This window comes from Bombina bombina, chromosome 5 (genome assembly GCF_027579735.1).
Source record: "Bombina bombina isolate aBomBom1 chromosome 5, aBomBom1.pri, whole genome shotgun sequence".
Lineage (NCBI taxonomy): Eukaryota > Metazoa > Chordata > Amphibia > Anura > Bombinatoridae > Bombina > Bombina bombina.
Window position 1 is genome coordinate 272,034,662 of NC_069503.1, and position 144,179 is coordinate 272,178,840.

Below are 144,179 nucleotides of genomic sequence, written 5' to 3' on the forward strand. Positions count from 1 at the left end.
TTCCCAGTTCCGTATGGATACAGCAGGGGGGTTTTTCAGCGCATTTGGTCGTTGATGTGAAACTGCACCTCTTCTTGGTGAAAAGATAAGTACTTACCAGTTATACCTTAGGACTAAGCATTTAATACCCAGAGGCATTTACTATTTCCCTATGTGTTGGATTTCCAGATTTTCCACTTAATAGGATTTCCAATTTGGAGGACTTCTCATTACATGGGACTGTTGTTACTTTGTTGAGTACTTCTCAAACAACATTATTATCACTTCACTCTGGAGGCTAGATAGTCTCTTACTATTATTATTGTAAATGACATGCCTGTTTGACAACCTCAGAATGGAGAAGCCAAAAATAGTGCAGTACAGTCAAACCAATGAATTGCACTAAATGGAAAAATACTCACAGGTGCATGTGAAAATAGATTATTTTATTCAGAAACAAAATAAAGACAATTTAAAGCAAAATCCCAGGTTTACTAAAAAATCAATACCAACATTAAAAAAGTTTATTAAGAGCAATTAAAATCACAGAAAACGAGCTACATCATGTTTCACCCTCTTACAATTTATAGTATATTCAACAGTCTGGAAGCGCTCAAACACTCAAACACTTGCTGTATGTAAAGTCCCCGATGATGCAGTGCGCTTCACGTAGTCTGACACACCCCCTTGACGTATCCGTGACGTGCTCACAGGCACTCAGCTGTTCTGGTGCGGAGAGGAGAGAGCTCCATCAACGCTCAAACAGTAAATGAACAACAACATTCAGCGCACCCAGTAGAGCTGAGAGACTAGACGAATCCGAGCTGATAAATACCTGTTTATTTTCCAATATATCATATGTTCAAACAATCCAAATGGAATCAATATCCAGACAGTGCCCAAACAGGTAAATAAGGCAATGGCAGCATATGACAGGCAGAGTAAGACAAAGAAGCTGGTCAGACGCGTTTCCTATGTCAAAGCATGTTTTTCCTCAGTGACCATCTGACCAGCTTCTTTGTCTTACTCTGCCTGTCATATGCTGCCATTGCCTTATTTACCTGTTTGGGCACTGTCTGGAGATTGATTCTATTTGGATTGTTTGAACATATGATATATTGGAAAATAAACAGGTATTTATCAGCTCTGATTCGTCTAGTCTCTCAGCTCTACTGGGTGCGCTGAATGTTGTTGTTCATTTACAATTTATAGTAAAATTTAACCCTACCTCCTGCGTGTTATACAACCAAGTAGGAAGTGGGTCACATAGTTAGGGGTTAAATCTGCCATGCAAGTTAAAGTGAATGTCAACTTGAGCATAGTCGCTCAAGTCATAGGAAAGAATTTTAAAAATGAATGAGAGTTTCATTCATCAATTGTGTAGTATATACTTATCTTCTGCAATTTGTACCTTGTAATGATAGAAGGATAAGCGCCGTTCCTCCACCCGCCATATTCATCAATTGATTGACAGATGACCAATCTTCAATCAACTAACCTTTGTACCCCCCCCAGGGCGTTCAGCCCCTTTGCACAAACGTCACGGCCCGGGGGAAAACAACGGCGAAGGAACGGCGCTTATCCTATCATTACAAGGTACAAGTCACAGAAGATAAGTATATACTACACAATTGATGAATGAAACTCATTGATTTTTAAAATTCTCTCCTATGACTTGAGCAACTATGCTCAAGATGATATTCACTTTAAAGGAACCCTACTATTATATATTTTAAATAAAATGTTACTCTGTCTATAAAACACAAAATTAAAAAAGTAATAAACTATGCTACAAAATAATAAACAAATAAGATTGTTTCTTTATCTTAAATAGTTTAAGTGCTGCTTGCACCTCTAAACCAATACCTGTGCGTTCATACAGAATCCTGTCAGTTGACACGCACGGCTATTGGTTCAGAGGTGAAAATGTCACTTCATTGAAGGAGAGCGATGCAACGGGACAGAAAGAGTGAGTTTAGCACCCTTTTTTTACATATCTCATCACTTAAACTCCACTTGCTTTTAGTGATGGTAAACCCTAGCGTTTGTTATACGCTTGGATTTGCCATCACTTTAACCAAACAATTAGTTCACCATTCAAAATACTGTTTATACTTTGTTCCTTTCAAATATAGAAAAAAACATGCACTGCGGATTCTGAGCGGAACCCTTTATGGGTGTTAAATACATAGTAAAGCAGGGTCGATAGTCATAAAATTACATGCTATAATGGCAGTTTAATTGCTCTTGATAATGATGGTGTATCTGCTGAAGCTGGTTGAACATTTTTAATGTTGATATTGAGCTTTTATACTTGATTTTTTAGTAAAACTGGGATTTTGCTTTAAATTGAGTTCCTTTTTTCTGAATAAAATAATCTATTTTCACGTGCACCTGTATTTGGCATTAATGCAATTCATTAATATGAATGTACTGCACTTTTTTTTCCTTCTCCATTCTGAGGTTGTCTGAAGGAGGTGTTGGACTGATGGCGAAAATTTCTAAATAGTGTGGTCAAACCGTTTCATACACGCCATGAAGGACAGCGCCGCCATATTACAAACGGTGGAAGAAAAGCCAGGGCTGGCCACGTCCAATAAACAAGGGAAGTGATATAACAGTTCTGTATTTCACATCACTGTTTTTTGCTCAGGAGTCACAGAGAACTGCTGGATCTGAGTGGAAACGGACATTGATCCATTCAGCAGTGATTGGATCCTGAGGGGAACATCTACTGTGTGTTTAATCCCTTTGCAGAGTTTAAACACATATATATTCAGGATCAATAGTTAAAATTACCTACTGTAATGAATGAGATTGTTATTTGTTTTTCACCACAATGGTCCTTTAAAGGGACACTGAACCCCAATTTTGTCTTTCGCAATTTGGATAGAGCAGGCAATTTTAAGCAACTTTCTAATTTACTCCTATTATCAATTTTTCTTCGTTCTCTTGCTATCTTTATTTGAAAAAGAAGGCATCTAAGCTTTTTGGGGGGTTCAGAACTATGGACAGCACTTTTTTATTATTGGATGAATGTATCCACCAATCAGCAAGAACAACTCAGGTTGTTAACCAAAAATGGGCCGGCATCTAAACATACATTTTTGCATTTCAAATAAAGATACCAAGAGAACGAAGAAAATTTGATAATAGGAGTAAATTAGAAAGTTGCTTAAAATTTCATGCTCTATCTGAATCACGAAAGAAAAAATTTGGGTTCAGTGTCCCTTTAATGTGCTCCACAATGAAGAATCAAATCTATTGTACTTCCTCACTCAAATGTACAAAACTTTTTAATAGCTGGAGTACATTTCTAAAACTGTTTTTAACACTTACAAAGTGAAACAAACTACTGGGACCTAGTTAAACACATCTGTTGAGCATATGACAAGAGGCATACGTGAGTAGCCTACCACCAGCTAGCTCCCACTAGTGCATAGTTGCACCTGAGCTAACCAACTATGCTTTTCAAGAAAGGCTAACAACAGAACATGCATTTGATAATAGAAGTGTCATAAGATGCAGGACACAGCATAGAAGGTACAACACTATTTTATTGCAGAGCATAGAAGTATACAGCTTGTACAACACATCTAACTTGGTAACTGGGACATAGACAATCAATCCCCTAAGCCACGCCCCCATCCGGTGACGTCTCTTCCCACTCTCATCACATCTTCACCCTTTTCAAAGGGCAAAGTATACATTTTTTTTTTCTTTTTGAATACATCAAATAACAAGGTATACAAGAAGCATACAGAAATAGTTTTGTTTAGTATACAACAAATAACAAGTTAAAGAGGATATACATAAACAACATGAAATACAATCCTGACTTGAAAATCGGGGTAGACTACCCTAGTCCACAGTGACGATGGGATTATTCTGCCCATTCTTCTGGTCACTGCTATAACTAGTGCTAATCCCGATATTGGGCTGGAAGTTTCACCACCCTTCCACTTGATGTCATTTTACATGAACTGTCCTCTGATACAGAAGAAGGTGATTGAGAGTCTGCTGGAAGCAAAGAAGTATCCCCACTATGATCTTGCTGAGGGGAAGGCACCACTCTTAAAACAGGGGATCCCACCGGCAGTGGTACTGAGGCATCCAGTCCAAAACTCTCAGGTACTGGCTGAAGATGTTTTCGATTCCGACATGTGACTGTCCCTCCATCAGTAAGGACTACATAAGACCTTGGTTCTGGAGAGCATCCAATTACCTTAGCAGGCGTCTTCCATTTCTTCTCATCATCCAGTTTAATTCTGACACTTTGCCCCATATTCAGCTCCTGCAAGGGCCTCACAGAGTGTTTCCTGTTGTAGAAGAATCGATAGCCCCTTTTAGCCTCTTCATCCCTCCCAAGGACCTTGTCCCGAGGAACAGAGCTAGTTGGCTGGAAGACACCCACAGAGGGTAAAGTGGTGCAAATCTGACGTCCTAGCATCAGCTGTGCCGGGCTAAAACCCGTGGCTTGAATGGGAGTCGCCCTATAGGACAAGAGGGCTAGGTACGGCTCAGATTGCTTCAAAATGAACTTTGTTGTTTGAACTGCCCTTTCAGCCATTCCATTGGCCTGCGGGTAATGTGGACTCGACGTAGAATGGACAAAATCATATTCACTGCTGAAAGAACTGAACTCCGTGGAAGCAAACTACATTCAGTTATCACTCACTAACTCCATTGGTATGCCCCACCGGGCGAACAAGCTCTTGAGACGAGTGATAACGGCTTGACTTGTGATCTCATTCAAGGGTGCAATCTCCAAATACCTGGAATAGAAGTCAATCACGACTAGGTACTTTTTCCCGTGCAGTTCGCACAAATCTGCCGATATTTTCTGCCACAGGCCTGCAGGCAGCGGAGTAGAAATCAAGAGCTCCCTTCTCTGAGTAGGCCGGCGTTCCCGGCAAAAGGAACATTTTGACACATGGCTTGCGATGTTGGAACTGATCCCAGGCTACCATACTGCCGTAGCTGCCCTTTCTCTGCACTTTGTAATGCCCAAGTGGCCATCATGAATCCTGATTAACATCTCCTGCCACATGCTAACAGGGATAACAATGCGGTCCTGGAACAGCACCAACTCATACAGCTCCGTGAGCTGCGACCTCTCTGACTGGTAAGAACTTAAAGACATCCAGGCTGCCCGGCTCTCGAGCCATCCTTCTTTTATGTACTTAATAACTTCTTGAAGGTCAGTATCTAAATATGTCTCCTTTCTTATTTGCTCTCGCTTCCCTGATGAAATGGATTTGGATGCCAGAATTGAATCTACATACACTTTCACATCTGATTCTGTTGAAGATTCTTCAGCAGCAGCCAGCAGGAGCCTGGAAAAAGTGTATCTGCCACTACCAGTTGTTTCCCCGGCACATGCACTGCCTGAACGTTGAACCTGAGCAGCCTCATCAGAAGTCTCTGGCATCTTAGGGGTGTTTTGTCAATATCATAGGAGTTGATTAGAGGGACTAGTGATTTATAGTCAGTCTCCAGACTAAATTTCTCTAAACCCACTAGGTAATGTTGGAAGCGCTCACAGGCTCAAACTGCAGCCAGGCGCTCTCACAATTTGGGTGTATTTCGACTCAGCAGCCGTCAGTGTACAGGAACAGTAGGCGATGGGCTGTAGTTTGTTCTCATTCAACTGCAGGAGGGCGGCCCCTAACCCATAACTGCTCGCCTTAGCACTAACCACAGTCTTTTTAGAAGGGTTGTAGAACCCCAACACTGAGGCAGACCCCAGAAGGGACTTGACCTGCACAAAAGATTCTTCCTGTGAAGGTCCCCAGACCCAGGCAACATCTTTCTTTAACAACTCTGTGATAGGGTGTAGTATTGTGGATAAATCTGGAAGGAACCTGCCCACATAATTCACAAGGCCCAATATTTGTCTCAGCTCATGTACATCAGAAGGACTGATGTACATGTTCAATAGCAAGGATTTTATCAGGGTCCGGCTTGATGCCATCCCATTGATAATATGCCCAAAGTAACATAACTCAGCCTTCCTAAAATGGCATTTCTCCTTATTTAATTTTAGCCCAGACTCTCAAATGGTCTGCAGCACACAGCTCAATCGCTGATCATGTTCTTCCAATGTAGACCCATACACCAAAATGACGTCCATGACGACTGCCATGCCCTTGTGGTCCCTTAGGAGAGAACTCATCTCTCTTTGAAATATTTTAGGAGCAGAGGATATCCCGAAGGGGAGTCTGCAGAAGCAAAACAGACCTACCAGTGTAATGAAGGTAGTGTTTGCAGCACTTTGGATCTAGAGGTATCTGCCAGAAGCCGCTGGAAGCATCCAGTGTAGAGAAGAACTTCGCCCCAGCCAATTTTGGAGCTATGTCTTCAAGTGTCGGCAGCACATCTCTCTCTCTCTCTTCATCGCCTCATTCAGCCTTTTCAAGTCTACGCAGATGTGTAACTTCCCGTTTTTCTTTGCAACAGGCACAATGGGGGCTTTGCTTCAACAACCTCTTCAATAACTCTCATATTCTTCATACGCAGAAGTTCCTTTTCCACTTGAGGTATGAGCGGGAACGGAATTCTATGAGGAGTGGTAATGCTGTATGGGACTGCGTCACCTTTAAGTGATATTCAGACTGTGTTGCAATTCAGTAAGCCCAATTCACCAAACGTCTTCTGAAATCTCATTCACTCTGGCAACCAGGCCCAAATCACAGGCTGCTTTTCTGCTTAATAGGTTGTTAACACACTGACCTCTAATCACATGAACACACATGGGTAATTTCCTCTGCCTGTACTAGCAGCTGGCAAGAAATTTCCCCGCACAATCGATGCGGCCACCAGGACTATGAACTTTTGTTGTAACTTTCGCCAGCTGAGGCTGTCGAGGCAGTTTTATGAATGCTGCAAGGGACATAACAGTGATGAATACAAAGAAGAGTGTGGCGCTTACCAGTCCTGGAGGTCCGTGTATCCGTGTAGTGAGAGCAGCGTCTTTTCAGCGTGTATGGCGGCGTTCACTCATTCAGCTCAGTCAGCTGTGTATACACTTCCGGGGCTAAGGGAGCCCAGCTTCTGTGCCTCCGTCCTCAGGCGCAATTTCAAAGTAGCTATCTCCTCAGGCTGCACAAACCTTAATCCTCCTTCTTGTAGAAATGAAGAGCGAGGTAACACTTTGTGCATAAAACGGTGTACTTTATTGGTTAGAGTCACAGAGTGGTAACTGCAGTGTCTCTAACCAATAAAGTACACCATTTTATGCACAAAGTGTTACCCCGCTCTTCATTTCTACAAGAAGGAGGATTAAGGTTTGTGCAGCCCGGCATCCTGAGGAGATAGACATAACAGTGATGTCTGCGCCTGTGTCAATCTTAAAAGGCAACTTTGGCTCCCATTACAGTAAGAGTAACCCGCCAATCTTCATCTGAACCAGACCGTTCAACAACGGACCCTACAAAGGACACTTCTTGACCCTCCTGGTTACTATACACCTGCATCTCCTTAATGTATTCAGTTTTACACACCACTTCAAAATGGCCCATTCGGTTACATTTTCTGCTTCTTTTGTCTTTAGCAGGGCATACGACACTCTGATCATGGGTACGGTTACACCGCATGCAGCGAGCATGCTGCGCCCATCCGCTTCTGGGCCTATCTGTTGCCCTTGGTCTACCGCTCACACTGTACCTTTCACTAGCAGCTGTCCTGAACTGCTGCACTTCATCCACAATACTCTCGGACCTCAGATCAGCACTTTCCTTTTTGACCAGTTCACTCTGGCGGGCCATCCTAAATGCCCCATCCAATGTTAAATCAGCCTCCAACTGTAGCTTCAGTGAGACTTCAGCATCTGCAATTCCTATGACTATTCTGTCTCTGATTTGCTCCTCTTTAGCAACACCAAACTCACAAATGACTACACAGATTCTCCCACACACTGAACACATTTGTTAAAACAAGCCCTCTCATGAATCACATTTCTTTTGGGCACAAAGTGAGCACTGAGTTTGTTCATAACTATTTCAAAGTCAAATCCTTCCCCTTCTTGGAAAGTAAAGGCATTGAACACTGGCTCCACATCTTTCCCCATAGAGTATAAAAGAGAGTTAACTTGTACTTCACCACTCTCCTTGTCCAGCTTGGAAGCAATCCTGAAGCGTGGAAACCGCTGACGCCATGTGGGCCAAGCTGCAGGCTGAGAGAAATCAAAGGTGGGGTAAACTTCGACATCGTCATTAATCAGGAAACAGAAGGGCAGGCAAGTACTTCTGACACCATGTCATGAGATGCAGGACACAGCATAGAAGGTACAACACTATTTTATTGCAGAGCATAGAAGTATACAGCTTGTACAACACATCTAACGTAGTAACTGCGACATAGACAATCAATCCCCTAAACCATGCCCCCATCCGGTGACGTCACTTCCCACTCTCATCACAAGAAGTAAACTGAAAAGTTTTTTTTTTTTTAAATTGTAGGCTTCTGTCTAAACCATGGAAGTGAATATTGACTTTTATGTCCCTTTCAGTGCATATAATTCCATATATAAATAATTTATTGTAAAGTAAATGTTTGCGTCAAACACAATTAAAATAACGAATATATCAGTTTGAAAAAAGTTGTGGCAGTAACCCAAATCTATTTAAAGGGACACTGAACCCAAATGTTTTCTTCCGTGATTCAGATAGAGCATGCGATTTTAAGCAACTTTCTAATTTACTCATATTATCAATTTTTCTTCGTTCTCTTGCTATTTTTATTTCAGAAAACAGAATTTATGCTTACCTGATAAATTTCTTTCTTTTGTGATGTACCGAGTCCACGGATTCATCCTAACTTGTGGGATATTGTCCTTCCTGACAGGAAGTAACAAAGAGAGCACCACAGCAGAGCTGTCTATATAGCTCCCCCCTTAACTCCACCCCCCAGTCATTCGACCGAAGGCCAAGGAAGAAAAGGAGAAACTATAAGGTGCAGAGGTGACTGAAGTTTACATAAAAAAATACTATCTGTCTTGAATAGACAGGGCAGGCCGTGGACTCGGTACATCGCAAAAGAAAGAAATTTATCAGGTAAGCATAAATTCTGTTTTCTTTTGCAAGATGTACCGAGTCCACGGATTCATCCTAACTTGTGGGATACCAATACCAAAGCTTTAGGAGACGGATGAAGGGAGGGACAAGAAAGGAACCTAAACGGAAGGCACCACTGCTTGCAAAACCTTTCTCCCAAAAATAGCCTCAGAAGCAGCAAAAGTATCAAATTTGTAAAATTTGGAAAAGGTATGAAGCGAAGACCAAGTCGCAGCCTTACAAATCTGTTCAACAGAAGCATCATTTTTAAAAGCCCATGTGGAAGCCACCGCTCTAGTGGAGTGAGCTGCAATTCTTTCAGGAGGCTGCTGTCCAGCAGTCTCATAAGCCAAACGGATGATGCTTTTCAGCCAAAAGGAAAGAGAGGTAGCCGTAGCCTTTTGACCTCTACGCTTTCCAGCATAGACAACAAACAAAGCAGATGATTGGCGAAAATCTTTGGTTGCCTGCAAATAAAACTTCAAGGCACGAACCACGTCCAAGATGTGCAACAGACGGTCCTTCTTAGAAGAAGGATTAGGACACAGAGAAGGAACAACAATTTCCTGATTGATATTCCTGTTAGAAACAACCTTAGGGAGGATCCCAGGTTTGGTACGCAAAACCACCTTATCAGCATGGAAAACAAGATAAGGCGAGTCACATTGCAATGCAGATAGTTCAGAAACTCTTCGAGCTGAAGAGATAGCAACTACAAATAGAACTTTCCAAGATAGAAGCTTAATATCTATGGAATGCATGGGTTCAAACGGAACCCCCTGAAGAACTTTAAGAACTAAATTGAGACTCCATGGCGGAGCAATAGGTTTAAACAAATGCTTTATTCTAACTAAAGCCTGACAAAAAGCCTGAACGTCTGGGACATCTGCCAGACGCTTGTGCAACAGAATAGACAAAGCAGATATCTGTCCCTTTAAGGAACTAGCGGACAATCCTTTCTCCAATCCTTCTTGGAGAAAAGACAAAATCCTGGGAATCCTGATCTTACTCCATGAGTAGCCTTTGGATTCACACCAAAAAAGATATTTACGCCATATCTTATGATAGATCTTCCTGGTGACAGGCTTTCGAGCCTGAATCAAGGTATCTATGACCGACTCAGAGAAACCCTGAACAATGCACGCTATAGGTTGAAGAAGAAAACCCTGATGAACAAAAATTTTCTTTAGGAGACCCTCTAACTTTTTATCCATAGGATCAATGAAAGCACAACTGTCTTCAATAGGTATAGTTGTACGCTTAGCCAGAGTAGAAATAGCTCCCTCCACCTTAGGGACCGTCTGCCATGAGTCCTTTATGGTGTCAGAAATGGGGAACATTTTCTTAAAAACAGGAGGGGGAGCGAACAGAATACCTGGTCTATCCCACTCCTTAGTAACAATGTCCGAAATCCTCTTAGGGACCGGAAAAACATCAGTGTAAACAGGAACCTCTAAATATTTGTCCATTTTACACAATTTCTCTGGAACGACAATAGGGTCACAATCATCCAGAGTAGCTAAAACCTCCCTGAGCAATAAACGGAGGTGCTCTAGCTTAAATTTAAATGCCGTCATATCTGAATCTGTCTGAGGGAACATCTTTCCTGAATCAGAAATCTCTCCCTCAGACAGCAAATCCCTCATCCCTACCTCAGAACATTGTGAGGGAATATCGGATACGGCTACTAAAGCGTCAGAAGGCTCAGCATTTGTTCTTAACCCAGAGCTACTGCGCTTCCCTTGCAACCCTGGCAGTTTAGATAAAACCTCTGTGAGGGTAGTATTCATAACTGAAGCCATATCTTGCAAGGTGAAAGAATTAGACGCACTAGAAGTACTTGGCGTCGCTTGTACGGGCGTAACTGGTTGTGACACTTGGGGAGAACTAGATGGCGAAACCTGATTTACTTCTGTCTGAGAATCATTTAATGCCAAATTCTTATAAGTCAAAATATGGTGTTTGCAATTTATAGACATATCAGTACAATTGGGACACATTCTTAGAGGGGGTTCCACAATGGCTTCTAAACAAATTGAACAATGAGTTTCCTCAGTGTCAAACATGTTTAACAGGCTAGTAATCAAGCAAGCAAGCAAGCTTGGAAAACACTTTAATGAAAAAAAAAATTTGCAAAAACGGTACTGTACCTTTAAGAGAAAAAAAGACATACACAAACTGCAAAACAGGTTAAAATTGCTTCAAAAATTCCGAAATTTTAACAGTACACCCACTAAGCTTTAGAAGGATTGCACCACAAGTAACAAAGCAATAGACCCCCAAATGAAAAAAAAACGATTGATAAGTGTCTAAAACCGGTTAAAAACCCCTAAAGCACCTTGCCAAAGCTCTGCTGTGGCCCTATCTGCCTTTAGGAAGTGATAATATGGGGTTTAAAGCTTCAATTAGTCTCTCAGAAGACTCTCAGGACCTCAGGAGAAGTTGCTTGCTGCTTGTAAATGTAGGCCCCGCACACCTCACTCGATGTTGCTGGGGCCTACACAAAACTAACAAACCTTGCCTGAAAGCCATGTGGGTTATAAACAACCCCAAAGAACCCTCAAGCAAATGTCCCATAAAACAGAAAACGTTACTCCCAGACACAAAAATGTTTGTCCCAAATTCACATAAACTGAGTGCCCACAAAAAATTAACCCTTTATGCAAAATAGTAAAAACCTCTGATAACACTAGGATTACTGCTTACCCTTCCCCTAATGGGGACACTGTCAGCCTTTCTGAGTTAACACAGTCTCTGCAGAAAATATGACTGAACATACCTCATTGCTGTATAGCAAGAAACCGTTCCTCACACTGAAGTTTTCCTGTACTCCTCAGCTTCTGTGGGAACAGCAGTGGACCTTAGTTACAAATGCTAAGATCATCATCCTCCAGGCAGAAATCTTCATCTATGTCCTGCCTGAGAGTAAATAGTACAACACCGGTACCATTTAAAAATAACAAACACTTGATTGAAGATAAAATAAAACTAACAGTTTAACACCTCTTCTCTTTACCCTTCCTGCTTAAAGCCAGCAAAGAGACTGACTGGGGGGTGGAGTTAAGGGGGGAGTTATATAGACAGCTCTGCTGTGGTGCTCTCTTTGCTACTTCCTGTCAGGAAGGACAATATCCCACAAGTTAGGATGAATCCGTGGACTTGGTACATCTTGCAAAAGAAATAAGGCATCTAAGCTAAGGAGCCAGACAATTTTTGGTTCAGTCCCTGGACAGCACTTGTTTATTGGTGGGTGGATTTATCCACCAATCAGCAAGAACAACCCAGGTTGTTCACCAAAAATGGGCAGGCATCTAAACTTATATTTTTGCTTTCCAAATAAAAATACTAAGAGAAGGAAGAAAATGTGATAATAGGAGTAAATTAGAAAGTTTCTTAAAATTGCATGCTCTATCAGAATCACGAAAGATAAAAATTGGGTTCAGTGTCCCTTTAATTTTATGAAATGGTTATAATATTTTAAGCTCTTATGAAATATGATCTTCAATATTATGAATCCATCTCTTTTAGAAATTAAAAATATCAAATTTCAAGCGAAAATCATTTGCAAACAACTTTATAGCTTATCCTAGATGCTTTTAAACACTCTAGAGGAGCAACCCTCGCATGTGTCGAATCTGCGTTCCTGTTTCTGTTATTAGCAGCAGACGTGTTATAGGCATTGGTATCACGTGCGTATATATTACATAAATTGATGATGATAACTACTTTGAGTAGCTTATATAATAATTACAACATATATGTAAACACACCCTTTAGAATAAAATATATATGCAAACTCCGGATAGTGAGCGCATTCTTTTTATTTTGCATTCTTTTTATTTTACCTTTTCAAATATGGCCGCCAATACGTCCAGAGAGCACGCCTTTGAGGTGGGGGCGTTACAGGGTCAATGGTAAGTTTCACGTGCCTTGCATGCCCTGGGGTGACCCATGTGGGTACCTGTCAAACTGCTTCAGTCTCTCGTTCCCTACTTACCTAACTAGAGATGAAGACCTGCGTTTGCTGGAAGTTACCGCTGCTCACGTAGACCACGCTCAGTGAAGAGCACAGATTCTGGATTGTTTGTAAATGATGAAGGAAAAAGAACCAGCTGAAGGAAAAGTGAGGTAAAGTACGTCTATATTGAACTGCTGTAACCTTGTTAACTAATGGTAGTGTCAAGTCTTTGGAATCAGGTGTCAACTACTGGACTACTGGTATACTTCTAAAAGGGACACACAGAAGGAAGAAAAATCTATCATATTTTATCATTGTATATTTAGGTGCCTTGTGCGATGTTAACAGCTTGCACCACATAGTAGTGAGTAGATGAGTCTAGATTCTATTTGTTCTTGGAGGAGTTAGTATATATTAATTCAGGTGTCCGAATATTAAACTGTTGACTGACAATTTCTTTCATACTTTAACATTCTTTATTACCACCTTGAATTTTCATTTTATCTTGATAATGCAACAATAAAGTGCTAAGTTGGAGCATTTTATTTTCACTCATATGTTTGCTGGTAACTATGTACATAACCCTATGGAATGAAAAATCCCAGGAGCCATACATTTTTACTTTTGTTTTTTTAAAATGGGTAAAAAAGACAGCTAGAGCTGCAGAGAACTGTTGGTGCAGACGGTCACTCAATCAGCAGCAATAGTCACACAGCTGGGTCATGCACCTACCGCTTCTGACTAGAGGAGTAGTCGGTCAGTGGGGTAGTCATGCAACTGCCACTGCTTATTGGGTCAGTATCAGTTTCCACTTGGGACCAGCAGTGTACTTTAACTGTGTAACCCCCTTTTGCAGGGGTTAACGTATATAGCATTGCAGGGCCGCTAGTGGTAAAGTTGCAGGCTCTTATGAAAGCAAATGTTTTCTTTTGCTTGCTACACAAGTATCCTCTTCATAGTTGAAGTCAATTTGCTAAAACATTCAGATTTTTTATGTTATTGAAAAATGTCTGTGAACACAGAATTCAGATATGTTTTATTCTTTCCTTTAGAAAAATGAAGGATCATGATGACGTGTTACAGGGATGTAAAGATATCACACCTTTCCAGCAGATTATTGCATCTTCTGTAGGAGCCCTGTTCACATCACTGCTTGGTGAGAAAATATTTAGCTTTAACACTAAAGTTAAAAGAATAAAGTTTATTAAAGGAAAAATGGAACACCTTGAGATTTGTAGATACAATATTTTGTTATACCTTTGCAATACATTTCCATAATTTATTGTATCACCTTTTCATGAAAATTGAGCAATTTTTAATTCTCGAAACGTGAAAATCACCCTGCTGACTTCTCAAGGTAAACTGTCCTACATCTGTCTGCCGGCTTTCTAGTGATGTTAAAGGGATAGGAAAGTGAAAATTAAACTTGCATGATTCAGATAGACCATGCCGTTTTAAGACACTTTTTTAAATTCACTTCTATTTTCAAATGTGCATCGTTCACTTAGTATCCCTTGTTAAAAAATGAATACGCACATATCATACACTAGTGGGAGCTGCTGCTAATTGGTGCCTGCACACATTTGTCTCTTGTGATTGGCTAAATAGATATTTTCAGCTTCCTGTCAGTAGTGCAATGCTGTCCCTTCAGCAACGGATAACAAGAGAATGAAGACAATTTGATAATAGAATTAAATTGGAAAGTTGTTTAAAATTGTATGTTCTATCTGAATTATTAAAGAACATTTTGGGGTTTACTATCCCTTTAAATCCTAGCGTTTTTGAAAAGCTAGCATTTACCAGTGCTACAAATAAAGGAAAGGAGACCAAGTCATGAAGTATTAAAAAAACAAAAAACTTCATGCTGAAAATTTCTTTATTTGCAGCAAGTTTATGCCGAACTGAGCACCTCTAGCCGTCCACAGAAAAACTCATTTTTTTAAATGGCGTCCTCTTACCCAATAGCGTGCTACCCATACAGCATAATGCCGATTGACCCGCACAGCTATTGGCTAAGAGGTAGAAACGTTGCCTTATTGAAAAAAATGCGTTTTGCTGTGGGCGGCCGAAGGCAATCCACTCAACTCGCTGCAAAGTCCCCTTTATTTGTAGCACTTGGTAAATCCTAGAGTTTTTGAAACTCTAGGATTTACATCACTTTAAAGGGACAATATACTGTAAAATTGTTTTCCCTTAATCTGTTTCCAATTATTATTTTTTTACTAACTGCAGAGTATAAAATGTATGAATCTTTGCTTTTTAGGGTTTATTTGTGTATATGAAATAGCCCTCTTCAATAGTTTTTGCGGCCCCAGAGAAAAACATAACCAACAATGTGTGCCATAGTTTTTCTTGTCCCAGGAAAATGTAGAACTAAAAATGTGTGGGTGACCATTACTCGAAAAAGCCCTCTAGAGGGAAGAACAGCATACAAAGGGTGCCCTGCAACCTTATCTAAATCTAGCCCTGTGCCACTGGACGTTTTTTTTGTTTATTTAATAGCCATATGTTTGTATACAGCCCTTAAGGCTTCTAAAACATTGATCTGTGTCCCCCATGTGTTAGTTGGCCATAACTGTTCTAATATGTTATCTGCATGCAACAGACAAAAACGCTAGGATTTAACATCACTAAAAATAAAGATCAAAAAACAAATGAAAAGGTGCCTTTGTTTTACTGCTTAGCTAAGCGTCTCTCGCAGCCCACGGCACTGCTCATTTTTTCAATGAGTAGACGTTTCCACCTCTTAGCCAAAAGCAGTGTGTTCCATAGCATAATGCTGATCAGCCCGCACAGCTATTCGCTAAGAGGTGGAAACATCACCTCATTGAAAGAATGAGTAGCGCAGTCAGAGCCACTTGGCTAGCAGTGAAGCCACAGCGAAATAAGGTCGACTTTTTTTGATTTTTTTTTTTAATGATGAATGAAGGTGGCCTTTTTTTGAAACTCTAGGATTTACTTTAAGATTAGGTCATATGTGTATATTCATAGTGAAATCCTATCTTTATTAAACATTATTTGTTTGTCCCTCAGCTTCTATACATTAGGGAAACTTTATACACCTAAGTGCAGTAGGGTGTGATGACCAGACGGCATTTTGGAAGTATGCATTTTCTTTGATTAGGGATTAAAGGAAATGAAACCCAAAATTTTTCTTTCATGATTCAGAACATACAATTTAAAAAAGATGTCTAATCAAATTTACTTTTGTTCTTAGCACATTCTTTTTTGAAGAGCATACTTACTAACGTGCAAGTGTTTGGAACTCTATATGGTTTTTATTATTGTTCTACATTTTTTAACAGTAGATGGCAGCATTTTTTGCACAGTTAACAACACTGTAAAAAGCATTCTTGCAAAACTGCTGCCATGTAGTGTTCCAGACATGTGTACACTCCTGAGTCTAGCTAAATGTTTTTAAAAAAAATTGTAAAAAAGAGCAAAGTAAAGTTAATCGTAGAGGTATGTTGTACACTATATCTTAATAATGGGGGGGAAAGACTTTTGGGGTTAATGTTGCTGAAAAATGCAAGTAAATTAGTAAAGCCGACTCTCACAAATTTTTTTTTTTTCTTTTCTCAGTTACTCCACTTGATGTTGTCAAAATCCGACTGCAGGCCCAAAAAAAAACAATTTAGCAAAGGTATGTGGATCCACTGACACAGTTAAGTGTATATGTTATGTAAGCATGAGAAAAAAATATGAAGATATTAAACAGTGACATTAATAAAGGCTGTGAAACCCTTTACTAGAGCGAGTTGTTCCTATGAAGAAACTCAGGCTTCAGTGTAGAGAGGGGTGGGCGGTACTTGGCAATTCTGAGCGGCCACTTTCATTTCAAGCCTCTGTTTAAAGGACGCCTGCTCTGAACATGCAACTACCGCTCACCCCTCTCTACAGAAGCCTGTGTTTCTTCATAGGAACAACTCGCTCTAGTAAAGGGTTTCACATCCTTTATTAACGTCACTCTGTTTAATACCTGCATATTTTTTCCTCAGAGAGCAGACCCTTTCATGATCGATGTATACAAACGTGTTTCCTTGTGTTTGTCTGATTAAATAATGTACTCCTTCCTGAATATATTTACCTCTATGTCCCTTAGTGATCTTAATACTGGTTAGGAGCGACTCACTTTGTGTAAAAAGAGTGACTCAACTTTTTTAAAGAGCCGAAGAGCGTAGAAACTGAAGTGCTATTGTCAGCACTGCTGGAAGTTGTCATAAGATCATTGTCACGGCAGGACCTGCACATTCTATATTATATATTTACCCTGCCTGCTGACTGTCAGAGTTGGACGTAATTCACAGCTGCAAACATTTGCTGTATATGAGGGCTTCTTTTCCCACTCACTCCGCCCTCAAGACACTCAGTTCACTTCTCCCCACTACCGCAACGCCCCCGCTGGTCGCTATTAAAATGACAACAAAAAAACTTTATTTCTGGAGGAGGGGTCACGTGACATTGCCTGAATCGATTCGGCTCTTCACTGCATCGATGCAGCATCGTTAAAGGCTGCATCGTGATGCATCGTTGTGCCGATTATTTTCAACACCCCTAATATTTATACTGGCTGACTTTTTTTTTTTTTTCTTTTTTTTTTTTTATAGCAAGTCCCAGTTTCCCAATATATTTCAGTTGATTGAATGCTTGTTATATTTGTTGTTAACAATATAGATTGCACAATTGATATCTGAGGAAGTATGTCTTTTGAAATGCCCTGAAAAATATTACAAAAATAAATAAGAAAAGGTTAATTAATGGAAGGTGTCCATAGGCAGGTACAGCTACATACTGTTTATATTGTACTGGGCTGCAGCGGAGTATAACTTTTTACACAGAACTTACTCTGCTGAGCTGAGGAGATTGTGAGGTAAAATATCTTCCTTTTTTACATAGAGATGCTCAGGTGATATTTTCCTGTCAGCTTTTTACAGTTATACTGCATCAGTTTCAAGTGATTTAGCATATGAGTATTATGTCCCTTTAACAAAGTGCATCCAGGGCAAACTGCTGTTTGAAGTGAGCAGTCAAATATGCAGTAGCGCATTGCTTGTTGACTGGCTCTCAGAGATTTTTTTCAAACCCGCCTCTTAGCCTTTCCCAGTTTGCAAAGCTGTTTATTCTGAATATAAGAGCACTGCATATTTTTATTACTACATTTCTATGTTAGATCAAAAGAAAAGGAAACGGATTTATTAGAGACATTTTAAATGTCTTTTTTTTTTGTATGCAGCTAATTTGCAATGCAATTTTCAACTACTGCACTATATTATAAAACATTAAAAATTGCTTAATTCTTCAGTTAACCAACACATTGCAATTAAACTGGTGCCTTAGTGTAACTGTCTAATTTAAAATTTTATTTTATTTAAAAATGACCTGCAGAAAAATTCACAAAAAAATCTCATTGCAGAAAGTAAAGAAAAGTTCTGCCTCTGGGCCTTAGGATTGAAAGAGCACATTAACCAAAAGTGAAACACCTTTGTTTAAATTTGTCTCTAACACTTCTGTGGTTCTATCTGAAATACTACTGAGTTGAGAAATTGGATAAAAATTGATCCTTTTAGCTTGTTCCAAAAGTTTGTAGTGCAATACCTAACTGTACACATAACAGTTATACATGTATGGCTTTTTTTAATAAGGCAACAGGCCACCCAGGGAGTCACATGTTCCCTCAAAACTGAAGAGAATATGGTAGAAAGCTAGATTTTAGATACATAAGGGCAGGAGCACCATGAGTCCATGTTACCTTATTACAACACCCTTTGTAACACGGGGCTATGCAGTTCTTATGAGAAAAATTTAACCTAAAAGGAGAACGCTACCACTGTGTTTAACATATGGCTTTAACACCCTTCTTAGCATCTAGGTGTGTTTGGTTGAAAACTAGCGTGTGTGGCTGTAACTTAAAGGGACACTATACCCAAATTTTTTCTTTCATGATTTAGATCATTTGATTTTTTTTTTTTTTTTAAATATAATTTTTATTGTTTTTTTTCCCCTTTTTTAACAACATTGTCGTCCAACCAATACAATAATATTCCAAAATTTGATACATAAACAATAAATAACTCCGTACATAATATACTATTTCCTTATAATATTATCTGCTATATATGCTGAGTGGGTCTATTCTAGAACAGCTAAGTTGATTACATGGCATAATTTCTTAGCATATAGTTTAATATGTTAGGTGTTTAAGGAATTTCGTAGCACCTTAATTTATCCTAATCAATATGAGCATATAGACAATATCAACATCCAACATCTGAGATAGTAACCCACAATCTCATACATAAACAATAAACAGCTCAATGCACATCGTAATACTTCAAAGTAATATTATCTTATTGTAAATGCTACGTGAGTCTATTCTTAAAACAGCTGGAATAGTTACATAGCATAATTTCTTGGCATATGTTCTAGTGTATAATGTGCTTAAGGGGTTTCGCAGCATCTTGGTTCCAGCTTAATCAAAAAATAACAAAAAATAACAAAACAAAAAAATATCGAAGTGGGAGACACAACCCCCGCCTTGCTAAGCCTATTCCTCCCCTCCCCCCTCGCCCCAGGCCCACTCTACCAAATGCCCAAAAGAACTATTTCGGAGTTTTGAAATGGGTTTATCATGACCTCTATTTCTGTTGGCGAGAAGCTTTTAATAAATTTTGACCACTTGCTAAAAAATGTTACAATCTCGCCTTCTGAGTTTAGGTCTGTGGCCAGTTGTTCTACCTTATATTGCTTTTTGAGATAGTTTTTAACTTCGTTCCCTGTCGGTATAAATCTTGTTTTCCATTTTTTAAAAATCAGATTCCTTGCGGCAAGAACTACTAGATTTAATATCTTGGCATCTCTAAAATCCTCCTTATTATTGGACAGAAAAATTATATTTGACGGCGTAAGTTTGAGGGGTTTAATTTTTACCACTTTCACTAGCCAGAACTCTAATTTGTGCCAGAATTGTTCTATTTTCGGACACAGCCACACCATGTGCAGTAAGTCGGCCGCTAGTAAACTACATTTTGGACAATTCCTAAAATCAACATTATTCCACCTAAATGCTTTATCTGGTGTGTAATAAATCTGATATATGAGCTTTGTATGGGACTCTCTCCAAGTTTCAGATATCGTGGTATTACGTAATAGCGTGAAGGATCTCACGATATGTGTATCTTTGTCTATATTCATAGACAGATAATCTGACCATTTTTGGGCTAATTTTTCAACATTACCGTTACCCCTCTGCGAGTTCAGAAGGGTATACCATGGAGAGATGGAGGCACGACCAGCCTTGATCAGGGCCGGCCATGTCTCCAGTCTCCCCCATGTCCATTTCCAATCATATTGCGCACGCAGCAGTAAAGTGTAATGCCTAGCTTGAAGGTAGGCAAAGAAATCTTGATTGCTGAGATTAAATTCTACTTTCAGTTCTTGGAAAGATTTAATAGTTCCTGATTCTGCATGGTGAAGCTGTGCAACCTGCCTAAGCCCCTGCTCCTGCCACTTTCTCAAGTGCAAAGCTTGGGATCCTTCTTGGAATTCAATATTGCCTATAAAGGTTTGATACCTGGGAATGTTGGTATTTATTCCCAGTATTGTGCCTATCTTTTTCCATGCCTGAATTATTACATGTATAGTTTTACATTTTTTCACTAGTTTGGGCACTAAGTGGGGCGGTGTATGTAAGAGCGACAGCGGCTTTAGAGGGAAAATTAAGCTATTCTCTAGCTCGTTATCTGTAAAGTAGTCAGCTTCTGCCGCAGTGCGACCCAAGAAAACCAAATTATAGAGATACAAATTTGGCAAAGCCAACCCAGCAAATTGCCTTGCCAGATATAATCTTTGCAGGGCAACTCTGGGTTTCCTTGATTGCCATTTGAATTTCCGGAGTGCCATATTAAATTTCTTAATGTCTTGCGATTTTATAAAAAGTGGAAGGTTTTGGAGAATGTATGATATTTTTGGCAAGATTACCATTTTATATAAAGCAACTCGCCCTGAGAGGGAGAGAGGTAAATTCTGCCAATCTCTCATAAGTGAAAAGGCACGTGCAAAGATTGGTGTAACATTTAAGGAGTACCATTCCCGGGGATCTGCAGAGACAAAAATCCCCAAATATCTAAGCGATTTCAGAACCGTCTTAAATGGGTTATTTAAATATGACATATCGGTCTTCCTTAACCATAGTATTTCAGTTTTTTGTTTATTCATTTTATACCCTGTGAATTGGCCAAATTGTTCAATTATGTTGAGAATTTTTGGAATATTCAGGGAGGTATTGGAGGCGTAAACCAGCAGGTCGTCTGCGTATAGAGACACTTTTAATTCGTGTTTATTGATCCTAATGCCTTCAATGTGGTTTCTGAGTTTTATAGCTAGGGGTTCAATCGCCAAATCAAATAGCAGGGGAGAAAGCGGGCAGCCCTGTCTTGTACCCTGCTCTAAAGTTATGCTCTGTGACTCTTGCCCGTGCATGACTAATTTTGATGTTGCCTTTTTGCACAAGTTATTTACTAGGTTTAGAAATTTATCTTGAAATCCAAATTGTTTCAATGTGGTAAGGATATGATCGTGGCTAATTCGATCAAACGCCTTCTCATCGTCGATCGCTATAATCGCTGCGTCAGGTAAGCTTTCCATTAGCTTCCTTTCACTATTATTAAAATAGTCAATGGATAAAAGAAGTTGTCTGATTATAGATGATGAGCTCCTTTTTGCAAGGAACCCAACCTGATTTTTATGAATTACTTCCCCTAAGCCTTTTTGCATTCTCTTTGCCAAAATTGAAGCGAATATTTTGTAGTCCGTGTTCAATAATGCAATAGGTCTATACGACTCTCTGCACTGTGGGTCTTTATCAGCTTTGGGTATTAGTATGGTATGAGATGTTAAAAAACTGGGAGGTATTTGGTTATTCTGTTGAAAGAGATAGTTAAAGAGTGGTCAACTGTGGAGTGATCGCTTTACCTAGACTTTTATAAAATTCATTTGGCAATGAATCGGGACCCGGCGCTTTGTCTTTTTTCAAGCTTTGTATTGCTTGGCTTACTTCCAGCTCTGTTATCGGGGCATTCAATCCCAGTTTAAATTCGGGGGATATTTTCGTGGGGGAGATATCTTTCCAGAAACTCTCCTTTATATCTATGTTTACTGGATTCGCCGCATAAATTGCTTTATAGTATGAAAAAAAAGATTCAGATATTTCCTCTGGCGAGGTGAGCAATGTATTATTAATTCGTATAGTTTCCACTGTTTTTGAAGATCTTGAATTCTTTACCAGTTTGGCCAGCAATTTGCCCGATTTATTACCGAATTTGTAGAAGTTGGATTGATATCTTAGATCTGCTTGTGTTGCATTAAGAAGTAAGAGAGTATCCCTTTCTTCTTTAGCTTTAATGTATTTTCTCCAATTCTCGTTGGAGGGTGTATTTATGTACTTGTTGTAAGCATTGATTACTGTGTCAGTTACTTGTCTTTCCTTTCGGTGAGTTTTTTTTTTTTTTTGATGTTTGCCATATACGCAATTATATCCCCCCTCAATATCGCTTTTGCTGTTTCCCACAGAATCAGAGGGCTAGCCACTGAGTCTTTGTTGTTCCGATAATAATCCCCCCATCTTTCCTCGAGCCACTCTCTGAATTTTGCGTTTTTGTCAAGATATTTGGGATAATAAAACGCATGTCTTTTAGTGCCAATCTTTGAGGCTGGGATGTTTAAAGTAATTGGTGCGTGGTCTGATAATAAAATTTCGGGTATATGTGCTTTGGCCCCCCTATGATACAGGCTGTCATTAATTAGCATAAGATCAATTCTTGATAGGGATTTAGATTGTTTAGAGCAACATGTATAATTTCTACTATCAGGGTTCTGAACCCTCCAAATGTCTCTGACTGCCAGGTTTCGCGTGATGGATTTGAATAGTTTATTTTCCAGTTTGTCCTTTTTATTTATCTTCTGCTTCACTCCATGTCTGAATCTATCTATTGGAGCATGAGGAGTCATGTTGAAGTCCCCTGCTATAATTATGTGACCTTCCGCTATTTGCAGAATTTTTGCTTGAAGAGAGTCCCAAAACCCATACTCAATTATATTTGGTGCATAGAGATTACATATAGTGAATATTGAGTTTATAATTTTCAACTTTATAATTATAAATCTGCTATCTGGATCAATCACTGTGTCTAGTTTTTCATATCTCAGTTCCTTCCCAATCAAGATTTCAACTCCCTTGCTCCTATTTACTGAGGGTGCAAAAATACTTTCTGCCACCCAGGTTGCTTTCAGTTTAAGTGATTCTTCTGCGTTAAGGTGTGTTTCCTGGAGTAGTGCTATAAGGGACTTAGTTTTCTGCAAGTGAGTCAAAATTATTTTCCGTTTGATGGGTGATGTGATCCTGCCAATATTCCATGAGGTGATTTTAATATCTTTAATCCTAAGGTTGTTCATATATCTCTAAGGGGATAAGAGAACCTCTTGTATTCCTATGCCAAAATGTCCGTTTACCATCAAAATAGATTTGGTGCAGTCCCTGTTCCTTACATTTATTTTAACAGTTATCCCCATGTTCAGCTATCTTTTTTTCAGCATCAGCTGCTGAGTCAAAAAAAAAAGTTTGACCATCATGTGTAAGTTTAAGTTTAGCTGGGAAAATAACCGTGGCTTGCCAGCCCATTTTCAACATCCTACCGCAAACTGAGGAGAGTTCCCTCCTCTTTGTGGAGGTTTCTATGGAAAAATCTTGAAATAACAAAATTTTATTCCCATTGTAAAAAATGGGTTGATGTTTTCGGTAGGATTGAAGAAACATCATTTTGTCCTGGTAGTTCAGGAACTTTGCAATGATTGGTCTGGGTCTGGCTAGGTTAGATGAGGATTCGGGAGCCCTCCCCAGTCTGTGAACTCTTTCAATTGCAATAAGCGTTTGTGCTGGGGGGATTTTTAACAATTGTGGTAGGGTGTGTGTCATAATCTGCATGAGCTCATCCTGCTTGACTGATTCTGGGAGGCCAATAATTCTGAGGTTATTCCTCCTTGATCTGTTTTCTAAATCTTCTACTTTAGCTTTTAATTTCAGAATCTCAGAATAGTGATCTTCAATCTTTGTAAAATAACCATTTGACGCATCCTCTAAATCTGAGATTCTCTGTTCTGCTTCTTGGATTCTTTTCGAGAATTGTCTGACATCTAAGGTCAGTAGAGAGATATCCTGTCTAATTTCAGTTTTTAGTAAGTCAAATTTTGGAGAAATGGCTTCTAATATACTTGCGACAAGGTTTGTTGATTCATTTGAAATCGTTAGATTTGGAGTCTTCGAGGGCGTTGATTCTATAAGTGTGTCTACCGGCGTCCCTGGGGGAGCTTTGTTCCTACGGTCCTTGTTTTTGGCAGCCATGCCCGAAATATTTTTTCCCGTGAATGATGGTGAGGTGATATATTTATCCATGCACAACTAAAAAACGTGAAGGAGGTTGTGTGAAGTAAAAACTAAGTGCGTTAGTGGTTTAGGGCGTGCCCTAGTGTGAACGTGCTAAGTGAGAGAGCGAGAAGAGAAAAAAAAAAAAAAAAAAAGAGGTGCATGGGGAGTGAGGTGCAAGAGGGAAGTGTCCTATCTAGTGAGTAAATTGCCACAGAAGTGATAAGTAAGAGAAGAGAGCAAGAACCACTGTGCCTCTTCAAGAGTATAGTTAAGTGAATTGTAATAAGGTGATACTAGTTAATGACCTTTAGGTTTTGAAATCACGGTACACCCGTGTGCAGACTATATTCTAGCGCCAAAAAACAGGGACACAAGGCTATCAGCACTTATGACTCAAATCTAGACTGGATATTTTCCTATGATACACTTGCTATTAAGCCAACAGCAGAGGATGAGCTCCTATCAGATCAAAACAGAATCACTTTGCTGAATATATTCACCTGAGTAAACGCCACCTGTTAAGAAATTCTACATGGGGGTCTGTACAATCCCCTAGGTTCCATTTATGTTCCTAATCTCTTTCCCAGGGTAAATCAAGATTATGCCGTTTAAATTTCTTTTCTTTCTTCCCCTCTCCTTCCCCCTACTTTCTCCCCTTCCCCCCCGCTCCTCCCTTATTTAATAGATAATCCAATCTATGTTCATATCATAATGCTAGATCCAGGGCTTAAAGCACTGTACCTGCCTGCCGATATCACTATTGATTCAATGGTAAACACTATCTCCTAATAGGCCAAAAGATTAATAAGAAAGCAGTATAGTAGAGGAAGTTCTTAAATACCTTAGAATTGCTCTGGATTACTTCAGTACCTTTTATTAAGTCCTAGACTTTAACCTTTAAACAGTTGCCTAACTCTAGTTCATCTCATAGATCCCCATCTGAAGCATATGACCCACAGGTTGGATCACTTGGTGATCAAAACCTCAAAAAAAAAAAAAAAAAATTGGCTATAGGGAAATGAGCTAATTTAACTCTAACTTGTTCCCTGGGGCAGTGTATTATGCCTATACCTATATGAATCAAATGCCTTTGACTCTAACCCTGCCTTTCCACAGTTGTACCGTTTGATAGTACAATAGTAAAAAGAGCCAACTGATTTTTTCTTTTTCTTTCCTTCTCACATTATTAAGGCAAGAATAAGCATTGTTAACCCTTCAGTTTGCCCAGTAATGTTATTGACCAGGTTTTATAGGTTTCAATAGTACTTGTTAAGACCATCAGTTATTCTGCAGAACCAAAAAAAAAAAAAAAAAAAAAAGGAAAAAAGAAAACAACAACAAGCAAAACAAAAACCGTGTCCCACGGGAAACATATTCACTTGAGTACATAGAATCTTAAACTCAACCTATACACATAGTACAATTATTATGTAAAATAATAGATTAGCATCTGAGCCAGCTTTTGTACAGTTCACCAGCTAGCTCCCAAGCTTATAGCCCTGCAGTGCTTTTCAGTGTCTCTGGTAGCAAGAGAGGGGAGCTATTACAAAAAAAATGAGGGAGAAAAGAAAAGAAAACCCAGGTAAGTGTTCATGGACTAGATAAAGTCTAGTATCAATGATTCGCTGGGGGGTATTAAAGCAAAGTTATGTCACTTATGTTTTCTTTTCTTCCTTTTTTCTCTTTCCCTTTCCCTTTTAAGGGGATGAGGCAGTAATTCAGATCTTGGGTTTTTAACCTTATAAATTCTTGCCCCACTCCTTCCCCCTTCAGGACTCAGTCAAACGACAAACTTAAGCCAGAGTTCAGTTGCTCATTTTAATACAAAGTTCCAGCCCTCAAGTTAAACTGCTAGCCGGTCCCCTCTTCCCTTCCCGGCATCTAGCGTGTGTGAGCAGGGTGGGAGCCGTCCCGCACTTACCCGTCTTCGCCGTACAGCTCTATGTCTCAGTTAACAGCCGGTGTGGTTCCTGTGGCCGTAGTTTACTGTTGGATACTGTTCCCGGGCATAAGTTTTATTCATCTTGGTTCCAGAGGGTTTTGCTGTTCCTTTACCCCCTAGATCAGCGCCTTGTCTTGCAGGTTCTGCCTCGCAGCATCGGTGGGGTAGACCTGCCGTTGCTGATAGGGGTGGCATCTCCTTTTGGTTGCCTCTCGCAGGGGCCCGGGTGGTCCGGAACCTGCGCTGCTGAATCCCCACTCGCAGCACCGGTGGGTGGGGAGAGCAGCTAATCCTGCAGAGCCTCGTCTTGGTTGCCGGCGCCACTCCGGCCGGACGCCCTTACGTCAGGGAACCCTCTGTAACGGTTACAGTTCCGATGACTGGGTTGGGTAAGTTGCGGGTGCTCACCACTGTATTGAGGCTGTCCTTGTATGTAAAGTCTCTGGGCTGCTTGCCCCACTCGAGTGGCAAAGTTGCGATTGGGAGGCCCACCTTCAGATTTTCCTATGACTTCCACCAGGCACGGAGCTTACAAACGTAGTCTGCCACACAAAGTAAGCTCTTGGTGGGTCAGGTCTTGTTTAACGCAGGTGAAATCTTGCGCTGCCGGGGTGGCACAGGACGGATAATCTTTTTCTGTGCTGTAGCAGGGCTTCCCATAGGGGATAGCCAGGCGTGAAAAAACCGCCTAGAAACAAGCTACAGGGAATGGTAGCCTGGAGCACACTCTCTTACTCCAGACTCCTCCTCTTCCTCCCGGGCTCCTCTCCTAGCTAGATCATTTGATTTTATGCAACTTTCTAATTTACTCCTATTATCAATTTATCTTCGTTCTCTTGCTATCTTTATATGAAAAGCAGGAATGTGATGCAAAGGAGCCAGCCCATTTTTGGTTGAGAACCTGGGTTATGCTTGCTTATTGGTGGGTAAATGTAAGCCTCCAATAATTAAGCACTATCCATGGTGCTGAACCTAAAATGGGCTGGCTGCTAAGATTTACATTTCTGCTATTAAAATAAAGATACTAAGAGAATGAAGAAAAATTGATAATAGGAGTAAATTAGAAAGTTGCCTAAAATTGTATGCTCTATCTGAATCATGAAAGAAAATGTTTGGGTTTAATGTACCTTTAAGTAACAAGTGGACTTGATTGGTATTGATTTACCTACTACAATTTATTTTTATATATACATCAAAAACAGGAATATGAGTAAGGAGAAAATCAAATACTGATGTACTTTAAATTTCACATCTAGGTAAATGTTTTGTCTATTGCAATGGCCTAATGGACCATCTGTGTTTGTGTGAAAATGGAAGCAGTAAAGCATGGTACAAAGCTCCGGGCCGTTTCAGTGGAACTCTGGTAAGCACGTAATCATTTGACAAATGAACGCTTCAGCTTGAGTGTTAATTGCGCTAGGTGTAAGCTTTTTGTTCTTGTAGGGTCATATTACAAGTTGAAAGTAAACTGTTTTGGCCTTTTAGCCAATCAGTGCTCTCTCATAATTAACTATACGGCCATGAGCACAATATAATCTATATGGCACACATGAACTAACGCCCTCTGGCTGTGAAAAACTGTCAGATGCATTCAGATTAGAGGTGACCTTCAAGGGCTTTGAAATTCGCTTCGCATATGAGCCTACCTAGGTTTAGCTTTCAACTAAGAATACCAAGAGAACAAAGCAAATTTGATTAAAAAATCATGAAAGATTAATTTTGACTAGTCTGTCCCTTTAATTACACATGCATGCATACAGTCAGTTGTGTACCTTAATTATTAGGAACAAGAAAATAGAGAGACACACTCAACTGAGACAGTGCAAAAGCTAGAAAAACATCTGTGCTTGTCCCCAAGGCCAGTGCCACTCAGGGTGCAGTCTCTTTTAGCACATTATGCCTTTCACAGAGAAAAAATATCCTGTAGCATATCAGTCTGACCCTGCCCAATGACAGTCCAGCGCCGAAATACCAGGCAATTCTTCTCTGAACAAGACAAACAACAAACCCCAGACATACGTTTCGGCCTCCCTTGGGCCTCGTCAGTGAGGTGCAGTTGCATCTCTCTAGGGCATATGTGCAAGGAGTCCACCGTCGTCTGGCTTCCCGTTTTTACTCTTAGGGAGACCCAAGAGAAATTTGCATAAAAACATGAAAAAAGACGCACTCAACTAAGACAGAACAAAAGCTAGAAAAACTTCTGTGCTTGTCCACAAGGCCAGTGCCACTCAGGGTGCAGTTTCTTTTAGCACATTATGCCTTTCACAGAGAAAAAATATCCTGTAGCATATCAGTCTGACCCTGCCCAATGACAGTCCAGCACCGAAATACCAGGCAATTCTTCTCTGAACAAGAGAAAACAACAAACCCCAGACGTACGTTTTGGCCTCCTTTGGGCCTCGTCAGTGAGGTGCAGTTTTTCTAGCTTTTGTTCTGTGTCAGTTAAGTGCGTCTGTCTATTTTCTTGTTTTTATGCAAGTTACTCTTGGGTCTCCCTAAGAGGGAAAAAGGGGAAACCAGACGTGGACTCCTTGCACATATGCCCTAGAGAGATGCAACTGCATCTCCCTGACGAAGCCCAAGGGAGGCCGAAACGTACGTCTGGGGTTTGCTGTTTTCTCTTGTTCAGAGAAGAATTGCCTGGTATTTTGGCGCTGGACTGTCATTGGGCAGGGTCAGACTGATATGCTACAGGATATTTTTTCCTCTGTGAAAGGCATAATGTGCTAAAAGAGATTGCACCCTGAGTGGCACTGGCCTTGTGGACAAGCACAGATGTTTTTCTAGCTTTTGTTCTGTCTCAGTTGAGTGCGTCTCTCTATTTTCTTGCTTTCATTATTACGGACAGTTTGCAGTACTGAATCATGAGTTTATCGTTTTGTTTTAAACACTTCTGGCTTTTGTGTAAAAATTGTGGATTGTCCCACACCCCCTAGAGAGGCAAAAATGCTGCAAATTGACAAAACTTAGATATTTCATTTGCAACATTTCTCGGTTACAGTTCCTTTTTTTGTCTCATGGGAGAAAGGGACAAGCACAAAGTTTTACATAAGAGCAAGAGGTGTTGAATGTCCCTTTTTTAAATGAGCATGTCAAGAAGAGAGCTTGCTTACAAAGACATAGTACTGAAATTTACATTTGAAAGAGCAGATGTTACCCCTGTTAACCCTATAACGCCGCTAGGGCGTTTTTATTTCGTCCAAATTTTGCTGGGCTTAAGCGCCGAAGGACAAAATACAACGTCCTAACTGCTTGGCTTTCCTGAAGCCACTGGTGCTTCCCTGATGGGATTGCGGTCTGGAGGGCCTGCCTAGCATCATAGGGATGCCTCCCTGACGCGATCCCATCAATGAAATCTCGTGATCACGTGCACGATTGCGAGATTTCAATTTGTTTACATCGGAATAGTTGTTTCAATGTAGACAAGTTAACCCGGGCACGAAAGGGTTAAAAGGTGTTTTTAAAAAAAAAAAAAAAATGGGTAGTGCAAGTTTGTCCACCACTGATACCTTGGTATCTATTGCTTGCTGACTTATAACGACCAACTCTCGCAGAAAAAATATATTTTGCGCTGGAACATAGATTTGTTTGTTTTTTCACTGTAGACAATCTATCTTCCTGAGAACAGTAGAAGTATGTGTGGTGATGCTTAAAGGGACATTCAACAACAGAATTGTTGTTGTTTAAAAAGATAGATAATCCCTTTATTACCCATTCCCCAGTTGTGCATAACCAGCACAGTTATAATACACGTTTTACCTCTGATTATCTAAGCTTCTGCAAACTGCCCCCTTATTTCAGTTCTTTTGACAGACTTGCCTTTTAGCCAATCGGTGCTTACTACTAGGTAACTTTGCATGCATGAGGTCAATGTTCTCTATATGACATACATGAACTAACGCCCTCTAGTGGTGAGAAACTGTTAATATGCATTTGCATAAGAGGCGGCCTTCAAGGTCTAAGGAATTAGCATATGAGCCTACCTAGGTTTAGCTTTCAACTAAGAATACCAAGAGTACAAAGCAAAATTGGTGATAAATGTAAATTGGAAAGTTGTTTAAAATTACATGCCCTATTTTGGACTTGACTGTCCCTTTAACACTAACAACACAAAGTAGAGATGCTTTTTATTTTGATTTATGAAGGCTTCTGCCTCAATTATTATTGCTCATGCCACTCAGATTCATATAAAACCAAATTAGGGAAGAACACACCTAGGATCCCAAGAACTTTAAACTATCTAGTGTAGTATATACAATAAGTGATCTATGCACACATTTGGTAACAAGACCGATATCCCGCTATAGGAAAGAAAAAAACATATAAACTCAAATGCGTAAAGAAAAAAATGCACCCTGTGTGGAGGAACAGTACTTTTGCACCTTAAAAAAGATAAAGGCACGTATATTTATAAACTCCAAGCTAATGTGTTTGAGCAATAATAAAATAATCTATCTCTTGCATTTAGCTATGCATTAAAGGGATAGTCTAGTCAAAATAAAACTTTCTTGATTCATATAGAGCATGCAACTTTCTAATTTACTCCTATTTTTTTTTCTTCGGTCTCTTGGTATCTTTATTTCAAAAGCAAGAAATGTAAGCATAGGAGCCTGCCCATTTTTGATTCAGCACCTGGGTAGTGCTTGCTGATTGGTGTCTAAATGTAGCCACCAATTAGCAAGCTCTACCCAGGTGCTGAACCAAAAATAGGCTGGCTACTAAGCTTAAATTCTTGCTTTTTCAAATAAAGATACCAAGAGTGAAGAAAAATTGATGATAGGAGTAAATTAGAAAGTTGCTTAAAATTGCATGCTCTATCTGAATCATGAAAGTTTAATTTTGACTAGACTATCCCTTTAAACCCTTGTAAAGTTACAGAAAATCTTCATGAAATCTATCATCTGGAAGATTACTGCATTTAAAGACTTTTTTTGTTGTTGTTGTCTTACATATGTACATACATGTTGTTTAATTCACCTTTTTTTATTGTTCAGGATGCTTTTGTCCAAATTATCAGAAACGAAGGTGTCAGGTCCTTGTGGAGTGGACTTCCTCCAACTCTGTAAGCTGACATTTTTGTTTTATTATCCTTTACCTTGAATTGTACTTAATAGCTGGGTAGGCTGTATCATCATTAGAAAATGATTGTCCAAAGACAAGTAGATACATTACAGCATTTGAAGTAGTCAGGTTATGAGTCTTTGTTTTGATTGGTCAATGCTCAGATGTTTTAAAAGTATGTTACTCCATTTCAGCTTAATTTAGTTAAATAAAACCAGTCTGCCCACCCTAGCCTAGCAAATCTAGTGCTTTGGGCAAGAAGGTGAGAAGTTTTCTCTTTCGACTCTAAAGGAGCTTTCATGGAACAAGCTGGGGGAACTGCTAGTTGACCCTTGTCAGTACTGTGTGTGCGCAAAGTGACCCGTTAGGTGCTGCAAGGGGACCAGGCTGAACCTGTCTCACAGCCCAGTCACCGCTTTCTACCTGAGCTCCTGCCTCTGCTACTGTACGTCTAATTCAGCAAACAGAAACTTTTTTTCATATTCATTTTACCAAATGGAGTGAACTCTTAACTTGTTGCATACATTTTGCAATACATTAAAAATATTTTATATATATAACAGTGACAAACTGAACCAGGAGATTGTATTGCAAATTACCTGTAGTGTGCAGTGCAAGCCTGTTATTTGTGCTATTCAATAACCAACTTAAAGTTACGGTAAACTGTAGCTAGTCAAATACCATATATGTAATCTTTGCCATTAAAAAGTTTGTATCAGTGAAAATGTCTCTATTACAATGTTATGCTGACCCACTGGGATGAACTCCTCCTCCCCTTTTTTTTTTTTAAAATGACAATTCCAATGAACGTCCAATTAGTGTGTGTGTCATATGACACTCTTGAAGTCCAGCCCATTGAAAGCCCTTAGGAAGCCTATGTAGAGAATGAGTGGGACTGCTGTCTGTCACGTCCAGTCAAAAGAGGAAATTAAGGGGGACGGGGGCAGAGGAACAGAGATACCAAGTCGGATTATAAATCTTGTATTACAAAATAGATATGCACTTTATTCAAAAAATACTTATTCGGTTTTGCTTGTACACTAATATATTTTTTCACTGCAACATTCTTAAAGTCTGAAATACCATCACTTTAATCTATCTGCTTCTGTCTAGTTAGAGGAGTTTGTTACACTACAAAACTTCTTATTTTACTAAAATAATTTTGATTTATTGGAAACAGTACAGCTTTGTTATTAGTCTCTCTACTCAAGTCAAGTCAATCATATAATGGATTTGTGCTGAAGGCAACTGTCCCTGTTTGGCAGCTCTGACCAGCTGCCCCTCCTGTTACTCTGCTTTCCCACCACATAAAACATACCCAAAAATACTCTTCAGCTCTACGCTCAAGTTCCAGTGATTCCGCCCCAAGCATATCCCACTCTGGTTGCCAGCAATGTTGCAAGGCGTAGATTAGGGCAATGGGGCATAATCATTTCAAGAGCATTTCCTACCTAAATACGCTTCCTTATTCAGATTCCCTTATGTGATGATGTTACTGGGTGTAGACTTAAAAGACCAGTCAACACATTAGATTTGCATAATCAACAAATGCAAGATAACAAGACAATGCAATAGCACTTAGTCTGAACTTCAAATGAGTAGTAGATTTTTTTTATAACAAATTTCAAAGTTATGTATATTTCCACTCCCCTTGTACCATGTGATAGTAATCAGCCAATCACAAATGCATATACGTATAGTCTTTGAATTCTTGCACATGCTCAGTAGGATCTGGTGACTCAAAAAGTGTAAATATAAAAGACTGCACATTTTTTTAATGGAAGTAAATTGAAAAGTTGTTTAAAATTACATGCTGTATCTGAATCATGAAAATTTTATTTAACCTGAGTGTCCCTTTAAGCAATAACATCATAACTATATACAAATGGTCTATTCACATGTATGTTTATCTCATTTGGTGGAGATAAACTGTGCACTAGTATCCAAGCTCAAAGTTCTGGCAGTGGTGTGTATTGCCACTACTGACTCTCTGAGAAGGTGTGGTGTTTGATTGAATACTAGCGGTGCCGACTAAGACCAAAAATAAGCAATAGAGCAGCCTACTCTTCTTTTGTTATTTAACCATACATCAAAACTGACAAGTATAAAGTACTAGTTTGAAAGTTTGTAACACCTTTTTGTCACTGTATTTTGTAAATTGGTTGTTATTAATTATCAAAAAACTAAAATGTAATAATAAAAAAGGTTCATATTTAAATAAAGAAAAAGCACTTATTGCTCATTAGCCTGTGTAGTCAGTAACTCAGAATAGCAGCCACCTGAGCACTTGTCATCACATATAAGCTGCATTATCAGAGAGAAAACACACAAAGACATCCTCAGGCACTCGGCACCCACATACACAGACACAAAGCACCCCAGACATCCACAATCACCCAAAACCAGGCACGCACAGACATCAAGAGGAGTTGCCGACCCTGCATCATGCAAAAATAATAATGCTAGTGACTGGGTGAGGCTATGGACACCAGGCTTGGCCCGGCTCACCGGACAGATGCCTTGTATGTCCTATGGCCAGTCTGAGCTTGAATACTGGAGCACAGGCCCCTTCAGTGTTTTAATAATTTTATACATTTTTTATTTTCTCTGCATTTACACTTTGTTTTTTTTCATATCACAGGGTGATGGCACTGCCAGCTACAGCTATATATTTTACCTGCTATGACCAGCTTCGGGACATTCTAATTCATAGAATGGGGGGAAGCATTGAAAGCGCCTCTCTCATTGCTGGAGCCACAGCTCGACGTAAGTGAAATATTAGTTTTGATCCAAAATATGGCAACACTCACATTTAAAATGTTACAGGCTAAGAATTTTTCAAATCAAAAGGTTGTGCTGTTTGGATGTCACAAGCTGAAAGATCACAGGATAAGAGATGGGTTTAGGTCATCAGTATAAATATGGTAAAGCTGCCCTTTCTCACAACCTAGGGATACAACACATTTTCCGTTGGTGAATTGCAACTTTTCAATCTACAGCATTCAGACAGTGCAACTTTTTCATATTCTAAAACTTTAGCATTTACTATTGTTTGCAACATTTTGACTTCAGTTCTTCTTCTGTGAGATTTTAGTAGATTATGCATTTGCATACTCAGGACTTTGTCTTCAACAAAATCAAAATTGTATGTATAATGCACAAATTCCTTAAACAGTATTATAAGCCAGTATGTAAAGAGACAATAAAATCTTTGTTAGTAACTCTGGCTGTGTTTTTAACCCCTGCAACTCAAAAGTAAAGTCATGCTTTACCAAGCTGCAAACTGCAGGCCATTGATGACTACGTGCAACAACTGCTCCTGATTGGCTCATGGGTGGCTTCTTGTTTTGAGAGGTGTAATACTTGTCGCTGGCTGTTGGGATTTTACCAATGTGTTTACCCACTCTGCAGGTTCCATGATGCAAAAATGACATGTACTAATTGATTGTCATTAATGTCCCTTTATAATTGAAAAAGTAGTACCACAAAGTGCAAGGACAGTCATTTTAGTAAAATATAAATGCAGAAACATAAAACATTGTAGTTGACAATTAAGTTGTAAAGATTATACTTTATCCTGGAGAAGTCTGTCCATATAAATGACTTCACATAAATTATCAGGGCTCAAAATTTCCACTAGCAGTAGATATAAAAGGACAGAAGCGCCACATGGCCCAATATTGTTGGATACAATCAGAATAATATGTGTGACAATTGCACTCACATGTAGTAAGACACCCCTGATAGTGTAGAGGGAGCGGTCTGGGCTCAAAAACAGTCAGCCAGGAGACTGACCTCCGGTAGGTAATCTGTAGAGGATAATACAGAACACAAGGGATGCCTATATGGCCTAATACTTTTGGTACAAGCAAGGTATGGTAGGTATAGTAAAAAATGCACTCACATTTAGTAGAGCACCTCCCTTGGTGCAATAGAAGCAAGCTGGGATCAATTTAGTCACCCAGTAGACTAATTCTCCAGTGATCAGGAACTCCAAGCTATCCAGTAGCAAGATAATGGTGTAGAGATAGAATATAGTTCTTTAGCAAGTGGGAAATGTAAAACTTACTTTATTAAAATATTAAGCCAACCAGTGGCTGTTTCATCAGGCCTGAGGGAACAGCCACTTGTTGGCTGAGAAACGCGTTGCTAACTTAATATTTTAATAAAGTAAGTTTTACATTTCCCACTTGCTGCCGAACTATATTCTATCTCTACACCAGTATCTTGCTACTGGATAGCTTGGAGTTCCTGATCACTGGAGAATTAGTCTACTGGGTTACTAAATTGCATACTCAGGACTCCCTCTACACCATCAGGGGTGTCTTACGACATGTAAGTGCAATTGTCACACATATTATTCTGATTGTATCCAACAATATTGGGCCATGTGGCGCTTCTGTCCTTTTATATCTACTGCAGATTATTGATCCTGGATCGTGGCCTTGATCCACCACAGATAGCTGAATCGACCAAATCAACTTATCACCTATACTGACATCATCATTTCCAATAAGACTTTATCACATCTAGTCATTAAGGACTTTTTGTTGTGTCTTTTTTGTTTATACTATTTTTTATTATTTACACTTTTATATATGATATTATATTGTATACCCTAACAAATACCATTTAGGTTATATGGTGTACTATCTCTATTGTGTTTGTAGAACTGTCATATCTTAGTGTTAAACTTACCTTATTGAGCTATTGCTCACAATTATAAACTATTATTCTAGCTGTAACAAGGGCGCCCCCTACCCACTTTTTTTAAATTTCCACTAGCCATTGACAAGTGGAAATTTAATGGTGGCGAGTGAAAGTTAGTGAATGTTGAGTCTGAAGTCTGGTTGGAATGTTGTAAGTAGCCTGCATCACTGACAAAAATTTTCGGCTATGTGCTAAAACTATTGTGACAGACCCTTCTGTCAGGACTGAAGGAGTTAATTGTGTTTAGCTAAGAAACTAATTTCTAAAGACAGAGTTGCTGGCTCCTGCTATAATCTAATTAGTGCTAAGCATTCTATTGTTTGATCACCTCCAGAGAGAAAACACCTAAGTGATAAGAAGGGCCAAGAGTGTCTTGTGGTTGAAGTGTTTAAGTAATATAATTCTATTGTATCATGTCAAAGGGCTTGTTCCCTCCATGTAATGTACAACAGTCTTTCAACCCCCATCTGGGGGGGGGGGGTCAAACCTGTATAAATACTAGGCATCTAGCCTTTAATAAATCTCATTCTGTTTTAAACCTGAAAACTGGCTTGGTTGTGAATTGCTGATTCCCTATGCAGGACATTGTTCATCTGGTATTAACCTTGGTATCCTGTTGGTACCGTAACAATTGGTGGCAAGCGACGGAATGAACCTTATCGCCCAGAAGAGCAACTACACAAGCCAGTAACCTCAGGAAGAGGGGGATTATTACAATACTGACTAAGATGGAAAAGAGAAAAGTAAATTTTGCAGCTTTTAAAAACTTCCTGGAAACAGAAGGAGAGATTGATGGGTACCTTGCGGATTTTGAGAGGCAATGTGCACTACACAAGGTACCCGCAGAGGACTGGGTCACGATATTATCTGGAAAATTATCCGGCCGGGCCAGAGAGGCTTTTCGGGCCATTCCAGATGAGGAAGTCAGGGATTATAATACGGTAAAAGAGGCTCTGCTCTCCAGGTATGCGGTTACACCGGAGGCATACCGGAGGCGGTTCAGAGACACTGTTAAATTAGCTGGAGATTCCTACCTTGAGTGGGCATGTAAGGTGCACCGCACAGCAGCTCACTGGATAGCGGGGTGCCAAGCTATATCTGGGGAAGAGGTGCTGCAGCTATTCCTGTTGGAACATTGCTTCGACAAGTTACCCGCAGGAGTTCGAGAGTGGGTTCGGGACCGTAAACCCTCCACCCTGCAGGAAGCGGCTCGCTTGGCAGATGAGTATACGGATGCCCGCAAACTGGACACTGCTACCACTAAGCCCCCTGCTAGAGTGGAGTACAGACCCCCAGTCACCCCAGCAGCTGCCAGTTACCAAACCCCGGCGCACCGCTATACCACACGGCCTCTGGCCACGAACTACCCTCAGAGAGCCCTGTTCAATTTGCGGGGCTACTCACAACCGATTCGATGCTTTGGATGTAAGCAACTAGGGCACAAAAGACCAGAGTGTCCCCTAAACGCAGCGAACCAAGCGCAGTCCTGGAGAAGACCTGCCGGCGGAATCCCACGTAATCCTCAGCCTGCGGCCCGCTACGTAGAGGCGCAAGAATGCTGGAGCATCCTACATGAGGCAGACCTTGTGCAAGCTGCCCACCGGAATAACCGGCAACTGGTTAAAGTGAATGGGAAGAAGGTCAGTGGTCTACGGGATACTGGTGCTACCATGACCTTGCTTCAAAAGAACTTGGTGTCTGAGAAACAGTACACTGGAGACACTGTGGCTGTGAGGGTAGCAAGGGGCGATTGTGTTCAGCCTACCTGTTGCCAGGGTACATTTGGATTGGGGAGTGGGCGCTAGACCTGTGAATGTGGGGGTCAAGAAGGACTTACCTGCTGATGTTCTTCTTGGAAAGGACTTGGCCCCCCTTGTTTCTGCCTACGCTCCTATGGGTCCCGCTGATGTTAACTCTGTGACGATCCGTGCAGCAGAGACTGACCCACCTGCTGCTAAGCCCCAGGACGCTGAGCTCAGTAAATCTCTATCCGCTATTGATATGTGGAGGTCCCGTTACAATGCGCTGATGAAGGAGAAGAGGAGCGCAGAGGAAAAAGCACGTTTAGAACGTGAATCTCTGCTAGACAAGCTGCACCGACAGACTGCAGAAAACACCAGCTTGAGAGTGGGACATGAAACCTTAAAGACAAACTTAGCGACACTTGAGGAGAAGCTGACGCTGGCTCATAGTGAGGTGCAGCAACTCAAGGGCACCCTATGTCAGTATGAAGGGATTGTGGATACCTATAAAGAGCAGGTACAGAAAACTCGTAAAGAAGCTGATGGGATTTTGAAGGACTGTTTAGCCCTAGTCTGGGCACTGAGGAAGTTGAACCCTTCTTTGTATGGACAGGAATTCTCTCTCATAACGGGAATACAGATGGATTGTCCTGGCAAACTGACATGCCTACCACCTCCTAGTCCGGTCATCCCCAGGTTGACCCGCCAAAGGGTCAAGCCGGGTCTGCCGGAGTGTTCCACAACGGGGGAGATATGTGACAGACCCTTCTGTCAGGACTGAAGGAGTTAATTGTGTTTAGCTAAGAAACTAATTTCTAAAGACAGAGTTGCTGGCTCCAGCTATAATCTAATTAGTGCTAAGCATTCTATTGTTTGATCACCTCCAGAGAGAAAACGCCTAAGTGATAAGAAGGGCCAAGAGTGTCTTGTGGTTGAAGTGTTTAAGTAATATAATTCTATTGTATCATGTCAAAGGGCTTGTTCCCTCCATGTAATGTACAACAGTCTTTCAACCCCCATCTGGGGGGGGGGGGTGTCAAACCTGTATAAATACTAGGCATCTAGCCTTTAATAAATCTCATTCTGTTTTAAACCTGAAAACTGGCTTGGTTGTGAATTGCTGATTCCCTATGCAGGACATTGTTCATCTGGTATTAACCTTGGTATCCTGTTGGTACCGTAACAACTATGATCTAAAGGGATATTATATATCAATGAAAGTTCAAGGATGTGTTATTCCTCTATGGCTGTAGGGACCCCATTAGTGCTTAAAATGTTACTTCTGAGAGGGTAAACGGGCAGAGAGGGAGATTGCAGAGGAAAAGTGAGAGTGGAAAAGAAGGTAGAGTTAAGAGAGAATGGAGAAAAGAGTGAAGAGATATGAGAGAGAGGAAAGAGAGTGTAGAGAGAATATTTGGCATGAGAGAGAAGGGAGAGGTTAAAAGGAGAGATTGAAGAGAGGAGAAAGTGGAAATAGATAGTTAAGAGAGAGAAGGGAAGAGATGATTATTAAAATAAATAAATAAATCTCCAGGTCTGCTATGACCTTCCATGACTGTCAGTAATATGCTCAACAACCTTCTTTTTCTATCCAGCTGTTGTCTTCCCCAGAACCTTTAGTTGATCTAACTGCTATGAACTTATTTTTGTTAATTTATTTATTACTGTATATAGCATTATTTAATTTGTTATGGTATAAAATAAAACAATATTACAAAATGTTTCACAATGGCTAAACATATACAAAGAAGGGGTGAAGAAGTGGGTGGGATTAGAAGTGGCAAATAACATTTTGTCCTGGCTAGTAGCTTAGGACTTGAAATTTTGAGCCCTGTAAATTATATTCATATCAATAATTATTTATAGAAATGGTAGCCTGGTCCTATTTCTGGAGTAAATAATTTAGACTCTGATTATCATTACTGGCCACTAGATATGTAATTAATTTTTATAGTAATGTGTTGTTTTTAGTTTCTTTGATTTGAGGTATTTTATTTTCCACATACTTAAGTGTTTAACACAGTTTTGTTTTGTCTGGTTAAATTAGAACTTGGTCTCTATTTTAAATCCAGAGCAATATGTGATCATAACTGGCTTTTCTACTTGGTATAAGAGATGGCTTACACTTGTTAGGAATGAATGATCTGCCTTATAAAGGAAGATATTTATACTTTTTGTTTGTTGTTGGGTCTATCTCTATTCAAATGGCTTTTTTTTTTTCTTTCTTTTTTTCAGTTGGCTCTGCAACAATAATTAGTCCACTTGAATTAATACGAACCAAGATGCAGTTTCGACCTCTGTCCTACATGGAGCTGATATTATGCATCCAAAGCTCAATAGCTAATGACGGATGGTTATCTCTTTGGAAAGGATGGGGGCCAACTGTTCTGAGAGATGTTCCATTTTCTGGTACGTTATTATTATTATTATTATTATTATTATTATTATTATTATTATGTATTTGTAGAGTGCCAACAGATTCCACAGCAGTATACAAGATAACATTTATAGGGATCAAATATTACAATGTTTTTTGTATTGGGATTACAATTCGTTTTAGCTTTTCACTTTCTGCTGTTACACTTAAAGGGACATAAATTAAACTAAAAAATTTAAATATTCTAAATCATAGGAGCATTTTTTTTAATTCCAGTGTTTCTATCAATACTACTTAGTCAGAAGTGAAGACACATGTTGGCAACAATCGCTGACCGTGTCTTGCTCAAATCTGTGCAGTACTTTTGCTATGTTTAACCCCTTTGTTCTGCCTAAAAATAAGTTGCAAGGGACGCAAGTGTTTAAAATTAATGATGAATAGAGTTTTTATATTTCCACTAGAGAGAAAAATCAACAATGAGATGTTAGTATACACAGACTCGTATTTCTCTTTCCAAAAATGTTCCTCTTGTCTTGTTGCATAGCAATGTACTGGTACAACTATGAACTTGGGAGGAGATGGTTAAGCCAAAGGTACAACACAATGCAGCCCTCGTTTGTAATAAGCTTCACAGCTGGGGCAGTGTCCGGTTCGGTAAGTCACTTTTATCTTTTTTGGGGAGATAAAGTGCCGTAAATGAAAGGTATAAAAAGTTTAACGGTGTGGGTTTTTTGGGTTTTTTTTGTTTTTTTTACTGTACCCAGATGCTTGTTTTAAAGTGAAAGTAAAGTTCACTCTGTTGCTAACCGTAATTTAATTTTCGATGTAAAATCAATAGGACTTTCATTCATGAAATTGTTGTTACTTGTTTTAAAATAAAGTTTTACCTTTTTAAAGTCTTTTTTTTTTTCCCGTCGCTAAAAACAACCCGTTTTTTTTTCAATTAATATTTTCTTCCTGCTGACGTTTTTATGTGGGTCAATTGAAATTCTGGCCGTTAGGCGGCCGTGCAGCAACGTCATCATCCTTTTCTTTCATCTGCACATGCGTTACACATACTAGCTGTTCTTTTGGTTACAATGCGCGTGGCCGAGTCGCGCATGCGCAGAACATTTTTCCCTCAGGGATCATATACATCCTCCGCTTCCATACACGAATTGCTACTTTGAAGCGCATCGCATTGCATCCTTCTTACAATGTAAATGCCTCAGTCAGTGTGAAAGCCTAAACCAACGATTTTATTTTAATTTATACTAACATTGGCTTCTTAATTTGGAAATCGCATAGTAATGAATGAATACAATATTGTTATTCATTCATTACTATGTTACAAAGTAGATAGACGCATGCGCTCTGGAGACAGGTTGTAGTGACAATCGCATGCGCATTGCGGTTAGAATCCTTGAATCGCGCAATAGTAACGGTGCTTGTGAACGCGCATCTTTGATACGTATGGAGCGGGTGGGACCGCTCTATACGTAAACAGTCAAAATTATAGGAAGTAGAAGATAGGAGGAGTCGGGAGCAGAACGGAACAACAATAATGTAATGAAAATATTTAAATAAATAACTCATTTTTATTTTTAAAAAATATAGCGGTTTGGTAATTAGACATAGAGACAACGCAGGAGTGTGTTCTAAAGGTAGAAAATTTACTTTCACTTTAAGTATCAAATTAAAAAAATGAATTTGCTACTGGAAACTTGATGTTCAACTTCTGTTGTTTCTAGTTTAATTTTCTTTGATATTCCAGTCTATTAGACGTGCCACTATTTGAGTTGGCTATGCTGCCTGAATTACAAATATATAATTTAAACATCAGGTGGTCTTACACCCTGAATTAGATAAGCCTGCAAAAAAAAAAAAAAAATATAATAGTAAATATACATACACACATATAAACAGGGCTGAGTAGTGAAAGATAGTAAATGAATGTTAAATCAACATAGCTTTTCTATAGCAAATTCTGCATTATTGACAAGTATAGTTGGCAGTTTCCGCAGGCAAAATCAGCAATTTTAAATAATTGTCCTCTTTATCAAGCTAAAGGCCACCCAAAATTAAGAAAGCAAATTGGATTTATCAGATAACAGCAATCTCTTTAGTGTCCAATTAGGGACATATATGTAGCAGGGTATGTCTCGAGGTCAGCAAAGTGCATTTCAAGTTCTGAGAACTAGAAAATGCTCAATTTTCACATCTAAATTAAACAAAGTTTGTATCGGTTAAATGGATATGAAACCCAACATTTCTTTCATCATTCAAATAGAGCATGCAACTTTCTAATTTACTTCTATTATCAGCACTATGGAATTTTGCGGCGCTTTACAAATAAATGATAATAATAATCAAATTGTCTTTGTTCTTTTGGTATCTTTTGTTGAAAAACAGGGACATAAGCTTATGAGCTGGCTCATTTTTTTAGAGCACTATATGGCAGCAGTTTTGCAAAAATGTTATCTATTTGCAAGAGCACTAAATGGCAGCCCTATTTCTTGCCATGTCGTGCTCACGATGCCTACCTAGGTATCTCTTCAATGCAGAATTTTAAGGGAACAAAGCAAATCTTATAATAGAAGTAAATTGGAAACTTTTTAACGTGTGTATGCTCTGTCTGAATCACAAAATAAATGTTTTGGGTTTCATATCCCTTTAAATTAGTTTCAATTAGTGAAATATATGTAGTAGAGTTAGCCTTGAGAAGACAGCAGGGTTCTTTCTTGTTCTGAGAAGTAGAAATTGCTGAATTTTCAGCACTACATTACATGAAACTGGATCAAAATAAAAAGTGAAAATTTATATTGCAACGTTGTTTTATTATGCATAACATGTTTATATAAAAATCTCAGGGTGCTTACTGTCCTTTTTAAGCCTGATTCATTTCAAGACTGGTTGGAAGAAAACATGTATACTCTAGAAATTCAAATGATTTTGACTAAAAGGTTTATCTGAATACCACTAAATTGGCTTTAAATACGCTGGACTGTTAAACTTATGACAATAAACAGAGTAATTATTCTCATGTGCTGAACATCTTTTAGCAAATGCAGCCTTATTTTTAAAATAATGACTTTTTAAATGTTTTACATTTTCCTCTAAATGCACTTTTGATCCAATATCTTTTCTTAAAGATTGCTGCTGTAGTAACGTTGCCTTTTGATGTCGTTAAAACTCGAAGACAAGTTGAAGTTGGGGAACTTGAAGTGTTTAATTGTAAGTTGCTAAAAATTCCTTTTCTCTTCCAATGTACAAACCACTGATGTTGCGTTTGTTGTTATAGAAACATGAAGTCCCCATATTTTCTCTGATATTGTGTTCGTTTTGATTTTGTGACTGTAGATACGCAGAAAAGATCCAAATCCACTTGGAAAGTGATGAACACAATCGTGGCTGAGAATGGTTTTAGGGGTCTGTTTGCTGGTAAGGTTATCTTCATTTTAATATGGGTTAAAGTGGAGGTCAATTTCGATGAACTAGTGCCCGGTTTTTAATAATCCTATTAAAAACAAGGGCACTTTAATTAATCAAAATTGACATTTCACTCGTTTTCTTAAAAAACCTACCTTTTAATCCTGACAGCCGCTGCAGCGCTTCCTCCACCCGTCGCAAGCCCTCTTCGCGGGTCCAAAATGACGAATCTGGCTTCCATCTAATAACGGCGTTGCCTCTGGCCATGATTCCGTGATTGGAGGAAGCCGGATTTGTGATTTCTGATGTATGAAGAGGCTTCCGTCGGCCGGGGGAATTGCTGGAGTGGCTGTCAGGATTAAAAGGTACGTTTTTGAAGAAAACAAGTGAAATGTCAATTTTGAATTAAAGTGCCCTTGTTTTTAATAGTATTATTAAACACCGGGCACTAATTCATCGAAATTGACCTTCACTTTAAGGGACATTACCTGTAAAAGGTATAATTACATATAGTGGGGAAAAAGGAACTTTTGCCTGAAATATAAATTTTGTGGAATTTTTCATAGTGATTGTTTGATTAATGCAGGATCTCATTTATGTTTGCCCCTAATTGGACACAGGAAGAGAGATCGGATGTGGGGTTTCAGTGGATGTCTGTTGGGTAACAAAATGGCAGTTTTAATTGCTTTAAAACATTTATTTTGAACACAGATTGTCTGCAGTCATACATTTCTAATGCATATATATATAAAAAATAATTTAACTGAAGTGGCATTTAGGTTCTTTCACAGTTCTTATCCACACTGCAGGTGAAATTGTGGCCATATAGACAGGGAGTCTCACATATGGTGGGTGTGCCCTAAACGGTCTGCTATCTGGACTGCTACATTTGATGTTTCTGGAGGTGGGGCTCTTGCATTTAGCCTGCCCACTTTGTGTGGAGGCAAAAATATCCTAATTATCTATTTACAGCAACAAATATTTACAGCAATAAATATTGCAAAATACTTTTTAAAAAAAAAAACTAAGCTTTTCAACTTTTCCATGCCACTGCAGTTATAGACTACATCAGACAGTATATATTTTGTTTATAGGACAGATTGTCTCTCTGTTACGAAATTTGGATTCCTTGGCAGCAATTGCTCAGTCCCTGCCTGTCTGTAGACTTTCTACTCTGGCAGTACTTGCAGTAAGTTGTAATAGAGGAAACCTTATATCCTACTCCCAAATTATATGATCTGTCTGAATCACAAAATAAATGTATTTCCTATGGCATGGAGAGTCCACAACATCATTCCAATTAATAGTGGGATATTCAACTCCTGGCCAGCAGGAGGAGGCAAAGAGTACCCCAGCAAAGCTGTTAAGTGTAACTTCCCTTAACCATAAGCCCCAGTCATTCTCTTTGCCTCTGTCAATGGAGGATGTGCAAAGTTGGTGTCTGAAGATATTTAATCCTTTTATGGGCACTTTTCCCTGCAAGCAAGGATTGGGGTATAGCTGTGTCCACGTCAATCTCTTTAGTAAGAGTAGTGGTGGCTTTTAGCAGTAAAAAGGCTGCCAGGTAGTCTTTGCTTTACTTTTAACACTTTGCTACCCCTTTGTAGAAAGCCAGAGTTGGTTACTCTGTTCTTTATTTTCCTACAGGTCCATGACAGGGAGTGAAGTACCTGTCAGACCGAAGTAGCAGTATCTGTCCTGCAGCTGGTACTAAGGTAAGTGCCTTAGTCTTCTAGGTACTGAAGGTCAGCAGCACTCATACGGATCCATTTTGTGACATAGTAATCCTTATAGTTAAGGATTCATATTGTGGGCAGATTTTGACACTTTGTGTTTTTAAAAGGCAGCACAGTATGAGACTTAAGGGAGTTCACTTGGCTAAGGGAGCAGTAAAGGATTTCCTTTATTAGATGCTACAGTCTAAGGTGACTAGTATATAGGTTGTGTCACACTTGAGAGGGTTTCACTTAAACCTTAATTGACGGTTTTACTTCAGCCGTTTAATTTACAGCCGTTACTTTTTTTGTACACTTTTGGAGGCGCAGTTACATTTTATCCCTAAAGCTAAATTCTGTAGTTGTGGATTCAGAATTAGACCAGTCTATGTCTGTGGATAAATTCTTACTATGTTTAGAGGCTCAAATTGTCCTGCCAATGCAATTTTGTTCCTCATGCTTGGCTAAAACTTTAAAATTTAAAGACAAATTACTCCCTTCGGAGCCAAGTGTCTCTCAGGATAATGCTGTGCGTGACATGCCTCAGCTTTCTCCTCAAACGCCCCTAGCCTTCATTGTTTCTCAGACTGTGCCTTCTGTGTCCTCTCACCCTCCTGGGGGTGTTTATTTACCTGGGGATTTTGCTGCTCAGATTACTTCTGCAGTATCTGCCACTTTGTCTGCTTTCCCTTCTTCTACGCTGGTTAACCTTTCACAGATGTCTGAGGAGGAGGATTCTTTAGTAGCTTCTGAAGGTGAAATCTCAGTCTCTGATAATATAGGATAAAAATCTTGTGAATCTGAAGAAGTTAATTTCAGATATAAGCTTTTACATCTCCGGTTACTACTAAAAGAGGTTCTAGCTACTCTGGATGACTCTGAACCTTCGGTTGCTGTCAACCCTAAAAAGTCTTCTAAGCTTAACAGAGTTTATGATTCTCCCTCTTTTGAGGATGCTTTTCCTGTTCCAGACAAGATGTCTAAAATTATAGCTCAGGAATGGGATAAGCCAGGGGTTCCTTTTTCCCATTCCCCTGTTTTCAAAAAGATGTTTCCTGTTGCTGACTCTATTTGTAAATCATGGTGCACTGTGCTTAAAGTAGAAGAGCTATCGCCACTCTAGCTAAGAGAACTACCATTCATATAGAGGATAGTTGTTGTTGTTTTAAGGATCCAATGGATAAAAAGCTTGAGGCTTACCTAAAGAAGATGTACATCCATTAAGGATTACAGTGGCAACCTACGGCAAGTATTGCTACGGTTGCGGGAGCAGCATCTTATTGGTTCGATGCCCTGTCTGATCTGATCTTAGAGGAAACTACAATTGAGGAGATCCAAGATAGGATCAAGGCTCTTAAATTAGCCAATACCTTATCTGCAATGCGAGCATGCAGGTAATTAGACTGGGAACTAAGATGTCTAGCTTCACTGTCCTCGCTCTTAGAGCTCTGTGGCTAAAATATTGGTCTGCAGATGTATCTTCAAAGGCCAAGCTTTTGGCTTTACCTTATAAAGGTAAAACTCTATTCGGTCCTGTTCTGGCAGAAATAATTTCAGAGATTACGGGTAGAAAGGGATCTTTCCTAACTCAGGACAAGAAGAATAGACCTAAGGGTCGTCAGACTACTAATTTTTGTTCCTTTTCCAACTTTAAGGGACAGAAGTTTTCCTCTTCTTCTTCCAAACCAGACCAATTCAAGTCCTCTTGGAAATCCAGCCAGCCTTGGAATAAGGGAAAACAAAACAAGAAACCTTCCGCTGACTCTAAATTAGCATGAAGGATCCGCCCCCAATAAGATTTTGGATCAGGTGAGGGGCAGACTTTCCTTGTTTCGTCAGGCTTGGATATGCAATGTCCCAGATCCATGGGCTGTGGAAATAGTATTTTAGGGTTACAAAATAGGATTCAAGTCTTGCCCTCCAAGGGGCAGATTTCTCCTATCAAGACTATCCTCAAACCAGGTAAAGAAGGAGGCCTTCTTAAATTGCGTAGAGGGCCTATCCTCCCTGGCAGTTATTGTATCAGTCCCTCTAGAGCAGGGGTGTCAAATTCATCGGGGGCCGCATCAGCAGTTTGGTCACCCTCAAAGGGTCTGCTGCCCCCCCAACCCCCCACCCCCTTTGTTTTTAGGCTGTTTTTCAGCCACAATAATTTTTGGTCATGGTATAATGTGACTTTTTTAAGATTAGGACACAAGGAAGGAACAATTATTTCTAATGTTGTTAAAGTTCACAACTTTTTCACATTCACACACATATGTACGCACACGCACAGAAACATACATTCACACATTTACACACACACAAAAAACATACATTCACACTGTCACATTAACACACACACATTTACACACACATACACATTTTTACACACAAACACACATATTTACACACAGACATATAAATTCACAGATACACACACAAACATACATTCACACATTTACACACACACACAAACATACATTCACACATTTACACACAAACATACATTCACACATTTACACACATTTACACACACACACACATACACATATTTACACACAAACATACATTCACACATTTACACACACACAAAAAACATACATTCACACTGTCACATTAACACACACACACACATATTTTCACACACAAACATACCTTTACACACAAACACACATATTTACACACACAGACATATAAATTCACAGATACACACACAAACATACATTCACACATTTACTTACACACACACACACACACACACACACACACACACACACACACACACACACACACAAACATACATTCACACATTTACACACACACACACATTTACACACACAAACATACATTCACACATTTACACACACACACAAAAACTTTATTACTGCTCTGATTTAGGTGGGCAATAAACTAATGATAATGCAGTGTGAATATGTTTTCCCATGCATGCAAGCATAACAGGCAGGGATAAGGTTAATAAAATCTGTGCAGACTACAAATCAGTCACAGACAGTACAAGTGTAGGAGCAGACTCCCGAGATAAAGATTTGATTTATTACCTGGGGAAGGCTGAGAGCAGAATAAGACAATCTGCAGAGACAGAGCCTCAGAACGGCTGTTTACTTGTCCTACTGAATTGTCCTGCTGACATATTATTTAAAAAAAACATGTTTTCCTTACCAGCCTCGCTGTGTACCTGCTGCTGCCTCTCTGGTCTCTGCTGCTAGCCCTTTTCCCGTGCGTGCAGATACATAGGGAAGCTGGGAGGAAGTGATGAGGAAGCAGGAGGTCATTGTCTTGTTCTCACTCAGTCACTTCCTACCAGCCAGAAGTTTTCCATAAGTTAAATATGTATGTGAAGGCTGGCGGCGGCTACACGGGCCACATGACGAGGTCTGGTGGGCCGGATTCGGCCCGCGGGCCTTGTGTTTGACACCCGTGTTCTAGAGGAACAAGGTCTAGGATTCTATTCAAATCTATTTGTGGTTCCCAAAAATGAGGGAACTTTTCATCCAATCCTAGACTTAAAGTGCCTCAACAAATTCCTCAGGGTCCCGTCCTTCAAGATGGAAACTATTCGTTCCATTCTTTCATTGGTTCAAGAAGGTCAGTTCATGACAACTATAGGCCTGAAGGATGCGTATTTACATGTTCCCATTCACAGGGATCATTATCAGTTTCTGAGGTTTGCTTTCCTGGACAAGCATTTCCAGTTTGTTGCACTTTTTTTTTGGTCTAGCAACGGCTCCCAGAATATTCACAAAGGTTCTTGGGGATCTATCGGCTGTGGTCAGATCCCAGGGAATTGCAGTAGTGCCTTATCTAGATGACATGTTGGTTCAGGCGTCATTTTTTCAACTAGCAAAATCTTATACACAGATGTTGTTGTTGTCTTTTCTACATTCCCACGGGTGGAAAGTGAATCTGGAAAAGAGTTCTCTAGTTCCAGCTGCAAGAGTGTGTTTCCTAGTAACAATCATAAGATTCCCTGTCCATGAAGATTTTCCTGACTGACGGCAGAAAATCAAATCTTCTTGCCTTTCCTTCCAGTCTGCTTTTCACCCATCAGTGGCTCAATGCATGGAGGTGATTGGTCTGATGGTGACTTCCATGGACATTATTCCTTTTGCAGAGGATAAATCTGGATCCGCTAACAAGACTCTCTCGTGGTGGATTTCTCAGGAAAACCTGGCTTGGGGCACTTACTTCCAGAGACCCTCCTGGGTGATTATGACTACGGATGCCAGCCTATTAGGCTGGGGAGCAGTTTGGGGCTCTAAATGCTCAGGGCCTGTGGACTTGGGAGGAGTCCACTCTCCCCATAAAGATCTTGGAGTTGAGATCAATCTTCAATGCCTTGGTAGCTTGGCCTCAGTTACCTTTTTAGTCCGGTTTATCAGATTCCAATCGGACAACATCACCTCAGTGGCTAACCTCAACCACCAGGGATGAACTCTGAGTTCCTTGGCTATGAAGGAGGTGACTCATATTCTGTAGTGGGCGGAAGCTCATAATTGTCTCCTATCTATGGACAACTGGGAGGCGGATTTTCTGAGCAGACAGACTTTTCATCCCGGGTAGTGGGCTCTCCATCCGGAAGTGTTCTCTCTGATAACCCTCAGGTGGGGGGTCTGATGGCGTCTCGTCAAAACGCCAAGCTTCCAAAGTACGGTTCAAGGTCAAGAGATCCTCAGGCAGCTCTGATCGATGCTCTAGCGGGTCCTTGGATCTTTTCTCTGGCATACCTTTTTCCTCTGTTTTCTCTCCTTCCACGAGTCATTGCTCGTATCAAACAGGAGAGAGCATCAGTAATTCTAATAGCTCCTGCATGGCCCCGCAGGATCTGGTTCGCATATCTGGTAAGGATGTCATCTCTACCTCCTTGGAGGTTACCTCTGAGTAAGGACCTTCTAATTCAGGGTCCAATCCTCCATCCAAACCTGGATTCTCTGAAACTGAATGCTTGGAAATTGAACGCCTAGTTCTGTCTAAACGTGGTTTTTCTGAGGCGGTCGTTGATACTATGCTTCAGGCTCACAAATCAGTTACTCGCAAGATTTACCATAAGGTATGGCGTAAATATATTTATTGGGGTGAATCTAAGGGTTTCTCCTGGAGTCAGATGAGGATTCCCCGTATTTTATCTTTTCTTCAGGATGGCCTGGAAAAAGGTTTGTCAGTCAGATTTCTGCACTTTTGCACAAATGTCTGGCAGATTTGCCAGATATTCAAGCTTCTGTTCAGGTTCTGGTCAGAATCCGGCCTGTGTTTAAACCTGTGGCTCCTCCTTGGAGCCTTATTCTTGTTCTTAAAGTTTTGCAGCAGGCTCTGTTTGAGTCGATGCATGTTGTTGATATAAAATTGTTATCTTGGAAGGTTTTGTTTCTTCTTGCTATTTCTTCTGCTCGCAGAGTTTCTGAGCTTTCAGCTCTGCAGTGTGATTTCCCCGTACCTTATTTGTCATGCAGATAAGGTGGTCCTGCGTACTAAATTGGGGTTTCTCCCTTAGGTGGTGTCTGATCGAAACATTAATCAGGAAATTGTTATTCCTTTTTGTTTTAATCCTTCTTCTAATAAGGAATGTCTCTTGCATAACTTGGACGTTGTGCGTGCTATAAAGTTTTACCTAAAAGCTACAAAAGATTTTCGGCAATCTTCTGCCCCTGTTTGTTTTTTCTGGAAAGCGTAAGGGTCAGAAGTCTACTTCTACTAATCTTTCCCTCTGGTTAAGAAGTATAATTTGTTTTGCTTTTGAGACTGCTGGACAGCAGCCTCCTGAGAGAATTACGGCTCATTCCACTAGGACTGTCTCCTCTTCTTGGGCTTTCAAAAAAGAAGCTTCTGTGGAACAAATTTGCAAGGTGGCAACATTGTCCTCTTTGCATACTTTTTCCAAATTCTACAAATTTGATACTTTTGCCTCGGCTGAGGCTTCCTTTGAGAGAGAGGTTCTTTAAGCTGTGGTGCCTTCTGTCTAGGTCCTCCTTTGTTCTCCCTCCCTGTTCATTCCGTTTACTCTAGCTTGGGTATTGGTTCCCACTAGTAATTGGAATGACTTTGTGGACTCTCCATGCCATAGGAAAGAAAACAAAAATGTATGCTTACCTGATTAATTTCTTTCTTTCCGGGCATGGAGAGTCCACGACCCCACCCTCTTTTTAATTGTAATTTGGCAGTTTTTCGGAGTAAACCTCAGGCACCACTATACCCTTGTGTTAATTCTTTTTCCATTTTCCTTTGGCTGAATGACTGGGGATTATGGGTGCTGGGGTGCTCTTTGCCTCCTCCTACTGGCCAGGAGTTGAATATCCCACTAGTAATTGGAATGACGTCATGGACTCTTCATGCCCGGAAAGCAAGAAATTTATCAGGTAAGCATAAATGTAGTTTTTTTTTGGGCTTCATATCCCTTTAAGTATTTTAAGAGATGGGGGCCTATCTATCAAGCTCTGAATGGCGCTTTTAGGGCCAAGCAGGCTCGCCAGAAACAGCAGTTATGAAGCAGCGTTCTAAAGGCCGCTGCTCCATAACCCTGTCTGCCTGCGAGTACGATCGGGTTGATTGACACCCCCCTGCTGGCGGACGATTGGCCGTGAGTCTGCAGGGGGCGGCGTTGCACCAGCAGCTCACAAGCTGCTGGTGCAATGCTGAATACGGAGATCGTATTGCTCTCTGCATTCTGCAAGGTATGTCGGACCTGATCCGCACTGTCGGATCAGGTCCGACTTACCTTTGATAAATATCCCCCATGGGCTGCATAGTAATTATGCATTACACATTTTCTCTACTCTAAAATTCAAAATTTGCGCTAAAATATATATCAGAACCTTACATAATGTTATATAATCTGCTTATGTTTGTGGTTCATATTTGCAGTGGGAGCAATATTACCAGCCCTGTTGTTTTAGTGATTACTGACATCTACCTGATTCAATTACTTTTCAAAATCGGATTGTAACAAGAACAAACCATTTGTTTAGAAGCATAGCATTCTATTCTGGTCCATTTGAAAAGCATTTGAAGTGTATTGCATTGTTCCTGTTTGGCTTAAATTCAAAGCATTAATAGTCCATAAAAAAATATTCGAGAGGGGCGGAGCCTGGAGGAGCACAGTGATGGACGCTTAATCACTGAGCTCCGTGCATAGAAAACAGTGAAAGTGCTTAAAATAGCTGCATGACGAAATGAGCTGATCAACATCATAGAGGAGGAATCTCCGATACTCCCAGCAGCAAACTTGAGCTGATACCAGCTGGAATAAGAGAGCGGTGAGGAAATCTAAGGACATACGCGCAACTCACAGCAGGGCAGATCTGCCATCCTGGCAGAAACCTGTTACAGGCAGCAGAGGATACAAAACGTCCGGGAACGGAGAGGAATAGACATGTAAAATTGTGCACTGCACACAAATCTAATCCTGGTAAGCAACAGAGAAATATGCTGCCAGTAGCTGAAAAGAAAGGAGGGGTTTAAAAATTGGCGGTTCAGTGGGCTAATTTCAAACAGATGCCCGCCGTGGCTAACTTAGCAGTTAATCGGCCCTGCAAATAACAGCGATGCGACAAAGTGAATAATGCCCCGTTGTGAGATCCAACTTTTATAAGCAACTGGGGAGGAAAATTGTGATACAACAGCATATTGGCACATTATAGAGAAAAACAGAGCACGGATCACAGCACTTAATTAGCACTATAATGGTATGAGGTGCTTCACAACATAAATACAACGCCACTTAAGTGCTAACCTGGGACCCTGAGAGCTGAAAATCTGTAAAATATAATTAAGTTACGATATGAAAGCATCTTAGGAGCCTTGTATTGCAAATGAACCATACATCCAAGGAGGGGCCAAATGTTATAATTACAGCTTACATGAATAAGATGATTTATATATTGCTCCTACCATTTTGACTACCACGGCTCTGATCCATCAACCGTACTACCAAGTAAGGGTATTCAAAGAATAGTAAAGATACAAAAATCTGCACAGTAGAGGAGTAACCCACTCGCTACATCATTTATATACCAGAATTTCAAGGGGTTTGCTCACCTGAAATTATTAAACCTGGGCTTTGATACCACTTAATACTCCAAAGGAGAAAATATCTGCTAGAAAACTCAACAAGCTAGCATCAGCATCTAAATCATCTACACAACACCCCTTTTTTAAATCTTCCAAAGGAGAAAAAGTTCAGGAAATAAATGCATCCCTCCCTGAAGAAGAATTAGACTCAGACTCGGAACCCCAAACTGCCAACACAGATATGTCTCCAGTAACAAAGGCAGATCTTCAGACACATTGCAAACCACTGTCACTGATAGTCTGGCGGACATCAAACGGGACATTTTAGACCTGGGAACCAGAGTTGAAAAGCTAGAAGGAAAAGAAGATACTACAATGGAAGAAATAAATACATTATCTCAGCATATGTCTTCTCAACAACAAGACATAGACAAAATCAATGATAACATTGAGGATTTGGAGAACAGAAGTCGTAGGAGCAACTTAAGGTTAAAAGGAGTTCCTGAGTCTGTGACACCACCAGAGCTTCCTGACTTCCTTCTTCAATTATTTCAAGCCATTACCGATAAAAAAAGAAGATGGCAAATTCCAAATGGAAAGAGCACACAGAGCCTTGAGGGCAAAGTCCAAAAAAGGAGACCCACCAAGAGACGTAATAGCAAAGATGTTTCGTTTCCAAGAAAAAGAAGAAATTTTGGCAGCATCAAGGAAAAATCCTACCTTTTTAAATTCAAAGGATCAGTCATTCAATTCTACCAGGACCCTTGTTTGAGACCATTACATTAAAAGCATTACGCTCCATTACACAACTTCTACGCAAACACCAGATACCCTACAGATGGGGATTTCAGTTTGCACTACATATTCAACATGAAGGCAGATAAATCTCATTTAGAGATCCGGAAGAGATTCCGTAATATGTAAATATATGAGAAAATATCAAGAAAACAGAAGACCGCAATCCTCCTCACAACAAGGATCAACCTCCACAGGAAAATGGTTCACAGTTCCAAAGAAAAAGCAGAAAACTTAATTCTCCACTAACTTCACAGCTCAAAACAGGATTATTCTAAAATAAGGGGACTTTATGTTGACAGAATTACCCTGTTGAAGACATCTGGCAGATGAGTATGCTTTTATGTACACATATTGCTTCAAAATTGACTGAGACTTTCTTTAGTTCCATTTCGGACTTTATTGGTTAAAAAAGCTGAGGGAAGGGAGGAGGTAGAATCCTTTCTCCCCCCCCCCCCTCTTATATTTAAGAGAGACTTTAGATATTGTTGTAGATCTCATCAAAAGTTGGCCATGTTTAACTTTATGGTATTACGTTGCTAGGGATCAACCTAAGTATCACAAAACCACTTTACACTACATAACTTATATAACTTGCATACCTACAGATTGCACACCCACCCTGATGTGTATTTACTAAATTTTAACAGATTATGAATATAATCTACACATTGTTGTTCTTATGTTATTTTTATGTACTTTTTGTTTAACACTGTTTGCTCTGCATGGCTCTATCTATGCTGTAAATTTACCATGTTTCTTTGGTCATTGATTTATTATGTCTATTTAGGTATTTTCAAGAAGGAGAGTTAGAACTTATACAAACAAATGCCATCCACCTATACATTCTAGCTCGACTGCACTTCGGCAAGTTGGTGTTTAATATCCCCAAATATATCACTTTCATAGAGAACATTAGCTATATAGGTAACTTTACATTCCTTACTCTAAATAGATCTTTGGGCTATTAATTTGATTTCCCATAATGTCAGAGGGTTAAACTCTGATATTAAGCGTAGGACGGCAATTACACAATACAAATCCTTAAGAGCCAATGTGATTTTCCTCCAGGAAACACATTTTTTTTAAAATCACAGGTACCCAGGTTTTGGGCCATAGACTTTCCACATTTCCATGCTACAACCGACTCTAAAAAAAAAATGAGGGGACTCAATACTTATACACTCTTCCCTGCCCTTTACAAATAGAGAGAACATTGAGGATAAAGAAGGTAGATTATTAATAGTAAGAGGTCAAATCCAAAATACTGAAATTCTATTTTGCAATGTCTATGCCCCCAATGAAAAACAAGACACCTTCTTTAAGCAACTAACACATCTTTTAACAGGATGCTCCCAGACTAGGATAATTCTGGCTGGAGATTTCAATGTAGACCTGGAAATGAGCTCTAGAAAATACACACAGGCATTAACCAATAAACAAAGTAAACAATATAAAATGATTTAAGTAATACAAGACTACTTAATCACACACTCACTAATAGATTTCTGGGTTACATTATACGGCAAAACTGTTGATACTACATATTTTTCAGTGGCACACAAAATGTATACAAAGCTAGATTACATATTTATTAGCCAAATACTTCAACCTGCACTAAATTAATTAATCATCCACTCATGTGTATGGTCGGATCACTCAATAGTCCAACTCAAATTAGGCAACTTTCAAACTGTAGGTTGAACTAAAACATGGACGTTTGATCCATCGTGCCTAAAATATCCCATAGTCGATGACACTATTACACAAAATATGACTGAATACTGGGACATCAATACAGGGACGACTGATAATCTTATTTCAACGTGGGCAGCTCATAAAACTTATTTAAAGGGTCCACTCATAAAAGAAAAATCTATCCTAAACATAAAATTAAACAATCAGAGATTAAACCTTCAAACAGAGATAGACTCCTTGGAAAAACAACACAAACTAACACAATCTAGAAATATATTTAAACAACTACAAGAAAAGCGCAAGACACTAGCTAACATCCTTAATGATCAAGTGGTTAAATCAGCGTTTCGACTTAAAACAAACTACTATATACAGTATACGCTAACAAACCGGATAGATACATGGCACATAAAATCGTCAGAAAAACATAATTTATGCTTACCTGATAAATTTTATTTCTCTTGTAGTTTATTCAGTCCACGGGTCATCCATTACTTATGGGATATATTCCCTTCCCAACAGGAAGTTGCAAGAGGATCACCCAAGCAGAGATGCTATATAGCTCCTCCCCTCACATGTCATATCCAGTCATTCGACCGAAACAAGACAAGAAAGGAGAAACCATAGGGTGCAGTGGTGACTGGAGTTTAATTAAAATTTTGATCTGCCTTAAAAATACAGGGCGGGCCGTGGACTGAATACACTACAAGAGAAATAAATTTATCAGGTAAGCATAAATTATGTTTTCTCTTGTTAAGTGTATTCAGTCCACGGGTCATCCATTACTTATGGGATACCAAAGCCAAAGTACACGGATGATGGGAGGGACAAGGCAGGAACTTAAACGGAAGGAACCACTGCCTGTAGAACCTTTCTCCCAAAACAGCCTCCGAAGAAGCAAAAGTGTCAAATTTGTAAAATTTTGAAAAAGTGTGAAGCGAAGACCAAGTTGCAGCCTTGCAAATCTGTTCAACAGAGGCCTCATTCTTAAAGGCCCAGATGGAAGCCACAGCTCTAGTGGAATGAGCTGTAATTCTTTCAGGGGGCTGCTGTCCAGCAGTCTCATAGGCTAAACGTATTATGCTACGAAGCCAAAAGGAGAGAGAGGTTGCCGAAGCTTTTTGACCTCTCCTCTGACCAGAGTACACGACAAACAGGGAAGAAGTTTGACGAAAATCTTTAGTTGCCTGTAAATAGAACTTCAGGGCACGGACTACGTCCAGATTATGCAAAAGTCGTTCCTTCATTGAAGAAGGATTAGGACATAATGATGGAACAACAATCTCCTGATTGATATTCCTGTTAGAAACTACCTTAGGTAAAAACCCAGGTTTAGTACGCAGAACTACCTTGTCTGAATGGAAAATCAGATAAGGAGAATCACAATGTTAGGCTGATAACTCAGAGACTCTTCGAGCCGAGGAAATAGCCATCAAAAACAGAACTTTCCAAGATAAAAGCTTAATATCAATCGAATGAAGGGGTTCAAACGGAACCCCTTGAAGAACTTTAAGAACCAAGTTTAAGCTCCACGGAGGAGCAACAGTCTTAAACACAGGCTTAATCCTAGCCAAAGCCTGACAAAAAGCCTGGACGTCTGGAACTTCTGCCAGACGTTTGCGTAAGAGAATAGACAGAGCACAAATCTGTCCCTTTAACGAACTAGCAGATAAGCCCTTTTCTAAACCCTCTTGTAGAAAGGACAATATCCTAGGAATCCTAACCCTACTCCATGAGTAACCCTTGGATTCGCACCAATATAAATATTTACGCCTTATCTTATGGTAAATTTTTCTGGTAACAGGCTTCCGTGCCTGTATTAAAGTATCAATAACTGACTCCGAGAAGCCACGCTTTGATAGGATCAAGCGTTCAATCTCCATGCAGTCAGCCTCAGAGAAATTAGATTTGGATGTTTGAAAGGACCTTGTATTAGAAGGTCCTGCCTCAGAGGTAGAGACCATGGTGGACAGGACGACATGTCCACTAGATCTGCATACCAGGTCCCGCGTGGCCATGCAGGCGCTATCAGAATCACTGATGCTCTCTCCTGTTTGATCTTGGCAATCAGTCGAGGTAGTATCGGAAATGGTGGAAACACATAAGCCATGTTGAAGACCCAAGGGGCTGTCAGAGCATCTATCAGCGCCGCTCCCGGGTCCCTGGATCTGGATCCGTAACAAGGAAGCTTGGCGTTCTGGCGAGACGCCATGAGATCCAGATCTGGTTTGCCCCAACGATGAATCAGTTGAGTGAAGACCTCCGGATGAAGTTCCCACTCCCCCGGATGAAAAGTCTGGCGACTTAGAAAATCCGCCTCCCAGTTCTCCACGCCTGGGATGTAGATCGCTGACAGATGGCAAGAGTGAGACTCTGCCCAGCGAATTATCTTTGAGACTTCCAACATCGCTAGGGAACTCCTGGTTCCCCCTTGATGGTTGATGTAAGCCACAGTCGTGATGTTGTCCGACTGAAATCTGATGAACTTCAGTATTGCTAACTGAGGCCAAGCTAGAAGAGCATTGAATATTGCTCTTAACTCCAGAATATTTATTGGGAGGAGTTTCTCCTCCTGAGTCCATAATCCCTGAGCCTTCAGGGAGTTCCAGACTGCGCCCCAACCTAGAAGGCTGGCATCTGTTGTTACAATTGTCCAATCTGGCCTGCGAAAGGTCATCCCCTTGGACAGATGTACCCGAGAAAGCCACCAGAGGAGAGAATCTCTGGTCTCTTGATCCAGATTTAGTAGAGGCGACAAATCTGAGTAATCCCCATTCCACTGACTTAGCATGCATAATTGCAGAGGTCTGAGATGCAGGCGCGCAAATGGTACTATGTCCATTGCCGCTACCATTAACTTCCATGCACTGAGCTACTGATGGGCGTGGAATGGAATGAAGGACACGGCAAGCATTTAAAAGTTTTGATAACCTGGCCTCCGTCAGGTAAATTTTCATGTCTACAGAATCTATCAGAGTCCCTAGGAAGGAGACTCTTGTGAGTGGTGATAGAGAACTCTTTTCCACGTTCACCTTCCACCCATGCGACCTCAGAAATGCCAGAACTATCTCTGTATGAGACTTGTCAATTTGAAAACTTGACGCTTGTATCAGAATGTCGTCTAGATATGGAGCCACCGCTATGCCTCGCGGTCTTAGCACCGCTAGGAGTGAGCCCAGAACCTTTGTAAAAATTCTCAGGGCCGTAGCTAACCCGAAGGGAAGAGCTACAAACTGGTAATGCCTGTTTAGAAAGGCAAATCTTAGGTACCGATAATGATCTTTGTGGATCGGTATATGAAGGTAGGCATCCTTTAAGTCTACTGTGGTCATGTATTGACCCTCTTGGATCATGGGTAGGATGGTTCGAATAGTTTCCATTTTGAATGATGGAACTCTTAGGAATTTGTTTAAGATTTTTAGGTCCAAGATTGGTCTGAAGGTTCCCTCTTTCTTGGGAACCACAAACAGATTTGAGTAAAACCCTTGCCCTTGTTCCGTCCGCGGAACTGGGTGGATCACCCCCATTACTAAGAGGTCTTGTACACAGCGTAGAAATGCCTCTTTCTTTATTTGGTTTGCTGATAACCTTGAAAGATGAAATCTCCCTTGTGGAGGAGAAGCTTTGAAGTCCAGAAGATATCCCTGAGATATAATCTCCAACGCCCAGGGATCCTGGACATCTCTCGCCCAAGCCTGGGCGAAGAGAGAAAGTCTGCCCTCCACTAGACCCGTTTCCGGATAGGGGGCCCTCTCTTCATGCTGTCTTAGGGGCAGAAGTAGGCTTTCTGGCCTGCTTGCCCTTGTTCCAGGGCTGGTTAGCTTTCCAGCCCTGTCTGTAACGAGCAACAGGTCCTTCCTGTTTTGGAGCGGAGGAAGTTGATGCTGCTCCTGCCTTGAAGTTACGAAAGGCACGAAAATTAGACTGTTTGGCCTTTGATTTGGCCCTGTCCTGAGGAAGAGTATGACCCTTACCTCCAGTAATGTCAGCAATAATTTCTTTCAAGCCGGGCCCGAATAAGGTCTGCCCTTTGAAAGGAATATTAAGCAATACAGATTTAGAAGTCAGGTCAGCTGACCAGGATTTAAGCCATAGCGCTCTGCGCGCCTGGATGGCGAATCCGGAGTTCTTAGCCGTTAGTTTGGTTAAATGTACAACGGCATCAGAAACAAATGCATTAGCTAGCTTAAGTGCTTTAAGCTTGGCCATAATCTGTGCGAATGGCCTCTTCCAGAGACTCAAACCAGAATGCCGCAGCAGCAGTGACAGGCGCAATGCATGCAAGGGGCTGTAAGATAAAACCTTGTTGAACAAATATTTTCTTAAGGTAACCTTCTAATTTTTTATCCATTGGATCCGAAAAAGCACAACTATCCTCCACCGGGATAGTGGTATGTTTAGCTAAAGTAGAAACTGCTCCCTCCACCTTAGGGACTGTCTGCCATAAGTCTCGTGTGGTGGCGTCTATTGGAAACATTTTTCTAAATATCGGAGGAGGGGAAAAGGGCACACCGGGTCTATCCCACTCCTTGCTAATAATTTCTGTAAGCCTTTTAGGTATAGGAAAAACGTCAGTACACACCGGTACCGCAAAGTATCTATCCAACCTACATATTTTCTCTGGAATTGCAACCGTGTTACAATCATTCAGAGCCGCTAATACCTCCTCTAGCAATACACAGAGGTTCTCAAGCTTAAATTTAAAATTAGAAATCTCTGAATCCGGTCTCCCTGGATCAGATCCGTCACCCACAGAATGAAGCTTTCCGTCCTCATGTTCTGCAAATTGTGACGCAGTATCAGACATGGCTCTCACATCATCAGCGCACTCTGTCCTTAACCCAGAGCTATCGCGCTTGCCTCTTAATTCAGGCAATTTAGATAATACCTCTGTCATAACAGCAGCCATGTCTTGCAAAGTGATTTGTATGGGCCTCTCTGATGTACTTGGCGCCACAATATCACGCGCCTCCTGAGCGGGAGGCGAAGGTACTGACACGTGAGGAGAGTTAGTCGGCATAACTTGCCCCTCGTTGTCTGGTGATAATTTCTTTACAGATATAAATTTGACTTTTATTCAAAGTGACATCAATACATTTAGTACACATATTTCTGTGGGGCTCCACATTGGCCTTCAAACATAGTGAACAAACAGATTCATCTGTGTCAGACATGTTTAAACAGACTAGCAATGAGACTAGCAAGCTTGGCAATCTTTTCAAATGAGTTTACAAGCAATATAAAAAACGCTACTGCGCCTTTAAGAAGCACAAAAAAACGTCACAGTTGAAATAACAATGAACCAAATCAGTTATAGCAACCAAATTTTCACAGTAAATGTATTAAGTTAGCAAAGCATTGCACCCACTAGCAAATGGATGATTAACCCCTTAATACCCAAAAACGGATAATCAATTTAACAATTAACGTTTTTATCACAGTCAAAACACACTGTCACAGGTCTGCTGTGACTGATTACCTCCCTCAAAATGAATTTTGAAGACCCCTGAGCTCTCTAGAGACGTCCTGGGTCAAGGAGGAAGAAGCAGGAAGACTGTAACTGATTTTTTACTGCGCTAAAATAGGCCCCTCCCACTCCTATTACAACAGTGGGAAACCTCAGTTAACCATTTCTATGTAGAAATAAACGACAGCCATGTGGAAAATCATGCCCCAAAAGATTTATCACCAAAGTACCTCACAAAAAAAAAAACGAATAACATGCCAGTAAACGTTTTAAACATACACTTTAAAAGTTAGGTAGTGTTATTAATAAGCCTGCTACCAGTCGCTTCTACTGCAGTTAAGGCTCATACATTACTTCAGTATTAACAGTATTTTCTTAGTCAAATTCCATTCCTTAGAAAATTACTTATTGTACATACATTCATCAGCCTGATACCAGTCGCTACTGCATTTAAGGCTGTACTTACATTACATCGGTATCAGCAGTATTTTCTTAGTCAATTCCATTCCTTAGAAAAATATTCTACTGCACATACCTCATCTGCAGGGGACCCCGCATGCTATTCCCTTTCTGAAGTTACCCCACTCCTCAGAATGTGCGAGAACAGCCAGTGGATCTTAGTTACTTCTGCTAAGATCATAGAAAATGCAGGCAGATTCTTCTTCCAAATACTGCCTGAGAGAAAAAAACAGCACACTCCGGTGCCATTTAAAATAACAAACTTTTGATTGAAGAAATAATTAAGTATAAAAATTCCACACTCCTCTCACACCTTCCTACTATGTCAGTTGCAAGAGAATGACTGGATATGACATGTGAGGGGAGGAGCTATATAGCAGCTCTGCTTGGGTGATCCTCTTGCAACTTCCTGTTGGGAAGGGAATATATCCCATAAGTAATGGATGACCCGTGGACTGAATACACTTAACAAGAGAAATCAGATTAGCTGCGATAACCCAAATTCAAAAACACGATGGTACCATGACAACTCATCCACAAGAGATTGGCGACAGTTTTCCCCAATATTATAGCACCTTTTACGACGGAACTAACGTAACCCATTCCTCACAGACCAAAGCCCTACTAACTGAATTCCTAGGAAAAGCCCATTTACCTTCCTTATCAGTAACCGACAAAGATAAATTGAATCAGGCGATTACTGTCAATGAAATACAGCAAGCTATTAAAGATTTAAAACCATGTAAGTCTCCATGTCCTGTTGGCCTCCCTGGAGAATACTATAAATTATTCAAATCTTCCTTAATTCCCCACCTAGTCAAATTTTCTAACTACATTTTGCAGGGCTGTGAGATACCTTCGGACCTCCCCAGAGCTAGAATTATCGTGATACCCAAACCAGAGAAAAATTTGACGTGGTTTACAAGCTATAGACCCATATCTCTTATAAACCAGGATCTAAAAATTTTCACTAAAATAATAGCAAATAGGTTAAAAAATATTCTACCGGACTTGATACATCCAGACCAAGTTGGGTTTGTGGCGGGAAGAGAAGCACCTGATAATGTCAGGCGTATAATTACAACAATTGCCCACCTAGCTAAGATGGAAACTCCTTCTCTGGTCCTATCATTAGACGCGGAGACGGCAATCTGGCATTCCATTGTAGTGATTCTGGTGTGTAACTGTTTGGCCTGCTGTGATAGCGGTTTGGATTGAGGAAGTCTTGTCTCTGTAGAAGTTCGCAAATGCTTCACATTTATTCTGAGAAAAGTTGGTAGGGCTAAGCATGCATGCTGGTTTGCAGAGCCTTTCTACTGTGTGAAACAGTTGCCTGGGTCTATTGTGGGAGAGTGCAATTTTGCGTGATAAAAATGAAGATCTTTTCTGAGTTATCTTGGATTGATATTTATTTAGATGTTTGGTAAAAACGGCTTTATCCTCTGGATCATGTGTTCTGCGCCTTTGCTGCTTTTGAATTTCACAGCTAAATAGCGACATCTAGTGGTGACTTGCTATTTAACTGTGTAATTAAAAAAATTGCAGCGAAAATTAAATAAGACCTGCCGGCCGCACAAAATCATTTTTATTGAAATTTTGCATAGTACATATGATGCCAGGAGTTGTTTCATATAAAATTAACAAAACTATATAAAGATAGCAGATCACATTTCCATGCATAAACATAAAAATATAAGTATAGGGGGCGGAGCGAGCAGCCGAGCATAATGGCCGCATTTTACTGAAGCTCTGAATGCGGGCCGGGTATTATCGCTCTTAAACATGACAAAGTGCTCGAATAATAAGCCTGCAACAACTGTAAGCTGCATCTAACACCTAGTAGCCGTTTTTGAGACCCGGTGACCCAGCTCCTTACCGTGTGCGCCATCGAAGTGATCTCTCAGGCTTGTGGCCTTTACCGCAGCAAACAACACCTTTGCAACCCGGACCTAGCAGCGCACAGCCTGGAGCAAGCAAGACCCTAAACAACAGCAGGGGCCTTACACGAGGTTCACATGAAAAATTTTCCTCGCAGATCATGATACTCAGAGCTTTTAACGCTGCAGCTTGTGAAATCTCCAGAGACCGGACCGCGCTCTGCAACGTCCGGTAAGACATAAGCACCATACGTCTAACCTCACACCTAATCTTATCCACAAAATAACAGTTGGGGGACACGCTTCTAATTACACAACCTAGATGCCACTATAACATACAGACTGGACCTCTACATAGGTTTTTGTAGCCCCATGCAAAACAATGTTAAAGGTGCATATATGAGGTAATCAATTGCCGAAAACATCCCACTGCTGCACTTCCTTAAGCCCTAACATGCTGGAAAATTACTTGCAGATAAGGATTGTTTCTAGTGGACAATCTCCTCAAATCTAAAGCCACATATGACAACATTAACTATCCCAAATTAAAGGACGCATCGGATGCTATACCTTTCACTCATATAAATAAGTTATCCTGACTGGTAGCGCTGTGATCACTGCTAAATGTGCCTCTCTTAATGTGATAGAGCCGACAAGATTTCCTTGTGCGCCATCATAGCCCCAAATGTGCTGCTCCATCATTATAAACAGCTGCAGCACAGTGAAAGTTTTTGGAAATCCACTTGACCAAGAATACTGTATAATTCACTAGACAAGTATCCGTATCAGGGGTACAATTGGGGTCTAACCTTTCCTTTCTGACTTTAAGCATCTGAGCCTCAGGCACACGAAAGAAATTATCCCACCTCCAGTTCTAATGGTGTACATCGACTGTAAGAACTGCATGGCAGAGGACATATAACTCAGGTGCATGTGTTCCCAATATTGTGACTTTAATCATAACACACTTCGCACACGTACTCCTGCTCCCTTTCCCGCCATACCGCGGGACACCACTTCCAGGCACTATGTCACAAAGAAAAAACACTCGCCAAGATAAACCTCAAAAGCTTCCACAAACTAACCAGCCTGCAGTACATGCTTTTTTCAAGCAAGCAGATCACCCACCCAGGACTAGAAGAACAGATCCCCCTTTGGCCGCTCGCGAAGAGGATCAAGACAGCAGCTCACCTATAGCTACTGAAGCTGCAACTTCAATCATGGCCCAGGAGGACGACACACCAATAACTTATAAAGCCATTGCAACCTTAATTGAGCAGGTTAAGACATGCATCAAAGATGAATGCGCCGATCTGAAGAAAGAGATCAATGACCTGGGTCACAGGGTAGACACCCTGGAAGAACATGAGTATGTGGTAGCACAAAAGCTAGCACACCTTTCAACGAGCCAAACTCAACAAGACCAACATATCACAGAACTCGAAGACAAAATTGACTATTTGGAAAATCGCACCAGAAGGGGAAACCTTCGCTTCAGGGGGGTACCAGAATTGGTATTAAATAATGATATACAAGACTATCTCCAGGCTTTATTTGCTGACATACTAGGAGATAACCTCCCTGAAAAATTAGACATCCCCCTGGACAGAGCTCATAGAGCACTACGTCCAAAGCCCCCGGATGACTCCCCTCCAAGAGACATTGTAGTTCATTTCCAAAATTATAGCCAAAAAGAGGAAATATATAATGCTGCCAGGAAAAGACAAGTTATACATTTACAAGACCACCGAATCCAAATATACCAGGATCTGTCACTCAGAACATTGCAGAAGAGGCGGGACTTTCATCCCCTAACATCACATCTCCGCTCACTTCATATACCGTATAGGTGGGGATTTCCTACTTCAGTAATAGTGATGAAAAACGGGAAGAAGATGGAATGCTCTTCACCATCTGACATCCACAGATTCTGCAACATTTTAAAAATCTCATTGCCGGATATAACAAATCATCAACCTTCCCAAAGGCCACAGGATGGTATAAACGGCCCCAAATTCCAGCGGCGACCAGGTCCAGACACCAACTCTAAACGGAATGAGAGAAGACAAATATCCTCCACTAACACAGACACCATGGACTCAGACTCTACCAGATGAGTAAATGTATTGCTTATCTTAATGTTTTTTTTTTTTTTCCCACTAGGCTCTGAACATCACACCTAAGATGCCCATCACATATAGACTAATGTGTTGTAACTACATGAGGGCATTCTATTCTGTTCGTATCGAGCTGTGTTTTATATTAAGATAAGATATGTTATGTTATCCACTGAGTTTAATATATTATATATGTTATGATGACTTACATCTCCCCACAAGTGTTGACGTACCGTTTTTGAATTCTAACCATGTCACAAGACAATTTCCCACTACTACTGAACACTTAACCACACTAATCGACCTAGCCATCCCCTCCTTAGGACCCCAAAATAGAACTTATGCATATGGCTTCCACAGAGAGATCTCTTTTTACATTTTATACACTCTCCTCTGCATAGCCTGGGACTTTGCTGAGGTTAAATAGTATCATGGTGCACTAACTATTTAGGCGACCTTGACTTCTTGACTTTTGACTTAATCTCTGTAACTTGGATAGTATGTATATACTTCAACATTTCCGAAAATACATACGCACCAGATAACTGTATAGGAAACCCACATAGCACTTTTCACTAACCCCAACACACTGCTAGGCAAGACACTTTAAAAGCCGACTGGGCTCTCAGAACCAAAGCAACTTACAGGGGATATATGTCCCTCTTTACCAGTATAATGCCATACCAAATTAGTCTACTTTCACATTACCTTGCTTCACATTAATACCTGGCCTGTAACAACGGCTCCCAAGTTTAAAGTTACAAGTTACGAATTGAAACTCTGTTATATATTTTTTTTCTTTTTTCCTCAGCACAAAACTTGTATTTTATATTAATGCTGTTTGAATTAATATTGTCATAAAAATTGTTATTTGCTCTAATACTGTTTTTAAAGTCATAACTTCCCTCCCTTCCTTTCCCATCCTAACCGACTCCTTCTGAACAACATTCCCATTGATACCCGTCCCGCCCAATACTAACAACAAGAACCTTCACACCCTTCTATTTGGTGTCCCGTCTGGTCTTCCCATACTTAGCAGTAAGATAGCTCTAGGCACTGGACATTATGACGACTCCTATAACACACCACAAAGAAGAAACTCAACACATAGCCACTCAAAACGTTAAGGGCTTCCTCTCAGCCTAAAAACGCTCTATAGTGTTTCATGATTTTTATAAACGAAAAATTGACATCATTATGGTCCAGGAAACACACTTCAAGAAAAATCGTGAACCTACTTTATCCAAAAGATATTTTGACCAACACTACTGTAGTTCTGGTACACATAGGAAGAACGGGGTTAGCATCTCATTTAGACGTAGCTTCCCATTTGAACTACTGCAGAAATACACAGACAATGAGGGCAGGATTCTAATCCTAGTTGGCCTATGCTACGGCGCCCCGATTACACTGGTAAACATCTTTGCCCCAAACAGGCTCACCCCCAATTTCTTCAAACCCCTAGTTAACAAGATACTAGACCTGGCTAAAGGACCCATCATTGTAGGTGGAGATCTTAATTTCCCCATGAACCCAGTATTGGATACATCCAGTGGGAAATCCTACCTACGCAATAATACTCTTAACTCTAACTGCGGAGCCTTACAAACTATTAACCTATTTGACACTTGGCGAGTAGTACACACTAATAGGAGTTATTACACCTTTCTCCTGTTAAGTGTAGTCAGTCCACGGGTCATCCATTACTTATGGGATTATAACTCCTCCCTAACAGGAAGTGCAAGAGGATCACCCAAGCAGAGCTGCTATATAGCTCCTCCCCTCTACGTCATATCCAGTCATTCTATTGCACCTAACTAAAGATAGGACGTGTGAGAGGACTGTGGTGTGTTAAACTTAGTTTTTATTTCTTCAATCAAAAGTTTGTTATTTTAAACGGCACCGGAGTGTGTTGTTTGTTCTCAGGCAGCATTAGAAGAAGAATCTGCCTGAGTTTTTCTATGATCTTAGCGGTCGTAACTAAGATGCACTTGCTGTTCTCGGCCATTCTGAGGAGTGAGGTAACTTCAGAACAGGGGATAGCATGCAGGGCCCACCTGCAAGGAGGTATGTGCAGTAAATTATTTTCTAAGGAATGGAATTGACTGAGAAAATACTGCTAATACCGATGTAATGTAAGTGCAGCCTTAAATGCAGTAGTAGCGACTGGTATCAGGCTGATATGTATGTATGTATGTATACTCTGAGGTATTTCTGGGGAATGGAATTTCACTAAGAAAATACTGTCAATATTAAAGTAATATTTGAGCCTGCACTGCAGTGAAAGCGACTAGCAGCAGGCTTATTAATAACACTTCATAATTTTCAATTTTAAAACGTTTACTGGCATGTTAATCGTTTTTTCTGAGGTACTTGGTGATAAAACTTTATGGGCATGATTTTTACCACATGGCTATCGTTTTTTTCTGCATAAAAACAGTTTACTGAGCTTCCCCACTGTTGTAATATGTGTGGGAGGGGCCTATTTTAGCGCTTTATTGCGCAGTAAAAATTTAGTCACAGTCTTCCTATTTCTTCCTCCATGATCCAGGACGTCTCTACAGAGCCCAGGGGTCTCCAAAACTAGTTTTGAGGGAGGTAATCAGTCACAGCAGACCTGTGACAGTGTGTTTGACTGTGATAAAAACGTTTATTATTTCAACTGTTATCCGTTTTGGGTATTAAGGGGTTAATCATCCTTTTGCTGGTGGGTGCAATCCTCTGCTTACTTTATACATTTTCTGTTAAAATTTGGTTGCTTTAACATATTTGATTCATTGTTAATTCAACTGTGTCACATTTTTATGTTTCTTAAAGGCGCAGTAGCGTTTTTTATATAGCTTGTAAATTTATTTAAAAGTTTTTTCCAAGATTGCTAGTGTTATTGCTAGTCTGTTTAAACATGTCTGACACAGATGAATCTGTTTGTTCACTATGTTTAAAGGCCAATGTGGAGCCCAATAGAAATGTGTGCACTCAATGTATAGATATTACTTTGAATAAAAGTCAAACTTTATATGTTAAAAAAATATCACCAGACAACGAGGGGGAAGTTATGCCGACTAACTCTCCTCACGTGTCAGTACCTTCGCCTCCCGCTCAGGAGGTGCGTGATATTGTGGCGCCAAGTACATCAGGGCGGCCCATACAAATCACTTTGCATGACATGGCTAATGTTATGACTGAAGTACTATCTAAATTGCCAGAATTAAGAGGTAAACGCGATCACTCTGGGGTAAGAACAGAGTGCGCTGATAATAGTAGAGCCATGTCTGATACTGCGTCACAATTTGCAGAACATGAGGACGGAGAGCTTCATTCTGTGGGTGACGGATCTGATCCAAGTAAACTGGATTCAGAGATTTCAAATTTTAAATTTAAGCTTGAGAACCTCCGTGTATTACTAGGGGAGGTATTAGCGGCTCTGAATGATTATAACACGGTTGCAATTCCAGAGAAAGTATGTAGGCTGGATAAATATTTTGCGGTACCGGCGTGTACTGACGTTTTTCCTATACCTAAAAGGCTTACAGAAATTGTTAACAAGGAGTGGGATAGACCCGGTGTGCCCTTTTCACCCCCTCCTATATTTAGAAAAATGTTTCCAATAGACGCCACCACTCGGGGCCGATGGCAGACGGTCCCTAAGGTGGAGGGAGCAGTTTCTACTCTGGCTAAGCGCACCACTATCCCGGTGGAGGATAGCTGTGCTTTTTCAGATCCAATGGATAAAAAGTTAGAGGGTTACCTTAAGAAAATGTTTGTTCAGCAAGGTTTTATATTACAACCCCTTGCATGCATCGCGCCTGTCACTGCTGCGGCGGCATTCTGGTTTGAGTCTCTGGAAGAGACCCTTAGCACAGCTCCATTGGATGAGATTATGAACAAGCTTAAAGCCCTTAAGCTAGCTAATTCATTTATTTCTGATGCCGTAGTACACTTAACCAAACTTACGGCTAAGAACTCCGGATTCGCCATTCAAGCACGCAGAGCGCTGTGGCTTAAATCCTGGTCAGCTGATGTGACATCTAAATTGCTTAATATTCCTTTCAAAGGGCAGACATTATTCGGGCCCGGCTTGAAAGAAATTATCGCTGACATTACTGGAGGTAAGGGCCATGCCCTGCCTCAAGACAGGGCCAAACCAAAGGCTAAACAGTCTAATTTTCGTGCCTTTCGTAACTTCAAGGCAGGAGCAGCATCAACTTCCTCCGCTCCAAGACAGGAAGGAACTGTTGCTCGCTACAGACAGGGCTGGAAACCTAACCAGTCCTGGAACAAGGGCAAGCAGGCCAGAAAACCTGCTGCTGCCCCTAAGACAGCATGAAGTGAGGGCCCCCGATCCGGAAACGGATATAGTGGGGGGCAGATTTTCTCTCTTTGCCCAGGCTTGGGCAAGAGATGTCCAGGATCCCTGGGCGTTGGAAATCATATCTCAGGGATATCTTCTGGACTTCAAAGCTTCTCCTCCACAAGGGAGATTTCATCTTTCAAGGTTATCAGCAAACCAGATAAAGAAAGAGGCGTTTCTACGCTGTGTACAAGACCTCTTACCAATGGGAGTGATCCACCCAGTTCCGCGGTCGGAACACGGGCAAGGATTCTATTCAAATCTGTTTGTGGTTCCCAAAAAAGAGGGAACCTTCAGACCAATCTTGGACTTAAAGATCCTAAACAAATTCCTAAGAGTTCCATCGTTCAAAATGGAAACTATTCGAACCATCTTACCCATGATCCAAGAGGGTCAGTACATGACCACAGTGGATTTAAAGGATGCCTACCTTCACATACCGATTCACAAGGATCATTACCGGTATCTAAGATTTGCCTTCCTAAACAGGCATTACCAGTTTGTAGCTCTTCCCTTCGGGTTAGCTACGGCTCCAAGAATCTTTACAAAGGTTCTGGGCTCTCTTCTGGCGGTACTAAGCCTGCGAGGCATAGCGGTATCTCCGTACCTAGACGACATTCTGATATAAGCGTCAAGTTTCCAAACTGCCAAGTCTCATACAGAGTTAGTTCTGGCATTTCTAAGGTCGCATGGGTGGAAGGTGAACGTAGAAAAGAGTTCTCTATTGCCACTCACAAGAGTTCCCTTTCTAGGGACTCTTATAGATTCTGTAGAAATGAAAATTTACCTGACGGAGGACAGGTTATCAAAACTTCTAAATGCTTGCCGTGTCCTTCATTCCATTCAACACCCGTCAGTGGCTCAGTGCATGGAGGTAATCGGCTTAATGGTAGCGGCAATGGACATAGTACCATTTGCGCGCCTGCATCTCAGACCGCTGCAATTGTGCATGCTAAGTCAGTGGAATGGGGATTACTCAGATTTGTCCCCTCTGCTAAATCTGGATCAAGAGACCAGAGATTCTCTTCTATGGTGGCTTTCTCGGCCACATCTGTCCAAGGGGATGCCCTTCCGCAGGCCAGATTGGACGATTGTAACAACAGACGCCAGCCTTCTAGGTTGGGGCGCAGTCTGGAATTCCCTGAAGGCTCAGGGATCATGGACTCAGGAGGAGAGACTCCTTCCAATAAACATTCTGGAATTAAGAGCAATTTTCAATGCTCTTCTGGCTTGGCCTCAGTTAGCAACTCTGAGGTTCATCAGGTTTCAGTCGGACAACATCACGACTGTGGCTTACATCAACCATCAAGGAGGAACAAGGAGTTCCCTAGCGATGATGGAAGTCTCAAAGATAATTCGCTGGGCAGAGTCTCACTCTTGCCACCTGTCAGCGATCCACATCCCAGGCGTGGAGAACTGGGAGGCGGATTTTCTAAGTCGCCAGACCTTTCATCCGGGGGAGTGGGAACTTCATCCGGAGGTGTTTGCCCAACTACTTCATCATTGGGGCAAACCAGATCTGGATCTCATGGCGTCTCGCCAGAACACCAAGCTTCCTTGTTACGGATCCAGGTCCAGGGACCCGGGAGCGGTGCTGATAGATGCTCTGACAGCACCTTGGGTCTTCAACATGGCTTATGTGTTTCCACCTTTCCCGATGCTTCCTCGATTGATTGCCAGGATCAAACAGGAGAGAGAAACGGTGATTCTAATAGCGCCTGCGTGGCCACGCAGGACCTGGTATGCAGATCTAGTGGACATGTCGTCCTGTCCACCATGGTCTCTGCCTCTGAGACAGGACCTTCTGATACAGGGTCCTTTCAAACATCCAAATCTAATTTCTCTGAGGCTGACTGCATGGAGATTGAACGCTTGATTCTATCAAAGCGTGGATTCTCGGAGTCAGTGATTGATACCTTAATACAGGCTAGGAAACCTGTTACCAGGAAAATTTACCATAAAATGGCGTAAATACTTATATTGGTGCGAATCCAAGAGTTACTCATGGAGTAAGGTTAGGATTCCTAGGATATTGTCTTTTCTACAAGAGGGTTTAGAAAAGGGTTTATCTGCTAGTTCGTTAAAGGGACAGATTTCAGCTCTGTCTATCCTTTTACACAAACGTCTGGCAGAAGTTCCAGACGTTCAGGCTTTTTGTCAGGCTTTGGCTAGGATTAAGCCTGTGTTTAAGACTATTGCTCCGCCGTGGAGCTTAAACTTAGTTCTTAACGTTCTGCAAGGTGTTCCGTTTGAACCCCTTCATTCCATCGATATCAAGCTGTTATCTTGGAAAGTTCTGTTTTTAATGGCTATTTCCTCGGCTCGAAGAGTCTCTGAGTTATCGGCCTTACATTGTGATTCTCCTTATCTGATTTTTCATTCAGACAAGGTAGTTCTGCGTACTAAACCTGGGTTCTTACCTAAGGTAGTCACTAACAAGAATATCAATCAAGAGATTGTTGTTCCATCATTGTGCCCTAACCCTTCTTCAAAGAAGGAACGACTTTTGCACAATCTGGACGTCGTCCGTGCCCTGAAATTTTATTTGCAGGCAACTAAAGATTTTCGTCAAACTTCTTCCCTGTTTGTCGTTTATTCTGGACAGAGGAGAGGTCAAAAAGCTTCGGCTACCTCTCTCTTTTTGGCTTCGTGGCATAATACGTTTAGCCTATGAGACTGCTGGACAGCAGCCTCCTGAAAGGATTACAGCTCATTCTACTAGAGCTGTGGCTTCCACTTGGGCCTTTAAGAATGAGGCCTCTGTTGAACAGATTTGCAAGGCTGCAACTTGGTCTTCACTTCACACTTTTTCAAAATTTTACAAATTTGACACTTTTGCTTCTTCGGAGGCTGTTTTTGGGAGAAAGGTTCTACAGGCAGTGGTTCCTTCCTTGTAAAGATCCTGCCTGTCCCTCCCGTCATCCGTGTACTTTTAGCTTTGGTATTGGTATCCCATAAGTAATGGATGACCCGTGGACTGACTACACTTAACAGGAGAAAATATAATTTATGCTTACCTGATAAATTCATTTCTCCTGTAGTGTAGTCAGTCCACGGCCCGCCCTGTTTTTACGGCAGGTCTAAATTTTAATTAAACTCCAGTCACCACTGCACCCTATAGTTTCTCCTTTCTCGTATGGTTTCGGTCGAATGACTGGATATGACGTAGAGGGGAGGAGCTATATAGCAGCTCTGCTTGGGTGATCCTCTTGCACTTCCTGTTAGGGAGGAGTTATAATCCCATAAGTAATGGATGACCCGTGGACTGACTACACTACAGGAGAAATGAATTTATCAGGTAAGCATAAATTATATATTTTTTCGCATCCACAACACACGTATTCTAGGTTAGATTACATTCTGTGCGATCAGGCTCTACTCTCTGCTCTTGTACACTCAAAAATCACGCACACCTCATGGTCTGATCACAGTATGGTCTCTGCGGAATTCAAATGATTCAAATGGACTACAAACTCCATACTACATTCAACTGGAGACTCAACGACCACATACTGACTAGCCAGGAAACAGTCGATGACATTAAAAAACACTCAGACAAATTTTTCGCCTTAAACAAACCTGAGGACACGTCGTCCGCGAACAACTGGGAGGCATATAAATGTTTTATAAGGGGGGTTATAATAAAACACACTGCCACACAACGCAAGATTCATACTGCCCAGTTCACTTCCCTGTCTAAAGATCTAGCTACCTGTGAAACTATTCTCAAAATGGACCCCTCCTCTGCGATTAAGCTCGCCAAACTGACGCTAGAGAAGCTCTGAATAAGTTTCTGGTCCAAAAAGCCCACATGAGGGCGTTGACCACCAAATCTAAGTTTTTCGTAGAAAGTAACAAGGCAGGTCGCTTGTTAGCCAGGTCCCTTAGAAAACAAAGAGACTCCAATTTCATTAGGACAATTCGTCATCCCTCTGGTGAGAGTACCCACAAAAATGAAGAAATTACCAACTCATTTGTTTCTTACTATAAGAAATTATACAGTTTAGTAGACACCTCGCCATAGGACAAGAAAGAGAAATTAGAGACATACTTAGCCAACGTCCCCACGCCCTCTATCACAGAAGATAACAAACAATTCTTGGACTCCCCCATTACCCTTCGAGACCTTAATCTGGTTATTAAGTCCCTGCCGAATGGCAAATCCCCAGGCCCAGGCGGCCTCACGTCCAAATTCTACCAACTCCTACAACAACACATAAACCCCCAGCTTTTGTCACTCTTTAACGACATAGATCGTGGTGCTGTCCTGCCTAGCTTCCTCTTAGAAGCAGTAATCACAGTTATCCCTAAGCCGGGCAAAGCTACCGACGTGGTCAGCAACTATAGACCGATCTCACTCATAAATATTGATATGAAAATATATGCCAAAATTTTAGCCAACTGTATGAATACGATATTGCCCAGTATCATCCACCCTGATCAGGTGGGCTTCATTAGGGGGAGGGAGGCGAAGGATAATACCACCAGATTGCTCCATTCACTGCACCAAGCTCACCTTAACCACTCATCTCTCGCCCTACTTTCGACAGATGCTGAGAAGGCATTTGACAGGGTGGACTGGCAATTTATGTGGTCCGCCCTGTCAAAATTTGGCTTTTCCGAACTCTTCATTTCCAGAATAAAGGCCCTTTATCACAATCCGAGCACAAAGATTAAAATCAACAATAACATATCCCAGCCCTTCCCCATCTCCAATGGCACACGTCAAGGTTGCCCACTCTCACCTCTATTTGCTATTACGGTTGAAATTCTGGCACTGCAAATTAGACATTATCACCATATCCAAGGCCTAAAATTTGGAGACACTACCCAAAAATGCCTTCTGTTTGCGGACGACGTGATCTTCACTTTACGGTCTCCAACCACCTCCCTGCCTGCCCTCATACAAACCTTAGAAGAATATAAACAAGTCTCCAACTTCTCCATTAATATGGAGAAGTCGGGACTAATGCCGATAAATTTAACCCCCCAAGAAATGCTGTCTATCACACGACAAACAAAGTTCATACTATCAGATAAACTTAAATATCTAGGCTTGATAATCTCTAAAGATATACGCACACTCTTCCCAGACAACTTTCACAGCCTCCAAAAGAACGTTAAAACTTTGCTAGAGGGGGGGAACTTCCGGGCGGCGGCCATCATAGGTCGCTCAATTGTTAGCTCCTATAAGCTTCATCAATAATCTGCTTTTAATCATCCTCTACGACAGCCATCGCTCAGCTATGTGCATCGCAAGTGATACTATTTAAGAAGCTCAATAACCAACACTAACTACCATCAAAATTGAGGCACGCTACAATTGACTGGAAACTTTCTGAGGTTGAGGCCTCCTAATTAGCCCCCCGGCAGAGCACCCTTGGGTCTCTGTCGTTGGAAGGTACCTAGAGAGTACTAACTTTATTTACACTTAGCGGGGATTCACTTATTATTTTCACAGTATGGAACGTGAGGAAGCTCTCCTACTTGACCAGATTACCACTCTTCTCAATGATCATTTCACACAACTCATGAGTGACATAGGCGCAGCTTGGGGAAATGGCGGTGCCCATACTAAACAACACAGCACAGACGCGGCTAAAGTGGTAAATCCTAAGCCGGAGCCTATTGAAGAGTGTAACACCCCGATAAAGCAACAGGGCAAGGCCCCTCCGGCATGCGTAGGCTACAGTGAAAGAGTGAAGGATCTAGCTGTTACAGAGAATCATGAGAGATTGGATACGGCGTCCTATACCATGCCTCCCAAACCTTTTACCGCCTCACTTTCGGCCCCTAGGAAGTTTCCGAGTCGACCGGCTCTGAGGAAAAGAAAGTCCGCTGTTCGTGCACAGCAGTTTAAGGGATCGATACCTAGTGAGGTAGTTACCGCTGATGTGGCTGTGTCCCGCTCTTCACACAACCAATCGAGTGATTTAAATACACAGGATCTTTTTACAAGAGGTCACCTTTCGTCCTGCAGGCAGGTTTGTTCAGTCCTCTACTGCGACTTTGTATATTCAACGTCCCATATCATTGTTCTGAGAACCGGAGTGGGCTAGAAATTCACATGCACATATGCCTTTTGGTGGTGAGCAGGGGGCCCTTCACAGCTTGTAATGTACTGGAACACTTGCAACCATACAGCCTTTTTAATATAGGTCTGGGGACTAAGTCTGCACTAAAATCGTACCTATCTCTTATCTCATGATAGAGGTTAAACAGCTGTGCATTTATGTTTGTCTGCCCTGATGCCATTAAGACATGTCTTCTACAGTTAAGGCTAATAAGATTGCTGCGAAGACAGTTCTCATGCTTCCCATATATTCATATATTAACAGTGCACCGGAACATTTGCAACCACATGGATTTTCTGTCAAGTGTCAGAGGACTAAGTTTGTACTAGAATTGAATTTACTTCTCACCCCATAATATGGGTTAAACAGTTGTGCAGTTATGTTTGTCTATCCGGATATAATCGAGACATGTTTTCTGTAGTTAATGCTAGCTATATGTTTGCAGTGGGGGTGGCACATTTGGCTCCTATACATTCTTCAGTTAATAGTGCATGGTTTTCACTTACTTAGATGTCATAGTTTTACCTCAGCAACACTTTATGCCAATAGCACTTGATTGTTCTTATGGATGTCTAATGTATATACTCCCGAAAGATTAGTTGCTAACATTATCTGTTTGTTTTATTTTATATCTATGTGCATGGGGGCTTATGAGTGAGATACAAGTTATATAGCAATCATCTTTTCCTCTATGTTGTGTTCACGGTTTAGATGGCATCATTTTCTAACCCTTATGAGGTGGAAATTTTATAAACAATAATACTGGCTAGGGTCTGTAGACTTATGCTCCTTATGGGTATGTTTCCATGTGACCTTTAAAATTTTCTGCCATCTCTCTTCCTCAGGGAATTCACTTAGGATGAGCTGGGTACCTGACAATTACAAGTGCTCCTGGGGCTTATACACAGTGTGGGGGGGGGGGGGGTCTGCTGCCTACGGCCGGGGTAGTGGATTACCCCATGCCTTTGCTGATGCCAGACCTATTTAATTTAAACTATACTATTCCAGTATGCAACCTTTGCAGAAGTTTATAACTGCCTAGCCCCACCAATACCTTAACCAGTTATCTTTATCCTATATACCTTTTTACCCTTATTGTGGACAATCTAGCTCACATGTTGAACCACGCACAGCTTTCCCTAATGTTAGCTAACCTGAGATGACCTTTTCTCATAATACTTATATAGCATTAATGCAATCTTTTGTTCACATGCTCTGCGTTGAGGAGTAAGATTATCCCCTTATATTTTATTCTTTTACCATCTATTCTCAGTTTCAGTGCTAAAATATTGTTCCAGTTCATGTAAAGCCTTTATCACTTAATATTATAATGCTTACTTTTTAACTTATCATGCTCCCCTATCTTTATATCCCATATCATGGGCTTTTCAGAGCGTATAATGTTTACATAATATATCAAAAGCAAACAGGTACCATATCCTCTTCCATCCCATATTACTTGCACTCCATTAAAACTGAGTCATTTAAAAAAACAAAAAACCCTCCCCAGAAAACCATAAAAACCTGAGGTATTCCAGTTGAGATCCAAGAGAGGTCTCCTTATTTCAATTTACCTTCTTCTATTTAAGCCCACCTTTAAACATTTGAGGCCCAAGAGTGGCCTTTTGAGTCTAGTTTGGAAGGTTTCGCAATGTACAGGCAATAGGTATCAATGCTGTTAGCTTAACCTGTTAATATTCTTATTTATGGAATATGTTATATGTGTAGTGCCATATTGTAATATTCTTTACATATTGTATGCCTGTTTATTACCTCAATAAAAATTAATAAAAAAAAAAAAAAAAAACTTTGCTAGAGAACTGGCATAGACGGGGACATTTATCTTGGCTAGGGCGGATCAACACGGTGAAGATGATGATAGTCCCCAGATACCTATATTTGTTTCAAACCTTACCTTTGCCCTTTTCGAAACCCTTCCTCCAAACACAACAAAAAATGATTAATTCCTTTATTTGGTCTTATAAACGTCAGAGAATAGCTCAACACACCATGTACTTGAGTAAGGAAGATGGAGGCCTTGGTGTCCCCAACCATACTAATTATTACAAAGCCGCACATTTAGCCAGAGTTGTAGCTTGGAACCATGCCAACCCCTCAAAGTTGTGGATACAGATGGAAAGCTACCTAGCACAGGTTGATCTCATGAGAGACTTACCTTGGATTCCCAAAGAGTCCAGACCACATACTATACAAGACAATGACTATATTAAAACCACTCTAGATGTATGGGATGACGTAATCACCCACACAAAAGGAGTTTCCACCGTATTTTCTCCCTTGACTCCCCTTCTTCGTACTCACCTCTTTCTCAAGCACAACCTTTTCACTCATAACCCAGCTATTAAGCTTCATAGGTCCCTACCAATTTACTTAATGACCAACACCTCAGGTGTTAAAGACAGACTTACCCTTAATGAAGAACTAGGTCCACCTTTTCACTGCTGGTACTCCTACCTACAGATTAGACATGCGATTAACCACTGCCTGCACAAAGAAACGATACTTAGACCCCTAACCACTTTCGAACAGTTATGTATCAACTCGAATATAAATAGAGCACATCTTTCCCTGGCTTACAAAATTCTCAGGGGTTCTTTCCCTGAAAAACGACCTACATATCTGACGAGGTGGACAGATGAATTCCAAATTGACCTAGACACTGAAACTTGGAGGCAATGTTTCCACCACACACACTCTACTTCTCTATCCTTGACTATATCTGAACTGAACTACAAAATACTAGCCCGGTGGTATCTTACCCCACAGCGCTTGAGGATCATATACCCTACCGCCTCTTCCAGCTGCTGGAGGAGATGCGGGGAAGAGGGTACCCTTACCCATATATGGTGGTCTTGCCCTCACCTACACACTTTTTGGAGCCAAGTAGAGAGGCACATAGCCAATGTTCTGGGTGTAGTTATCAAACTTTCCCCACCAACCATACTTCTAAATCTCATCCCCAAACTCGCTTGTGTCTATCGCAAGAAACTACTTCTCTTAATGCTTTCCTGCGCTAAACGCTTAATCCCTCGAAAATGGAAGACATGTGAGATACCTACCATTGCCCAATGGAAACTTGAAGTAAACCACGTCCTCACGTTAGAAAAGATGCACTACTGTTATCTAGGTAAACAAGACATGATCTCCAACATTCAATTTATATGGGAACAGGGATCCTACGACGACCACACTTAAACAGTTTACTCGACATCTTTTACTTGAAGCTTTAAATACTATACCTCTATCCCTTCCCGAGACTATAGAGACATAAATACGTTCCCCTGCACCTGTGTTTTGATGGACCAGATGGGACACTAATCCCCCTCCTAAACCTTATCACCCTAACCTTTGACCCACTCCCCCCACTAAACCCTTCTATATCTTCTAATGTCATGTTATGACTCATTTTCACTTTTAATTAATCTTGAAAATACTTATGGAAATTGGGTTACTGATTTATGATGACTATCTCTATAGTGAACTGCTGTTATGCTAATGCTAAATAACTGAAACTATACCACTTGTTCTTTTTCATTGTACCGATTTTCAATAAAAATCATTTAAACAAAAAAAAATATAAGTATAAACTGGATCTACTAGTGTTATAGTCTCTAACCTTTCTCAACAGCCTTGTTGATTGACAGTCCCAGAAATTTGTTTTAAGATTGAAAACTACAGTAGTCTTCCCTATCATGACTTAGACGTATACATGGAAAGCAATCTGGAGTAGAGCGACTGTTCTTTCTAAAGAAATATATCCCTCCCATGGGGGAGGGGGGAGGTTAGATGAACTAAGCATATACTCGTATATAAAAAAAAAAATGAACAAATCACAAAAATGTTCTCAACAAGAGTATCTATTGGAATCATCACCACTTATCGAAAAGTCATATCTATTGCGTCTTTTTATATATATATATATATATATATATATATATATATATATATATATATATATATATATATATATATATATATATATATATGAAAAAAGGCTAACCAGCGTATTCATATCCATTCCTAAGTGTCCAATAGAACCATACCTCATCATTAGTTTCCTTAGTACCCATAGACCAATCTTATTTTTAATTTCAGGCCATGGGGGTGCCCCTACCTTCCAGTATCTCGCTATGCATGTTCTCGTTACTGTGCACAAGATTTTGATGAAAGTATTGATTGGTCTATTGTATTTGTGTAGCTGGGTATGAAGTAATCCTTGTGTGATGATGAGATGTATTCTTTCATCTAAAATATAGCTAATTAGCCAGTAAAGCCTTATCCATATGTTTTGTATGTCTGTACAATCCCACCACATATGTCTATATGTACCCAGCTCCCCACAACGTCGGTAACATAGTCTGGAACCGTTAGGGATCATGTGGGAGGATCTCAAAGGGGTTAGATACCATCTGTACATTGTTTTCAGGGAATATTTCTTTTAGGTCTGCACTCATTAGTCCTCTACCCGCTGAGGTGAACACCTCATTCCACTCATCTCTAGTAAGGACAAGTTCTAGATCTGCTTCCCATCAGAGTAGAATTGGGCTTTTAGTAACATCTCAAATTTAGTGCTTTAGTCTATTTTCTTCCAAACAGATGGCTTCCGACCGGGTTTTAGGTCCATCTGCCTTTAGTTTAAGATATTTATTCATGGAAGAGGAAACCTGGAGGTATAAATACCATTGTAACTTAATAGGGTGTAGTTTGTCTTGTAACTGTTGGAACGTCATCATTTTGTTTTCTCTTGTAAGATGTATCGAGTCCACGGATTCATCCTTTACTTGTGGGATATTCTCCTTCCCAACAGGAAGTGGCAAAGAGAGCACACAGCAGAGCTGTCCATATAGCTTCAGCTCCACCCCCCAGTCATTCTCTTTGCCGGCTCTAAGCAATCGGAAGTGTAAAGTGAATGTGGTAAAAAAAAATGTAGTTTTTATTTTCTACAAGCAAGATTTTGTTATTTTAAATAGTACCGGTGTGTACTATTTACTCTCTAGCAGAAAGGAGATGAAGATTTGTGCAGGGAGGAAGATGATTTTAGCATGTTGTAACTAAAATCCACTGCTGTTCCCACAAAGGACTGAGGAGTACAAGAAAACTTCAGTTGGGGGGAACGGTTTGCAGGTTAGGCTGCAATAAGGTATGTTCAGTCTTTTTTTTTCTTCTAGACAAGACTGTGATAATGCTAGAGAAGACTGATAATATCCCCATGAGGGAAGGGTAAGCTGTATTCAGAGACTAAGTATGGAATTTCAAGCTTACATATCAGGGCTAGTTTATGCTGGTTGACGCTACTTTCAGGGCAAACGTTTTTTATTGAAAATATCGGTTTTTATTTTTAGACACTTTGAATCCTTTGGGTTTCTTTCAGGGGTTGTTACCCACATGGCTAAGATTAAAACACTTTGGAGTGTTTCTTTAGGCCTCACAAGCTCCGTAGGGAGGTGGGAGGGGCCTAATTTCGCGCCTCAGATGCGCAGTTATTTTTTACTTGAAGTTCAGGGTCCTGCTGCAGTTTGAGGGCCTATAAGAAGCTTTTTCCCCACAAATCTGGTTCCTAAGGGCAGGTAGGGCCACAGCAGAGCTGTGGCAAGGTGCTGAACGTTTTTTAACCAGTTTTTTTGGCTTACTGTCGATCCGGTTTGGGCATTAAGGGGTTAATAGTTTTAATTGCTAGTGGTGGTAAAAATTTCGAAAAGTTTGCTGCATTTTTTCACTGTTTTGCAAAATTGTGTGCCTTTTTTATCTCTTAAAGGCACAGTAACATTTTTTTCAAAGTGTGTTTTTACTTGATTAAAGTGATTTCCAAGCCTGCTTGTTTTACTACTAGTCTGTTAAACATGTCTGACACCAAGGAAAATCCTTGTTCAATGTGTTTAGAAGCCATGGTGGAACCCCCTCTCAGAATGTGTCCCACTTGTACTGATATGTCTATACACTTTAAAGAACATATTGTTACACTTAAAAATGTGGCCCAAGATGATTCTAAGACAGAAGGTAACGAGGTTAGCCCCTCAACCTCTCCCCAAGTGTCACAACCAGTTACGCCCGCTCAAACAATCCCTAGCACCTCTAGTGCGTCTAACTCTTTTACCTTGCAAGATTTGGCGGCAGTTATGAATAATACCCTCTCAGAGTTCTTATCTAAACTGCCCGTGTTACCTGCAAAGCGTGATAGCTCTGTTTTAAGAATGGATAATGAGCATTCTGACGCTTTAGTAGCCGTATCCGATATACCCTCGCAACGCTCTGAAGTTGGGTTGAGGGATGTGCTGTCTGAGGGAGAATTCAGGATTCAGGAAAGGTTTCTCCTCAGACAGATTCAGATATATTGGCTTTTAAGTTTAAACTAGAACACCTCCGCTTATTGATCAGGGAGGTATTAGTTACTCTGGATGACTGCGACCCTATGGTGGTTCCAGAGAAATTGTGTAAAATGGACAAGTACCTGGAAGTTCCTGTTTACACTGATGTGTTTCCGGTCCCTAAGAGGATTGCGGATATCGTTACTTGGGAGTGGGATAGACCAGGTATTCCCTTCGTTCCCCCTCCTGTTTTTAAGAAAATGTTCCCCATATCTGACCCCATGCGGGACTCGTGGCAGACGGTCCCTAAGGTGGAGGGGGCTATTTCTTCACTTGCTAAACGCACAACCATACCAATTGAAGACAGTTGTGCTTTCAAAGACCCTATTGATAAAAAATTAGAGGGTTTACTTAAGAAAATTTTTGTTCAGCAAGGTTTTCTTCTCCAACCTATTGCGTGCATTGTTCCTGTAACTACTGCAGCTGCTTTCTGGTTTGAGGCGCTGGAAGATGCGCTCCAGACGGAGACCTCATATGAGGACATTATGGACAGAATTAAGGCTCTTAAGCTGGCTAATTCTTTTATCACAGATGCCGCTTTCCAACTAGCTAAGTTAGCGGCAAAGAATTCAGGTTTCGCCATTTTAGCGCGCAGGGCGCTATGGCTAAAGTCCTGGTCGGCCGATGTGTCGGCAAAATCCAAACTCTTGAACATCCCTTTCAAAGGAAAGACCCTCTTCGGACCTGAATTGAAAGAGATTATTTCAGAAATCACTGGGGGAAAAGGCCATGCTCTCCCTCAGAACAAGTCCTTCAAGATAAAGAACAAACAAAATAATTTTCGTTCCTTTCGGAATTTTAGGAGCGGTCTTGCTTCATCCTCCCCTGCTGCAAAGCAAGAGGGTAACGCTTCCCAACCCAGGTCAGCCTGGAAACCTTACCAGGGCTGGAACAAGGGTAAACGGCCAAGAAGCCTTCAGCTGCCTCCAAGACAGCATGAAGGGGTAGCCCCAGATCCGGGACCGGATCTAGTAGGGGGCAGACTCTCTCTCTTCGCTCAGTCCTGGGCAAGAGATGTACTCGATCCCTGGGCCTTAGGGGATTGTATCCCAGGGATATCTTCTAGAATTCACGGACTCCCCTCCAAGGGGAAGGTTCCACATTTCTCGTCTGTCTACAGACCAGACAAAGAAAGAGTCGTTCTTACGCTGTGTAGAAGACCTACATACAATGGAAGTGATCCACCCAGTTCCAATTGCGGAACAAGGGCTGGGCTTTTACTCAAACCTGTTTGTGGTTCCCAAGAAAGAAGGAACTTTCAGACTAATCCTGGATCTCAAAATTCTAAACAAATTCCTCAGAGTCCCATCATTAGAGATGGAGACCATTCGGGCAATCTTACCAATGATCCAGGAGGGTGAATATATGACCACCGTGGATTTAAAGGATGCGTATCTGCACATTCCTATCCACAAAGATCATCACCAGTTTCTCAGGTTCACCTTTCTGGACAAGCATTACCAGTTTGTGGCTCTTCTTTTCGGGTTGGCCACTGCTCCCAGAATTTTCACAAAGGTGCTAGGGTCCCTCCTGGCGGTTCTAAGACCGCGGGGCATAGCAGTGGTGCCTTACCTAGACGACATCTTAATTCAGGCGTCGACTTTCCAAAGAGCCAAGTCTCACACGGAAATTGTATTGGCCTTTCTGAGGTCTCACGGGTGGAAGGTGAACATCAAAAAGAGTTCTCTCAACCCCCTCACAAGAGTTTCCAAACTAGGAACTCTGATAGACTCGGTAGAAATGAAAATATTTCTGACGGAGGTCAGAAAGTTAAAACTCTTAACCACTTGCCGAGCCCTTCATTCCATTCCTCAGCCATCTGTAGCTCAGTGCATGGAGACAATCGGATTAATGGTAGCGGCAATGGACATAGTCCCTTTTGCACGGATACACCTCAGACCACTGCAACTATGCATGCTCAAACAGTGGAATGATTTATGCAGATTTGTCTCCTCAAATACAGCTGAACCAGGGGACCAGAGATTCTCTTCTCTGGTGGTTGTCTCAGGATCACCTGTCTCAGGGAATGTGTTTCCGCAGACCAGAGTGGATCATCGTAACGACCGATGCCAGTCTGTTGGGCTCGGGTGCAGTCTGGGACTCCCTGAAAGCTCAGGGCTTATGGTCTCGGGAAGAAACTCCTCTCCCGATAAACATTCTGGAACTGAGGGCGATATTCAACGCGCTTCAGGCATGGCCTCAGCTAGCCGCGGCCAAATTCATGAGATTTCAGTCGGACAACATCACGACTGTAGCTTACGTCAATCATCAAGGAGGAACAAGGAGTTCCCTAGCAATGATGGAAGTAACCAAAATAATCAGGTGGGCGGAGGATCACTCCTGCCATCTCTCAGCAATTCACATCCCAGGAGTAGACAACTGGGAGGCGGATTTTCTAAGTTGTCAGACTTTTCACCCGGGGGAGTGGGAACTCCACCCGGAGGTTTTTGCCCAGCTGACTCAGCGATGGGTCACTCCAGAATTGGATCTGATGACGTCCCGTCAGAACACCAAACTTCCTCTTTACGGGTCCAGGTCCCGGGATCCCCATGCGGTGCTGATAGATGCTCTAGCAGCGCCTTGGTCCTTCAATCTGGCCTATGTTTTTCCACCATTTCCTCTCCTCCCTCGTCTGGTTGCCAGAATCAATCAGGAGAGGGCTTTGGTGATTCTGATAGCGCCTGCGTGGCCACGCAGGACCTGGTATGCAGACCTAGTGGACATGTCATCTGTCCTACCATGGAAATTACCAATGAGGCAGGACCTTCTAATACAAGGTCCTTTCAAGCATCCAAATCTAATTTCTCTGCGTCTGACTGCTTGGAGATTGAACGCCTTGTTCTATCAAAGAGTGGTTTCTCTGAGTCGGTTATTGATACCCTGATTCAGGCTAGAAAGCCTGTCACCAGGAAAATCTACCATAAGATTTGGCGAAAATATCTTTTTTTGGTGTGAATCCAAGGGTTACTCATGGCGTAAGATTAGGATTCCCAGGATACTGTCTTTTCTCGAAGAAGGATTGGAGAAAGGATTATCAGCTAGTTCCTTAAAAGGAGAGATATCTTCTTTGTCTATTCTTTTACACAAACGTCTGGCAGAGGTACCAGACGTTCAAACGTTTAGTCAGGCTTTAGTTAGAATCAAGCCTGTTTATAGACCTGTGGCTCTGCCATGGAGTCTGAATTTAGTTCTTTCAGTTCTGCAAGGGGTTCCGTTTGAACCTTTACATTCCATAGGTATTAAGCTTTTATCTTGGAAAGTTTTGTTTATGGTAGCTATCTCTTCTGCTCGAAGAGTTTGAGCTATCTGCTTTACAGTGTGATTCACCTTACCTGGTTTTCCATGCAGATAAGGTAGTTTTGCGTACCAAACCTGGTTTTCTTCCTAACGTTGTGTCTAATAAGAATATTAACCAGGAAATTGTTGTTCCTTCTCTGTATCCTAATCCTTCTTCGAAGAAGGAACGTCTGTTACACAATCTTGATGTGGTTCGTGCTTTAAAGTTCTATTTAAATGCAACTAAGGATTTCAGACAAACATCTTCCTTGTTTGTTATCTATTCTGGTAAGAGGAGAGGTCAGAAGGCGACTGCTACCTCTCTTTCCTTTTGGCTGAAAAGCATCATCCGTTTGGCCTATGAGACTGCTGGCCAGCAGCCTCCTGAAACAATTTCTGCTCATTCTACCAGAGCAGTCACTTCCACATGGGCTTTTAAAAATGATGCTTCTGTTGAACAGATTTGTAAGGCAGCGACTTGGTCTTCGCTGCATACTTTTTCCAAATAAGATACTTTTGCTTCTTCAAAGGCTTTTTTTGGGAGAAAGGTTTTACAAGCAGTGGTGCCTTCCGTTTAAGGTACCTGTCTTGTTCCCTCCCTTCATCCGTGTCCTAAAGCTTTGGTATTGGTATCCCACAAGTAAAGGATGAATCCGTGGACTCGATACATCTTACAAGAGAAAACAGAATTTGTTTGCCTGATAAATTACTTTCTCTTGTGATGTATCGAGTCCACGGCCCGCCCTAGCTATTAAGTCAGGTAGCTTTTTTGTTTAAACTAAAGTCACCACTGCACCCTATGGTTTCTCCTTTTTCTTCCTAACCTTCGGTCGAATGACTGGGGGGTGGAGCTGGAGGGGGAGCTATATGGACAGCTCTGCTGTGTGCTCTCTTTGCCACTTCCTGTTGGGAAGGAGAATATCCCACAAGTAAAGGATGAATCCGTGGACTCGATACATCACAAGAGAAAGTAATTTATCAGGTAAACATAAATTTACCTGATAATTTTGCAATCAATCAGACTTCCAAATTTAAAACCTTCTTTTTTTTCAGCTGCTATTTGGGCCATTTTAGGATTCTGGAGCCTTGCAGGGCTGTTGATAGATTGCAAAAGTAATAATAATATGCAGTGCTGTGGAAGGGGTGTTGAGTTTGCTTTACCTTTACATCCACCCTCACCTTCTTTTACTTGAAAAATGGCGATTTGCGCCAATAACTTTGAATATTCTCCTCTGCCCACTCTCTTTTTCAGAAGATATTGTATCTCACCCCTGCTGCTTTTCTAATGTGTAGTTCTAATTTACATCCGTTTTTGGCATTATTTTCGGTGATTTATTTACTTACAAGACTTCCGGAGTAGGCCGCATCCCCGGACTTTCCTAGTAATTTGCCGGTTCTGTTTGTCCTTTATGCCACACTTTTGCTCAGATCGACTTAAAAACAGCTCCGGATTAGCGAGTATGATGTAGCTTCTATCTCAAAGCTTTTTCTAATCCAAATACTCCTTTTTTTTTTGTGTCCCAAAACACTGTTATTCATCAATTTTTACACACAGCTTAGCAGTTTAGTTTCTGCTCATGTTGCTGGCAAGCTCCGCCCCCAATTGAAACATTTAAAAGTACTGGAAAGAGTTAACATTACATGTCCTATCTAAATCATAAAGGTTTAATTTGGACTTTACTGTTCCTTTTTTTTTTTTTAATACATTTTTTATTGAGGTAAATAATATAACAATACATAAGCATAGACCCTTAACCCGTAAGGGCAATTGTCAAATCTATACATCACTGCCAAAACCATAAGCATGACAATCCTTATTGAAAATCAGAGATGAGAACTTACATTTCAAAAACATTAAGTATTATAAAACTAACAATCAAAAGAAGTTCTATAGTTACATTGCTTCCTGTGTGATCAATGGGCATAAACTCTATCCTCAGATTTTTTGAAGCGTATAACATAAAGGGCCCCTTTTGGGTCCATGGGACTATAGTTGTACAAATATATTAGGAAAAGGCTTATCGTCCAAAACTATAATGAAGCACTCAAGTGTAGGTTATATTTAGTAATGGCAACAACGTAACTGGTCTTAAGGGGGGAAGGGGGTATATCAGTTATCTCTATAAATATACGCAGCTAAATTCAAGTAGGGGTTACAGATGGGGTCTGTGCCCCTAAGCTTACATAGGAAGCTCTATTGTGGGGGATAAAAGGTACCTAGTAGGAAAAACATATAACTTATATACAGCACTATGTGACCAATTGTATGAGGTATAGCAACCTTATTGCCTAGATATCAAACCTAGGGAGGGTGGGTGGAGCAAGATAGTATGACCCTGTTTTGTACTCATATGTGGTAGTAAAAGACAATATACTGAAATGCATGTATTTTAAAGTCTCATAACAGAGAAAGCTAATGTACAAAGCAAAGAACACATTCATTATTATATAGCTTAACCCCTAGGCAGCCTACGCTAATGGCGGCAGGTAGAGTAAATAAATAAATGAGGCATCCAGAAAAAAAAAAAAAAAAATGCCTAACAATACCATGGAACCTATAACAATTATGTCTTGAAACAGTTGAGCAAAACGAGATCAATGGGCAACAGTATAATTCGTGGCAATGACTGTCACATAATCTTAAACTAAATGTCCTGCAGTTACAGTTTAATACAAGCTGTCCACGGTAAAACATAAATTGCTGCAAAGTGCATCACAGAGAGAGTCCTATGAAATATGAGAAGCCCTGTAGCAATCCGATATTATAACTTAGGTAAATCATCCAATTCCGGATCTCAAGAACCTCAACTGATGGCTACCTTTCGCACCGCATCTCAGAGCCAATCTCAAACTGTCGCTTGGGGAGGCTGCTTCACAGATCATACCATACAGCAGGTAATCCACCAAAGTTAGTGACCAGGGATCTTCTTCCATCTCACTTAATCCAGAGACAAGCGCTGTCAGCCCCCATATGCGTACTCGAGCAGCATGGTCACGCTTTGGAATACAGAGCTCTCTCAGCGTTGTAGATACAGTAGTGGTAGACAGGAGCTCCGTGTCTGACAAAATTACACCCGGCGAACATTTTACTCTCTCTCTCTCTTTCTTCTCGATTATCACCCACATTGTGTATAGGACAGAGACCTCGATCAGAGGATAACTGCATCTCCTCATTTTGCAGTAGTATGGCCTGACTATGTTGGAGACTGGCATCGGAATCATAGGTTTCTAATCCAAGTTCCACAACACTGTTGCTAGATAGCTGAGCTATAAATGGTTCCTGTAGCATGGCGCAAAAGTTAGTTTCAAAGTCCGTCAGAATTTGCCCCAGAGCATTCAGAACGTCCTCCATTAACATATGACAGTATAATGTGTTCCCCTCTAAAGCGCAAAGTGCTGTAAAGCTAGTTGGTTTCAGAGGAAGGAATTTGCTTCAACACAAACGGTTGGCTAGTCTGATTTTTCAGAATAATATGGGAGGGTAGGAAAAGGTATCAGCCGCTCCACAAGGCCTCTATGACGTACCTTCCCTATTAAGGACTGCTGATTCTTGGTGGTCCGATAGAGACAGATTAATCTGATCCTTGAGTTGTGCTGAGTTCAGATCTCCCAGAAAGAGCCAGATCTGCAGGTCTCAGTAATAGTAAACAGCCGTTTATAGGAACTACAAGGTGGAGCACTGTCTATCAGCAGCCATCTTAGTCGGTGGTTGGACACGCCCCCCTTTACTGTTCCTTTTTAACCAGATTTAAAGCACTGTGTGGGATTCAATACCGTTTGTTTAGGGTTTTTTGCACTAGAGAGGTCATGGCTTTGTGCTAGGACAGTTACATCAGTGTACTGGATATGCTACAAGAGAGGGTTCAGCTGAAGAAAATTGTTTCTGCAAATAATAGCAACAAATGTAGAATGCTGGTAAAGTAGTACTTGTGACTGTTACATGGGAGCTGCCGCACTTGTGTAAAGGATTGTAACATGCTCTATAATATATACAGACTCTGCAGCTTACCCCAAGGCATACTGGGTGTACATAAAGCAAACTGCTAGACATCTCAGCAGAGACCTGGATTTCCTACCTCCTGCCTTGTTAGAGACTTTTCAGGCGTAGCAGAGAAGGGAGAATTGCTCATTCCTGTTAAGATGAAATTGCACTCCTCAATGGGTTACTGACTATATTCATCACACGTGCAAAACAGAAAGAGAAGCAGTCTGCCAGGAACGAACAGCAACTTCAATAGCTTGTTCTATGGCCCGGTTGCCACCTGGTAGTAGCTTCTTTCTGCCCAATTGTGCTTTTCACAGAGGAGAACTTTCCTGTAGTATATCCGTCTGATCCTGCCAACATGGTCAGTCCAGCCCTGAAATTCCAGGCAATTCTCCTCTGAACAAGGAACATGACAACCCCAGACGATCATTTTGGCCTCCTTTGGGCCTTGTCAGTGAGGTGCAGCCATATCCCTCTAAGCACATTGGGCAAGGAGTCCACGTCTGGTTTCCCCCATCACCCTTAGGGAAACTATTTCCAGAAAGAAGCTACTTCCAGGTGGTAACCAGGCCATTGAACAAGCTATTGAAGCTGCTGTTCGTTCCTGGCGGACTGCTTCTCTTTCTGTTTTGCATATGTAAATATGACCCTGGGGATAGTCTCCCTATGGGTGATGGGGAAACTAGACGTGGACTCCTTGCCCAATGTGCTTAGAGGAATATGGCTGCACCTCACTGACGAGGCCCAGAGAAGGCCGAAACAATCGTCTGGGGTTGCCTTTTCCTTGTTCAGAGGAGAATTGCCTGGTATTTCGGGGCTGGACTGACCATGTCGGCGGGGTCAGACTGATATACTACAGGAAAGTTTTCCTTTGTGAAAAGCACACTTGGGCAGAAAGAAGCTACTTCCAGGTGGTAACCGGGCCATTGAACAAGCTATTGATGCTGCTGTTTGTTCCTGGCAGACAGCTTCTCTTTCGGTTTTGCATATATACATCACCCATCTAAGGCTGTGGTTATTTTTCCTATGATTAGTTCTATTGTATTTCATGATTCTTTTGAAAAATATATAGAATATAATCCCAAATGGATGTTCCTGTTTCATAACACATTGGGGTTGATTTATTATGCTGCGGATGCAGCTGTTTCCACGCATAATAATCATCATCCTCTGAGGTGGCGGACAGCATCCGATCAGGATGATTGACACCCAGAAATGCTTGTGCAATGATAACACAGCGAATCATGTCCGTCCGACATTTCAAAAATCTACCCCATTATATTATCTCTTGTTGACTGTATCCTGTTATCTATAAGCTTCAGTGTAATTGGTCAGGGAGTTAGACCAATATATTACTTTAGGGACATGTTCATGGACACATTTTGTGAGGTACACTTTTACACTTAGGTTGGGATTAGGGCTGCAACTAACGTTTATTTTTTTATAATTGATTAATCGGCCGATTTATTTTTTCGACTAATTGGTTAAAAAAAAAATCATTTTTTCCCCCCTGCATTGAAAGGGACAGTCAACACCAGAATGTTGTTGTTTAAAAAGATAGATAATCCCTTTATTACCCATTCGCCAGTTTTGCATAACCAACACAGTTATAATATTTTACGTTTTACCTCTGTGATTACCTTGTATCTAAGCCTCTGCAAACTGCCCCCTTATTTCAGTTCTTTTGACAGACTTGCATTTTAGCCAATCAGTGCTCACTCCAGGGTAACTTCACGTGCATGAGCTCAATGTTATATATATATATGAAACACGTGAACTAACGCCCTCTAGTGGTGAAAAACGCTTTCAGATTAGAGGTGGCCTTCAAGGTCTAAGAAATTAGCATATGAAAAATGTTATTCTTTAAAAAGATAGATAATCCCTTTATTTACCATTCCCCAGTTCTGTATAACCAACAAATTTTACCTCTGGTATCTAAGCTTCTTCTGACTACCTCCTTATCTCAGATCTTTTGACAGACTTGCATTTCAGGGAATTAGTGCTGACACTTAAATAACTTCACATGCATAAGCACAATGTTATCTATATGAAACACATGAACTAACACCCTCTAGCTGTGAAAAAACTGTCTAATGTATTCAGATAAGAGGCGGCCTTCAGGGCTTAGAAATTAACATATGAGCCTACCTAGGTTTAGCTTTCAGCTAAGAATAAAAAGAAAACAAAGCAAATTTGATAACAGTAAATTAGAAAGTGGTTTAAAATTACATGCCCTATCTGAATCATGAAAGTTTAATTTGGACTTTACTATCCCGTTAAAGTAAGTACGGACTACATTATAACATAAAAATATCTTGAATATCTATATTCAATGGTAAATAAGCAGCTATGAGGTTAGGGAAAAACATCTAGTACACTCTTAAAATAACAGATATATACTTATTGAGGTTGAATTTGGTACAGCTTATAATTTAATAAAAATATTAAAAAAGGCAAAAGGGCTAAGGACTATATATCAGTAAGAGGAAGAAGACTTACATATTTATCTATACAGTACATATAATCAGCAATAGCAAGTGATCTGCTAATAATTGTGCAAACAGATAATAGTGCACATCAATTCAAATAACAAATCCCATCATTCTAGGGCTAGGTGTAAATAACAAGCTGTGCACTATATCAAGCAATGCATAGTCCTAAATCATACAAAATAATAATACAGTGGCGCTTACCAGCCTCCGGGGACCTGTGTTTAGGGCAGCATGTCTTCGGCAAGGCACTGGTCTCCTTGCTCTTCAAGCTACTCCTCACTTCCTGGGAGCCTCAGACCAGCAGACGCCTACGTCACAGCGTCAAAGTAACAGACATGAAACAAGGGCTTCCGGGCATCACAAGGTAGTGAGTGAATAATAAAAATGTGCAGGGGGACAAACCGTAAAAAGTAACCTTTATTAGTGAGTCGGCTTAAAAACAAAAATGAGCTCGCAGCTCACAATGACAAATAGTAGTTTTCAGTAGAGGCAAAAAATGCAGACGTTTCGTGTGGGGCTGCCACACTTGTTCACTGCATTTTTGTTTTTAAGCTGACTCGCTAATAAAGGTTACTTTTTACGGTTTTGGCCCCCCTGCACATTTTTATTATTCACTCACTACCTTGTGATGCCCGGAAGCCCTTGTTTCACATAGTCCTAAATCACTTGATTTAATATAAACAATCCAAATTGACTTCTATTTTATTTCTGGGTTGCACATAAGCCAGGAGTAGTTAACAATACTGTCCTGAAAAAGTGACAAGTAAATGTCTGTAGATGTCCTTTAGGCTAAGGGCATGACATTAAAAAAAAATACTATGTTCTGGGAGCTCATTGGAGTGAAGCAGCTGGTGCTGTGCATAGACCAATTAATTGCAAACCAAATAATCGATTATGAGATTCGTTGACAACTACTTTCATAATCGATTATACCGATTAGTTGTTGCAGCTCTAGTTGGTATTGTGACACATAAGTTTGTCTAGGTGCAAAATACAAGAAATATTTATAGTGTTTGCTAGCTGTGTATCATGTTCTATATATTGTGTTGTCATATGTCCTCATTTTTAATTTCTTGATTAATATTTAGAAGAAAATATATATTTTTTTAAATCTTTTTTTTTTTTTTACAGGTTTGATTCCTCGCTTAATCAAAGTCGCACCTGCTTGTGCCATAATGATCAGCACTTATGAATATGGAAAGTCCTTTTTTCGGAAATTAAATCATGAAAAGCAGCTAAAAACCACATAATTATCAGAGTAAGATGGATGTGCTTTCTGAATCAATAACCATAGTCTCTATGCAGTTTAGAGACCTGGGGAATGCAAGGCCTGTGAGACATCTGTTTGTAAATCCTTATCCTTTGGGAGTTTTGCACTTTTAGCTGTTTTTTTTTTTTTTTAAATACAGAAAAGTACTGTAAGACACAAACTACTCATCAAGTTGTTAAACTTGTTAGTCTCATACACATTTTTTTTTTTTTTTAACTCAGGTTTTACTAATCTTTTTTTAATTGGCTATGTTAGTTTGTAGGTCTATGACATATATATATATATATATATATATATATATATATATATATATATATATATATATATATATATATATATATATATATATATATATATATATATATATAAGTTGGCGTATAGTGCTGCTAAAATATATCTTATGATTAAAGAAAACTTTCTGCACTATAGTCAATGGTTCAAGGGTACCTCTTCAAAATGTTCAACTTTTTAAATAGTGTTGATGTATATTACTCCTGGACCAAATTCAGTACTTGAAGCAAAATGAATTCATCCTAAATCTCAGTACTGTAGTATTGTCCTTAAAGTTATTTTTTGGGAGAATATATTCTTATATTATTATCATCATCAGGTATTTGTAGAGCGCTAACAGATTCTGCAGCGCTAATACTAAACCGTATTCTAAAAATGTGGTGGTAAATTTGCTAAAGGGAAATCACAGTGGGAAAACGACGTGCTCTAATTTGTTAGAGCATGGATTTTTCCAGAATTTGCCATGGGGAGAAGTAGAGAAATGAATGCACTAACAAAGTAATGCCTGTCTTGGGAGCATTCAGCTCATGCTTGCAGGTTCTACATGGAACTTTAACCCCTGCAAAGGAATTTAACATAAAGGTAAGCACATAGAATTCCACAGAGAGCAGTGCTAAAATTATTTCTTTCATATAAGTGGCGAGAGTTCATGATCTGTTACATATGGGATATACTGTACATTCCTACCAGGAGGAGGCAAAGTTTCCCAAACCTCAAAAGCCTATAAATACTCCTCCCACCTCACACATACCTCAGTTTTAAAACTTTGCCTACTTAGGAGGTAGTTGAAGCATGATGTGCTTGATTTCTTCAGTGAAAGGTGCTTCAGGTCATATTGAAGCCTGGTTTCCCCTCAGAGTACAGTGTTTGTCAGAGTGATGTGAAGGGAGTATTGCCTCATGATGCCATGTTTTCACTGCTTGGAAAATCTTTTCATGGTCTCTCTGTAAATTCGGTTGCAGGGATTCATCTTCTGCCTCCCTTTACAGATCGATTTTATACTCCTATTCCAGTATCTCTGCTGATATGTTTCTGTACTGGTTTGGCTGTCTGCTATCAATAGACGAGTCTTTAAGGGTAAGTATATTTAAAATTCATTATCAGACACTTTCTGCTATGTTTGGGCACTTTTTTTATAAGTTTTTTTTCTTCTTATGTATCATTATATAAGAGCCCGGGGACAGGCACTATTCCCCTTTATACATTAAAATATGTCTATGCTATGTGTGTTAATCGATTTAGGGTTATTTTAAAAGACAGTATCCTTGGGGTGCACAGTCAGTTATGGCAACATGTTAGTTTTTTATATATTAGCTTTGTAAGGCCATGATAATGCTTACCGCTTTATTTTTCAGTCCTCTGCTTTATACAGCATATGTTTTTTTCGCGTGCGAACACGCGCGCTGTAACACGGTTTTTATGTGTCCAATACCCACATAAAAATGTTGCACCGTTTTGGCGTGCTTTTTCTAGTGTTTTTTTCGCGGCTACATTTTTTTTTATCTAAACGTTCATTGCCCTATTTGTAGCAAAGGGGCTACATGCATCCCTTGTTCTTTCTAATAATCGATAGGCAATCTTTTTGCATTTACACAATTATCTACCTTACTTTATTATATTAAGACATAATGGAGCAATTTTACATCATCAGTTTTTATAATTAAGAGGTAATTTTATCTCATTCCTCAAAAGCTTGCTTTTTTAAAGGGGGTTACTGTAGTTATTTATTTGCAATCTTAAAATGTATTTTTGTTTTGCTATAATGGAGCAGTCTGATCATGTCCATGAAGTTTACCATAGGAACTGAGCCGGTTGAACACCTTTCTACTAAAGCTAAGTGTGCTTATTGTAAAGTCACTGAAGTAATTTCTTCAGCTCATTTATGTGGCTCATATTTAGATTTTTTTTATCACGTACTAATGATATTTCTATTTTTACAAGTGCACCTACTATTTTTCACTCACAGATGGATGCAAATGGCATACCACCAGCAATGAAAAAGGTTTATTGCTGACACCATTGAGAAGGCCCTGACTGCTCTACCACCTTAAAATAAACGGAAACGGTCAGCTCATGTTTTACCTTCTACTAGTAATATATGTACTAACCAACACAATACTGTGAGTATCTTCTAATGATGAGAATTCCTCTGATACTGAGGCTCCCTCATCAGACACAGAACCTGATAATTCTTCTTTATTTAGAATTGAACATATTTGTTCTCTTTTAAAATATGTTTTAGTCACTTTAGGGATTGAATAAGCTAAACCTTCTGATGATACACCCAGTAATCGTTTAAATTCAGTTTATAAAACTGTTAATCTCCCTGAGATTTTTCTCTTCCTGGCACTGTCTCTGATATAATTGCTAAAGAATGGTCTAAAACTCTTTTAACCCTTCTTAATGGTTTAAAAAACTATATTATTTGTCTAATGCTAATTTAGATTTATGGGAATCAGTTCCCAAGGTTGATGGGGCCATTTCTACTCTGGTTAAACGTACTACTATTCCTTCGAAGATAGTACTTATTTTAAAGATCATTTAGATAGGAAACATGAATCTTTTTTATGACTGGCCTATTTACATACTGGTTATATTAGACCAGCCATATCTATTGCTGACGTAGCTGCTGCCTCCTACTTTTTGGTTATATAGTCTGGCTCAGCAATTATCATCTGATCCTGAATGTTCAAACATTCTATATTTACTTGCAAATCATTTTATTTGCAATGCAGTATTTGATATCATGAAGATCAACATTAAGACTATATCCTTAGCTGTTCTTAGAAGAGCTTTATGGCTTAAACATGGAATGCTGATATTGCATCTAAAACAAGATTACTATCTTTCTTTTCAGTGAAAAAATCTATTTGGTTCCCAACTAGATTCTATTATTTCCACTATTACTGGAGGTAAGGGAGTTAAGGCTCCCAATCGTTTTTGTTCCTTTCGTCAGAACAGAGAACAAAAAATAACTACCCCCTCCTCTAAAGCCCCTGGCTCTAACTGGAGATCTTCTTCAAATAGGAATAAATCCAAGCAATATAAGAAACCAAATCCAGTCCCTAAGACAGCACGAAGGGTGCGGCGCCCATTCCAATTCATCTAGTAGGGGCAGACTTAAATGTTTTCAAGAGATTTGGTCAGAATCTGTCCAAAAATCCTTGCATTCAGAATATAATTTCTCAGGGATATCAAATTGGTTTCAGAATAAGACCTCCTATGCAAAGATTTTTTTTTTTTTCTCACCCATATTCCAAAATATCCATTAAATGCCCAGGCTTTTCTGAAATTTCTTAGACCTGGAAAATATGGGAGTGATTTTTGCAGTTCCTTTCCAGGAACAAGGGATGGGGTTTTATTCAAATCTTTTTATTGTTCTGAAAAGGGAAGATTTATTCCAGTCGATCTGAATTTGTGAGAGTTCCAACTTTCAAGGTGGAAACTAAAGACTATTCTTCCTTTTGTTCAGCAAGGTCACTTTATGGCAACAATAGATTTACAGGATCCTTATCTTCACATTCCTATCCATCTAGAACATACATTTCTGAGGTTTTCTTTTCTGAGAAAACATTACCAGTTTGTGTCTCTTCCTTTTGGTCTAGCAACAGCTCCAAGAATATTTTCAGAGGTTCTTGGTGCCCTTATATCTGTAAGCAGAGTGCAAGGTATTGCAGTGTTTCCTTATTTGGACAATATCTTGGTACTAACTCAATCTTTTTATTTCGCAGAATCTCACATGACACGGCTATTGTCGTTTCTTTAAAGACATGGTTGGAGGATCAATTTACGAAAGAGATTCCTCAGACAAAGGTCACCTTTTTAGGTTTCTAAATAGATTCAGTGTCCATAACTCTTTCTTTGACAGAAAAGAGACAAGTGAAATTGGTTTCAGCTTGTCTAAACCTTCATTCTCTATCATTCCCTTCAGTGGCTATGTGTATTGAAGTTTTAGGTTTCATGATTACAGCATTAGATGCAATCACTTTTGCTCGTTTTCATATGAAACCTCTTCAACTTTGCATGCTGCACAAATGGTGCAAGGACTATTCTCAGATATCACAACTGATATTCTTAGATCCCAAGACACAGTTTTCTCTGACTTGGTGGTTAAGCCACCACTATATTCTTCAGGGGGCTTACTTTGCTCCTCCTACCTTGTCTGTGATCACCACAGATGCAAGTCTTACAGGTTAAGGAGCCATCTTGGGGGTCTCTTACAGCACAAAGAGTTTCTAATCCTCGGAAGGCGAGGTTACCAATCAATATCTTGGAACTCTGTGCTCTTATCAGGGCTCTTCAGGCTTGGCTTCTATTGAAGAACAACAGTGGCATATGTCAATAATTCAGGGGGCGAACCCGAAGTTCCTTAGCCATGATAGAAGTATCTAGAATACTTTCTTGGGCGGAATCTATTTCTTGTCTAATCACTGCGATTAACATCCCAGGTGTAGACAACTGGGAGGCAGACTATCTCAGTCGTCAGTCTCTACATCCAGGGGAGTGGTCTCTCCACCCAGATGTGTTTTTTTCGGATTGTTCATATGTGGGGGTCTTCCGGAAATAGATCTGATGGCCTCTCGTTTTGAGTAAGAAACTTCTTAGATACTTTCCAAGCTCTAGGGATTCTCAAGCAAAGCTGTTGGTTGCTCTAGCAAGTTCCTTGGTCTTACCAGCCTGCTTACTTATTCCCTCCTCTTGTCCTGCTTCCTAGGGTGATTTCCACAATCAAGATGGAACAGTCCTTTGTAGTTCTGATAGCCCCTGCATGGCCTCACAGGATTTGGTATGCAGACTTAGCTCGCATGTCCAGTTGTCCGCCGTGGCTTCTTCCTCTGAGGCCAGATCTTCTGTCTCAATGTCCCTTTTTCCATCCAGATCTAAGGTCTCTAAAATTAATGACCAACAACAAAACAGGTAGTGCTCAGAATCCAGCTTTCACCAAACGGAAAGTGTTGCAAAATCAATTCAGCCGCCTTCACGCTGACTTCAATCCAAGACTACCACGCTCAGAACTCACATGGTCTCCTGCTAACGTCATCCTCCGGTGCCACTCCTGAGCGTTCCATCAAACGCCCTCCAGAAATGCAGAAAACAACTAATGGAAGGCACCCGGTCTTCAACGATCACAGGACACTTGTATCCAATAAAAGCAAATGTGTATTGGGCATCAGAAAATACACATCACATCACATCACAAGGCTAGGTCAGTCAGACATGGTCAAACATGTTTCGTATAGAAAATACTGTACTTTTTCAATGACCACCTCAGGTGATTGAGTTATGTGTGAGGTAGGTGGGGTATTTATAGGCTTTTGAGGTTTGGGAAACTTTGCCTCCTCCTGATAGGAATGTATATCCCATTCGTAACAGCTCGTGGACTCTCGCCACCATGAAAGAAATTAATTTATCGGGTAAGTTCTTACATAAATTGTTTTTTTTTCCCACTACAATCTCCCTTTTAATATAATTTAGTCAAAATGAAACAAGTTAACACTGTTGTGTAATCATGGCAGTGGCCTACAGCTTTTTGAAAAGTGTTTCAACAGTTAATACTTTGAAAACTTGTTATATTTAGAGACAACATTATCAATATACTTGTCAATTGTAAAATCAGGGATTTAGAGGCTGAGGTAGGTTTGCCACCTTTTTCTAGGGAAAAAAAATACCGGCCATGCTCATTAGCAAACATTTGCATAAATAGACAGCATATATTGGGTACTAAAGCTGCTAAGACTGATTTAAAATGATCATTGGTCTATAATTAGATTCCAACACACTTGGAAGAGTTTTCACCATGATAGTGTTTTTATTTCTATATTTAATCTTTATTTTCAACTTTGACCTGAACCTTAAAAATACCGACTGGGGGACATCCCTAGGCTGAGGGGGATCTGCTCAGGTTTGGTAAATTGGCTCATTAAAGGGACATAAAACCAAATTTTTTTCTTTCATGATTCTGATAGAGAATGACATGCTAAACAACTTTCCGATGTAGTTCTATTACCTAATTTGTTTTTGTTCTGTTTGTATCCTTTGTTGAAAAGTATAGGTAGGCTTAGAAGTTGCTGATTGGTTGCCGCACATATAGGCTTCTTGTCATTGGTTTCAGCTAACTCCCAGTAGTGCATGTGCTCCTTCATCAAAAGATACCAAGAGAATGAGGCAAGTTAGATGATGGAAATAAATTGGAAAATTGTTTAAAATCGTATGAGCTATCTAAAACATGAAAGAAAAGAAATTGTGGTTTATGTCCCTTTAATGCTTGGGAACAGATATTGAGGGAATCTGTGGAAGCTGTGTTTAAAGGCATCATAAATTGTTTAAAGGCATCAAACGTTCAATGAAATGCAAAAGTAGAACTTGGCAAATCTTTACACTAAGCTTATATTTTGTAATAATTATAACTTCAAACTATTTGATGAAGGCAAATTTTCTGTTTCCTACTTTCTAATTTCAAATTATTATTAAAGGGACACTCAAGTCAAAATAAAACTATCATGATTCATATAGCGCATGCAATTTTAAATAACTTTCCAATTTACTTACCATTAACAAATTGTGCAGTATTTATATTTTCACTTTTTGAGTCACCAGCTCCTAATGGGCATGTGTAATAATTCACATTATGCATTTGTGATTGGCTTATGGCTGTCACATGATTCAGGAGGAGTGGAAATAGATATAACTTTGAAATTTGTCTGAAAAAAAAAATCTACTACTATTCTTTTTATCATGTGTTTGCTGATTATGCACATCTACTGTATTAACTGCTCTTTTTTAATAGCAAGCCACAGAATTGTATAGAAATGTATTATCTAGACTATGTTCAATTCCCTAAATGTCCTGTTGATCTAAAATAGAGCCTTTAAAGGGACAGTATACTGTAAAATAGTTTTTCCCTTAATGTGTTTCCAATTACTTTTTTTACCAACTGCAGAGTATAACATATATGAGAATTAGCTTTTAAAGGTTTATTTGTGTATATGAAATAACTGAGTTTGTGTTTTAAAGCCACAACCTAATGAAATGGGTTGAGCATGTAGATATAATCTGATCTCATTACCTTAACACATTGTGTACTTATATATGCTTCTTTATCTTATATCTGTCCATAAAACATTCACCAATACTTGGATAGAACAATGGAAAATTAACATTTTATTACCTTATCTCTTCTATACCTTATCTCTTCTATATCTTCATCCTCTCGCAAACTCAGAGAAAATACACAGACTTTTCCACTCAGCTGCAACAACTGCCATCTAACTTACTACAGTTTGATTTCCAACACATCCTCTCCCAAACTCAGAGAAAATACACAGACTTTTCCACTCAGCTGCAACAACTGCCATCTAACTTACTACAGTTTGATTTCCAACACATCCTCTCCCAAACTCAGAGAAAATACACAGACTTTTCCACTCAGCTGCAACAACTGCCATCTAACTTACTACAGTTTGATTTCCAACACATCCTCTCCCAAACTCAGAGAAAATACACAGACTTTTCCACTCAGCTGCAACAACTGCCATCTAACTTACTACAAGTAGCCTTCTGGAAAACAGCCTCATTATATTTTACCTACCAAGTTGTTTTATTGTATGTGTTTGTATATTTAGTGATAATTCCTTTTGTTTTGTTTTTATTTTAAATGTATATACTACCATGACTCTGTAATTACAGGCTGTGCTAGTCATAATTTGCATAGCTCTAGCTCATTGCATATTTGATCAATTTTATGTCTGCCATTATGTTATGTTAGTTTAAGCAGCTATTGCCCTGTTATCTGTATATTTGTTTAATGGTTTTATTTCACCCCTGGAATACCTCAGTCTCATTCTTATCTCTGTAATATTTTGTTGATGTTTTTTTATTCTGTTTCTGCATGATTGACCCCCAGCTTAAATGTACCCTCCCACTCCTTTAACACACTCTTGCTGGACCGTCATTAACCTAACATCTAACTTACTACAGGTATCCTTCTGGAGAAAATCACGGAGTTCAGCTGATTTTCTTCATTACAAATTCATCTTGAACTCCTACTACTCTGCCCTTAATCTCCACAAGCAACACTACTTCTCTACTCTTATCTCTAATCTTTCTTCAAACCCAAAACGTCTGTTCTCCACTTTCAATACTCTCCTCCGCCCTCCCCCACTTCCTAATACAACTTCTCTGTCAGCTCAAGACTTTGCCAGTCACTTCATTAACAAAATTGACTCCATCAGACATGAAATCAGCTCTCAACACAATTCCATTCTCTCCCCCACTCAAATACTCTCACTCAACCACAACCCTCATAACCTGAAACTTAGTTCATTCTCCCCTGCTACTGAGGAAGAAGTTTCAGCACTTACACTGCGCTCTCACCTAACTACCTGTCCCCTTGACCCTATCCCCTCACAGCTTCTCCCCACTCTCTCTGCTACCCTTACCCCTATACTAACACACATTTTCAACCTCTCCCTCAGCACTGGTACATTTCCCACATCGATGAAACATGCACTGGTCACACCTATCCTCAAAAAACCTTCCCTTGATCCTACCTCCCCATCCAACTACCGCCCTATTTCCCTCCTCCTTCTTGCTTCAAAACTTCTCAAAAAACTAGTATATGCACGCCTATCCCATTTCCTTACGTTAAACTCCCTTCTTGACCCGCTGCAATCTGGATTTCGTCCCTATCACTCCACAGAGACAGCTATTGTTAAGGTCACCAACGACCTAATTACAGCTAAATCAAAATGCCACTTCTCTCTGCTTATCCTCCTTGATCTGTCCGCAGCCTTTGACACTGTCGACCACCCTCTTTTGCTCCAAACCCTCCAATTCTTCGGCATCTGTGACACAGCCCTTTCGTGGCTCTCTTCCTACCTGTCAAACCGTACCTTCAGTGTAGCCTTCTCTGGGGCCTCCTCTGCCCCGTCACCACTTTCTGTCGGAGTACCGCAAGGCTCTGTCCTCGGTCCCCTTCTCTTCTCAATCTATACGTCATCACTAGGTTCCCTAATTAAGTCCCACGGTTTACAATATCATTTGTATGCCGATGACACCCAAATCTACTTCTCTGCACCAGAACTATCTCCTTCCGTGCTAACCCGTGTCACTAACTGTCTTTCTCACATCTCTTCCTGGATGTCCTCTCACTACCTCAAGCTAAATCTCTCCAAAACTGAGCTCCTCATTTTCCCCCCTTCTTCCAAAATCTCCACTCCCAATATCTCTATAACTGTTGACAACTCCATCATTACCCCTACCCCGCATGCCCGATGTCTCTGGGTCACATTTGACTCAGATCTTTCCTTCACTCCTCACATTCAGTCCTTGGCTACAGCCTGCCGCTTCCACCTTAAAAACATCTCTAAAATTAGACACTTCCTTACACAAGACACAACTAAGATTTTAATCCACTCTCTCATTCTTTCCCGCCTTGATTACTGCAACTCTGTCCTCTCTGGTCTCCCCACCTGCCGCCTAGCTCCTTTACAATCCATAATGAATGCATCTGCCAGACTCATCTTCCTTACACGTCACTCTTCATCTGCTGCGCCTCTCTGCCAATCCCTTCACTGGCTTCCTCTTGCCTCTAGGATCAAACACAAAACTCTCACTCTGACATACAAAGCCCTCAACTGCACTGCTCCCCCCTACATCTCAGACCTTGTCTCCAGATACTCTCCCTCCCGTCCCCTTCGCTCTGCTCATGACCTCCTACTCTCCTCCTCTCTTGTCACCTCATGACACTCCCGTTTATAGGACTTCTCCAGACTGGCTCCCATCTTGTGGAACTCTCTGACTCGCTCCACAAGACTCTCTTCTAGTTTTAAAAGCTTCAAGTGCTCCCTAAAGACTCTACTGTTCAGGGACGCATACAACCTACGCTAACCTTTCCTAATGCCAGTTCCTCTCCTCCACTGCAATCCCCTGAACCCTCTTAGCATGTAAGCCTAAAAGTCCAGCTGTTTGTAGATCACCTTCTTAAGAGCTGACTACAACAGTGCAACTCTTGGCAGGGCCCTCTACCCTATAATTTTTTTTTTGTACTCCCCCTTTGTTTATAGCGCTGCGGAATCTGTTGGTGCTCTACAAATAACTAATAATAATAATAATACCCCACTGGGAGTGTTATTTCTTCTGCTTGCCAAAAACTTTCGGAATAGGTGGGGATACTATAGGCTATTCAACTATTTAAAATGGCAATATAAAGGTAATGGATATACTTGTAAACAATTTAATACTCTGCAGCAGGTAAAGTGGCTCATTGGGAACAAATTAAAGGGGAGAACATTTTTGAGTAAACTGTTCCTTTAAATCTTGTGCGAATCTGTAAAGCAGTGTACCATGACTGCCCCTCATTCCTGGGTGTTACATATCAGTAAATTTCATCCCACTTTCAGTTTTTGTGCCAAAAATACTAATTAAAGGCTAATGTGTAAAATAACAAATATATTTAAAAAATTGTTAACTTAATCTATGACTTTATTTATATCCTTAAATCGGTATTGTGCCTTTTTAGCTTTTAATAAATATTTTTACTGTGGGAAACACTGCATGTGTTGTACAATGATAACTATGTTTCTTATTTGGCTGTGTCAACTTCAAAAGTAATAAATTCCCACTTTTGATAACAGTGTCTGTCTGAGCAGTTTGTATTTAAAGGGACATCACACTCAAAAAAATAAGCAAAAAAAAAAAAAATCTGTCATGCATATGAATGTAACAACTACATGTGATAAAAATGCTTTTGGAAGAGCGATATGCGCAAGAGAACCCGTAAGTTTGAGATGATCGCCTCGGTAACGCACTTTGATGCGGTCATCTCTCTTGCCAGTATTTCTCCTATATCCAGACGACTGATCCAGCCTATGGGCACTGTACACCATATCCACACGAGCTGTTTACAGAGGCTACTGTGCAGTGCTGTGGCGCTGTTGTTCAAGATACGGGCATATTGTATATCCTATGATGGGGAATATTTAACACATAACAGTGCTCTGTTATACATCTTTAGGTTCAGGAGCACAGGAGTGCTTTTTCTATACAGCATTCTCTTTGTTACAAGATCAGCTGGGGATTGGACTTTGTAATCCACATACAGTAAAACAAAAACGTAACTTGGATGAAGTTTGTTACAAAGTATCATTTTGAGCCCCTGTGCTTTGAACTGTGAATAGTTTGGAGATTACGCCTTTTTTACTTTCCCTTAGGGACGCCTAAGGGAAATAAGTGTGGTGCGTTTGTTTATAGTGTGTATGTGCTGTATGCAAGTCTGAATAAGGAAGGGTTGGGTACCTTTCACATTATTTCCATATTTGCATATATGGTATCATTTATAATAAAAAATTATTACATTTCATTGGATTTATTTGGTGTGCTGAGTATTTTTGGGTATGTAGGCAATACCTTATTTGTGCTCCCCTGAGATAATAGGTCACATTCATCCTGATCGTATATAAGTAGTGCTGTTACTTTTTGTTTATTATAAGAAAATATTGGTTTAATCCTGACTTTTTTTTTTTTTTGACGGTTGTATAAATATTGCTAAAAGGGACACTGAACCCAAAATTTTTCTTTCATGATTCAGAGCATGCAATTTTAAGCAACTTTCTAATTTACTCCTATTATCAAATTTTCTATCTTTATTTGAAAAAGAAGGCATCTAAGCTTCTTTTTTGGTTAAGAACTCTGGACAGCTCTTTTTTTATTGGTGGATGAATTTATCCAACAAACGGCAAGAACAACCCAGGTTGTTCACCAAAAATGTGCCGGCATCTAAACTTTACATTCTTTCATTTCAAATATAGATACCAAGAGAATGAAGAAAATTTGATAATAGGAGTAAATTAGAAAGTTGCTTAAAATTGCATGCTCTATCTGAATCGAGAAAGAAAAAAATTTAGGTTCAGTGTCCCTTTAAGGCAACAGTTCTAATCCTTGAAAAGCAATAAAAAGTTGAGTCTCCGTGAAGGACAATGCCAAGGTTAGAGATTCCCCACACCCCATATTTGGTCTCCATCAATTCTATTTTTATTTTTTTTAATAATGGTCTATGCTTGGTCAAATATTCTACCATTATACCATATTTTAATCTTATTTACTCTTTTTTTTTTTTTTAATGAACCAAAACTAGTAAAGGGGAAAAGGTAACTCGTCCACTGCAATTTCTTACTCATCCACGACTAGTGGAAAATTCAAATATATATATATATATATATATATATATATATATATATATATATATATATATATATATATATATATATATATATATATGAATTGGGCGAGTAAGAAATTGCAGTGGACGAGTTACCTTTTCCCCTCTACTAGTTTTGGTTCATTAAAAAAGAGTAAATAAGATTAAAATATGGTATAATGGTAGAATATTTGACCAACCATAGACCATTATTAAAAAAAAATAAAAACTAGAATTGATAGAGACCAAATATGGGGTGTGGGGAATCTCTAACCTTGGCATTGTCCTTCACGGAGACTCAACTTTTTATTGCTTTTCAAGGATTAGAACTGTTGCCATTATACCTCTGGCCTCAGTGGTTAGGAATGTAATCCTGATCCCTGTCCCAGTAAGAAACATCACCTTTTCAGCTAGTGTTCATATTAATTTTCCAATGCTTTTGGAAACAAGATATTTATGTGGGTCCTAAATAAAGAACATTTCTGTTCAGGGGCAAAGCACCTTTATAGCTTTAAAACCAGACTGCTTTGAATCATTCCAAACATATTCTTACTGATATTTAAGGGGTATGCCCTTAAATTTTTATAGTAAGAGAGATAATAGGTGGCACCGTTTTTTTTTTTTTTTTCGCCTCAAGCCTTGCAATATATCTTTTGTTAAAAAGATGTAAATCTGGTTCTAGTAAATCGGCATATATCAAGCCCAAGGTGGTTTGAAATAAGACATTCCACAGTTAATATCTTCCTTTAGGTTAAGAGCCCACTATATATATATATATATATATATATATATATATATATACAGTGAGGCCTCGGTTTACGAATTTAATTCGTTCTCCGGGTCGTTTCGTATTGAGAAAAATTCGTAAACCGAAACACGGTTTCCCATAGGAATGCATTGAAAATCAATTAATGCGTTCCGGAGGTCCGAAAAAATTCAAATAAAGTGTCCAAAAAATGCTCCAAAAGGCTTAACAACTTGCTGCAAATGGCTCCAATGTCTCCAAAAGGCTCCACAACTTGCTGCAAATGGCTCCAAAAGGCTTAACAACTTGCTGCAAATGACTCCAAAAGGCTCAACAACTTGCTGCAAAATGGCTCCAAAACCTCTCCAACACCTCCACACTGGTACCCAAACTTCATTAATTCAATCATACTTGAGTATGCAGGGGGGACAGGGGCCACTGGTTTCGTATTGCGAAAAATATTCGTAAACCGAGGGGGGCAAACCGGCATTTTGTTTCGTATTGCGAAAAAAATTCGTAAACCGAGTCAATTTTTCTTCAAATTTCGATTTCGTAAACCGAAATTTCGTATACCGAGTCGTGCGTAAACCGGGGCCTCACTGTGTATACATTTAGTCATTTATGTCCTGAGATTTAAAAAAAAAAAATATCTTCTACATCCATCCATATAATTTTAAACAAACATTTTTGTTCAGAAATAATGGCAATTTCATTTTGTGGCTTTTTTTATTATTAAGGTTGACCATGGTTTCAATTATCTTTAATGAGTTTCTAGCAGTCCCTCTTCCAAAGATAATCTGAGTGACTCCTGATCTGGACAAGATTCTGGTGAAGGTGTCTTCAGGAGATCTAGCAACCTTTCACATGTTGGCGATTAGTATCTTTGTTTCCTTCTTAATATGAGGAGAGTCCACGGCTTCATTCCTTACTTGTGGGAAATACAGAACCTGGCCACCAGTAGGAGGCAAAGACACCCCAGCCAAAGGTTTAAATACCTCCCCCACTTCCCTCATATCCCAGTCTTTCTTTGCCTTTCGTAACAGGAGGTTGACAGAGAAGTGTCAGAAGATACAGAGTAGTTCCTTATGAAGGCTATCTGCCCTTCGGAATGGGACTGGAGTTATTTGTTAAACTTGTCAGTCTCTCAGTGAGATCATACACGAAAGTTAGGGAGTCTTTCTGCGAATCTATCCAGACTCGTATTTACAGCTCCTAAGCAATCAGTGTTGACGAGTTTCACTGCCTTCTTTTATCACTCAAGTCCATGTCAGGAGCGATGCTACAAGACTGTCACACTTGAGAGGCTGTGTTTCTGTTACACAGCGTAGATTCCGGTAAGATCGTTTCATTTTTTACACATATGTTAACGCTAGAAGACAGGGTCACAGTGTGGCTCCTTTTATCTGTATGGAATCAAGGGTTAATATCTCCTGAGGGGGGATTATTAAACAGTGGGGATTAATCTCATACATTTTTTTATTTTATTTATACTGCGTTATGTGTGAGATGTTTTTTGAGACTCATAGGCTGAGGTTGGAACATACAGGTTACTTTCACTTTAAAACTGCGCAGCTTTACAAGCTTGGTGCGTCTTTCCTTAGCGGAGGCAGTCCTAGATTGCTCTCCATGTGACTGTGTGACAGGTGTGGTCGTAGTTTCACTTTCTATTCTCTGACCGTGCTGGTTATCGGAGAGAAGTGGTTTACTCTGTGTGCCTGGGTCATAGGAGGTGGTGAGTGCCCCAGCCATTGGGGGTATAAAGGTGCCGTTTTTATATTTTATATAACGTTCGTTATTGTTATATTAGGAATTAGCCCATAGCTATGGAGGACTCTGACATTTTAGAGGGTACTCCCTTTATACCTAAGACTAATGCCTGTTTATATTGTGAGGAAGCCGAGGTATACTCGCCCTCTCAATTATGTTCCACATGCCTAGAAAAAGTGATTATGTCAAAAAAGGTTAACATGTTTGCTACCACTGAGCCTTCCACCTCTGAGGGGTCCCCGTCCCATGAGGTGCGCACCCTGCTTTCATCTACTAACACACATGCAGTTTCCCATAAAACGCCTGATCCTTCATCTGGAGGAGGCCTTTTACCTCCAGACTTCACTGCGCAGTTACAAACGGCAGTATCTGCGGCCATTAGTGCTTTACCTCGCCCTGCTAAGCGCAAGCGAAAGGTCAAATATTGCTATCCTTCCCAAAGGTCATCTTCTAGTTTATTGGCTATAGCTGATAGACGGTTATCTGATGATGAAGTTCTTTCTGATACTTCAGAGTGTGAACTTTTTGGGTCTGAATCGGCTGCTTCTAAGCCTCTGATTGCAGAGGAATTAGATTTTAGATTTAGGATGGAGCACTTGCGCTTTCTTTTAAAGTATGTTCTGGCTACCTTAGAGGTTCCAGAGGCCAAACTGCCTGAAGAACCTTTAATTCCTAAACTGGATAGAGTTTACGAAGGCAGGGTTGTTCCTCAGACTTTCCCTTTTCCTGTTTCCTTTAAGAAACTGTTCCCGTTCCCGGACTCTCAATTGGATAGCTTGTCGTTCAAAGAGCCCATGAATAAAAAGATGGAAACTCTGTTAAGAAAGATGTTTCAACATTCGGGATATTTATTTCAACCAGCGGCGGCAGTTGCCGCGGTTGTGGGAGCGGCTACCTACTGGTGTGACTCCTTTATCGGAATTGATCGAGGTGGAAGGTCCTCTCGATATTATTCTTAAAAGAATTAGCGACCCTTAAAGCCTTAATTCTATGATTTGTGATGTGAATATGCAAATTATTCATTTAAATGCTAAAACTGCTGAGTTTTCTGTTCAGGCCTGCTGGGCTCTGTGGCTGAAGTCCTGGTCTGCGGACTTGACTTCCAAATCCAGACTCCTTTCCCTTCCATTCAAGGGTAAGAATTTGTTTGGTCCAGGCCTGGACTCCATTTTTCTTCTTAAATGGAAAGAGTCCACAGCTGCATTCATTAAATTTTGGAAAATAAGACCCCAGCCAAAGGCTTAAATAATCCACCAACTCCCCTCATTCCCCAGTCATTCTTTGCCTTTCGTCCTAGGAGGTTGGCAGAAACGTGTCAATTTTTAATTTTTGTTTCTTATGGAGGGTAGTACTCTTCGGCATGGGACTGGAGTTTTAAGTAGTCCTGTCAGCCTCTTAGTGAGAGCATGGGTGAAAGGTAGAGTCTGGAGATGCAGGGAGAGTCTTTCTGCGAAACCATCCCGACTCATATTAAGCTCCTTAAGCAATCGGCGTTGTCGAACTTAACTCCGCTGCCTGCTTTCTTCTCTCAACTCCATGACAGAGGCGATGCTGCTATTCGTCACACTTGAATGGCCGTGTTCCTGTTCCATGGCGTTGATTCCAGGAAGATCGTTTCATTTTACCTTATCGTCAATTTACTGTAATGTGAATGTTTTCCCGTGGGGTTACACACCTTTATGGGTTTAACTATATGACATAAGGGTCTCAGTGAGTCTGAGGGGGGTTATTGAACAGGGGGGTTTATAATCATGTTTGTTATGTGATTCAACCTGTTTATGGGCTTGTGATTGGAACTTTGCGGCCTTTGGAAGTGACGCAGCCTTCCGGTTGGTCATGCTTTTTTGGACTGTTTGGTTCACCTTGTGTTCGGGCGTGGTTCCGTTCCCCATTTCCGCATTCCTGACCGCGTGGCGAAGGAGATATTCTAGTCCGCAGGGGTCTGGTCATAGGAGGTGGTGAGTGCCCCAGCCATTGTGGGTGTCAGGTGCCATTTTTATTTTCATACTTTAGTCCATATTGATATTTCCTCTATCCAGTTATGGAGGATTCTGATGCTGAGACTGTGATTGTTTCAGATTCAGTTACGGAGAATTCTGATAACTAGACTATTTTGATTTTAGATTCTGTGTCCGGTGATGAATCCGGATCGGCCTCGTTGACGCATGTCGACCAGTTTTGTTCCGTATGCCATTTTAGAGCGCCTTGTTCCTCGGGCTTGGGGAATCAAGGGACTGCTGAGCCATCCGCCTCATGCGGGTAACCCATTTTCTGATTCCTACATGCAGGTTGGTGTCGTCCCCCCCCGATTGTTCGTCTGCAGAGTCCAGACATTTCTTTGAGACTGTGCTCGTGCCCTATTGTTCTGGGCCTTCCGCCTTGGGGAGGGCCTCTATAGTTCCCCGCGGGTGTAACTGTCCCTGAGTGTCGTACCTTTCGTTACAGGATCCTAGGTGCAGGCTGGTCCTGTTGGGTTTGTTCGGTCTTGTGGCTGTTCAGACACGTGGCACTGTTCTGGTTCGGTAGAAGCGCCTGTTGCTCAGGTTATCATTGTTTTTCATGTTCAACTAAACATTTGAGAGGACCTGTGGGTCTGTGAGGCTAGAAGGATAGGTTCAGTCCTTATAGCCTTCAGTCATAGATGGCCGGGCAGGGGAGTTTCCCGCTGCGTCACTCTGACATCTGATTTCATCAGAACCTAGAGCCTCCCCCATGTGGTGGAGGGTTGGAGGGCTTAACGCCCCTGACCGCAGTTGAGCGGTTTGGCCTTCATTTTTTTAGGCCTCTTGATTTGTCCTTTTGGGTTTGATCCAACAGCTTGTACAGGATAGCTGTCTAGCATGCGAAGGGTTGCAGTTTGAAACCAGTTGCAGCTCTTCACACCTTGCAGGTTTACGCGTAAGCTGTTAATAGTGTTTCTAGATACAGCTCTTACCCTTTGATGTGTTCTGTCTGTCTGAGTTATAAGAGACCTTTGGGTCTTCTCCATTGTCTCCGGGTGAGATGGATCTCCCTTTAGGGATCTGTTTTTCTGGGTGATGGTTGTTCCCTGCAATGACTTTGTTTAGCTTGGGGTTTTCCGGAGCTGGGTAGGCTTAGTGCCTTTCTCTTACTTGTGTCCTGGGTAGGCTTAGTGCCTTTCTCTTCCTTGTGTTGGGAATTTATCTTCCTATTAGCCAGTGGCTTCGGGCCTTGAGGAGTTGTTGCCCTTCCGGCATCATCCCTTTTCTTTAGGGGATATTTTCCTCCCTATGGAGATGGAGTCCGTGCTTGGGGCTTCTCCTGAATGGGAGGCGGAAAGGTGGGATTGGTTCCCCCTGGGGGATAAATTAATTTCTTTCATATTGGCAAGAGTCCATGAGCTAGTGACGTATGGGATATACAATCCTACCAGGAGGGGCAAAGTTTCCCAAACCTCAAAATGCCTATAAATACACCCCTCACTACACCCACAATTCAGTTTAACGAATAGCCAAGAAGTGGGGTGATAAGAAAGGAGCAAAAAGCATCAACAAGGAATTGGAATAATTGTGCTTTATACAAAAAAATCATAACCACCATAAAAAGGGTGGGTCTCATGGACTCTTGCCAATATGAAAGAAATGAATTTATCTGGTAAATTCTTACATAAATTATGTTTTCTTTCATGTAATTGGCAAGAGTCCATGAGCTAGTGACGTATGGAATAGCAAATACCCAAGATGTGGAACTCCACGCAAGAGTCACTAGAGAGGGAGGGATAAAAATAAAGAGCCAATTCCGCTGAAAAATTAATCCACAACCCATATCAAAAGTTTTAATCTTATAATGAAAAAAAACTGAAATTATAAGCAGAAGTATCAAACTGAAACAGCTGCCTGAAGTACTTTTCTACCAAAAACTGCTTCTGAAGAAGAGAAAACATCAAAATGATAGAATTTAGTAAAAGTATGCAAAGAAGACCAAGTTGCTGTTTTGCAAATTTGATCAACAGAAGCTTCATTCTTAAAAGCCCAGGAAGTGGAAACTGACCTAGTAGAATGAGCCGTAATCCTCTGAGGCGGGGATTTACCCAACTCCAAATACGCCTGATGAATCAAAAGCTTTAACCAAGATGCCAAAGAAATGGCAGAAGCCTTCTGACCTTTCCTAGAACCAGAAAAGATAACAAATAGACTAGAAGTCTTCCTGAAATCTTTAGTAGCTTCAACATAATATTTCGAAGCTCTTACCACATCCAAAGAATGTAAGGATCTCTCCAGAGAATTCTAAGGATTAGGACACAAAGAAGGGACAACAATCTCTACTAATGTTGTTGGAGTTCACAACTTTAGGTAAAAATTTAAACAAAGTCCTCAAAACTACCTTATCCTGATGAAAAATCAGAAAAGGAGATTCGTAAGGAAGAGCAGATAAATTAGAAACTCTTCTAGCAGAAGATGGCCAAAAGGAACAACACTTTTCAAGAAAGTAATTTAATGTCCAGAGAATGCATAGACTCAAGCGGAGGAGCCTGTAAAGCCTTCAAAACCAAATTAAGACTCCAAGGAGAAGAAATTGATTTAATGACAGGCTTGATACGAACCAAAGCCTGTACAAAACAATAAATATCAGGAAGTTTACCAATTTTTCTGTGGAACAGAACCGAAAGAGCAGAGATTTGTCCTTTCAAAGAACTTGCAGACAAACCCTTATCTAAACCATCCTGAAGAAACTGTAAAATTCTAGGAATTCTAAAAGAATGCCAAGAGAATTTATGAGAAGAGCACCATGAGATGTAAGTCTTCCAAACTCGATAAGAAATCTTTCTAGACACAGAATTACAAGCCTGCAACATAGTATTTTTTATTTTTTTTTATTATTATTTTCCTCATTTCAATTTACACAACAAACAGTGCAATGGTGCTTACATGAGATAGTCAATACAGTGCCCTTCTCGGGCTTTCGTTTCTACACTTAACTAACAATAACAAACATATGCTTAATAAACATGTCAACTATTCTTTCTTCTGAATGACCTATAATTCTCTGCTTATTCAGCTCTGGAGAGTAAAGGCCAGTGAATAGAACCTAGAGTTTCTTATTTCCTGGAAATTATTAGATTAACATTTTTCTCATGTCCCGAGGCAGGAAGATACCCCATCCCTTGAGCGATCAGTGGTGTTTTCATGTTGTGTGAGTTCCCTAATTGGTTTTTGTGTGGCCTTTGGTGAGTGTAGCGATTCTTCCCATAAGAATCTAGCGTTATGAAAAAAGGTTGATTTATTGCGCTTCATGTAACCGTACTCCTCTAAATTCAAAAGCTCTGTCATCCTATCAATCCACTTAGTCTTTGTAGGGGTTTCCGGGGTTTTCCATGCCCGTGCTATTAAAGATCTTACACTATTCAGCCCTGTCTGTAATTAAAAGGACTTCAATTTACAGGGAATTTTGGGGAGATCATTAAGCAGTGCAGCTTTCAGGGATATAGTCAATTCATTGCCTATAATTAACTGGAAATGTGCTTCTACCTCACTCCATAGTGGCCTTACTTTGGGGCAAAGCCACCACATATGAGCTAGGCTCCCTACTTCCCCGCACCCCCTCCAGCACATCCGTGATGAATCAGGGTATATTGTGTTTAATCTCGTCGGCGTGAGATACCAGCGTGTCAGGATTTTATAGTTCATTTCAAGTATCTGTGGTGAAGTTGAGGATTTCTTGGTAGTCCTGAAAATTCTATACTAATCGGTCTCGTCCAGTCCTGTTCTGATCTCTCCTGACCATTTGGTTGTGTATAGTGGTAATTGCGTTTTGTGGTGTGCGGTTAATAGTTTGCACGATATAGAGCGAGAGTGCCGTACCAAGTTGCCGTTATCACATAGACTTTCAAAGGGGGTGAGCGGTCTCAACAGGTCTTGTTTATACTGTGTGGTTTGTATGAAGTGGTTCAATTGGGCATATTTTAGCCACTTTGTGTAGGTCCCGTCTGCTACCTCCGTAAGCCTGTTCCTTTCCCTGAGGTATTCCTCCCTCAATAAAGCGGCACAAGGGGACCGTGTATCCCCATTCCGCTAGTCTCTTAAATCCCCTATCTAAACCTCCAATCATTTCCACGTTAAGTACTATTGGGAATAGAGGTGATCTACTTGAGGTAATATGAGGAGCAGACGCGACAATTTTGTCCCAATTTTTAAAAAAATGTTTGTGTGAGTCTAAGTGTTGACATTGCGGGGGTCTCAGGCTACCCGGGACCCAGCACAAAGCTCGTACATGTGGAACCTTAAGGATGTGCAAGTCTAGGGAGACCCAAGCTTTACCGTTGTGTGCTCCATGCCAGTCCAGTACCCTTTGTAGTGTGGCTGCATTATAGTATTCCTCAATTTTTGGAGGCCCCAACCCCCCCAATTCTGACAATCTGTAGAGGGTATTCCTATTAACTCTAGGCTTACATTTTCCCCAGATGCAGGAGTTAATTTTGCTCTGCGGCCTTTGCAGAAACCAGTTGGGAAGGTGTAGTGGGAGAGCTTGTAGTACGTATAATATTCTTGTTAGAGTGGTTATTTTTATGGATTGGATCCGTCCCCACCACGAAAGTGGTTTTGTCACCCACTCTATCAGGTCTCTGTGTGTGTTACGTAGCAAGGCATCATAGTTTTTGTTGAAAAGGGTAAGATAGTGGGGGGAGATATGAATGCCCAAATATTTGATGGAGTCAGTCTGTAATCGTAAGGGGCTTAGTGATGAAAGTCTACGAAATGCCATCTCTGTAAGATATGTTTAGAATTTCAGATTTTTAGAATTAGAGAACCTGCCAAATTTGTCAATCTCACCCATTACTGCCGGGATTGAGGATGTGGGAGACGACACTGAGAACAGAACGTTGTCTGCATACATGGCAATTTTATAATCGTTGGTTCCTATCTGGATGCCTTTAATGTCCTTGTTCCTACGGACGTAGGAAGCCAATACCTCCATTGTCAGTATGAACAATATAGGAGACAGAGGGCAGCCCTGACGTGTACCGTTCTGGATAGTAAAAGGGTCTGAAAGCATACCATTAGCTTTCACTTTAGCACTGGGGTGGGAATATAAACTAAAAATACGTGAAATCATGTTATTGCCGAATCCGAAGGAACATAAGGTGTCTTTAAGGAATTGCCAACTCATTCTATCAAACGCTTTTTTGGCATCCGTTATGTATACTGACTCAATTTGGTGAAATTTGGCATATTCCATTAAGGAGATGGCTCTAATTGTGTTGTCACGAGCTTCCCTCTGGGGTACAAAGCCTACTTGGTCAACATGTACTAACTCACTCAGGATATTGTTGATGCGGTTGGAGAGAATTTTACTGAAAATCTTGATGTCTGAATTTAACAAAGATATGGGACGATAACTACCGGGCTCATCTTGTGGTTTATCAGGTTTAAGAATAACCGAAATGTGCGCCTGTAGCATGTCCGTAGAGAATTTACCCGAGTCGTCTATACTCTGAAATAGGGCTAAGAGCCTGCAACATAGTATTAATCACCGAGTCAGAGAAACCTCTATGACTAAGCACTAAGCGTTCAATTTCCATACCATCAAATTTAATGATTTGAGATCCTGATGGAAAAACGAACCTTGAGATATAAGGTCTGACATTAATGGAAGTGGCCAAGGTTGGCAACTGGACATCCAAACAAGATCCACATACCAAAACCTGTGCGGCCATGCTGGAGCCACCAGCAGCACAAACGATTGCTCCATGATGATTTTGAAAATCACTCTTGGAAAAATAACTAGAGGCGGAAAAATATAGGCAGGTTGATAACTCCAAGGAAGTGTCAATGCATCCACTGCCTCCGCCTGAAGATCCCTGGACCTGGATAGGTACCTGCAAAGTTTCTTGTTTAGATGAGATGCAATCAGATCTATTTCTGGAAGCCCCCACATCTGAACAATTTGAAAAAACACATCTGGGTGAAAAGACCAGTCTCTCCCGGATGTGAAGCTTGACGACTGAGATATTCCGCTTCCCAATTGTCTATACCTGGGATATGGACCGCAGAATTTAGACAGGAGCTGGATTTCGCCCAAGCAAGTATACGAGATACTTCTTTCATAGCCTGAGGACTGTGAGTCCCACCCTGATGATTGACATATGCCACAATTGTGACATTGTCGAAAACCAATAAACGTCTCTCTCTTCAATAGAAGCCAAAACTGAAGAGCTCTGAGAATCGCACGGAGTTCCAAAATATTGATTGGTAATCTCGCCTCTTGAGATTTCCAAACCCCTTGTTGCTGTCAGAGATCCCCAGACAGCTTCCCAACCTAAAAGACTCGCATCTGTTGTGATCACGGTCCAGGTTGGAAGAACCAAAGAGACCCGTAGAACTATACGATGGTGATCTAACCACCAAGACAGAGATAGTTGAATATTGGGATTCAAGGATATTAAATGTGATATCCTAGTATAATCCCTGCACCATTAATTCAGCATTAAAAACTGGAGAGGTCTCATATGAAAACGAGCAAAAGGGAATCAAGTCCGATGCTGCACTCATGAGACCTAAAACTTCCATGCATATAGATACTGAAGGAAATAATAGAGACTGACGGTTCCGACAAGCTGAACCCAATACAAATTGTCTCTTGTCTGTTAGCAACAAAGACATTGACACAATCTATCTGGAAACCTAAAAAGGTGACCCTTGTCTGAGGAATCAAGGAACTTCTTTGGTAAAATGATCCTCCAACCATGTCTTTGAAGAAACAACAGAAGTTGAATTGTATGAGATTCTGCAGAATGAAAAGACTGAGCAAGTACCAAGATATCGTCCAAATAAGGAAACACCGAGAACCTTTGAAAAGATTTCTAGAGCTGTCGCTAGGCCAGAAAGGAAGAGCAACAAATTGGTAATGCTTGTCTAAAAAAAGAGAATCTCAGAAAATGAAAATAATCTGAATGAAACAGAATATGAAGATATGCATCCTGTAAGTCTATTGTGGGCAAATAATGCCCTTGCTGAACAAAATGCAGAATAGACCTTATAATCACCATTCTGAAAAATGGTACTCTTACATGACAATTCAAAAGAATTTCTTTCTTTGGGACAATGAATAGTTCTGAATAAAACCCCAGACCCCGTTCCTGAAACGGAAATGGTATGAATACCCCAGATAACTCCAAGTCTGAAACACACTTCAGGAAAGTCTGAGCCTTTACTAGGATTGCTGGAATATGTGAGAGAGAAAAAAACTTCTCACATTCGGTCTTACTCTGAATCCTATTCTGTACCCCAATCTAAGGAGTTTGGACCGAATTGAACCAAACAACTTTAGAAAACTCTTAACCTGCCCCCTTATCAGCTAAGCTGGAATAAGGGCCGCACCTTCATGCGAATTTGGGAGCTGGCTTTGATCTCTTAAATGGCTTGAATTCATTCCATTTTGAAGAAAGCTTCCAATTAGAAACATATTACTTGGGGAAGAATTAGGTTTCTGTTCCTTATTAAGAACAAAAACGGTTATAAGCTTAAGATTTACCCTTAGAACTTAATCTTGAGGCAAAAAAACTCCCTTCCCCACAGTAACAGTTGAAATTATTGAATCCAACTGTGAACCAAAAAATTTATTACCTTGGAAGGAAAAGAAAATAGAAATCTGGATTTAGAAATCAAATCAGCATTCCAAGATTTAAGCCACAAAGTTCTTCTAGCTAAAATAGCTAAAGACATAACTTCAATTTTGATAATATCAAAAAATGGCATCACAAATGAAATTATTAGCATGTTGAATCAAGTTAACAATGCTAAACAAATCATCATCTGATACTTGTTGCGCTAAAGTTTCCAACCAAAAAAGATGAAACAGCTGCAACATCAGCCAAAGAAATTGCAGGCCTAAGAAAAAGACCTGAAAATAAATTAATTTTCCTTAGATAAGATACAAGTTTCCCATCTGAAGGATCTTTAAAATAGATACTATCTTCAATAGGAATAGTAGTACATTTAGCAAGAGTAGAGAGAGACCCATCAACTTTGGGGATCTTTTCCCAAAACTCCAAACTAACTGCTGGCCAAGGATACAATTTTTAAAACCTTAAAGAAGGCATAAAAGAAGTACCAGGCCTATTCCATTCCCTAGTATTAGGAACTGGAAAAAAAAAACCCTGAAGTAACCACAGGAGGTTAATAAACAGAATTTAAATGTTAGCTAGCCTTAAAATCAAGAGGACTAGTCTCCTCAATATCCTATGGGCTCCATTTATCAATCATTTGGGGAATTCTCCTTTCTGTTCTCTTATCAGTTCTCCACAGCTCTCCTTAGGAGAGGAGCACATGGGCGGCCATATTTATCATAAAAAAGTTGTTTTTTTCTCCATGGGAGAGCTGGGGAGAACTAATGATAAATTTATCCAGTCGGATTAGTATCTTCTCCTTATTTATCACTAAAAATAAGCAACTATTCTCCATGTCAATCATATATAAATCAATAGAAATCTTTATACAGCCTTCCTAGTAGCTTTGTTAACGCCTCTCTTCAGCAAATTTTCATATAAGAAAATAGATCTACATTTTCATTGTTTTAGTGCTTCAATTTTAGCGCTTTTTATATCTTATTTTTATGCCCCAATAGATATCATTTTTGTGCTGTTATATATTATTTTGGTGCTCCATTATATATATTTTTTTACTCCATCATAAATTATTATTGCACTCCAATAACCATTATTATTGTGCTTTGTTATAGATAATTTTTACACCTTATAGAGCCCTTTTTGTGTGTATCTGCTTCTACAACTGGTAGAGAATAGATTTCTAATGCTGTTCTCCTCTTTAACTATGGAGAACTTTAAGGTAGGAACTTGCAGGATAACTTTCAGTCCTCCACAGGAGAATATAAATGATACATTTGTAACTAGGAGAATTATGAGAACTATATGAGTACGACTAAAAAGATCTAATTTAACCCTTTTTTTGGAGAACATGTTCTCCAAGGAGAGTTAGAACAGAGTAGGAGAATTTTACAGTCGAACTTGCCCAATTTTAGGAGTATTTTTGAATGATAAATAGGAGAATTATTTCTCATGAGAACTTTTAGGAGAATAGGAATGATAAATAGAGCCCTATATAATCAACACTTTTTCAACAAAGAACAAATGTACTCCATTTAAAAATAAAAAAAGTAGATTTGTTAGTGTCAATATCTGATGAAGGATAATTCAGTATGTTGTCGGTCATTTGAAAATTCATCAACTAAATGAGAAGTTTAAAAAAGACCTTTACATTTTATTAGAAGGCGGGATGGCAGACAAAGCCTTCTGAATAGAATCAGAAAAATATTCTTATAAATTCCCAGGTATATCTTGTACATTAGATGTTAAAAGAATAGCAATAGACAATGCATTAATACTGATGGAAATTTTCATTACAAACCATAGCTAAAGATAAAAATTCATAACATTAAAATAAATGAACTTAGCTTTGGTAGGACTGATATCAGTCAGCAGGAATCTAACAGTGTTTTCTGAAACAGGAACAGTTTTGAGATATCTTGCAAATGTAAGACAAAAAACAACATATAAAGCAAAATATCAGTTTCCTTATATGACAGTTTCAGGAATGGGAAAGAAATGCAAAACAAAATAAGCCTCTGGAAACCAGAAGCAAAAAGAAATGACGTCTTAAATAATGTCAAAAGTTTGGTGCCAAGTATGACGCCCACAACTGACAAAATATTTTTTGGCGCCAAAAACGTCTGCAACAAACACGAGCGTCATAGATGACGCAACCACGTGAAAAAACTTGGCGCCAACTAAGACGCCGGAAATGACGAAATTATGTCAACAAACGTAATTCTCGTGCCAAGAATGACGCAATAAATTATAGCATTTTGCGCTCCCGCAAGTCTAACAGCCCGCAATTTAGAAAAGAGAGTCAATTTTGAAAACTTCAGGTAAGAATTTATTTTTTATATGCATTTCCCAAATATGAAACTGACAGTCTGCAAAAAGGAAATATACTGAAAAACCTGAATCATGGCAAATATAAGTACAAACATTTATTTAGAACTTTAAATATAAAGTGCCAAACCATAGCTGAGAGTGTCTTAAATAAAGGAAACATACTTACCAAAAGACACTCATCTACATAAAGTAGATAGCCAAACCAGTACTGAAATGAGAATCAGCAGAGGTAATGTTATAAAAGAGTATATCGTTGATCTGAAAAGGGAGGTAGGAGATGAATCTCTACGGCCGATAACAGAGAACCTATGAAATAGATCCCCGTTAGGATGACCATTGTATTCAATAGGTAATACTCCCTTCACATCCCTCTGTCATTCACTGCACTCTGAGAGGAACCGGGCTTCAAAAAAGCTGAGAAGCGCATATCAACGTAGAAATCTAGCACAAACTTACTTCACCACCTCCATAGGAGACAAAGTTTGTAAAAACTGAATTGTGGGTGTGGTGAGGGATGTATTTATAGGCATTTTGAGGTTTGGGAAACTTTGCCCCTCCTGGTAGGATTGTATATCCCATACGTCATTAGCTCATGGACTCTTGCCAATTACATGAAAGAAAGGGTTATCTAAACATGAGGTAGATGTGGTGAACCACTTGAAATATGTCTTGCATTAAGTAGATTACAAAGTAAACTAATTCATACTGCTGTTCTTCTAAATTCAGGACCTAGTTTTGAAGCAAGTTATCTTTGCAAGGCAAAGTGGCCACTTCGCTAGTTCCTTTTCCTTATCGTACATTTTACTATTGAGCGCTAAAAGTGCTGGTACTAACCTTCTGATCATTTAATCTTTTAGTCTGAAGTTTAGGGGACATCTGACATAATTTCCACCCAGTTATAGGCCCACATGCTTTTTGCTTCAATGAAAGATGTGTTCTCATTGATGTGTTTTCTTTCTTCAAAGCTCTAGTAATATTTTTTTTTTCTATTTTAAGCATGTTTTTCCTCCTTAAGATTAAAATATAGTTAAATAGGTTTTACTACATCATTTTAAACTAAAGCATATGTTGAATTTTAAAGTTGACTTTCAACACAAGACAGCTTGGGCCTTTGTCTGCAAGTTAAGTATCCCAGACTCATTTTTCTGATTTGTCAGTAGAATAGGATTACTATGAGTGTATCTCATTTTGTTTCTGTCAAAAGTTTACTTATTCTCCTCCTAACAATAAAATGGAAGGGAGTTGCATCTGAATAAGCTTGGCATGGTCTGAATGCCATTAAGAATATCGGAAAGCTTGATTGCCCCAAGAATGTCTATCTCCAGTCAACTACCACGTGGCTATTTAAAAGGTAAGGCAAGAACCAGGTATTTTAATCAAATTATAAACTGCTGCAACTACTACTGGTGACCTAGAATTATTATTTTTAGGATTGCATATCATCTAAGAATTCGATAAACCATGCTTGCTTTAATAATCATGTATATTATCCTGTATTAGAAAACAAGTACCAAAGAGTAAATGTTTCAGACAAATGGCATTGAGAGGAAAATATATTTAGAAATCAGAATACATTTATTTGCCTGGCATAAGTTAAACAAACATTGTAAACTACAAGCTGATGATACTAATAAATGTAAGCAAAAACATCTTAGTGAGAATTCAGGAAAGGTGTTTTTTTATATATATACATACATACAGTAATTCTTGTAAACATTCTTGATCTTTAATGAACAAAATACACTTTCTGTATCTGCAAATCTATCTTATGCAGAGGACAAAGTAAGTTAAATAAGGAAGAACACTATGTGTAAATTATAAAACATGTGGCAGTAAGTATGTTGTGATAACTGAGATCATTTTTGTTTTACGCCATATAAAACGTCTCCCATTTCCTGCTTTGTAGTTAAACTTATTTCACAATTGACATAAAAACAGACTGGCATTTTAAATAATAGATCCTTCAGCTTTTTGAACATTTTACATAAACTTACCCTATTACAGAACCCTTATTTTGAGCTCCCTATATGCTATACCAAGTTTTTAAAAAACAATATTTACAATTCATGTTGTAGAACATCTTTGGATTTTGAAGGAAAAAAACAAACAAAACACACACAACATTATACAAGTAATTAAATATAAAACAGAAGGCTGTGACAAAAAAAAAAATGTTATGCAAAGCATCATGGATGGTGATGTGCTCCAGTATAATCAATGGGCATCTACAAATTGGAGGCGCATATGTACAGTACTGCTGCATAAGGCAACATTTATAATCCATAAGTAAATAAACTGCAATTTCAAAATGAACATTCATTAAATGATTTTTGTAAATTAGATAATTAAAAAATATAAAATATTTTTCCATACAATCCTTGAACTGTGTACAAGTCAAAAATCTGTTTGTTTGTTTTTTAAATGTAAGTAGGGTGCACTGCCCTATTTGTATAATGCATCTGTAAAAGGCAACACTTTGCAATAATATTAACTCTGAGATCATATTCATTGTTAGGAGATGAAACAGAAAAAAATGTATGAGAAGTTGTAGGGAAGACAATGGAATGTGTTTTTTTTTTTTTTTTTTTAAAGAACAAATAGAATGTATTCTAGAGAATTCCATGACACTAAACAGGCCTCTGACAGAGACATTGGGGTATACATATGGCTTTTGGCACCTGTTGTGCACAGCTGGTTTAGATGCGCAAATCTGTTGTTTTTTTTCCACTCTTTTGCTTCCAGAAACACTGCATAGCTGTCGTGCATGGCTGTTACATAATAAGGAAAATAAGTGCAAAGATTCTACCATGATATAAAAAAAATACAGAACAAAACAAACATACCATTATACAAATCAAGCAAAATATAATACACAACATAGGATGCTATTGGGCAAATGATGTGTTACCATATACAATTGTTGCCATTGTTTGCATTTTCAATTCGGCACAGCTTGTGAAATCTATAGTTTAAAAGTTGTTAAAAAAAAATAAAATATATATATATATTCTCATAGAACCAAAATGTATATTACATCCTAGACACTAAAGTCATCATCTTTTGTCAGCAAGTGGCTTAAAGGGGGAAGATATTTAATTATTAAACATAACCACACTCATTTGCAGTGGTCTATTGGACTTAATGTCTGGTTTAGATGGCTAAATTTGCAAGGCCAAGCTTGATTATGTATCAGATTAAAATGATTGGTGCCTGTAGAATGGAAGATGTGGTCAGCTATTTAGTAAAAACACGTTTGCTTTAAAAAAAAAAAAAAAAAAACGCCACAATTGGTTTTGTATAAAAACTGTGCTTAATCTCACACTCCCTAGAGAGGCCAAAAAGCAAAATCTGTAACCTTGGATTTCAAAGTGCTGCAAACTGACTAAACAAGATTTTTCGATTTGCAGGTTACAGAATTTGCTTTTTGGCCTCTCCACTATATATATTTACTGCTTGTTTCATATCTGTCAGATGAGACATATCTGTGTAATTAATGATGTGTAAAAGCATAACCTATCCAGCAGTTAGTACTTTGATAACTAACTGCAAAGAACAGTACAGGATGAGTAAATATTATGTTTTCTCCAATATGCAACAAAACCCTTATTAGGGCAAGATTTATCATGAGGTGAATACTTCGATCAGTTGCAGGCTGGTTTATCTGAGCCTGCAACTGATATTTATGAAGCAGCGGTTTAGACTGCTGCTTCATAAACCCTCTCGCCAACTTGGATTTGGGGAGTGAAAATCCCCCCGGATTAATTTGACCGAGGTGAATGACGAGCACTACTCTCACGCAACTGGTTGCACAAGGGTAGGGGACATTCACTCTTACAATGGTAAATATAGGGAACATATGCACCTGACAATCGGAGATGGAATACAAACAGGTTCACAACGTGAATCCTGTCCAATCACAGAATACATTTTGCCATTAGGCTGAATATTTGACCATTTTTATTTCCAACTATCCAGCCAATTCTTGTGTAGTTCTGTATATATTTTAGTTAACATTCTTCACTTTTCTTTGGGTTTGTCAAAAGATCTTTGCTGTTAAAATACATTTGTTTTATCTGTCTCTGATTTTTCTACCTATAATGTATTCGTACATCAACAGAAATGACTAAAATGTAGAACAGGATAAAAAAAATTGTATAAACCCTCATAAACAGACCCACTAAGTGTGATGGTGTTAAAATTGTGATCATTCATGAGCAACATATATTTTTTTCCACTACATATGCAAAAATGTAGTTTTTAACAAAACAGTTTTTTTTCTAACAATGTAAAAAAATATATTGATAATACAATAATTAAATTACTTGGAACTGTAAAATGAATTCATGAGCGATACCATTCCAGTAATGTTTTTTTAACTCTATAATGTTGAGAGGTGAAATATTTTCATGTAGACATCACACACACAAAAAAATACAGCATAAAAAAAAATAACCATTCTTTTCTTTATACATTCTGCACTATTACATTTCCAGTTCTGCAGGTAGTTTGAAACATAATAAAAAAGAAAATAATTTCGGAGTAGCAAAACAAAAATTATATAAAATCTCTGTCATTACAAGGCATCTTCTTCATATCCATGATGAGATGGAATGTAGTTTGAATGCACACAACACAAAAAGCCTGTCCGGTTTTTTTTATATTGATTTCTTCATGATGGGGTTAATCCTGGAGTTGTAACTTCTGTTGTGGGGCTTGCCAAATATTCACTGGACTTGAGGCTTGTGAGAGACTTGTAGCTTGCAACCGATGTTAGAGAGCCACACAGACCAAGCAATGACGGGGTATCTTCTTTCCCTGTGTTAATACATTATACAATAATTATGTTTTGTACAGCAATAGTTTTAGGTAATATTATAGAATTTTACAGGGACAAAGAAGTCAAAATTAAACTCTCATAATTAAGACAGAGATTACAATTAGAAAAAAAGTTCCAATTTATTTCAAATCTTTCACTTGGTATCCTTGCTATGGCAGCACACTGTGGTAGGTTTAGGAGCACACACGTCTCAAGAATAATTACCAACAATCTCGTTTTTCCAGGGAAAGTCCTGTTTTGTTTTTTTTTGCTTCCAGTCCCTGCTTTTTAAGTTGATGTGGCTTTTTTTTATGTAGTCTTCTTTTGAACCAAAGTTTAGCAGTCTGTAGTCAGGTGTCAGGTAAGGGGAACCATGAGATGTTGTATACAATACCACAGAGGGTAGAATGCAGTGTGTTGCACAGTGTGGGGCATGTGTTATTGCCCCCATGTATATAATGATCCTTTGCTTAGCAGGAGCTTAAGACATCAGGCTCTACATGTGCTTGGAATTCACAGAACTTACAAAACAAATGCAGATTTACTAGGGTATTTCTAGGATTGTTAACCTACTACCCACAATCACTGCAGCAGCAAAGATCAGAAATGAATTATTACCTCATAAAATGTCACCTACTTGTTATATTTTTAATAGTGTTTTTAGCATGTAAGTAAAACATACACAAAAAACAGCTCCTCAACATGTCTACATATATAGTTGTCAATTCCAGCAGCCCCCAACACTGTAGTTAGCAGGTTAAACATATTGAGGTAATGTCACTGTCTAATTTTAGGCTGTGTAACATCTATATAAACTACGGTTATTTGTGGTGATCTGCTACACAGATGCTGAAGGGTTAATAGTTTTAAGCTTGCTTACAACCCCAATTCTGATTATGGAAAATGCAAACAAACAAAAAGAGTAATTTGAAAATCCAATTCACCCTGTACTATATTGAAAACACATTGTTTGATGTTTTACTTTTTTTTGAAAATATACACTCATTTCAAATCTGATGAATGCAACATGTTCCAAAAAAGTTGAGACTGAATTGGGAATTACATTTTCAAATGACTCTGTTAGATTTTTTGCATTTTCCATACTGTCCTTTTTCGGAATTAAGATTATATTTTGTTACTTGCTGTAAAGGTATTCTTCCTATAAAAAAATGACCAGACTCCTATTTTGCTTTCCTTTCTTTTATAGCTACAAATGCAGCATTTAAAAGCACAATAAAATATACAAAGAAAACAAAGAACATAAACAGTTAAAAATAGACATGAGAAAACTGACCAGAAACAAATGAGATCAGTTTCTGAACAAAAGCAGAAACAACCAGTCACCTTTGTGATAATACCCATAAGACATGTGCACATCGAAAACAAATTGTTTAGTTTTCATTAGTTAAATAATTTGGTTTTGGCATACTAGTTATGTTAAATCGTTTTTTCGGATCCATTCGTTATTTCTGATCCATTCTTTATTCATATTTATTATTCTATTCTAAAGTTTAGAATAGAATAATGAATATAAATAAAGAATGGATCCGAAATAACGAATAAATCATAAAAACTATTTAACTTAACATAAGGAATATGCCGAAACCAAATTATCTAAACCGCCGTCCCTCCACGTTGCAAAAACTAAATAAAAACCTATTGACCTCAAAACCGCCTTCCCCCCCACATTGCCAACACTAAATAAACCTATTAACCCCTAAACCGCTGTCCCCCACATCACAACTACCTAAATTAAACTATTAACCCCTAAACCGCCATCCCCTCACATCAAACACTAAATAAACGTAGAAAAAAAATTAAGAAAAATTAAGAAGTCCGGAGCCTTGTCCAAAAGTTAATAAAAATAATACTTTATTTCAATCTATGAAATTAAAAACAGGATAAACAAAAAATAGTATTGAAACTACACAGCTATATAAGGGACACCACACATGTTTTGGGCCTCTTAAAAGACTTCCAGTGGCAAGAACAATACAGTTGGTTGACAATCGATGTTGTCTCCCTGTATTCCAGTATACCCCACAATAAAGGGTTGCAGGCCATCAAGTATTTTTTGGATCTAGATAATGACATTGTCAGAAAAGCAGTATATTTTGCAAGTGACACTTTTTTTGCCTAAACGCAATTCTTTCTTTTTATTTGCAGTTAAAAGGTACTGCGATGGGGGCAAAATGTGCCCCATGGTATGCAAACATATTTGTGGGGTGGCTCGAACGCACCTACATATATGCAGATATTAACCCTCTTAAGGAACATATTGTGTTCATCAATGACCTCCTCTTTATATATATATATGGGACTCTGACAAAGAAAACGCTGAAAAGTTTGTCAATTTTTTTGAATCACCAAGACACAGGGGTTACATTTACTTTTGAATGGAACAAAAATAGCATCTGTTATTTGGATGTTATATTGTCAGGAAATATAAACTCTCAGCAGGTAAAAACCGACTTATACCGTAAAAAGATTTCAGGGAATGCCCTCCTTGATGCAAAGAGTGCCCATCCCAAGCACGTTTTTAAGGACATTGTAAAAAGCCAATTCATCAGAACTAAAAGGATTTGTTCAGATGTGGTTGACTATCACAGAGTACTGATCTAAAAAACGCTTTAAAAATAGATGTTATTGTAATAAATTGGTCAATGACATCTCAGATGAGGTAAGCACAGTGGCTAGAGAGGCCACCTTCCACTCTAGCAGGCCCATTTATCAAGCTCCGTACGGAGCTTGAAGGGCCGTGTTTCTGGCGAGTCTTCAGACTCGCCAGAAACACAAGTTATGAAGCAGCGGTCTAAAGACCGCTGCTCCATAACCCTGTCCGCCTGCTCTGAGCAGGCGGACAGGAATCACCGGAAATCAACCCGATCGAATACGATCGGGTTGATTGACAGCTCCCTGCTGGCGGCCGATTCAGCAGGGGGCGGCGTTGCACCAGCAGCTCTTGTGAGCTGCTGGTGCAATGTTAAATGTGGAGAGCGTATTGCTCTCCGCATTTAGCGAGGTCTTGCGGACCTGATCCGCAGTGTCGGATCAGGTCCGCAAGCCCTTTGATAAATGGGCCCCTAAATACAGGAATTCAAACACACAGCAGCCACTTTTCATCACTAAATATTTTTCAGAATATTCTGAAATATGTAAAAGGATGTACGCGCACGAATAAGGGAACATCTTGGTTATATTACCAATGAAAAGAGATGTTCTGATCTTTCTAGACATTGTTTAAGATGTTCACAATCAAAATACCACAAAAACACATTTAGATGGTGAGCAATAGAGGATGTTAAAATTTCCAGCAGAGGAGGCAACAGGGATAGGATGTTATCTAGGCAAGACATTTTCTGGATCTTTAACCCCTTAATGACCGAGGACGTGCAGGGTACGTCCTCAAAAAATAGGCAGTTAACGCCTGAGGACGTACCCTGCACGTCCTCGGTGTGGAAAGCAGCTGGAAGCGATCCTGATCGCTTCCAGCTGCTTTCCGGTTATTGCAGTGATGGAGGCATCCTGCAATAACCTTACATGGCCATCCGATGCAGAGAGAGCCACTCTGTGGCCCTCTCTGCACCGGACATCGGTGGCCGGTATCGTTGGTGGGTGGGAGCCGACTTGGGAGGCGGGTGGGCGGCCATCGGTGTGCTGTTTAAGGTGGAGGGGGGCGGGATCGGGGGCGGAGCTGACGGGGGCGCGCGGGCGGAGCTGACGGGGGCGCGCGTGGGCCCGCGCACGGGGGGCGGCGGGCGGGCGCGTGCACGGGGCGGGTGGGAGCCGCTATACTACAGAAATGTTTAAATACACATGTGGGGCAAAAGGACACTAAAATGTAAATCAACTAATAATCAAAGTGATTTTGGAGTGGTGGAGGGTTGGTCTTGGGTGGGGGGAGAAGCTACACTACAGAAAAAGGGATTTTTTCTAAAAAAAAAACAACACTTTTTTCTTAACTGGGTACTGGCAGACAGCTGCCAGTACCCAAGATGGCGCCTATTAAGGCAGAGGGCGAGGGTTAGACAGCTGTTTGGTGGGGATCAGTGAGGTTGGGGGCTAAGGGGGAATCCTACACAGCAGCATATGTAAATATGCTTAAAAAAAAACAAACTAAAAAGCCCAAATATACCTTTAATTTTAGTACTGGCAGAGTTTCTGCCAGTACTTAAAATGGCGGGGACAATTGTGGGGTGGGGGAGGGAAGAGAGCTGTTTGGGAGGGATCAGGGGGTCTGATGTTTCAGGTGGGAGGCTGAGCTCTACACTAAAGCTAAAATTAACCCTGCAAGCTCTCTACAAGCTACCTAATTAACCCCTTCACTGCTGGGCATAATTCACGTGTTGTGCGCAGTGGCATTTTGCGGCCTTCTAATTACCAAAAAGAAACACCAAAGCCATATATGTCTGCTATTTCTGAACAAAGGGGATCCCAGAGAAGCATTTACAACCATTTGTTCCATAATTGCACAAGCTGTTTGTAAATAATTTCAGTGAGAAACCTAAAGTTTGTGAAAAAGGGAACATTTTTTTTTATTTGATCGCATTTGGCGGTGAAATGGTGGCATGAAATATACCAAAATGGGCCTAGATCAATACTTTGGGTTGTCTACTACACTACACTAAAGCTAAAATTAACCCTACAAGCTCCATACAAGCTCCCTAATTAACCCCTGCACTGCTGGGCATAATACATGTGTGGTGCGCAGCGGCATTTTGCGGCCTTCTAATTACCAAAAAGCAATGCCAAAGCCATATATGTCTGCTATTTCTGAACAAAGGGGATCCCAGAGAAGATTTTTCAACCATTTATGCCATAATTGCACAAGCTGTTTGTAAATAATTTCAGTGAGAAACCAAAAGTTTGTGAAAAAATTTGTGAAAAAGTGAACGTTTTTTTTGTATTTGATCGCATTTGGCGGTGAAATGGTGGCATGAAATATACCAAAATGGGCCTAGATCAATACTTTGGGATGTCTACTAAAAAAATTATATACATGTCAATTGATATTCAGGGATTCCTGAAAGAAATCAGTGTCCCAATGTAACTAGCGCTAATTTTGAAAAAAAAAAAATGGTTTGGAAATAGCAAAGTGCTACTTATATTTATGGCCCTATAACTTGCAAAAGAAGCAAAGAACAAGTAAACATTGGGTATTTCTAAACTCTGGACAAAATTTAGAAACTTTTTAGCATGGGTGTTTTTTGGTGGTTGTAGATGTGCAACAGATTTTGGGGGTCAAAGTTAGAAAAAGTGTGTTTTTTTCAATTTTTTTCCTCATATTTTATAATTTTTTTATAGTAAATGATAAGATATGATGAAAATAATGGTATCTTTAGAAAGTCCATTTAATGACGAGAAAAACGGTATATAATATGTGGGGGTACAGTAAATGAGTAAGAGGAAAATTACAGCTAAACGCAAACACCGCAGAAATGTAAAAATAGCCTTGGTCCCAAACGGACAGAAAATGGAAAAGTGCTGTGGTCATTAAGGGGTTAAATTAGCCAGAGGGTTTAATTCAGAGTATGATATCATTAATTACTGGGAATAGGTTTTGTATATCATTCTACTAACCATTATTAGCTACCAGTTTCTTATTGTTTAAGAATTTTTAGTGGATTTGCTCTTTTGGATACCTGAACTTATTTTAAAGGGTCCCATTCCTCTACATTCTCACATATATATATACAGTATATCTATATATCTTTATATGGTGAGTCTACAATAGAGGGGTTCCAGTTCACAATGCATATGGCAAGCCTAGTTTATTCCATCAATTTCTATCTATCTATGATGTTTAAATATTTTATGATGATAACATAGATGAACTGTATTTAGTATTTCTTTGTATGATTATCATCTCATAATGAGATTTTACCACACTGTTCTGATTCTCTCAGTTTAATGTGCTTATCTGATTAATATGTACAGCGCAGAGTTGCATTATCTTTTCACATGCTGCGATTTTGGTGTTATAGATTCAGTGTTTAAATGACCATATCCTTAGCAGTCTACACTATTCCAGTCAACAAGTTTTTTACAACTGTGTATTGATATTGATATGATGCATTTAATACTTCATGCACTTTTCAGTCTTGTTCCTAATTCTAGATTGTAAATAGCCTATGTCCCTATGTTCTTTTGGATGTGAATTTAAGTTTATTTCCTAGTATATTTGTCCTTCCCTTCTGCTAGAATAATTACTGTTAATCAAGGTTAGCTTGATTTAAAGGGGTTGCTTCACTTTAAATAATCCAACAGTCATCAATTGTTTAAAAAGGCAGCTGCTAAGCTGCAATTGGTCAAAGAGGGTGGACATACTGCATTGTCATGTCTATGATTACAGCTCTATGCCGAAATCGTAAGACCAGTCCTCCTGTTTCGTTTATCCTGTTTTTAATTTCATGGATTGAAATAAAGTATTATTTTTATTAACTTTTGGACAAGACTCCGGACTTCTTCATTTTTTTCTATTGTATCGCTTAGGGGACTACGAGGAGTCCCCTTAACCACTGGCATTTTTCCTGCCTTTTTTGGTCTCCAAAAGACACATAGACATCTGTTTCTTCTGTTATGTGTGATCAGTCCACGGGTCATCATTACTTCTGGGATATAACTCCTCCCCAACAGGAAATGCAAGAGGATTCACCCAGCAGAGCTGCATATAGCTCCTCCCCTCTACGTCAGTCCCAGTCATTCTCTTGCACCCAACGACTAGATAGGATGTGTGAGAGGACTATGGTGATTATACTTAGTTTTTATGACTTCAATCAAAAGTTTGTTATTTTAAAATAGCACCGGAGCGTGTTATTACTTCTCTGGCAGAGTTTGAGGAAGAATCTGTCAGAGTTTTTTACTATGATTTTAACCGGAGTAGTTAAGATCATATTGCTGTTCTCGGCCATCTGAGGGAGGTAAAGGCTTCAGATCAGGGGACAGCGGGCAGAGGAATCTGCATTGAGGTATGTAGCAGTTTTTATTTTCTGAATGGAATTGATGAGAAAATCCTGCCATACCGTTAAAATGACATGTATGTATACACTTCAGTATTCTGGGGATGGTATTTCACCGGAACTACTCTGTTAAAGGTCACTAATCCTTTTTAATAACTATTTATCATGTTAAACGTTTTTGCTGGAATGTAGAATCGTTTACATTGCTGAGGTACTGTGTGAATAAATATTTGGGCATTATTTTCCACTTGGCAGTTTTTTTGCTTTATTTGTGACAGTTTCGTTTCTCTTCACTGCTGTGTGGGAGAGGGAGGGGCCGTTTTGGCGCTCTTTGCTACGCATCAAAAAATACCAGTCAGTTACTTTTATTTTTCCTGCATGATCCGGTTCATCTCTGATAGATCTCAGGGGTCTTCAAACTTCTTTGAAGGGAGGTAAATTCTCTCAGCAGAGCTGTGAGAATTCTTATAGTGACTGTGAATAAAAACGTTGCTTTGTATTTTTTATGTCAAATTTAATTATTGTTATTTTACTAATGGGAACAAACCTTTGCTAAAAGTTTTGTTGTTTTAAAGTTTGATGCTATAACTGTTTTTCAGTTCACTATTTCAACTGTCATTTAATCGTTAGTACCTCTTTGAGGCACAGTACGTTTTTTGCTAAAAAAGATTATAACCAAGTTGTAAGTTTTTTGCTAGTGTGTTAAACATGTCTGACTCAGAGGATGATATCTGTGTCATTTGTTCCAATGCCAAGGTGGAGCCCAATAGAAATTTATGTACTAACTGTATTGATGCTACTTTAAATAAAAGTCAATCTGTACAATGTGAACAAATTTCACCAAACAGCGAGGGGAGAGTTATGCCGACTAACTCGCCTCACGCGGCAGTACCTGCATCTCCCGCCCGGGAGGTGCGTGATATTTTGGCGCCTAGTACACCTGGGCGGCCATTACAGATAACATTACAAGATATGGCTACTGTTATGACTGAAGTTTTGTCTAAATTACCAGAACTAAGAGGCAAGCGTGATCACTCTGGGGTGAGAACAGAGTGCGCTGACAATGCTAGGGCCATGTCTGATACTGCGTCACAGCTCGCAGAGCATGAGGACGGAGAGCTTCATTCTGTGGGTGACGGTTCTGATCCAAACAGATTGGACTCAGATATTTCAAATTTTAAATTTAAATTGGAGAACCTCCGTGTATTACTAGGGGAGGTCTTAGCAGCTCTCAACGATTGTAACACCGTTGCAATACCAGAGAAACTGTGTAGGTTGGATAAATACTTTGCGGTACCGGCGAGTACTGACGTTTTTCCTATACCTAAGAGACTAACTGAAATTGTTACTAAGGAGTGGGATAGACCCGGTGTGCCGTTCTCACCCCCTCCAATATTTAGAAAGATGTTTCCAATAGACGCCACCACTCGGGACTTATGGCAAACGGTCCCCAAGGTGGAGGGAGCAGTTTCTACTTTAGCTAAGCGTACCACTATCCCGGTGGAGGATAGCTGTGCTTTCTCAGATCCAATGGATAAAAAATTAGAGGGTTACCTTAAGAAAATGTTTGTTCAACAAGGTTTTATATTACAACCCCTTGCATGTATCGCGCCGATTACGGCTGCGGCAGCATTTTGGATTGAGTCGCTTGAAGAGAACCTTAGTTCATCTACGCTAGACGACATTACGGACAGGCTTAGAGTCCTTAAACTAGCTAATTCCTTCATTTCGGAGGCCGTAGTACATTTAACCAAACTTACGGCTAAGAACTCAGGATTCGCCATACAGGCACGTAGGGCGCTGTGGCTAAAATCCTGGTCAGCTGATGTTACTTCTAAGTCCAAATTACTTAATATACCTTTCAAGGGGCAGTCTTTATTTGGGCCCGGTTTGAAAGAGATTATCGCTGACATTACAGGAGGTAAGGGCCACGCCCTACCTCAAGACAAAGCCAAAGCTAAGGCTAGACAGTCTAATTTTCGTCCCTTTCGGAACTTTAAAACAGGAGCAGCATCAACCTCCACTGCACCAAAACAGGAAGGAGCTGTTGCTCGTTACAGGCAAGGCTGGAAGCCTAACCAGTCCTGGAACAAGAGCAAGCAGGCCAGGAAACCTGCTGCTGCCCCAAAGACAGCATGAACCGAGAGCCCCCGATCCGGGACCGGATCTAGTGGGGGGCAGACTCTCTCTCTTCGCCCAGGCCTGGGCAAGAGATGTTCAGGATCCCTGGGCTCTAGAGATCATATCGCAGGGATACCTTCTAGACTTCAAATTATCTCCCCCAAGAGGGAGATTTCATCTGTCAAGGTTGTCAACAAACCAGATAAAGAAAGAAGCGTTTCTACGCTGCGTACAAGATCTGTTATTAATGGGAGTGATCCATCCGGTTCCGCGGTCGGAACAAGGACAAGGGTTCTACTCAAACCTGTTTGTGGTTCCCAAAAAAGAGGGAACTTTCAGGCCAATCTTAGATTTAAAGACTCTAAACAAATTCCTAAGAGTTCCATCGTTCAAAATGGAAACTATTCGGACAATCTTACCCATGATCCAAGAGGGTCAGTACATGACCACAGTGGATTTAAAGGATGCTTACCTTCACATACCGATCCACAAAGATCATCACCGGTATCTAAGGTTTGCCTTCTTAGACAGGCACTACCAGTTTGTAGCTCTTCCATTCGGATTGGCTACGGCTCCAAGAATCTTCACAAAGGTTCTGGGTGCCCTTCTAGCGGTACTAAGACCGCGAGGGATTTCGGTAGCTCCGTACCTAGACGACATTCTAATTCAAGCTTCAAGCTTTCAAACTGCCAAGTCTCATACAGAGTTAGTTCTGGCATTTCTAAGGTCGCATGGATGGAAAGTGAACGAAAAGAAGAGTTCTCTCTTTCCTCTCACAAGAGTTCCATTCTTGGGGACTCTTATAGATTCTGTAGAAATGAAGATTTACCTGACAGAAGACAGGTTAACAAAGCTTCAAAATGCATGCCGCGTCCTTCATTCCATTCAACACCCGTCAGTAGCTCAATGCATGGAGGTGATCGGCTTAATGGTAGCGGCAATGGACATAGTACCTTTTGCACGCCTACACCTCAGACCGCTGCAATTATGCATGCTAAGTCAGTGGAATGGGGATTACTCAGATTTGTCCCCTACTCTGAATCTGAATCAAGAGACCAGAAATTCTCTTCTATGGTGGCTTTATCGGCCACACCTGTCCAGGGGGATGCCATTCAGCAGGCCAGACTGGACAATTGTAACAACAGACGCCAGCCTACTAGGTTGGGGCGCTGTCTGGAATTCTCTGAAGGCTCAGGGACTATGGAATCAGGAGGAGAGTCTCCTTCCAATAAACATTCTGGAATTGAGAGCAGTTCTCAATGCCCTTCTGGCTTGGCCCCAGTTAACAACTCGGGGGTTCATCAGGTTTCAGTCGGACAACATCACGACTGTAGCTTACATCAACCATCAGGGAGGGACAAGAAGCTCCCTAGCAATGATGGAAGTATCAAAGATAATTCGCTGGGCAGAGTCTCACTCTTGCCACCTGTCAGCAATCCACATCCCGGGAGTGGAGAACTGGGAGGCGGATTTCTTGAGTCGCCAGACTTTTCATCCGGGGGAGTGGGAACTTCATCCGGAGGTCTTTGCCCAAATACTTCGACGTTGGGGCAAACCAGAGATAGATCTCATGGCGTCTCGCCAGAACGCCAAACTTCCTCACTACGGGTCCAGATCCAGGGATCCGGGAGCAGTTCTGATAGATGCTTTGACAGCACCTTGGAACTTCAGGATGGTTTATGTGTTTCCACCCTTCCCGCTGCTTCCTCGATTGATTGCCAAAATCAAACAGGAGAGAGCATCAGTAATTCTAATAGCACCTGCATGGCCACGCAGGACTTGGTATGCAGATCTAGTGGACATGTCATCCTGTCCGCCTTGGTCTCTACCTCTAAGACAGGACCTTCTGATACAGGGTCCATTCAAACATCAAAATCTAACTTCTCTGAAGCTGACTGCTTGGAAATTGAACGCTTGATTTTATCAAAACGTGGTTTTTCTGAGTCGGTTATTGATACCCTAATTCAGGCTAGGAAGCCTGTTACCAGAAGGATTTACCATAAAATATGGCGGAAATACCTATACTGGTGCGAATCCAAAGGTTACTCCTGGAGTAAGGTTAGGATCGCTAGGATACTGTCTTTTCTACAAGAAGGTTTAGAAAAGGGTTTATCAGCTAGTTCATTAAAGGGACAGATTTCAGCTCTGTCCATCTTGTTACACAGACGTCTGTCAGAAAATCCAGACGTCCAGTCCTTTTGTCAGGCTTTAGCTAGGATCAAGCCTGTGTTTAAAGCTGTTGCTCCACCATGGAGTTTAAACTTAGTTCTTAACGTTTTACAGGGTGTTCCGTTTGAACCCCTTCATTCCATTGATATAAAAATGTTATCTTGGAAAGTTCTGTTTTTAATGGCTATTTCCTCGGCTCGAAGAGTCTCTGAGTTATCAGCCTTACATTGTGATTCCCCTTATCTGATTTTTCACTCAGACAAGGTAGTTCTGCGTACTAAACCTGGGTTCTTACCTAAGGTAGTCACTAACAGGAACATCAATCAAGAGATTGTTGTCCCATCCTTGTGTCCAAATCCTTCTTCAAAGAAGGAACGTCTTTTACACAATCTGGATGTAGTTCGTGCCCTCAAGTTCTACTTGCAGGCAACTAAAGATTTTCGCCAAACTTCTTCCTTGTTTGTCGTTTACTCTGGACAGAGGAGAGGTCAAAAAGCTTCTGCTACCTCTCTCTCTTTTTGGCTTCGTAACATAATACGTTTAGCCTATGAGACTGCTGGACAGCAGCCTCCTGAAAGAATTACAGCTCACTCCACTAGAGCTGTGGCTTCCACTTGGGCCTTTAAGAATGAGGCCTCTGTTGAACAGATTTGCAAGGCTGCAACTTGGTCTTCACTTCATACTTTTTCCAAATTTTACAAATTTGACACTTTTGCTTCTTCGGAGGCTATTTTTGGGAGAAAGGTTCTTCAGGCAGTGGTTCCTTCTGTATAATGAGCCTGCCTTTTCCCTCCCGTCATCCGTGTACTTTTGCTTTGGTATTGGTATCCCAGAAGTAATGATGACCCGTGGACTGATCACACATAACAGAAGAAAACATAATTTATGCTTACCTGATAAATTCCTTTCTTCTGTTGTGTGATCAGTCCACGGCCCGCCCTGTTTTTAAGGCAGGTAAATATCTTTTAAATTATACTCCAGTCACCACTTCACCCTTGGTTACTCCTTTCTCGTTGATTCTTGGTCGAATGACTGGGACTGACGTAGAGGGGAGGAGCTATATGCAGCTCTGCTGGGTGAATCCTCTTGCATTTCCTGTTGGGGAGGAGTTATATCCCAGAAGTAATGATGACCCGTGGACTGATCACACAACAGAAGAAAGGAATTTATCAGGTAAGCATAAATTATGTTTTTCTTCATTTACCAAGAGTAAATTACACAGCACAAAGGAGACAACCCCCCCCCCCCCCCGAGATCAAATCTGCCATGTTTCTCCCTTGATTGGCTCTACACAGTTTGGACGTCATCGACAGATCCGTTGATTGGCCTTGGATCTGAGGGGGCGTGGTCATACGCGCTCCACTGTCAGAGGGAATCCTGTGAGTTTCGAAAGGAATGCCAGTGCTAAGCCGTGAGCGATATAAGATGTCTGGAGACTCACGTTTGAGCAGCGGCCATCAGACTGCACAAAGAGAAACGGTTTCTTCTACGGTCTCAATCTTGGGGTGAGTAGTGTCATGCAAGTGTGCTCCAACTAAGGGTAACTCAGCACAGGTGGTCTTTTGCACATGTAACAGGTGTATCTCAGCCTCCAGGAACTATTCTCTGTTTTACTAAATAAACGTATTAACCTCTAAACCACCATCCCCCACATCACAACTACCTAAATTAAACCATTAACCCCTAAACCACCGTCCCCCCACATCGCCAACACTAAATAAAGCTATTAAGCCCTAAACCACCATCCCCCCACATTGCGACTACCTAAATGAAACTATTGACCCCTAAACCTAAATTAGTTACAATATTACTAACTACTTAGTTAAAAAAATACAAACTTACATGTGAAATATAACCTAAGCTTAAACTAAAAAAAAACTAACATTACAAAAAAAAATAGAAACTACAATTACAAAAACTAATACACACTAAAATTAGAAAAAAGAAAAAAAAGAAAATTTATGCTTACCTGATAAATTTGTTTCTTCTTAGACACGATGAGTCCACGGATCATCTTCATTACTTATGGGATATTCACTTCCTGGTCATCAGGAGGAGGCAAAGAGCACCACAGCAGAGCTGTTAAATAGCTCCTCCCTCCCTTCCCTCCCACTCCAGTCATTTGACCAAAGTTAGGAAGAGAAAGGAAAAGCCAAGGTGCAGAAGTGACTGAAGTTTACAGAAAAAAACATCCTGTCTTAAAAGGACAGGGCGGACCGTGGACTCATCGTGTCTAAGAAGAAACAAATTTATCAGGTAAGCATAAATTTTCTTTTCTTCTTAAAGACACGATGAGTCCATGGATCATCTTCATTACTTATGGGATCAAATACCCAAGCTAGAGTACACGGATGATACGGGAGGGATAAGACAGGATACCTAAACGGAAGGCACCACTGCATGAAGAACCTTTCTCCCACAAACAGCCTCAGCAAAAGTATAAAATTTGTAAAACTTTGAAAAAGAGTGAAGAGAAGACCAAGTCGCAGCCTAGCAAATCTGTTCCACAGAAGCTTCATTTTTAAATGCCCATGAGGAAGCAACAGCCCTAGTGGAATGAGCCGTAATCCTTTCAGGAGGCTGCTGTCCAGCAGTTTTGAAAGCCAAACATATAATACTCTTCATCCAAAAAGAAAGAAAAAACAGCCGTAGCTTTCTGTCCCCTACATTTGCCTGAAAATACCACAAACAAAGAGGAAGACTGGCGAAAGTCTTCAGTCGCCTATAAATAAAACTTTAAAGAACAAACTACATCAAAATTAGGACACAAGGAAGGTACAACAGTTTCCTGATTAATATTCCGATCAGAAACAACCCTGCGAAGAAATCCAAATTTTGTACGTAAGACAACCTTATCTGCGTGAAAAATAAGGTAAGGGGGCTCCATTGTAATGCTGAAAGCTCAGACAGTCTACGAGCAGAAAAAAATGATACCAAAAATAAAACCTTCCAAGATAACTTGATATCTAAGGAATGCATAGGTTCAAACGTAACCCTTTGAAGAACCTTGAGAACTAAATTAAAACTCCATGGAGGAGTAACTGGTCTAAACACAGGCCTACTATTTAAGGCCTGACAAAAAGACTGAACATCAGGGACATCAGCTAGACGCTTGTGTAACAGGATAGATAATGGTGAAATTTGACCCTTTAAAGAACTTGTAGATAATCCTTTCTCCAATCTTTCCTGGAGAAAAGACAAAATCCTAACTCTACTCCAGGAGTAGCCCTTGGATTCACACCAATAAAGGTATTTACGCCAAATCTTGTGATAAACCTTTCTAGATACAGGCTTGCGAGCCTGAATCAAAGTGTCTATGGCTGAGACAGAAAAACCTCGCTTGGCTAGAATCAACCGTTCAATCTCCAAGCAGTCAGCTTCAGAGAATCTAGATTTGAATGATGGAAGGGTCCCTGAATCAGAAGGTCCCTTCGAAGCGGAAGCCTCCAAGGAGGTAGAGACGACATCTCCACCAGGTCAGCATACCAGATCCTGCAAGGCCAGGCCGGTGCTATGAGAAGCACTGAAGCCCTTTCCTGTTTGATCAGGGAAATCACTCGCAGAAGGAAAGCAAACGGAGGAAACAGATATGCTAGATTGAAGGACCAAGGGGCCGCCAGAGCATCTATCAGCGCTGCCTAAGGATCTCTGGATCTCGACAAATACCTTAGAAGTTTGACATCCTGCCTGGATGCCATGAGATCCAACTCCGACTGACCCCATTTGAGGATCAGACTGGAGAACACATCCGGCTTGAAGTTCCCACTCCCCTGGATGAAAAGTCTGTCTGCTCAAAAAATCTGCCTCTTAGTTGTCCACCCCTGGGGTGTGGATTGCCGACAGACAACAAGAATGGGCCTCCACCCACTGAATTATTTTTGAAGCCTCTGTCATCACCAAGGAACTCCGTGTTCCTCCCTGATGTTTGATGTAAGCCACTGACATTATGTTGCCCGTCTGGAACCTGAAAAACTGAACCGAAGCTAGTTGAGACCAGGTCAGGAGAGCATTGTAGATCGTTCTCAGTTCCAGAATGTTTATGGGCAAAAGAGACTCTGTCTGAGACCATATCCCCTTAGGGAGCCCCAAACTGCTCCCCACCCCAGCAGGCTGGCATCTGTTGTCACAATCTCCCATGAGGGTCTGCGAAAACATGCTCCCTGGGAGAGATGATCTAAAGACAACCACCAAAGAAGAGACTCCTTTGTCTCCTGTGCCAATAGAAGTCAAGGGAACAAGTCCAAATAATTTCCGTTCCATTGTTTGAGCATGTCCAACTGCAGAGCTCTGAGATGAAAGCGAGCAAATGGGACGATGTCCATTGCCGCTACCATCAGACCTATTAAGTCCATGCACTGGGCCACTGAAGGATGAGGAGAAGATTGCAGAGCTCAACAAGTATCGATAATCTTTAATTTCCTGACTTCTGTCAGAAAAATACTCATAGACAGAGAGTCTATTATGGACCCTAGAAAGGTCACTCTTGCATGAGGAACTAAAGAGCTCTCTTCTAGATTCACCTTCCACCCGTGTGACCTTAGGAAAGCCACCACCAGGTCCGTGTGTGACTCTGCTAGCTGAAAGGACGCTTGAATTAGGGGCCAAGAAAACTCTATCTTCATGATTGAAAGGATGGGGCTTGGACCAGAATGACGTCCAGAAAGGGCGCCAGTGTAATGCCCCTTAACCGAAGCACCAACAAAGCTAAACCAGAAACTCATAGAAAAGTCTGGTAGAGGTGAAAAGAGAAATGATTGTTTCCTTTTGAATGTATGTATTGGGTACTTGTAAAGCGCAGCTAGTCCCCCGTAAGGGTCTCAAGGCACTGCCCATTTTATCGACCTTGAAAGGTTGAATGGACCTCGCCGGGGATAGAACCTGCAACTCTTGGATTATTACAGAGCTCAGGCACAGTGCCTGCTGAGCTATCTGTCCAGCTAGATGCACCGAACTGAAAATGTCTGCCTAGAGGACAAACCTCAGGGACTTGTGATGATCCCTGTGAATGGGAACATGCAGATACGCGTCCTTTCAACCTTGTCATAAATTGACCCTCTTAGATCAAAGGATAAAGGAGCGAATAGCTTCCATCCAAAAAGACGGTACTGATTAGACTGAAGGTTCACTCTATCTCGGGAACCACAAAACGATTAGAATAGAAGACTCTGTTCCTGAATCTGAACAGGAATTATTTCTCCCAGGGAGGAGAGTGAAAAGATCCCTTTCATCTATCTAGATCGAGATAATCCGGAATTTCTTCGAGAGAAGCTAGTATGCTGCCTCCAAAGGTAGCAATATCAATCTGGGATGCCATTTTGAACAAACCCACTACACAATAAACCATGGAATCCTGAAAAGGAACAACTATCCTCTGTAGGCATAGTAGGTCTCCTGGCTAGTGTGGAAATTCGTTCCTTCCACTTTTGATGCCAAGACTCCTTGAGAGGTCCGCTAAGGGAACCTCTCTGGCAATATAAGAAATGTAGGTAAAAATGTATACCTTAAACAGAAGAGAGGAAAGAACCTCCCAAAAGACTGCACATATAGCACTCTGTGCCTGGACTAATTGGTAGAGAAGTTAGGAAAGTTAAAACATAACTTTTAATACAATATTTTAAAATAAAGGATCACTTAAAATCAAACCAAAACTGAGGGTCCCATTTCCCCTTAATGAAAATATTAAGCCTTTGATATGTAGTAGAATAATAATGGGAAAGTGCACAGGAAGGCTGACTGACTCCAACACAGGCTTGAAATTCCACTGAGATCAAAGTAGGTGGTGGAGAGCTATCTGTAATTTCTATAGATGATAATATATAAGGTAATGGGTGTATTACAGATCAGAGCTCATAGTATTGTCTCAAGTGATCTTTTATTATAATATGCCATCAATGTTAGGTGTCAGAGGGGTTTGTACACTCAAAATGTAAGTGTATTTATACAAACAACAAACCTTGCTAATCTATTATCCTAATGAATAAATAACAATTGGAGCCACTAGAAGAGTCACTTGTCACTGGTAATGTGAATTCTGGATTATGCTTGTGTTATCTACCCCAGCTGCATTGGGATGTGGTATTGAATATTCGAGTATAGGTGTCTGAACTTGATTGTTATTGATTGTGGGTATGACACAGATCAAAACTCATAGTGTTGTGTTAGGTTATACTCTTGTGTTATGTACCCCAGTATGAAAGTATCAGGGGTATTCAAGCAGTCATAATGTAGGGTTATTGAAACAAGCATGAACCATTTATTTTTGCTACTGTAGTGCATAACATGAATTCAAGCTACTTGGGGATCCTATTTTTATAACCGTGTAGGTAATGATTGATGTTTTATACTCTCCAACCCGGCAATGTGTGTTACAATGTTGGATACTTAGGTATTAAATATCACCACTTATGTTGCTGTAATCAGCATAATGATACAGTTCAATTCCTCTTAACTCTGGCAGACTGTTATTCTCCAGGTTAGAGGTGGTGGTTTTCACTCTGTGTGATTTAAATATTACTAATCTAGGAACTTTAATAGTGCTCTGTGCATACTAGAGCTGTAACTAGATATTGGCGTCTCATAAATGCCTAGGTGGGGAATATATGATTCCAGTTAATTCTGATATCAATAGGCACACTATATAATACCCGCTCAATTCTGGTAATTCTTGAAGTAAAGGTGTACCAGTAAATGGCTCACTACTTTATCTGAATTAGATTATCATGTTTTGCCGGTCATTTTATCAGGTACTAAGTTTCAACTGACAAGCTGCTTAATATATACTGCGTTACCATGGCAACAAATATTTGCGGGTTAGTTTTAAATCATATATGATTTTGTAAATGGTTAATTATTGTACCGGTATATATTCGGTGTATATAGTGGTCATAAGAACAAGTTAAAGTATAGTTTAAACCCCCAACAAATGTCGGTAACTGATAGCTCTAATATTAGTTGTCATAGAGTGTAATCGCTACAGTGCTGTTACTTTTTTGAGTAAATCCCTGCTCGTAGTTAGCTCCGTAATGTTTCCAACTATTGTGAGCGTGACTATAAGTATTCAGGTTGCCGCTGTATGCGGTCCTGGTATAGCAGCTGTGTTAGTGAACGTCACTGCTATGTATTTCAGTAGTATGCACACTACAAAAGTTGTACCTGCTAAATAGTCTAAGTTAGTAAGGTTTTGGTTTTAAGTAATAGTACTATATGCCCTTTTTGAAAAAGCCCTATACGGGCAAAACGCGTTAGGGGGTTATAGAGCTCTGGGGTGCTCTATTATTTTTTAAGTTCAACCTTAACTGTTGGCCTGCACAGGCGGGCATATAGTACTATTACTTAAAACCAAAACCTTACTAACTTAGACTATTTAGCAGGTACAACTTTTGTAGTGTGCATACTACTGAAATACATAGCAGTGACGCTCACTAACACAGCTGCTATACCAGGACAGCATACAGCGGCAACCTGAATAGTCACGCTCACAATAGTTGGAAACATTACGGAGCTAACTACGAGCAGGGATTTACTCAAAAACAGAATTTATGCTTACCTGATAAATTACGTTCTCCAACGGTGTGTCCGGTCCACGG

The 144,179-nt window shown here is 40.2% G+C and overlaps 2 protein-coding genes across 2 annotated transcripts in view; one reads left to right on the plus strand and one right to left on the minus strand.

Moving 5' to 3' along the window:
• The first annotated feature begins 12,986 nt into the window (after positions 1 to 12,986).
• SLC25A40 (solute carrier family 25 member 40) lies at positions 12,987 to 104,539 on the plus strand. Its single transcript, XM_053713993.1, has 12 exons — positions 12,987 to 13,160; positions 14,043 to 14,146; positions 16,573 to 16,633; positions 27,608 to 27,714; positions 31,346 to 31,413; positions 34,054 to 34,178; positions 40,100 to 40,273; positions 40,786 to 40,895; positions 43,373 to 43,454; positions 43,581 to 43,661; positions 93,477 to 93,603; positions 101,129 to 104,539. Exons 3-11 carry the CDS (start codon positions 16,585 to 16,587, stop codon positions 93,593 to 93,595), a joined length of 915 nt encoding a protein of 304 aa, XP_053569968.1. The 5' UTR covers positions 12,987 to 13,160; positions 14,043 to 14,146; positions 16,573 to 16,584; the 3' UTR covers positions 93,596 to 93,603; positions 101,129 to 104,539.
• Positions 104,540 to 122,084: 17,545 nt separating this feature from the next.
• The window catches only part of RUNDC3B (RUN domain containing 3B), an 848,400-nt gene continuing 826,305 nt past the window's right edge, over positions 122,085 to 144,179 (minus strand). The window contains 2 exon segments of the mRNA XM_053713995.1: positions 122,085 to 125,343; positions 134,322 to 134,326. Of these exon segments, the coding sequence (XP_053569970.1) occupies positions 125,198 to 125,343; positions 134,322 to 134,326 (151 nt within the window). The 3' untranslated portion in view covers positions 122,085 to 125,197.

What these genes read in the sequence shown, in the direction of transcription:
- SLC25A40 (XM_053713993.1), top strand. Translation starts at nt 16,585, where the DNA reads ATGTTGTCAAAATCCGACTGCAGGCCCAAAAAAAAACAATTTAGCAAA. An exon ending in AAAAAAACAATTTAGCAAAG is followed by an intron (nt 16,634 to 27,607) that starts GTATGTGGATCC and finishes TTTCACATCTAG; the next exon opens with GTAAATGTTTTGTCTATTGC. An exon ending in GCCGTTTCAGTGGAACTCTG is followed by an intron (nt 27,715 to 31,345) that starts GTAAGCACGTAA and finishes TTTATTGTTCAG; the next exon opens with GATGCTTTTGTCCAAATTAT.